Consider the following 139,659-nt stretch of genomic DNA (forward strand, 5'->3'; position numbering starts at 1 on the left):
TATCAGTTAAAATCAAACTTTTTTCACAGTACTGGAGATTGAACCCAGGAGTACTGCACCACTGAGTTATGCCCTTTTTATTTTTTATTGAGACAGAACATTGCTTAGTTGCCCAAGCTGACCTCAAAGTTGCCATCCTTCTGCCTCAGTCTCCCACGTAGCTGGGATTACAGGCAGGTGCCACTATGCCTGGTTAAAATTAATTTAAATAACTAAAAAAATAAAAAAGAAAATGGAAGGAGGGGCTTTGGTGACCCCTTTCGGGTGTTCTTCCACATGAAAATAAAGGAGAGGAGGTTGCTGAATGTTCCAGACTCAGGCTCATGAGGCTTATGAAGTATGACTGGAAGGAAGGATTTTAGAGATCTCTTTATTTGATCTGCACATTTGATGAAATAGGAAAAAAGGGGGAATGGACTGCTCAAGTTTTCCCAATGAAGTAGAGAATGGAGGACTGGCAAAACCAGGAGTAGATGCCAATTTTCATGGAGGTCAGTATAATAATATGTTGAATAAAGTGTTTGGCAATCTGGTAAATATCAATCTGCATTTAAAAAATGAAGTCAAGGTTTGAGATTAGCAAAATTTTTGTTCATTTTTCATTACTCAGTTGTTTTTGGAAGTTAATAATGATTGTCTTTCATATTCATGATTTACATTTAAAGTAATTACAAAGAGTGAATACTGTTTTCATTTTACAAAGAACTTAAATTTGTATTATTTCAGAATACAATGATTTAGGATTAATATAGTTGAAACTTGTCCAAGGAAGGGAGAATGGAGGCCGGATTCCACAGCCTTGACCCTTTTGGTGAGCTGATCCACCACTCTTTGCACTTTGGAGGAAGAAACTTGGCAAATGGAGGAGCATATAGACTGTAAGCTCGGATAACAGCTTTGAAGAATTCACAGTAACGTGGAGAAATTGGCTAAACCACCCTATAATTTTTATTTAATGATTCTGCATTGCACTGAGAGAGAAAGGCAGTTTCTCAAAAGTTCTCTGTTCAGAGGGGAGGAGGGTATGGTGCAGTAAAACAGTGACAGAAGAAATGCCTATTGTTTATGGTTGTCTGCTATTTCATACGTTTCCTACACACTTGTACAAACACAAGCGTGCAAAGAATGGCAAAGGAAAAAAAAGAGAGAGCAAAGATCATCTTGGGATTAGCCTATAAAACAGACACTGCATCAGAGGAGAAAATGACTGGCAATCAAACCCCTGAGTGACTCTATAGTGCCTTTAATTCTCCTCTAATCAAAGAGCAGCACACGGTTGTGAGATATGGCCAGAGCAGGGGAGATTATGCAGAGAGTGACTTCATTCAGAGAAATCTTGGCACGATTCCTAACCTCTTAGCCTGAGGGAGAATTTCTTAAATTTTATTTGTGTTCTTCACCTGAGAGAATTGATGCCTTCAAGAGAGCACAAGACAGAGGCTAAACAGACATGCAATAAAATTATCCTCCTTGGATGGGTCAGGAGCTGCCTGATAACTTAGTCTACGCCTACATCAATCAGAGAGCAGCAGGGGCGTCCACAGTCAAGGAGAGCTGAAGGTGGCAGGGCTTACAGCTGCAGATCTTCTTAAATAAAGGTACAGAAAGCAGACCCTCCACAGGGAGACCAGATAGCCAACTGTGAATAACGACCTCTGTTTATCGCTCTGTATGGTTTGCAACAAGCAAGTTTGGTTTTCTTAAATTAATAGCAAACAATAAACTAATAAAGATAGGATCAATTTTCACTGAATACGCTAAGAGAAAGTCATGTTTTTTCCTGGACTTTTGTAATGATTGCAAGTGTATTTCTCTTTCTTTAAAAAAAAAAAAAAAACAAAAAAAAACTTTGAACATTCAAGCTAATCAGTGAGTTCATGCACCTGGATAAACAGATAAGCAAATATTAAAGTTCATTTCACCATTTTTGTTATTACTAATTTTAGAAACTCAGGCTTATGAAATGTATTCTAGCTAAGTTTTGCGGAAATCAGGCTATCTTGTGGTCATCGGAATTTATGGAACTTTGTCCAATACCCTCGTCGGGATTAGATTGTAGCTCTGCAAAGTCTTATCTCTTAAGAGCTAGGTCCTGAAATTAAATTCTAAATTGATACTATCAACAGCAGAAATGTTATCTTGAGTCTGGAAGGCCAGGAGGCTGATTGAATCGCATTCATCACAGATGCACTTTGCTGGTGATGGCTGTGTTTGGGTGTGAGCGTACATTTAAGTGTTAAAACCAGCGGGCTGGTTAGCACACTGAGCTGATGGGAGTGGCTCAGTGAGTCTATAAGCCAGTTAACTCTGCTTTGTTTAGTGATGATTGAGGATCCCACATCTAGGTCTCATGTCCCATGGAGGATCCCAATAATAGAATCAATTTTAGGCACAGAAAAGCTTAAAAGCTACTTTTTTATAGTTTCGTCAAGAGACACAATCTAATAGTATAAAGTGATAAATCCTTCTAGGTACTTCTAGGCTTCTTTTGAGATTCCACAGAGAATTGCCATGCCTATTGTCTCCTCCTCAGGAATTTCTATGCCATGTTTCACTTGACTTATAAATACTGGCATTTATGAACTAGACCTAGAACAAATATCAACTAAAACCCACCATCTGTAAAACAGTCAGTGGCTCAATGAGGAGGTCCATCATAAAGGCTGGGTCCCCAAACTAAGTGACAAGTCTGGTAAGAGTCTCTCCTTTGGGGGGTTTTAATTGTAAAATACCCACAAAGACACAAACACATGGGTGTACAAAAATGGAGCTTTGCACAGAAAGAAGGTAGCAAGGAAAATTAATAATCCAGTAGAAATGATGAGGTAGCAGATGTTTTCAGCAAGCAAGAATCTCGATGCAGACTGCGGAGCAGAGAACATTACAGCAGAAGCAACCAGAGCACAGGAAGTAACAACAGAGGGTGGGGGAATAACATGCTGAGTGATGCAGAAGGGAAGCCTGCTTCTGAGAGGATAAAATGATATACATGGTCTTTACAGTCAGGTTATAAACTGAATGGCAGTGCTTTCCTCCACTATTCCCAAGTTTGTATTGTGTGAGGATTATGAAAATTATTCCAGTTTTTTGGAAGCCTAACTACACAACTGTTTCTGAATTCTTTTAATTATTCATGCATCCTTATAATAAAACCCAATCACTTGAGGTGACTTTGCACTTACCTGAAAGGTCCGAACACCAAAATAGTATTTGCATTAATTAAGGTATTTTATTGCCTTTGGGATTATTAGGTTGTTTTTTTTTGTTATTGTTTTTTGTTTTGTTTTGTTTTGTTTGGACTAGGGATTGAACCTAGAGATGCTTTGCTACTAAGCTGTATCTCCAGCACTTTTTATTTTTTTTATTTTGAGATAGGGTCTCACTAAGTTATTTAGGGCCTCCCTCAGTTGCTGAGGTTTTTTCTTGAACTTGGGATCCTCTTTCCTCAATCTCCTGAGTCTCTGGGATTACAGGCATGTGCCATCATACCTGGTTTGCCTGGAATTAGTTTTTAAGTCTGAGATTCTCATTAAATTTCTACCAGTTCACAATTGTCATTAACTTCTGCCCCTGTTTGGGGTGCTATTCAACAACCTTATCAATGTCCTAAAATAAATTCAAGATGTGACTTTAAAAATTCCATTCAAATTTACCATATATATAATATTACTGTACTTTGGGCATGAAGAAATCATTCCTCTTGGTTTTAAAATATTATGTAACTAGACTATTTTTATACTTGCCCTGAAGGTGATATTTGGGGAAGATTTCATAAAGAATTACATATATATTCATATGTGTATATAGGTTTCTAGGACAGAAATGTTTAAGACATATTAATACCTAATTTACTGATTATGCATCTGCATTACTCTAGTGGAAATGTACTGCAATTCAAAGCAGGTTATTGTGTCAGTCTCTGGTCATGAGGTTCATCAAAACCTTTTCCCTCTGTGTATTATTTGAAGGCTAAATTTGATTCTTTAGGGACTCAAGTACATAAGGTATAATGGAACTCAGTTAAGATAAACATGGCTCCATATGCAGAAATCTATCTTGATGAAATGGAAAAGAACCAAAATAATGCCATTTTGTTCTAACATGACTCCATTTTATGCTTGCTTTAAAAGTTTTCTTTTCAGTCTCTTGACTGGTGTATCTTTGTTGACAGTACAGTACGTCCTTCCCACATCCCTATGTCCCTGATATATAACCAAATGATTCTGAAGTGCATCATCAAAAAATTCTCATGCAATCAAACTATCTGTCTCAATAGGGTCTTTCTGACCTACCTGTGCCTCAATTGTTCTAGTGGCTTTTGCCTTTATAAACTCTGTACTACAAAATTCAGGTTCTAGGAGTTCTTTGAGGCATTAAACTGCTCCCAGTTGCTAGTCTGGCATGCTCATTAAAGGACCTTTTTTTTTTTTTCCCATTCAATTGGTTCAATATGCATGGTGGTTTGTAATTCTCGAGCACTCCCTAACATTGCATATCATCTATTTATCTCCTTAGTTTCATTCTGCATATGTAGGATGATTAGAATTGGTTATTGCTTTAGCAAACAGGAATAGGAATAAATAAGAGAAAAATGAAGTGCAGAGGACTTACTATTCATAATCTTGAGATGAAAGGAAGATAAAACAATGTTCGAACTTAGAAAATCAGAGCTTTTTCTTATAGCATGAGTGAAAATTAATGAAAACTATGATTGGGCTAATTTGAAAAAATCATATGTTTTTGGTTAATTGATCTCTCAATTATAAGCTGAGGCAGAGAATGATTATCTGCTTTAGGGTGAGCTGTGGGTGCAGCTTTGCAGGGTCAAAGCACCCAGGTATGGAGTGCAACGGAAGGGGCAATGTCAGTTGGAGGAGAAACAGTGGAGCACAGGGGGGCACTGTGTGGTGGCTTCTTGAGCTTATATTGAAAAAATTCCCGGATGCAATAGTAGCAGTGGCAGAAGCAACAGCCTTGGAAAAAGCCTGGCAGCCCTAGAAAGAACTACAGGACTGTTACAGTTTGGATGTGAGGAGTGCCCCAAAAGCTCATGTGTGAGACAATGCAAAACTTTTCGGAGGAAAAATGATTCGGTTGATCACCTGATGGGATTGAGTGGTAATTGAAGGCAGGTGGGGTGAGATTGGAAGAGGTGGGGCATTGGGGGCGCGGCTTTGGGTACACTGTCGTGTCTGGTGCGTGGAGCCTTTCTGCTTCCTGGTCATCACTTGAGCTGTCTTCCTCCATCGCACTCCTTTGCACTGATGTCCTGCCACACCTCCAACCCCACGGAATGGAGCCCGCTGTTTACGGATGGAGACCTCTAAAACTGTGAGTCTCCAAATAAACTTTTCCTCCGCTGAAATTGTTCAGGTCAGATCTTTTAATAACAGCAGCGAGAAAGCTGATTAAATCAAGGAACCACTCCAAAGAAAGACAGGGTCCCTACCTGACTGTATCTCCACACTTAGCAGTGAAAACTCCCCTGCTGTGGAGAGTAGTTGTGTTCTATTATCAATGAAGTCTCAGTAATGCATACTGTGCGGTGTGACAGGGGCAGGAAGGAGAACGGGAGCAGGAAGGAATGAAGGAAATACCTGTGCCTAAAACCTAAGGTTTTGGTTTATCTCTGCTTGATTTTTCTGGATAAGGCTAAAGGTTGTAGAAGCAAACCCAACAACAGGGGAAGAGAATATGGCTGTATATTCTTTTCTCCCTCCCTTTCTCGACTCCTCCTTCCTTTCCTTCTTTTCTTTGTCTATATTCTGAATATTTTAAGTGTTTTTAATTTTGCACACATTTTAGAGATAAAAGAAATTGTAGCTGGGCATGGTGGCGCACACCTGTAATCCTAAGGGCTGGGGGGTGGGGGGCTGAGGCAGGAGGATAGCAAGTTCAAAGCCAGCCTCAGCATTAATCGAGACCCTGTCTCAAAATAAAAAGTAATCCTTGGTTCTAAAAAAAAAGAAGTTGTTATGCTTTTAGCTCTCACATAACTCCCCATTCATAGTAACATCTTATGTAATCGAAGTATAGCTATCCAAACGAGAAAGTTAATAGTGATGCAATACCTAGTGGTCTACATACTATTAAGATTGATGTACTATAGACTTATTTGATTGTCGCCAATTGTCTCAGGAGTGTCTTTTTCATGATCCTGAGTCTAATACAAGCTCTCACAATGCTTTTAGGTGGCATGTCTCCTTAGACTTCAATCTGATGACAATTTGCAACTACTTGTGTTTCATGAACCCAACAATTTTGAAGATGACTGCTTGGTTATTTCACAGAATTTTATTAGAATGGAAAGTTTGCATTCTTGGCAAGAATATCACGAAATGATATTGTTTCCTTCCCAGTGCATCGTATTCCCTATGCATGATTTTGATGAGTGTCGATGTTACCTTTGACAACTTGGTTAAGATGGCAATGCCAGATTTCTCCATTGTAAAGATACAATTTTCTCCTTGTAATTAATAAGTGCCTTGTAGGAAGATAATTTATGACTCTACAAATATTCTGTTCGTCATCACATTTTTACCACCTAATTTTAGCATCCAAAGATGATTCTTACCTGCAACAATGACTACATGCTGTGGTATTTGACATTGATGATTTTTCCCCTCCATTTCCATTATCCTGCTATTTTTATTATTCAGAATACTACTGCAAGGGAAGTTATCCATTCTCTGCCATTTATGTGAATTTCCTTTTATCTCCTACTACAGTTCTCTACTCCATCCAAATTATTACCTCTGGTAAGCTATATTGCCTTTTTGTCATTGGAGGTCCCAGATTCAGTGACAAGTATGAGTTTTCTGGTTTCCCCCATGTTACCCATTCTCCCAGGTTCCTTCATCTTGGGCGTCTTCATACTCACTGCCTGTGTTTTCAGGCTAATTCCCTTAACTGCAATTAATTCACATGTTTTCTTCGCTTTGCTGGACCTGGTGTTTCAGTACTGTATTCTTGACTGTCCAGTGCCTTTGTATATGCCTGACCCCACCAGAACATTCCTCCTAGTTTTTGAAAAGCAATTCTATTTGAGTCAACAAAGTCAATAGAATGCTGCCATTAGTTTCAATGGTGGGTGTTTTGTGTGCCAGCTTCCATTCTTTCGTCTTTTAGTAATGATTTCCAGTAGGGGTTATCTGCAAAGGTCACCTGCCTTCCCCAGGTGGGGATGGACACCACCATTCTCTGAGGCTGTCTACACTTTCTCTTAGGACTCTGAACTCTGGGTGAAGTGGAAATAGAGAAGCTAACCAAATAAAAGCGTTTGGAGCATGTTGATTTCCATGGCGGAGCCCTAAAGATACATGCTAATGAGACATCTGAAGCTTTGCTCATTTCTGTTGTTTTCAAAGCCTAGTTTCCAGTGTCCCTTTTGAATTTGTGAACTTTCTCAAATTCTCCCAGTAAATACATTTTGTGTACCTTAGTGTCAAAATTGTCTTTTTTTTTTTTTTTTTTGGTAGCTTGGTAGGAAAAGGAACAATAGACCAATACACTCATATATGAGAAGTATAGGAAACATTAGTATTTACCTAGAACTAAAGAGTTCAAGAAGAAAATGCCTGGTTCTCTGTTGATGAAAACTGGATACACAACAAGGTAAGGAGGCCACCGTTTCCTCATAGGTATTAGCTGACTGCTGGGGACCAAAGAGCACTTAAATAATTGTATATGGCAGACTTGGAAGAACAACCAGTGAAGACTTTCACGCCTCTCTTACCCAAGGATCCCTGTGTCTCACTTTTGCATTTGCTTCTGTATTTTGCTTCCTGGTTCTGCTCCTGTCTCCTTTATGTCTGATGAAGTTGACTGAACCTTTCCTTTCTTAGTCTTTCAGAGTCAGGGCAAAGGTACGTTTCAGCTTCTGTTCTTGCCCCAGTTACATGCCTGGGAACTCTACCCCACTTCCAAGGAACCCCCATTCCTCAGATTGCAATCCTAACCTCTCCACTGAGCGCAAAATAGAAAATAAAATTGCAAGCTTCATATTCTCTTCTGCCTTTATTACATTTGAAACAAAGAGGGTGTTCTTAACAAATTCTGTACTGATAGGAGAAACCTGTGATCTCTCTACTAAAATTGTCTTCATTCCCTGAAAAGAAGTCATGAGGCTGCAAACTGGGCCTCCATGCTCCCTACTCTCAGGACTAGAATGTACCTAACCACTCAGGCAAATTTTAAATTCCCTATAAGAAATGACAGTACTCTCCCTTTATCTACAGTTTTGATTTCTGCTTTTTCAGTTACTGTAATCGATTACAGTCCAAAAATATTAAATGGAAAGTTCCAGAAATAAACATTTAATAAGCATGATGTCTCTTATACCAACTTGCACCATCCTCCCAAGACATCAATCATTTCTTTGTCCAGCGTATCCACACTGTATATACCACCTGCCTGTTAGTCACTTAGTAGCCATCTTGATTATCAGATTGATTCTTGTGATTATGCTTGTGTTCCAATAACCCTTATATTACTTAATAATGGCCCCAGAGCACAAGAGTAGTAAGGCTGGCAAATTAGGTCAAAAATAACATAAAGTACTTCCTCGAAGTGGAAAGGTAAAAGTTCTTGACTAAATAAGAAAAACAATCACATGGTGAGGTTGCTATAAGAATGAATCTTCTATCCATGAAATTGTAAAGAAGGAAAAAGAAATCAATTTTACTCTCAAACCTTGAACTAACTGCAAAAGTTAAGGCATAGTGCATGATATATGCTTAGCTAACATGGAAAAAGCATAAATTGCAAGGTTAGTACTACCCTTGATTTCAGGCATCCCTGGGAGTCTTGGGATGTATCTCCTGTGGTGAGCATGGGACTACTGAAATTTTTCACACTGGACAATGGAGAGGTAGCATTACAAGGTGATAAAAATCGTGTAAGACATTTTAATATCTTAAGGAGGTTTAAGAGTAAAAGGTAAACTTCATACAGGCCTGTCTGTCTGGCATTACGCAAATTCTTGCAGTTTGTACAAATTAGAGTTCTACAAAGAAAGATGTTAAAATAAGTGAGATAAAATGAGTAAGATAAATTTTATGACTCAGTATGTGATAAACACATTATACTCAATCATATTCAAAATTTCTCATGACCAAGAAAGAAAATCATGTCAGGATGGGGTCAAAGTAAAAATATAATTTCTATAATAGTCATATTCCTCCATGTCCTAATGTTTTAATTTGGAAAACAAAATTCTTGCTAGAGGAAAGGACATAAGGAGGGCACATACCTTTATCCATCTCTTTCAGGAGTGGGATACAGTCTCTCCCTCTCAGAAGGGAGAATCAGCCACCCAATCATTTCTGGAGTAGATGTGTCCTGGAGTGCTCAGAAGTAGAGCAGATACAATCATTGGGAGCTTTATAATACCAATTTCTTTCTTGAATTCTTTTCTCTTAAAGTGATGAGCTTTAAAAATCCACTCTGGAGTGACTGGGATTCAGCCCTGTGTCCCAAGGTAGATCCGTGGGGAGAGAACTACCCTCCAAGCAGAGTAGAGAGTACCATCCTTTGAGATGTTCTCCTTCCCAAATCCACTTCCTCCCTGCTTCTCTGTTGCCCTGGGGCTGACTCCACTTCTTTAGCACTGATCTTGTTCTGTTCTAATGGCTTGATGATGTCCTTTTCTCCCCTGGAAGGCTATGCATCCTTTGAATACAGACTGTGACACTTTCAACTTTCTATTTGTTATGGTTTAAATGTGAAGTGTCCCCCAAAAGCTCATGTGTGAGACAATGCAAGAAGGTTTAGAGGTGAAGTGATTGGGTTAGGAGAGCCTTAACTTAATCAGTACATTAGTACTTTTATAGGCCTTAACTGAGTGGTAACTGTAGGCTGGAAGGGTGTGGCTGGAAGAGGTGGGTCATTGGGATTGTGCCTTGGGGCTATATATTTGGTGAGCTGAGTTTAGTCTCTTTCTCTGCTTTCTGATCATTATGGGGGCCACTTCCCTCTACCACACTGTTCCATCATGATGTTCCACCTCACCCGAAGCCCCAAGAAATGGAGCCATTCTTCTTTAGACTGAGACCCCTAAAACCATTAGTCTCCAAATAAACTTTTACTCTCTTCTCCATTCTTCAGGGTATGCTTTGAATAAAACTGTTTACTTCCTCCAGCTTCTCTTTGCTGAGCTTTGGTTGAGCAGTGAGCAGCAGAATCTCCAATTCCAGTAACAATTTGAAGAACTAAAGGAAATTATGAAAATGCTCCCTCACCACAAAAACTATCAATAAAGAGATATAAACTGTAAAAAAGAACCACACAGGAATTCTGGAGTGGAAATGCATAATTTACTTAAAATTCAAGAGCAGAAATGAGCTGGCAAAAAAGGGGAAGAGATTAGTAGTTGAGTTTATTCAGTTAAAGAAATAGAAATTAAAAACAACAGAGTAGAGTGAACAGAGCTTGATAAAGAATAGAATCTATATAAGGAAAACTATAAAATTTTAATGAAAGAAATCAAGGAAGATTTAAATTGATGGGATGATATGCTCTATACATGAAGTAAGTATTGTCGAGATGTTAGTTCTTCCCAAGTGAATCTACAGATTCATTACATCCCATTCAATATTCTAGAACATTGTTTTGTAAATATTGACAAACTAATTTTAAAATTTATATGGGAAGGCAGAATAGCTAATATAATATTGAAGGAGAAGAACAGAGTCAGGTGCTATCAAACTTTTACCCAAGACAGTGTAGTCCTGGAACAGAAATGAACTACTGAGGTAGGATAGAAGAAATTTAATAAAGAAATAATAATAAAAGAAAGGAGACATAAAGGAAAGAGAAGAAAATAAAATTTTAGTTTAAAGTTCTGCATACTTTTCCAGACCTGTCACTTTCTAAGTCAGTCTCTCTCCCAGGCCTATTACTTCTAAAATTCTGGAAAATCTGTAAACCTTAAAGTTAACCATAAATTCACCCACTTATGACAATTACCTTGTACACTGTTAATCAGTTGTCCAGTCAACAGTTTAAGCAAAGAGAGATATATTTTGAAGAATCTGTATTTTAGGGGACTTTCCATTTTCAGTTTTCTATTGATCAGAAAATGGAGACCACATCTACTTAAGGATCCTGAAAATGGCTAGACCATCTAAACTTCCTTTAGATCACCAAACTGATACTATCCCAAATACTTTCCTATACTCATCCCTCACCAAGTTTCTTTTAAAAGAAGAGCCTACAAAGGCATCCATCACTCTTGAGATGGTCTGCATTATCCCTGCATCTCCTTTGCTTTCCTAAATAAATCTCTGGCCTATAGTGATATGCCGAAATTTTTTTCTGTCATGTATGTCAAGGACCCCACTGGTCATGAGTTGAGTCCCTTCTCCCTGGGAATGGCTCAGTCCCTTTTCCAGAGATCTCTCTTCTGTTATGACACTACCAAGCTACAAAAAGAAATTGTGGGGGGGGGAGAGGTGTCCTTAGATGCATTTGCTAAGTGAAAAAAGCCAATCCGTAAATGTTTTAGATAATATGGTTCCAACTATCAGACATTCTGGAGAAGCCAAAACTATGGAGACAGAAAAGAATAATGGGTTGTGAGGGGGCCTGGGGCAGGGAAGAAGGAATGAATAGGTAGAAGGCAGGGTATTTTTAGGGTGGTGAAAATATTCTGTAGGATACTGTAATGGTGAACACATGCTATTATACATTTTTTTTTTTTATTATTGTATACAAGTGGGATACATGTTGTTTCTCTATTTGTACATGGAGTCAGGGCATACCATTTGTGCAATCATACATTTACATAGGGCAATGATGTTTGATTCATTATTTTTTTTCCTTCCCCCCACCCCTCCCACCCCTCCCACCCCTCTTTTCCCTCTATACAGTCCTTCTTTTCTTCATTCTTACCACACTCCTTATCCCTAACCCTAAATCTAAACCTAACCCTAATGCTAACCCCTCCCACCCCCCATTATATGTCCTCATCCGCTTATCAGCGAGATCATTCATCCTTTAGTTTTTTGAGATTGGCTTATCTCACTTAGCATGATATTCTCCAATTTCATCCATTTGCCTGCAAATGCCATAATTTTATCATTCTTCATTGTGGAGTAATATTCCATTGTATATATATGCCACAGTTTCTTTATCCACTCATCAACTGAAGGGCATCTAAGTTGGTTCCACAATCTGGCTATGGTGAATTGAGCAGCTATGAACATTGATGTGGCTGTATCTCTGTAGTATGCTGATTTTAAGTCCTTTGGGTATAGGCCAAGGAGTGGGATAGCTGGGTCAAATGGTGTTTCCATTCCAAGCTTTCTGAGGAATCTCCATACTGCTTTCCAGAGTGGCTCCACTAATCTGCAACCCCACCAGCAATGTATGAATGTTCCTTTTTCACCACATCCTCGCCAACACCTATTGTTGCTTGTATTCTTGATAATCGCCATTCTAATTGGGGTGAGATGGAATCTTAGGGTGGTTTTGATTTGCATTTCTCTTATTACTAGAGATGTTGAACATTTTTCCATATGTTTGTTGATTGCTTGTAGATCTTCTTCTGTGAAGTGTCTGTTCATTTCCTTAGCCCATTTGTCGATTGGGTTATTTGTAGTCTTGGTGTAGAGTTTTTTGAGTTCTTTATAGATTCTGGAGATTAGTGCTCTATCTGAAGTATGATTGGCAAAGATTTCTCCCACTCTGTAGGCTCTTTCTTTGCATTGCTGATAGTTTCCTTTGCTGAGAGAAAGCTTTTTAGTTTGAATCTATCCCAGTTGTTGATTCTTGCTTTTATTTCTTGTGCTATGGGAGTCCTGTTGAGGAAGTCTGGTCCTAAGCCGACATGTTGAAGCTCTGGACCTACTTTTTCTTCTATAAGATGCAAGGTCTCTGGTCTGATTCCAAGGTCCTTAATCCATTTTGAGTTGAGTTTCGTGCATGGTGAGAGATATGGGTTTAGTTTCATTCTGTTGCATATGGATTTCCAATTCTCCCAGCACCATTTGTTGAAGAGGCTATCTTTTCTCCTTTGCATATTTTTGGCCCCTTTGTCTAGTATGAGAAAATTGTATTTATTTGGGTTTGTGTCCGTGTCCTCTATTCTGTACCATTGATCCACCTTTCTATTTTGGTACCAATACCATGCTGTTTTTGTTACTATTGCTTTGTAGTAGAGTTGAAGATCTGGTATTGCGATACCCCCTGCTTCACTCTTTCTGCCAAGGATTGCTTTAGCTATTCTGGGTTTTTTATTCTTCCAGATGAATTTCATAATTGCTTGCCTCTATTTCTGTAAGGTACATCATTGGGATTTTCATTGGAATTGCATTGAATCTGTATAGCACTTTTGGTAGTATGGCCATTTTGACAATATTAATTCTTCCTATCCAAGAACATGGGAGATCTTTCCATCTTCTAAGGTTTTCTTTAATTTCTTTCTTTAGTGTTCTGTAGTTCTCATTGTAGAGGTCTTTCACCTCTTTTGTGAGATTGATTCCCAAGTATTTTATTTTTTTCGATGCTATTGTGAATGGGGTAGTTTTCCTAATTTCTCTTTCTGAAGATTCATCACTTATGTATAAAAATGCCTTAGATTTATGTGCATTGATCTTATATCCCTGCTACTTTACTGAATTCACTTATGAGATCTAAAAGTTTTCTGGTGGAATTTCCAGGTTCCTCTAAATATATAATCATGTCATCAGCGAACAGGGATAGTTTGAGTTCTTCTTTTCCAATTCGTATCCATTTAATTTCTTTGGTTTGTCTAATTGCTCTGGCTAGAGTCTCAAGGACGATATTGAATAGAAGTGGTGAAAGAGGGCATCCCTGCCTTGTTCCAGTTTTTAGGGGGAACGCTTTCAGTTTTTCACCATTTAGAATGATATTGGCCATGGGCTTAGCGTAGATGGCCTTTATAATGTTAAGGAATGTTCCCACTACCCCAATTTTTTCTAGTGTTTTGAGCATGAAGGGATGCTGTATTTTATCGAATGCTTTTTCTGCATCTATTGAAATAATCATGTGATTCTTAATTTTGAGTCTGTTGATATGGTGAATGACATTTATTGATTCCGAATGTTGAACCAACCTTGCATCCCTGGGATAAAACCCATTTGATCGTGGTGCACTATCTTTTTAATATATATTTGTATGCGATTTGCTAAAATTTTTTTGAGAATTTTTGCGTCGATGTTCCTTAAGGATATTGGTCTGAAATTTTCTTTCCTCGATGTGTCTCTGTCTGGTTTAGGTATCAGGGTGATATTGGCTTCATAGGACAAGTTTGGGAGGGTTCCCTCCTCTTCTATTTCATGGAATACTTTGAGGAGTATTGGAATGAGCTGTTCTTTAAAGGTTTTGTAGAACTCGGCTGAGAACCCTTCTGGTCCCGGACTTTTCTTTGTTGGTAGGTTTTTGATGACCTCTTCTATTTCATTACTTGAAATTGATTTATTTAAGTTGTGTATGTCCTCCTCGTTCAGTTTAGGTAATTCATATGTCTCTAGAAATTTGTTGATGTCTTCGAGGTTTTCTGTATTGTTGGAGTATAGATTTTCAAAACAGCTTCTAATTATGTTTTGTATTTCACTCATGTCTGTTGTGATGTTTCCTTGTTCATTCCAAATTTTAGTAATTTGAGATTTCTCCCTCTTTCTCTGTTAGTGTGGCTAAGGGTTTATCAATTTTGTTTATTTTTTCAAAGAACCAACTATTTATTTTGTTAATTTTTCCGATTGTTTCTTTTGTTTCAATTTCATTGATTTCGACTCTGATTTTAACTATTTCCTGTCTTCTACTACTTTTGGTATTGGTCTGCTCTTCTTTTTCTAGGGCTTTGAGCTGTAGTGTTAAGTCATTTATTTGTTGATTTCTACTTCTTTTTTTGAATGTGCCCCATGAAATAAATCTTCCTCTAAGTACTTGCTTTCATAGTGTCCCAGAGATTTTGATATGATGTGTCTTTGTTCTCGTTTACTTCTAAGAATTTTTTTATTTCCCTCCTGATATCTTCTGTTATCCATTCATCATATAATAGTGTGTTATTTAATCTCCAGATATTGGAGAAGTTTCTGTTTTTTATTCTGTCATTTATTTCTAATTTCAATCCATTATGATCTGATAGAGTACAAGGTAGTATCTCTATCTTCTTGTATTTGCTAACAGTAGCTTTGTGGCATAAAATATGGTCTATTTTAGAGAAGGATCCATGTGCTGCTGAGAAGAAAGTTTGTTCATTCTTTGTTGGATGGTATATTCTATATATGTCCGTTAAGTCTAAATTGTTGATTGTGTTATTGAGATCTATGGTTTCTTTATTCAGTTTTTGTTTGGAAGATCTATCCAGTGGTGAGAGAGCTGTGTTAAAATCGCCTAGTATTATTGTGTTGTGGTCTATTTGATTTCTGGAATTGAGAAGGATTTGTTTGACGTACATGGATGAGCCAATGTTCGGGGCATAGATATTTATGATTGTTATGTCTTGCTGATTTATGCTTCCCTTAAGCAGCATGTAATGTCCTTCTTTATCCCTTCTGACTAGTTTTGGCTTGAAGTCCACATTATCTGAAATGAGGATGGATACTCCAGCTTTTTTGCTGTGTCCGTGTGCATGGTATGTTTTTCCCCATCCTTTCACCTTTAGTCTATGGGTATCTCTTTCTATGAGATGAGTCTCTTGCAGGCAGCATATTGTTGGATTTTTCTTTTTAATCCAATCTTCCAGTCTATGTCTTTTGATTGATGAGTTCAGGCCATTAACATTCAGGGTTATTATTGTGATATGATTTGTATCCCAGTCATTTGACTCATATTTGTTTTTTGACATGATTTGGTTTCTCCTTTATTTGGCTATTCCTTTAGGCTAGCGCCTCCTGTTGCTGATTTGCATTGTTGTTTTTCATCTCTTCCTCATGGAATATTTTGCTGTGAATGTTCTGTAATACTGGCTTTCTTTTTGTAAATTCCTTTAGCTTTTGTTTATCATGGAAGGATTATGATCGCCCACCGCTCACAGGCGGTGGGCGATCACAACGCGTACGCCCTTCTTGATCATAGGAACCAAAAAAGGGCTTTATTCTGCAAGTCTCAGACTTATATTGAGAACATCAGCCTATCAGAGAGTAGACTACCAGGAAAGTCAGCCTATTAAGGAACAGTCTCCAGGCAGATACCAGGATTGCCTCATGTACAACAGCCAACCAGAGTTACTTCCTAAAACTTGTATATGAGTGCAGCTGTGTCTGGCAAACTGCCAGGCGCCATCTTAGAGATCAGGCCACGGTGCGGCTCTGGGGCCCTCAGAGCCCGCCCCTGACATCTCCCCCTTATTCTTTAAATAAAGAAAAGATGACTTGGGACCATGCCTGTCTTAGGTTGTCCATGGCAAATTACATCCTTACCCGTCATTGGAATTCTGACCTCCAGGCGTCAGAACCCTGTCTTAGGTTGGTATGCATTTCCACGGATCTTACCCGTCTTTGACTACTGGTCCAGCATACTTAGCCATACTTGGGGGGATGTGCCTGTCTCAATGGCTATCAAAGTCTGTACTATAGCCCGTTGATGACATCGGGCATCTTGGCAAGCTCTGATTTGACTGCGTATAACATAGGCTATCCCTAAGCAGGTAATAATCAGAACAGCTAGTGTTCCAGCCCACTGTTAACAAAGAGAACATTTCAGATACCAATGCAACTTGAATCTGGTAGCATTGACTCTGAGTATCAAACGTAGATGACCAATTACCAGTAAGGTAGACAGAGAGATTTTTAGATAACATAACCACAGAGCTAAGGTTATTATAAGCAGTAGGGGTGACACACACTGCTCTTAAAGGATGAACACATCCCAGTCCCAAAAGTTCTTGCAAGATCCACTTGTTCTTGTAGTAAGTCCACTCTTTGATTTACAAGGAGTAAGCCTGCTGTTAGATGTTGGTTTAGGGTCTCTTTAGTCTGTAAGGCTGCAGCTGTATTTTTGGCCAAGTGATTGACTGCTGTTGCTGTAGGTATGGCAGTTGCTAGTGCTGCTGTTGCAGAAACCACTATTGCAGTGACCATAGTTGCTGTGATGCCAAATTCTCTCCTGTTTCTTAGTAGTAACACTGGCAATTCTGCATCTGTAACAGAGACTGGGACTGGTAGGAAGGTAGGAACACACATTAAGACTGCCAGTGGGAACCTAGAAGCATTCCAACATTGAGAGAGATAGCATAAATCTGAAGCACAATTGAGAGAAGCGGTTGTTTCGTTAGTTCAGAAACATAAAAGGGGGAAACACACAAACTGAGGTAGGTGGAAAGGTACATAATTGAACTGTTCCTCCTAAGAGACTGAAAAGAGGTTGTAAGTTAGTTCAAGGGGGGGAAGGCTACGAGCATCATGGTCATCAGGAGTATGTTCAGCATCTTCATTTTGTTGGTCTGAGTTACTTGTTGGTAGCATTGGCACTGGTCGAGTTAGTCGCTCAGGAACCCAGATAGGCGATGTTTTGTCCTGTGGAAACACACAAACTGAGCCGCGGCTCCAGTAAAGCACCGGGTCCGGGCCGTTCTATTGTCCTGTAAGAACATCCTTCCATTTTACCGTCGCTCTATCATGTTGTTTATGATTGCCATGTCTCTCAGCGGCAGAGCGACCCTCATTATCCAGAGTTAAAAAATTTAAAATAAAGAAGCAAAGAGAAAGTTTATCTTTAGGGGACCTGAAGGTCTCCCCTATTCCCCCTTTTTGTTTATTTACAGACTTTCTTAGCACTTATTTAGACCCTCATGTATTTTATCACATAAGCACTTTCTTACCCAGAAACATTTTGTTTTTCACTAGATATATTTCCATATCTAGAACCTTTTATTTTTTTTTATTTTTTCCTATCTGTTGACCTCTTTGTTCACATTCTGAAACAACTCTTATGAAATTTCTGAATTTAGATAAATTACTCTATTTTAACAAGATTAAATATTTTGTTATTTATAGTACTCTAATTGAAACACAGTTGAAACTTTTAGAACCCTTTGTGTATAGAATTGTACCTGTTAGGACATAACTCTTAGTAACCTTGTTTTTAGTTTAGTGATGACACAAAACAATTTTCTGTACAAACACATTTGAGTAATCCCATGCATGTCAATTCTAATTCACTTATTTTCTTTAAAAAACCCAAGATATTAGACAAGTGTCCTGAACAGTATTTGCCAGCTTTTTCTTGTTGGAGCAAAGTCCTAGAAAAATTGATGTTAGACATTTTATAAACATCAACATTATATTAGTTTGACCACCTAGAGACTTGCAAGTTATTTTCAAGACATTTTACTTCTATTAGTTTACCCAATTTAATTTGAACCTTTTTAAATCACGTGAATTAAAAGTATTTGGATCCATTTTTAAATTTTAATTTTAGGAGCGCTCAGTTTTGATACAGACAAAACATGACATCAGATAGCACAACATACACATAACACAAAATCAAAGGCCTTGAAACTTTATAGGTGAATTTCTATTGCAATGTAAGAGATGTTCAAAAAGTCTAGTTGAGTAAAAAAAAAATAGAACTGATCAAAAAAGTCATGAGCTCAAAAAAAATGTAGAATTCAGAAAAAACAAGAGTCCTGGAAAAATGAAGTGGCCATTAAGTACTTTAGTAAAGCACCATAAAATTTACTTTTGCTGGAGTTCAGGTAAGACTTTTTGCTCTTTTTTTTTTTTTTTTTTTTGGGTTTGAGACCGGTCTCCTACTGAGCCTTCAGGCTTTCTCTATTTACATTTCAATGTAAGCCTTGACTGAGATTTGGATCTGAAAGGGACCAAAATGTTCTAGCAGAACTTGATGCCTAGGGCATTTTAACCCTTAATCCTGGTTAGTAATCAATTCAGGTTTGGATGCAGAAAATTGTGAAACAATTATCTCCCAATATTTGTGGGGACTGGGGCTACTATATCATACTCCTTATTAGGACATGCCACTGATGGTTGGGCTGTTTACTCCCTCCACACCGGCATATGTGGGACCTCATGGCAAGAGGACTAGGTGGGCTGGGTGGGGCAAAGTTGGAGGAGGAGAAGGAATTAGCATAGAAGCCAAGAAAGAAGAGACTTGAAGATAAGGAATCCCTTTCCATCTGCCCGCTTGCTTGCGGAAGCTGTGTGCCAATATCTTTGATAGCCACAATCCACCTTCCCATGGAGCCACCTTTCATCCCCGCACAGGCCAATTTGTTATCGGTAGTCATTCCTTCCCAAACTAACATTTTAACATTTACCGGGAAGGCCCTACAGGGAGGGGGGAGGTTAGAGTTTGTGAGTTTCTGGAAGGAGATGCAACGGGGAGGAGCTGGCGGTTCTTTAGGCGACGGCTCTTTGGGGAGAAACTTGGAGCCCCCTTTGGGAGGTCCTGGAGAGAAGCAGGCCTTAAGGGCGGATAACGTAGGGCAGACTCCTAATGGGGGACCCTCCCCTAAACTGATTTCCCTCTTCCTAATAAGTTGTTCCTCACACCCAGTTTCATTTTCCTTGTCTGTCTCTGATCTTATTGACGCCCTTTCTGATGCTTTAGACCTTTCCTCTTTTATTTCTTCCAAAACCTCTTCCCCTTGTTTTATGGCCTCTCTGCATTTGGTTCGGGCTGTTTTAGTTTCAAGAGGAATTCCATTGGCCCTGGAGCAAATCCTTTAAGGGACCTTCCATGCGCATTCGTGACATTTCAGTGCCCATATTTCTCTATTAAACTAACAGAATGCAAAGCACTTTAACTAGCAAAACAAAAGCGAAAACACTTACAAACACTCAATCTCCGTCACTTATCCCGCGAACTTTAACTTGTCGCTTTTCCTGTGAACTTTAACTCGTCACTTTTCCCGCTAACTTTAACTTGTCGCTTTTCCCGTGAACTTTAACCTGGCCAGACTGTACTTTACTTTCCCTGTATTTACCTGATCAGTTTCTTCTTTATAACTCGAGTTCCCAGGTTTCAGCACCACTTATGATCGCCCACCGCCCGGAGGCGGTGGGCGATCACAACGCGTACGCCCTTCTTGATCACAGGAACCAAAAAAGGGCTTTATTCCGCAAGTCTCAGACTTATATTGAGAACATCAGCCTATCAGAGAGTAGACTACCAGGAAAGTCAGCCTATCAAGGAACAGTCTCCAGGCAGATACCAGGATCGCCTCATGTACAACAGCCAACCAGAGTTACTTCCTAAAACTTGTATATGAGTGCAGCTATGTCTGGCAAACTGCCAGGCGCCTTCTTAGAGATCAGGCCACGGTGCGGCTCTGGGGCCTTCAGAGCCCACCCCTGACAAGGATCTTATTTCATCGTCAAATTTGAAGGTAAGTTTTGCTGGGTGTAAGATTCTTGGTTGGCATCTGTTTTCTTTCAGGGCTTGGTAAATGTTGTTCCAGGCCCTTCTAGCTTTTAGGGTCTGGATTGAAAAATCTGCTGATATTCTTATTGGTTTCCCTCTGAATGTAATTTGATTCTTTTCTCTCGCGGCCTTTAAAATTCTATCTTTATTTTGTATGTTAGGTATTTTCATAATAATGTGCCTGGTGTGGGTCTGTTGTAATTTTGTATATTTGGAGTCCTGTAAGCCTCTTGTACTTAGTTTTCCATTTCATTCTTCAAATTTGGGAAATTTTCTGATATTATTTCATTGAATAGATTGTTCATTCCTTTGGTTTGTTTCTCTAAGCTTTCCTCAATCCCAATAATTCTTAAATTTGGCCTTTTCATGATATCCTATAATTCTTGTAGATTCTGTTCATGATTTCTTACCATCTTCTCTGTTTGTTCAACTTTGTTTTCAAGATTAAATAATTTGTCTTCAACGTCTGAGGTTCTGTCTTCCAGGTGTTCTATCCTATTGGTTATGCTTTCTATGGAGTTTTTAACTTGGTTTATTGTTTCCTTCATTTCAAGGATTTCAGTTTGTTTTTTTTTTTTCAGTATCTCTAACTCTTTATTGAAATGATCTCTTGCTTCCCGTATTTGCTCTTTTAACTGTTAATTGGTGCGATCATTTAATGCCTGCATTTGCTCTTTCATCTCCTCCTTCAATGCCTGCATTTGCTCTTTCATCTCCTCATTTGCTTCCCTGATTGTTTTAATTATGTACATTCTGAACTCCCTTTCTGACATTTCTTCTGCTGTGCTGTCATTGGGTTTTATTGATGTAGTATCTAGGTTTGTTTGGGACATTTTCTTTCCCTGTTTTCTCATATTGGTCAGCTGTCAGTGGGACCCTAAGATATTGCAGATTTCCTCTATTGGCTTATAGTGTCCTGGTAGATTTCCAGTGTATCACCTCCCAGCCTTCAGTAGCCTGAAGTCTTGGAGGAACTTGATAATGCAGTGCTTCTGAAGAAAGCTGCCCCTAGCCCCCTACTGGTTCCAGGGTTTGGAGCTGGCTCTGTGCGGAAAGGCTCTCACTGGGGGCCTGCACCGTGCAGCTGGCCGTGTGGGAGGAGCCCACCGCTGGAGTGTGGAAGGCTACCTGGGGAAGACTCTAGGTGCCTTGCCCTGCTCTGATAAGCCACCCCTATCTGTGCCTGCTGCCCAGGCCAAGTTTCACCCACTGGGGGAGACTTACCCCGTGACTCTATTTTTGTCCAAGTCTCTCAATGCCTCCCCTTCTTGAGTCCTGGGTTCTGGAGCGACTGGAGATGCAGTCACCCTCTAGGCCGCCATCTTGGATCGCCCCGTGGAAAGAGCCTGTGGCCTGAGTGGGTAGAGCCGCCTGGAGAAGTCTCTGGCTGCCCTGCCCTGATCCCAGAGGCTGCTTGCGGATCGAAGCTCTCCGTTGGCTCGGGGACTTGTGGCTGGCTCTGTGTAGAAAGGTTCTCTCTGGGCGGTCTGCTCCGAGAAGCTAGCCTTGAAAGGCGCCTCCCCCCGCAGCGGTCCAGGCTGCTTGGGGATGTCTCTGGCTGCCCTGTCCTGGTCCCTGAAGCCGCTTGCGGGCCAGAGCATGCCGTGCTGGCTCCGGGACTTGGAGCTTGTTCTGATCCGAAAGGCTCTCAGTAGGGGGCCTGCTCCGAGAACCTGGAGAAGCTGGCTGTGTGGGCGGGGCCCACCGCCGGAGTGCGCAGGGCTGCCTGTGGAAGACTCTAGCTGCCCTGCCCTGCTCCGATAAGCCACCTCTATCTGGGCCTGCCACCCGGGCCGAACTTTACCCAGTGGGCAGACTCACCCATGGCTCTATTTTAGTCCGAGTCTCTCAATGCCTCCCCTTCTTGACTCCTGGGTTCTGGAGCGACTGTGGATGCAGTCACCCTCTAGTCTGCCATCTTGGATTGTCTGTTATACATTTTTTTTAAAACTAAGAGAATGATGAACCTAGGGTGAACTCCCAATGTAAACTAACAACTTTAGTTAATATCATCTGTCAATATTAGCTTACCAGCTGTAACAAAGGTACCACATTAATGCAAGATGTTAACAAGAGGAGAAACTGTGTGTGGGAGGGGCAGGGAAGGGAAATAGCAATTGGATAGCTCTGTTCAATTTTTCTGTAAACCTAAAACTGCTCTAAAAAATCTATTAATTAAAAAAAACCAGAACTTTAGAGTTTATAAAGCATCAAAACAAAATATACATAATGGAGGTCCTGAAAGATGTGAAGGGAGAGAAAGGAGAAAGGGGCAGCAAGAATATTTGTGACAAAACAATGGTGTCGTGTGGTTATGATGTAGAGGGAATAATGGTGGAATGAAGAACTTTTTTAAAAAAACATTTTATATATATATATATATATATATAAAATGAAGAACTTTTATTTATTTATTTATTTTTTTGTTTGCATAGACTTTATTGTATTCCAGGCACTATTATCACACAAATTACAGTGCAAATATTAGGTCACTCTCATCCTCACTTTTACTTATTATTTACATATTATATTGCAATTTAAATGATGATAAAAGTGATGGACAAAGATATCAAGTAACTTGTCCAATATCACACAGCTAAGTTAGATTTTTTTTTTTTTATTGTAAACAAATGGGATACATGTTGTTTCTGTTTGTACATAGAGTAAAGGTATACCATTTGTGTAATCATAAATTTACATAGGGTAATGTTGGTTGATTCATTCTGTTATTTTTTCCCTTCCCCCCACTCCTCCCATCTCTCTTTTCCCTCTATATGGTTCTTTCCTCCCCCATTCTTGCCCCCCTCTAACCCTAACTCTAACCCTAAAACTAACCCTCTCCCACGCCCCTTTATGTATCATCATCCACTTATCAGCTAGATCATTCTTCCTTTAGTTTTTTGAGATTGGCTTATCTCACTTAGCATTATATTCTCCAATTTCATCCATTTGCCTGCAAATGCCATGATTTTATCATTCTTCATTGCGGAGTAATATTCCATTGTATATATATGCCACAATTTCTTTATCCACTCATCAACTGAAGGGCATCTAGGTTGGTTCCACAATCTGGCTATGGTGAATTGAGCAGCTATGAACATTGATGTGGCTGTATCTCTGTAGTATGCTGATTTTAAGTCCTTTGGGTATAGGCCAAGGAGTGGGATAGCTGGGTCAAATGGTAGTTCCATTCCAAGTTTTCTAAGGAGTCTCCACACTGCTTTCCAGAGTGGCTGCACTAATTTGCAGCCCCACCAGCAATGTATGAGTGTACCTTTTTCCCCACATCCTCGCCAACACCTGTTGTTGCTTGTATTCTTGATAATCGCCATTCTAATTGGGGTGAGATGGAATCTTAGGGTGGTTTTGATTTGCATTTCTCTTATTACTAGAGATGTTGAACATTTTTCCATATGTTTATTGATTACTTGTAGGTCTTCTTCTGTGAAGTGTCTGTTCATTTCCTTAGCCCATTTGTCGATTGGGTTATTTGTAGTCTTGGTGTAGAGTTTTTTGAGTTCTTTATAGATTCTGGAGATTAGTGCTCTATCTGAAGTATGATTGGCAAAGATCTTCTCCCACTCTGTAGGCTCTTTCTTTGCATTGCTGATAGTTTCCTTTGCTGAGAGAAAGCTTTTTAGTTTGAATCTATCCCAGTTGTTGATTCTTGCTTTTATTTCTTGTGCTATGGGAGTCCTATTGAGGAAGTCTGGTCCTAAGCCGACATGTTGAAGATCTGGACCTACTTTTTCTTCTATAAGTCCTTCTATACTTTTTTTTTCTATAAAAAAAACATATTTTATGTGGACACAATACCTTTATTTTTGTGTGGTGCTGAGGATTGAACCGAGGACCTCATGTGTGCTAGGCAAATACTCTACCATTGAGCCACAAACCCAGCCCCAGGAACTTCTATCTTAAGCTCTATTTGTAACTATTTCTATCTCCTCCTTCCTCTTTCCTCCTCTTCTGCTTTTCTTCCCTTTCTCCTTCTCCCTCTTCTTCTTTCTCCAATACCAGACTCAAAACTATATAGCAGATGGATTTTGATAGTTTCATCTAAATCTTTCTTCTAGTCGTCCAAATTCCTAACTGTCCTAAGGTTTAATTCATGAACTTTGCTTCCTATGTGTTCTATAAGGACCTTGTGTAAGAGTCTTAGTATTTACACATAATATTGCCATGGATCATTGAAATTATTTGTTTGGCATTTTTTCATCCTTTCTATACTTTTAACTCCTCAAGGGCTATGATGCCTGATTATATTTCTGACATTTAGTAGGTAGTCAACAATGTCCACACAACCACACTAAAATCTTAGAAATTTAGTTTTTCCCTTAGTAAATTTCCATTGTATTCCCACATATGATCTAGGTTTGAAAATTTAAAAGTTAACAATTTACCACTACTGAAGACTTTATGAATTTTCTCTTGGACGAGCTCTGCCTGCTTGGGGGTAACTGAGGATGTGTAGTATGTGCTCCTTTAGCATTGGCTGGTTTCCCAAAGCTAACAGGAAGTACATCAGTGACTCTTAAGTAATGATAAACACAGTAGTAAGACCTTAATTGTTATGTTTAAACATGAACTATTCATTTGCAATAATAGTTTTCATTTTTACAGAAAGAGGGATTTATGTCACTATCATGTTTTTATTACAAAATCCTTAGTGATCATATTTAAAATTTTTTTGTGTGTTCAAATACAAGTTGTCACAGTGCAACCTTGGGCAAAGTTTTCTGTCCATGCATCTGTTTCTCCATGTGGAATGTGGAGATGATATTGGTTACCTCATAGAATTATGCTAGGGTTCTTAGTTGAAGTATGTGCCTGGCACACATAGTAGGCATTCAAGAGTTGTTACTATTATTATGAAGGAATTCCATTCAAGCAGTCCTCTGTGTAAAAACTGAATCTAGAACTTTCTATGAAGAAATGTTAAATAATTTGGATGGGGAGCTTTTGCCACACTGTCTGTGATTGCAGAGTTTTACGTATTTTATCTTATTAGATTCTCCCAGCAACTCTTAGGAGGTAGGCCAGGCAGGAATTATTTATTACTACACTCATCTTATGGATGTGGAAACCGACCTAAGTTAACTGACCCCATAGCTCTTCAGGAACTAAGTAATTGGTTTATTTGAACTACATCCTAAAGAAAAATGAGTGCTGATAAAAATCACCTGTTTTGTTTTTATTTGGCAGAAGTTCTTACACAGGGTTTGAAACCCCTCTTGCCATGGTTTAAGGGGTATGAGATTTCAGGTTGCAATATCTCCTTTTAGTCATTTATAGTCTTGTACACCCAATCAATTTTTTTCTAATTTGTCTAGCTAAAGAAAAATAAATAAATGAATAAAACAAAACTGTATGCTTCTTAGCTTCAGGAATCCCTGTTTTCCAAATATCTCTAGCCACAGCTCTTAGGTAATAAGCATCTTTTAATCTCTCTGTGCCTCAGTTTCCTCATTTTTAAAATGAAAGTAACAATCGTATCCATTTCTGTGGGAATCCTGAGTGCTGAGTTAATACAAAGCATCTAGAACAGTGCTTGGCCAGCAGAGAATGAGTGCTCAGACAACCTGTGCATTTCAACCTTGAGGACAACACTCCTGATAGACACCTGGCTTCCAGTACTTACTTAGGCCATCCATCCTTTTTCTGTCTATGTCAGTGAAAATTCAAATGACTCATGGCTTTAGGCAAAAGGTAAAACAGTTAGAGGGAAAACCAGGGAAAGAGAAGCAGCAGTGACGTTGACATTCCTCAGTGGGAGGACAGGAAGGCTAAGGAGGCCTTGGAAGACCCAGGGAAGTCTTAGGAAGAAAAGAGTTAGAATCACTATGGGATGATGTGAATTTCAAATGTGTTTTTCTTCCTTATCTTTTTCCCTTCACATTTTAATGAGCAACATAAAGACATTCCATAACACTTCTCATTGTTGCTGCAAAATTGTGCATGTTCATACGTGTGTGAGGTCAAAATTATTCCATTTTTTAAGGTCAATTATCCTTAGACATAAAGAGTCAAACACTAAACACACTCAGTGACATGGACTGCAACAACAATTTGAATTCACAAGAGTCAGAAAATTAAGCCTCTGGGGTAAAGCAGCATACTGAACCACAGAATTATCCCACTTTGCCTTATGAAAGTATTTCTCATTTGTGTTATGCACCAGGCCACTGTTCAAAATTCCTTACATACTTTTGAATGGTTAGTGGATAAAATAAGGACATTAGTGGTGCTTCTTTTTCCTTCCTTCATAGTTTCTAAAACAAGTTCCTCTGTCACAAAAATATTTTATGCCTATTAGTCTGGTATAATTTTTCTATTCTGAAGGAATAACTAGAACAAAACATTTTGAACCATTACAAAATGTTTTATTCTAAAAATATGTTCTCACTTGCCTGAGTATTATTTAGCTACTGTAAATTCTCAGAAAACTAAACTAGGTTAGCACCATTCGTGATTTCCTCTTGCCTCTTCAGAATCACTATATTGACTTTCAAGTCGTTCTCAAACTAAGCAAATCTTACTGTGTTCTTTCTTAACAGAGGAAGGTTCTATGAAGTAATTAGTAGCAAGAAAAAGAAATAGGCATAGATGGATTCATTTTACACGTATCTTATTAGTCCTAGAGCCAGGGATTTCAACCCACCCCAGGTAAGTGAACAATTGTAGCAAAGGTAGTACAGAACTTAATATGCAACCATACCTTGGAGACAAGGGCAAGATCTTACTTTTAATCACTTAAATGAAAAATACACATAGCTGAAAATTTGCAGCTTTATTGGTGGCATTGTATTTCATCACTTTACATTAGATATGTGACAACCAATGAAGTTACCCATTATTCTCTAATTGCAAAAATCATAGTATTTATAAGTGAAAATGAAATTCAAATATGGAAATTGTTATATCATTGTGTGTGATGCATTTATAATTAAAGAGTGTGCATAACTGTGGGCTCTGTTTTTTATTAACAAACTATTCAGCTTTCCAAGGTAACCTGAGTTTGGCATCAGCAGCAATTCAGTAATCATGCATCATTTTGCAACAAGGGCAAGTTCTGCAAAATGTGTCATTAGGCGATTTTCTCATTGAGTGAACATCATAGAAGGTGTTTATTACAAACCAAGATAGCTACAATGTCAGTAGGCAATATGGTTCTAGGGGGATGTTGTATATATGGTTCATCTTTGTGGGCACACTTACTACTTACTTTCTTCTTTTATAGTTTTTGGACATACCCACAATATGCTCACACATACAAAAGGGGTAGAAGCTTCTATTTGTAGGTGTGGTGTAATTATAGGGGAAACTACGCAAGAACATAGGGGTTAGTGGGACACTCAATATTATTTAATTTTTGTTCTTTTAAGATACACATGACAATAGAATGTATTTTGACATATTATACATACAAGAAAGTATAACTTATTCTAATTAGGATCCCATTCTTGTGGTTGTACATGATGTGGAGTTTCACCTGTGTGTACATATATGAGCATAGGTACATTATATCCTATTCATTCTGTGTCTTTCCTATTCTCATCCTCCCTCCCTTCCCCTCATTCCTTTTTGCTAATCCAATTAACTTCTATTATCTCCCCCCACCCCCCACCCCACTGAATATTAGCATTCACTGATCAGAAGGAACATTTGGCCTTTGGTTTTTTGGGGTTTGGTTTATTTCATATAGTGAAGTCTTGATGGGAGAAATCAGTGCTGTTTTGTCCATCAGTCTATGGTCAAGTTCTAACCTTGAAATGGAAAAAATGTTTTCCCATAAAAGAACTGGGTATGTATTTAGGCATTCCAGAAGTTAAAACTGGTTCAAGTACCATTTTCATGTCTAGTAATATTAACACAGAGATTATAAATTCAATGTCTTAGTAGCCACAGTAATATGCTCAGTGTACCTGCAACAGGGGAAGGTGGGCAGGAAGTAGGGGAGGGCTAATCATAGGATATAGGGTGAGATTTATTTTATCTCTTCTATTGCATCCCTTCATGCTAATAGTTCAGGTTTTCCTACCCCAGCTTTTCATTAGTGTCTGCTGTTTTAAGTTGCAATTCTCTGTCTTGACCTGTTGGTCCAGCCAATTTTGAGGACAGTGGTTCGCACTATGTTCTCACTTGTCTTAGGGAGCTAAAAAGAGTTGCTTTTTCAGTTTAGTCTTTTACTTGTTGTTAGTATAAAATGGTGACCTCCAAGCTTGTTACCTGCTGGACAGGAAATCGCCCTTCAGGCTTATATGAAGGGAGATTCATAACTATGAACTGAGTTCATTGCTATGTGTTAGCAAGAGAAATCTCATTGGTTGTCCAATTTGTGAAGACTCTGAAGGATCTGCAGTTGCATGCACTATGACCTGCACAGGAGTCTCCCACCCACCCTCCTGGATAAAAGGTGCTGTTTACCTCCCCAATATAGCTAAAATCTCAGTGAACTGCAGAAGTAGAAAAGGACAGTGGAGTCACAGAAAGATGTTTCAGAATGTACTTTTTTGGGCATGTGGGAAAAATTAAGAAAGGTGCATTTTTTAGGACTATTAATAAATATTTTCTCTCTGGAAATGAATCGTACTTGTACCCTCTTTGAGAAGTTACAGGACTCAACAGAGGGGCACAAATAGTCTGGAGTGATATTTCAAATGTGAATATACTTGGGAATTATTTCCTACTAACTTTTTCATTGTAAAATCAAATCTCAAAAGAAGAAAATCCATTTAAAGATCCTATAAACCACTACATTAAATTGTACACAAATTGTTTTAGATATATTTCTCCCATGTATTCCCAGGTATTGGAAATCTTGTTAAAATTTCCAGTAGAGGTGCATATTGTGAACTTGGCCCAAACCCCAAAACTTGGGGGGTAGCCCAGAAACAGCTGCTGGGGTAGTTGTTCTCCTCCCTACTGTTTTTCCCTCATTCACAGTCCTGGGGATTTGCTAAATGCCGCCCAATAGAACAAAATTATCTCAGTGCTGGTTGTCAACCAAGGAAAGGCAGTTAGCTGATGAAACAAAGCAGAAGATGTCTTTCTTCCTTCCTAAACATGTTAAATCAATAGCTTTTCTTATGTCTATGTGTGAAAGGAATAACAAATAGCAGAGGGCATACAGCAGGTAGTAAGTAACAACCACAAATTCCATCTTTAAGTCTTTGTTGTTTTTGTAGGGGTCCCTGGGACAGTGGGGAACCTCAGGGCCTGGCCTGGGCTCCTGCAACTCATCACTTGCTGGTCCCTGATTTCCATTTAATCTAACCTACCTGTCTCCCTTGATGGCTCCTTGCCACCCCCATCATAAATATATTGTCTTCTCTCTCTTCCTCTGATAAATATTCTCTAAATTGAACTTGTCATTTTTATTCTCCAAGTCCTACTTTATAACAAACAAAAATTTCTACTGGCAATGGGGTCTTCCCTGGGGCTGCCCAACTGCCATTGGGGTGATTAGGGCATTTCCTGCAGCTGAAGCCTCTTGTAATTAGCCAGCCCCTCAGGCAGTCTGGACTCTGAATTTTGCTGCCATCTAGTATCATCTGTAAATGACAATAGCACTGTATTTTCTCTGTTGACTCAGCTCTGCCTGCACCCCCCCCCCCACTCAGGCAACCCCTCACAAAGATCTCACCATCCAGCTCACTGTCAACCTGCAAGTGTGGAGGTAACTTGAGAAGCTCTACCTAAGATAGTTAAGGTGACTGGGAGTCAGAAGTTTTCAGAACCATCAAGAGGATAAAGCAAAAGACCACAATGGGCCAAATAGCAGCTCTTGGCAGTCTACACAGTGTTTCTCAAAGTGTGGCTTCTGGGTTGGCAGCATTTAGGCCCCTTCCCAGACCTATAGTCAGAAACTGGGAAGGGGACCCAGCAATGTGTGTTTTAACAAGCCCCTGGGCCATTGTAATACAACCTAAGGTTACCAACTACTGTCCTAGGTTCCTCACCAATGCACCATATTTTGGACAAGATAATTTTTTGTCTTTGGGGGCTGTCCTGTGTACCATGGGGGTGTCTAATAGCATCCCTGTCTTCTACCCACTGGGTGCCAGTAGCATCCCCTTGGTTGTAACTATCCAAAACATCTCCACATTTTGCCAAATTCCCCACACTGCTCTGCAGCACTTCTCTACAGGTTCTCTGTCTAATTGCTTAGTGATTGTTGATCACTAAACTCTATATAGATGATATATAGAGTGCTGTATGTGCATTGCTTCTCGGACCTTAATATGCATGGAAGTCACCTGGGGATCTTGTTAAAAATCTGTTCTGATTCAGAAAAATCTGAGTTGGAGTCTAACACAGTGCATTTTTAACAAGCTAAAAGTGATGCCCATGTTGCTGCTTTGCAGACTACACTTTGATTAACAAGGTCTTACAGGATCCCAAAAGATTTATTGAATGGAGGAATGAATGAATATTTAAAAGCTAAGGCTTCCTTTTGTGAAATGTGCAAGCATTTTTCTCTTTGCTATTGAACTCCCCATTTCCAAAATGTGTTTTCTTTCATTATTCTTAGATTGTTAATATTAAAAAAATCAAATTTATTTTAGTATATATGTAATATATATAGTCATATATATGGAAGTTTTCATATTATATATATACTATATATATATTTCTATCTCCATGTATCTTTGTATATGAACATTTAGAGATGCATAAAAATAAATCCCCAAAGTTCATGTACTATCCATTGAAAGATAGACTGTGGTACTCCAAGTTTTAATCCACTCAACTGATGTCTTTGACACTTTCTCTGTACAGAGTACATTACTCAATTGTTCATTCAAAATCTTATGTATAACACATGCAATAAATGTATATGAACAGCTATATGCTCTTACCAAATGAATTTTCAAAAATGTAAAAGTCATGTTTGCTGGAAGAGGTAAATACCTTCGCCAAAAATACACATAAAAGAGAAAATTAGTCAGGAGTTCTCACTTGTTTTCACTGTCATCTCAGTTAGTGAGAAACTGGTTTCAAATGATCTTCTATCACCGCCTGAGAATGATAGCAACTACGAAGTGGCAAGGTAAATTCCTTCTAGAGCTAATGAATACCTGGTCCTTTCTTTGTTTCTCAGTTAATCCATTGACAGATGTAGCTCTGAGGTGCAAAGAAACCCTACGACCTTGAGGATGGAGAGCTATTTTTTTTTTAGAAGTTCAAGGGCTTTTTTTCCCCCTGAAATTGGAAAAACTAGAGACCGGTATGCTATCAAATATTCCTGTATGTGCAGAGTGGTACTCTGTGATGGATAATAGAGAAGTTGTCATACTTGACATGCTGTTTTGCACCAAGGCTTAAGACAGAACAGCATGGGGTGCTTAATTTCAAGAAGATATGAATGAGCTCAATGGGCTCATTTTCATTGCTTCATCCCTTCATGACACTGCCCTTCAGCTTAAATTGTGCTTGTGTTGCAAATAAATCACTGGTTATAGATGTACACATTACACTTACAGGGTCCTCTTTATGGAAACATATGAATCTTCATTTTGTAATGTGTGACATGTAATAAACCTCTCCCACCTTCATTTCAACAAGCCTGCTTTCTTTACCACCTGGCACACAACTAGATGATATTTCCCATCTCCTTTGCAGTGTGGTATGGCCAGGTAGCTTTTCTTTGATCACTAAAGTGTAGATGGAACATATGTGATCTGCTTTCATGCCTGGCCTGTGAAATTTTCCCTGATCCACCTACCAAGCTCTTAGGCCTTCTATTGGCTTGATGCACGTGATTCCAGTGACCGTGGAAGCCATGTTTTGAAGATGGAGAAACTCAAATAGGAAGAATTAAATTGAAATTCTGGGTCCCTTTTTGGAAGGAGCTATCTACTCATTAGTTAGGAATATTTGTTTTGGTTTTTATGAAAAGAGGAAACAAATTTCTCTTGTGCATGAGCCATTATACACTTTTTTGGATTCATTTGTTTCAACTGCCAGCATTACCCTAATTAATATACTGTGAATTTCTCATACATAATTGATTATCGTGGGGCTGGGAGGTGTAGAGCACTTGCCTAGCTTGCACAAGACCCTGTATTCAATTGTCAGTCACACACACACACACACACACACACACACTTATTGTGCTGGCAGATATACCCTTTTTCCATCCTAGATGCTGGGGTCACATGTTGCTTTTGGTACCTTTTCTGTTGCCAACTCTGTCATCATTACCTTCCTGTAGGTCCTTATAAGTATTCCAAATTCACCTAACCTACCTACTTTTTGACCTCTGTGTCTAATTATCATCTCATTTTTGAGCTCTTTACTGATCAGATGTGAGATATGGCAACAGGAAGGGAAATACAAAACTCTACTTCACAGCTCCTGTTTCTGCTCTATCACTCCTTTCTCCTTCCCTTCCTTTATCTCCTTCTTTTTATCCACATTAGATACTCTTTCAATTTCTTATCATTTCTTGGAATTGTTATTCTTACTTCTCACTATACCAGAGCTTCATTCCCTGCTTTTGATTTTGTAGTCTTGATCTCTTCTCTTCAACTAGCATCTGGCTATAGCAAATTCCCTTGAATCTATGGGGCATCTCATCATATGAACATATAATGTAACAGAAGGTGCAAATGTGGGAAGATTACATTAAAAAAAAAGAAAAAAAAAAGCACAGACTGAGAAGGAAAAGCACTTCAATCAGGGCCAGTGTTGGGTCAAGCCTAGAGAAGAGATTATGTTGATGTGACTGAGATGTCAGCCATGCTAAAGAGTGAAATGCCATTTCTTCCTGGCAGTGGAGGTCATGAATGCCTCTGTGAGAAGTATTCTGAGGAACTGATCCAGGAAAGAAGTTAGACTGGAATAGAGAAAACTGAGAGGAAAAAATAAAACAATTTTTATTACTAAACAAAATGCCTATGGATGAGTCTGTTAAGTGAGAAATAGAAAGTCCAGTGGTCCATTTTCAGAATATAGTTTTTTGTTGGGGGCTATGCGGTGTGGAAGGTGCCAGGATGGCCCTTGGCAGCCAGCCAGAGGTTGCTTTGATCACATCGGTGGTGAGGAGGTTGATTAACATAAGCACACCCAGGTGATTTATCACTGGCCATATCCAATTAAGTCCACGCACACAACCTGTGCACAGGGGCTCCTGCTCGTGCCTGCTCATTTTGACCTTTACCATGATTGGGCAGCTAGCTCTCACCTAATCTTTGCATAATTGGCGTCAGTCCTACCCTTCGCCTCTTGGAGAGGATATAAGAGTTCCCGGGTTTCCTGATTCATCAATAAACTGTTTCGAATTCAAGAGCCTCGCTACTCTTTTGTCCCCCATGCCAAATCGACTCTGCAGGACGGCGTCAGCTTTTAGCCTTCATTGGATGTAAGATTCCTTCAGTCATTCTGAGCTCCCCAGCCTGTATCCAATCATAGCCATTGTAACTATAACCCTTCTCTTCTCCCACCCCAATTTTAAAATTAGTCATTCATGAAGATGGTAACCCTGAGCTCCTCCTATCTGAGCAAGGGACAGTCCTGCATTAGGGATAAAAACAGATGGACTGCCTGCCCTAGTGTACTTGCTTGCTAGGCTTTGTTCAGTAGCACATCCTTCTGCAGAAGTAATGTTTCTATTGCCAAGCTACTTTTGAGCACATGTTTGAGGCCCTGTGGCACTCTGGTTCTCTTTGACACAAAGAATCTTTTTCTGTAAGAAAGTATATTCCTATAAATAAGAAAAGAGTATTATGAATGATTAGAGATGGGAAAAGGGAGATGAGAATTGTAGCCAACACTTCAATTGGCCTGTAAACACACTTACATATACTTTTTACAATGCAGGGGATTTGCTCTTTTTTAAAGTCTAGCAAAATGAAACTGAAATAGTGAAAAGCGGGTCTCCCAGCTTTGTCATTCATCTTGAGAGGAAAGAAACATCAATCATGTGTTCTTTGCACAAGAACATTCCTGTTCTACTGCCACAAATTGTTACTCTGTTTTGGCTTGTTTAAAGACTATAGGGCTTCAGCATGATCAGCATTTAAAGCCTAGGAATGTGTTGTAACTTTAGTTCACCAGTAGGAAAATGGAGAACAGAAGATATCCACGAAGGATGTTGACCTTCATTCTAATGAATGAACTATGGAATCACCATCATTTTGATTTCACTACCTAATATAAGGAGGCATCAGGTAATAAAATTGTAGGTTTATCTCTAGCCACCAGGATTCTAATAGAGGATGACGACAAAGTAACAGGACTGAAATGAACTGATCATTTCATAATAGCAGGGTGCACATGATAAAACCAGAAGGTTTTTTGAAAGTTATATATTTTTTATTTTATTTTATAGCTCTAAATAAATAAAGCAGAATTTCAAAATTCAATTAATTTGTTTCAATTCAATTCATTCCAACTTGATGTGACTCAAGAAACACATGTAATTAGTAATCCAAAGCTCATACCAAATCAACATTTGGTTTTGTAAAGAACTAATTTTTTCCAATACAAAATATCTATATAACTGTTTCATTTTCCTATGAAAATATATTCAAATTAGAAAAATGTGGCAAGAGATTATATTGCAGGAATGGTATCAGTAAGAAAAAAGCATATGCCAAATGTGTGCTGGGGAATAGTTTGGAGAAATTAAATGTTTTTTAACAGCCATGATGCTTTCTGTTGTTATTGACTTCATTGGATTGAAACTCTAGAAAATTTTCTTAGAATTATATAAACTGAAATGGCATCTTATTTTCTTATTTCTTTTTTTTTTTTTTTTTTGTTTTTTTCTTTGGTACCACAGATTGAACTCAGGGGCACTCAACCACTGAGCCACATCCCCAGTCCCTATTGAAGCCAGAATTAAGGACAGGTAGTTAGTGTAGAAATAGAAAATCGGGTCAATTCAAGGAAATGAAGCCATGAAGCCATCTGCCTTTGGAAGTTGGAGACTGCCCCTGGAAGAATGGAATGTCAAAGATCTCCAGAGCCCATTGATTACCAAATTTACCTGCCTTTATCAAGGACTGCAAACAAGGAGCTGCTAATTAATGCCCCCTGGCCCTTACCTGCCTGAATCACCTTGGCCCTCCCCCTGCCCTTGGCTTCTCACTTATGCAAAACCGGGCCTAGTCACGTAGGCAGGAAGGAGAGAGAGATAAGGGGGAGAGAACTGGAGAACAAAAGAGACTTTAACCTATAAAAGATGTAGGGTGCGCTCACTTCTTGGGACTTTAGAACATCAGCCATGGCCCCCTTCTCCCTGCCGGGAGAAGTCTGTATTATTCCCTTTAAATAAACCTGCTTAATATGCTTGCCTTGGCGTGCTTCTCTAGTGCTTAATCTTCAACATTAGAAGAAGCAGAACTCGTCACCGGGTAAACGGCGGTATCAGATTTGGAGGTCCCACCGAGATTTACGCCAAGGTAAGTAAGCTTCTCTCTCCATGCACCCCACATCTGTTTGAGGTACATCTTTCTTTCTGTATCTTTATTTTTGGAGGGCAAAATGGGCACCCGTCGGCTACTTAAATGCAGTTAGTGCAGCCGCCATCCTTAAGACTCGGGTGAGAGGTTTCCCGGCCCAGGCAAGTCCAATCCCCTGCTCTGTAGGCATATTGGACTGTGCCGAAGCCGTTTCCTACTTTTCTGTCCAGGCCCGGAGCGCAATTGCCGCAAGTACACAGTGTCCCTAGTCCTGATCTGCCCAGGATGCGTGGAGGTGGAGGAAGGGTTGGAGCAACTGCGGGGTTCTCGGCCCGGGCTACTCTCGGGTGGACCCCAAAGGTTCCTTCTCCAGACTCCCCCTCCCGACAGCCCTGAAGGGTATCCAGGCTGATCGGTAGACAATGGCACTGAGGGAAAGCGCCAATCACCTTTGCCTCCGTATGGGCTATACAGTGCACAACACTCCTGCACATCCACTCCCTCCTGGATGCTCCCCTTCCCTTGCTGGTCAGACATTAGGAATTCAAGCTGTAGGATTAAGGCCTGGGATGATTAGTATGAAAAGGCCCAGGTTCCCTTTGTTCGCATAGTTAGCCTTCACTAGTCTAGACATCTAGAGTCTCCCCATTACTGTTCCCATGCTTAAATGTGCTCACTGTGTTCTCTTTAAGCTGCAAGAGGGAGGCATTTAAAAACCCCTCCCGTGAGACCCTCCAAGCAAAGGGTGTTATACGCCTAACAACCAATAGATGTCCCCTCACCCTCCGGAGATTCCTTTAGTTTACAGGGCAAGAAGATAGGCAAAAGGCACATTTTTTACTTTTGTCATCGTTTTTCATAATTAGGAGTTTATAGTGGCAGGGAGGAAAGCAGTAATGCCCTTAAGTCTGAATCCTCCAAGGGTCTCTAGCACAGGGCAAACTAGAGCCCCAGCACTTTGCCGAAGGAGGCCAGAAATACTTTGGCAAAGCCAGGTAGTGAGAGACGGGTTTTCTGGACCGGATTGAAGCTCAAACTTAGGGAGACGTCCCTGCACATAGTCGCCGGCGCGGGCGAATGAGGTCTATTTTTCTTTTCTTCCACTTAGATGGGAGCTTCACTCTCAACAGTATTGCCAGGTTCACCACTAGCCTGCATACTGCTAAATTGCAAATGATCAAGAAAAGTGCCTTTCATATGTTACCATGCTTGACAGCAATAATCTCTACCATGAGAGGAGAAAGTCTTGAGGAATCGCCCACTAAGGGAGGAAAATTGAGGGAACCCTCCCAACTTAAGATAGGCAAAAATAAATTTAAGGAGGCTTTTGGAGGATCCTAATAAATATTGAGATGTTACAAAACTTACGCCAGGTATTTGACTTCACCTGGAAAATTATGCTATTAACCATCTAGAGCACAGGCAGTTCCCAGAAACCATCCAATAATGAGTAGGATGCGTAAAAAAAACTATTATGCAGCCTTCAGGAAAGTCCTGCTATTTTCATGGAGAGACTTAGGAAAGCAATAAGAAAGCACACCACTCTGAATCCTGAATCCATAAAGGGCCACCTACTTTTAAAGTATAAATTTATCATTTAGTCAGCCCCAAATATTTAGAGGAAATTTCAAAATTGGCACATGACCCTGATCAATCCTCAGATGATCTTCTCCAGCTTGCATCTTCTGTTTTTAATAGACATCAAAAAGGAAAAAAAGGGAACATATAGGCAAGAAAAAGGACTTATTAAAGATCATTCAAACTGATAGAAACTTTTAATGCCTTGCAATAGTCCATGCAATTTGCCCATTTTAGGAGTTAAAAAGCAAACTGCCTAGTCCAAGACCTTAGAATAATGAAGCAGTAATTTCCCCCACCCTGTAGTTCTTAATTCATACACTTTTATCTTGGATTCCAACTGCTGCTTGGTTTACTGTTAGATTTAAAAGATGGTTTTTCCTGTTTATGCTAGACTCTGAATAGCAATTTGTTTGCCTTTGAGTAACCAGATACTGTATCTCAACTAACCTAGACAGTATTGCCTCAGGATTTAGATGGCCCTCACCTGTTCCGGACAAACCTTAGCTAAGGACTTAACAAAATTCAGAGATAAAACATTCTGTGATTGTTCTCCAGTAAGTAAAGTACATACTTTATGTGCCTCCACCCAGGAGGAATATCAAAAGGCCATTGCAGAACTCCTAAACTTCTTAGCTAATAGGAATTATAAGATCTCAAAAAATAAAGCTTAATTATGTCATCAACAGGTTCAATACTACAGAAAATAACCACTATAGGACAATATTCTGCCCCAGGAAGGGGCCTTACTTCAAGCTCCTGTCCTCAGCTTACCTATGAAGCAAGATTTAACCTGTTTGTCACAAAAGGGGAAAATAAATCCTGGATAGGCAGCCATAGGCAACTCAATAACCAATGGCATATCTCAGTGAGGAACTTAGCAAAGTAGCTTCATTCTCAAAAGAAATGGAAAATAAGGTCTCATAATTTTCTTTGACATCCAACCTGTACTGATGAGATGGCTAAAGTGCCTTAGGCACAAGGTTTCTATTCAAACCTGTTAGATCCTTCCAGATCTCAGTCAAGGCTTACATTGAAATGTAAATAGGAAGCCTAAAGGCTCTGTAGGAGACCGGTCTCAAACCCAAAGAAAAAAAGGTAAAAAAAGAGCCTTACCTAAACTCCAGCAAAAGTAAATTTTATGGTGCTTTACTAAAGTAATTAACGGCCGTATCATTTTTCCAGGACTCTTGTTTTTTTTTTAATTCTATATATTTTTTGAGCTCATGATTTTTTTGATAAGTTCTATTTTTTTATTCAACTACAGCTTTTGAACATCTGTTACATTGCAATGGAGATTCACCTATAAAGTTACAAGGCCTTTGATTTTGTGTTATTTGTATGTCGTGCTGTCTGGTGTTGTCTGTATCAAAACTGAGCGCTCCTAAAATTAAAATTTAAAAATGGATCCAAATACTTTTAATTCACGTGATTTAAAGGTTCAATTCAAATTGGGTAAACTAATGAAAGTAAAATGTCTTTGAAAATAACTCGCAAGTCTCTAGGTGGTCAATCTAATAAAATATTGATGTTAATAAAATGTCTAATATCAATTGTTTCTAGGACTTTCCTTCAACAGGAAAGAGATAGCAAATACTGTTCAGGACACTTGCCTGCTTTCTTGGTTTTTACAGAATAAGTGAATTAGAGTTAACATGTATGGGATTACTCAAATGTGTTTGTAGAGACATCTGATTAATTTTCAAAGTTAAAATGCTAATTGTTAAATAACATCAAGTACTCTTAACTCTTTAAATTCCATGGGGTATCATACTTAAACATTATTGGTGTTTTTATAGGTTGGTAAATAAAAGGGTTTAAACTTGCTTTGTGTCATCACTAAACTAAAAACAAGGTTACTAAGAGTTATGTCCTAACAAGTGCAATTCTATGTACAAAGGGTCCCAAAAGTTTCAACTGTGTTTCAATTAGAGTACTATAAACAACAAAATATTTAATCTTATTAAAATAGAGCAATTTATCTAAATTCAGAAATTTCATAAGAGTTGTTTCAAAATATGAACAAAAAAGGGTCAACAGCTAGGAAAGAGAAAATAAAAGGTTCTGGGTATGGAAATATATTTAGTAAAAGGGAAAAGGAAATGTTTCTGTGTGATGAAATACATGAGGGTCTAAGTAAGTGCTAAGAAAGTCTGTGTACGTAAAGGGCAAGTTTCAACAAGTTTGCGTGTAACTAAGTTGGTTGTATGTATGTGAAACAGCTAAAGCTATTTAAGGTTTTTCCTAAAGTGAAATACTAATGTTCTGATATAAACCAAAGTTTAATCTATATGGTAAAATGACATGGTTAAATGGCAAGGATTTCTTAGAAACACTAATTTACTCTTAACTTTGTGTCTATTAAGTTTTTTTTCTTTAGAACAATTAGTCTTAAAAATTGGGGTTTATACAATTATGGTTAAACAACTGTTAGAGTATTATACTGTGTTACAGAGTCTACATTTTTCTTTAAAAACTAAATTTGATAAGAAAAAAGTGTCAAGGTAATTGTGAAGTGGTCACTAGTTGTATATTAAATGTGTTCATATTTTTCAGGTATACAAGTTTTAAAGCAGGGAATTTATCCAGCTGCTATTCTCCAGATTAAACTTGTCTGTAATGGTAATTTTAAACTTATAAAGAGTAAATTTTATTGGGGATTTATTTCTATCATTTAATGTTCTATTATAGGACCTGTTATCAATAGGGTATATGTAAAATTTGTTACTTTTTACACTGAGATAAAGAATTTCAAATGTAAATGTATTTCTAAACATTAGAGCCTGACTTGTTTAAAGGTTAATTTTGTGAAACATGAAAATATTTTGCCACTTTGACACACAAAAGGAAAGTTAAAAGCTCTCTCAGCCTTTCTTTGATTCATGTTTTAGATACAATGTTAAATTGTGTTAATTATAAAGTTTATATAGACTCAGGAAACAGTATATGTGAACTACTTAATGATATTTAAGGAAGAAACAAAAATCAACATCAGAATAAGAACACTTAAGGTCTGTAAAGAGCCATGCCTTACCTGAGATAAGGCTCTGCCTCCCACCTTACTGCATGTTAGAGTGACTCCAGCTTATTTATTTGTTAGTCAGACTTCAGCTTATTTAAAGTTATAGTCAAAAGATTATTTTTTTGTTGTAAAATTACTATGATCTCAAATAGGGAATATAATGTGGTTCTCAGTCAAAATTCAACATAGCTATTATACAAGCTGAATATATTTTTACTCTTGCTAATTTCATTTTGTAAAACTGTTACCTGTTAATGTTTTGCAGAAGTAGCTGCTTCAAGAACACGCAACCTAGGTAACTTGTGATAATAAGCCATCACCTAACAGATAGTGGTAACTTCCAGAACTAATGCAGACTCCAGTTAGATAAAAGGGTAAATAACTGTAAAGTTATGGACATTAAAGTTAAAGCCCAGTACTCTTACTTTATGACTGGTGAGACTGGCTTGCTGGATGATTAAGATCAAACTTAGAGATTGGAATTAAATACAGAAGGCAAGATAGACCAGTATTTGGATCTTTTGCTCTCAGTCAGCCTGACCCAGGGAATAAGAGGACTTCTCTAAGGAGTGCTGCAACTCTGGGTCACACAACCTCCTGATCAAGGAGATTGTTGAGACTAGAGGATGAAAAATCACTCAGTGCATCTGCTGCAAAGGAGGGTCATGGAAAAAGGGAGACATCCCTTTATGCTTCCAAAGGAAGTCACCTCATCAAGGAGACCCTACCTAACCAATAGCACTGGTGGAGCTAAGAAGCTGCTCTTAAGTTCTCTACAAGTGGCCCCTGTGGGAACTCAGCTGACTCTTTAACAAGACAGGAACCAGGTCAATTTGACCAGCTTGATCTTAGACACCCAGCAAAACAGTTAAAACCAAAATATAGCCATTCTTGGGCATTTAAAAGAAATAATAGTTAAATGTAACTTAAGATGTACACTTGTATTAGCCCACTAGAATAAAGACTGGAAGCTACAAATGAAAGAAAGATTCTTCAGCAAATGTGCCTGATAACTATCAAGAGAAACTGCCAGAGTCAGAAGTTTTTAGTCAGTTTAAGGCCTGCAGACCTTCCTAAGCTACACAGGTAGACTTAACCTATGTTTGCTCATATGATTAGCTATCCCTAAGTAACAGAAGTATAGAGCTCTCTACTAAACACAGGTTATACCAATAAAGGGATATTTTACAAAAATCAGATGACATTAAGTGTAGCTTAACTATGTTTTTTTTGGGACATCTATGACATTAAGAGTTAAATGTTGTGTTTACATTCCTGATAACCTGGACAATGTTAAAGTTCCCAAATAAAGGCCTTGTCCTTTCCAGCCTTTGCTAGGCCTAGTTATGGGAACAATTTCTCAATTCTTCCACCCGCCTGGTGAAAGATTGACTTCTGTCATTTTCATGATACTCAGTGGCATGTTCCAGATGCTGCAACATTTACTTTGTACTAATCTCATTTCAGTACTCATGTCTTTTTGTTCTTCTATCATAGAAGCACCCACCCCCAGATGACTTTACAACCTGCTCTTCCCCAACCAGACTTCTACCTTGGACCCCTCGATTGACCCGATTTTTAAAAAAGGAACTCCAAACTGCTTTACCCCTCGCTGCCCCCTTTCAGCTTCGAAGCAGCCAGAACGACCGACGCCCCCTTTTCCTTAAAGCAGTTAGGAGTTCCTATAGCTAAAGGGGGGAATGAAGCCAGAATTAAGGACAGGTAGTTAGTGTAGAAATAGAAAATCGGGTCAATTCAAGGAAATGAAGCCATGAAGCCATCTGCCTTTGGAAGTTGGAGACTGCCCCTGGAAGAATGGAATGTCAAAGATCTCCAGAGCCCATTGATTACCAAATTTACCTGCCTTTATCAAGGACTGCAAACAAGGAGCTGCTAATTAATGCCCCCTGGCCCTTACCTGCCTGAATCACCTTGGCCCTCCCCCTGCCCTTGGCTTCTCACTTATGCAAAACCGGGCCTAGTCACGTAGGCAGGAAGGAGAGAGAGATAAGGGGGGAGAGAACTGGAGAACAAAAGAGACTTTAACCTATAAAAGATGTAGGGTGCGCTCACTTCTTGGGACTTTAGAACATCAGCCATGGCCCCCTTCTCCCTGCCGGGAGAAGTCTGTATTATTCCCTTTAAATAAACCTGCTTAATATGCTTGCCTTGGCGTGCTTCTCTAGTGCTTAATCTTCAACATTAGAAGAAGCAGAACTCGTCACCGGTAAACGGCGGTATCCCTATTTTGTATTTTATTTAGAAACAGGGTCTCACTGAGTTGCTTAGTGCCTTGTTTTTGCTGAGTCTGACTTTGAACTCAAGATCCTCCCCCCTCAACCTCCCAGGCTGTAGGATTATAAGCATGGGCCACCCACTGCACCCAGCTTGAAATGGCATTCTTGAATCTATCTTTTTTCAGTTGTTATATAAGAACACTGGTGAATTGGGGAAAACAATTTTTTTTTAGGGAGAGAGAGAGATAAGGGTGGCATCTTATGGGGGGAGACAAAGGGATGTTAGTGAAACCTGTCTTGAAAATCAGGATCTGGTCCCGTTACCCCAGTATTGAAGATTAAATACCTGAGAAACAGTGGGGCAAGTGAAAACAGTTTTATTTAAAGGATAGAACACACACACACACACACACACACACACACACACACACACACAGATACTCCTCCAGAGAGGAGAGGGTCCAAAGCTGGTGCCTGAGAGAGTGGGGGTGTATTGCCTCTTTTATAGATTTTAGGTTTCCTTTCTTCTCTGTTGGGACTAATGACACGTTAACTAACTCAGGCTGACTCCTTACTCCCTGGCGTGTGAGCAAGATCAGGGCTCAAAGGCGGTTTCAAAGGTTAATGATGATAAATCGGACCACTGTCAGGGATTGGTTAACAACAGTTCTGCGAATGTGATCAGCTCGTGCTTGCCATATAGTCCTCCTATGGGACTCTCACCTGCATGAACACCTGTGCCTTGCTGACCTTTAAGCTGATTGGTTTCTGCCTAGCCCCCACCTTACATAAAAGCTGTGTGACTTCCTCAATAAATGAGTTCCTGCTGTGACTGGTCTCCCTGATGTGTCTGATTGTCCTCCGCCCGGAGGGCTGGGAGCAGGCAGTCAGTTGGCCCTACCTATCCTGGTCTGACCTTGTTGGGGAGTGTCCCCTTCCCTTGTCGCTGGATGAGAAGAGCAAGGGCTTAAGACCCCGACACTTCTCATGTCCCCTCCTCCTCTATCTTACCTAAGTGACCAAAAAAGGCAGGAAGGGAGCCACCCAGGGGGTACTTATTAACAACTCCTTGTTGGGAGGATCAATTCCCTAGAGGAAGGTGACCTTGGCAACAGGTAAGGAGGAGGGGTAAGTATCTGGAAGTATTAGCATTCCATTTCCTTTTGAACCAGCCCCCATCTTCCTGACCCAGTCATTCATTGTGTACACTGACTGTCCTTTTGCCCCAGTCTCATTAGGAAGACAGCAGTTGACCAGTGAGAAACTTCTGTGGTGGTATACTAGTTTATTAGGGCTACCGTAGCAAAGATCTCAAAATGGATGGCTTAAGACAATCAAAATTTACTGAGGTCTCTAATCAAGGTGTTGGCAGGGCCACACCACCTATGGAAACTTCAGGGGAGAATCCTTCCTACCCTCTTTCCAGCTTCTAGTGGTGGCCATCAATCATTGACATCTCTTGACTTACAGATGCTGCACTGCAGTGTTTTTCTCTCTCTTTCTCTCTCTTTCCTCCCCAACTCTCTCCTTGTTATCACATAATACTTCTCCTGTGTATTTATATCTTCATATGGTGTTTTCATTTTCTTATATGGACATGAGTCATGTTGAACTAGACTTCAGGTGAATTACCTCATCCTGACTGGATTACATCTAAAAGACCCTATTTCCAAATAAGTCACACATTCACAGATACCAGGCGATAAAACCCCAACATACCTTTCTGGAGACCCAATCAAACCCCTAACAGTAGACATGACTTGGATACTTTTGTATGGAGAGCAAAGTCTAGTTTTCTGTATTAGGCTTTCTTTGTAGAGCTGTTCTATGTCTAATATTACTGGATTCTTCGGGTTAACTCCCAAAACTTCACTAAATGTCTACCACTTCCTGATGGAATAGTGTTTTCACAATGTCAAGGTAAAGGAACTCTGTTCCATTACTTAACCAGTGTGGGACAGAGAGAAGAGAATAGGTTTGAATACTGAATAATATAGAATAAGAACTAAGTTTCTGTAACAAAGAAAACCCAAGTACAGTGGTTTCAATAAAGCAAATGTCAATTCTCTCTGATCTTACAGTCCACAGGGAAATTCAGGTAAATTAAGAAGTGCTGCCCAAAGCCAGCAAAGGACTCAAGCTGCAAGCATTCCTAGGTTCAAGTTAACTACTTCATTGTCACCATTGTTAGCCAGCAGGAAGTGAGAAAGAGAGCTGAAGGCAAACAGCTTTCTTTGTAAAAGATATGATTCATAAGTTTGAAGCATCCTTTCAAGTATCACTGGCTAGAAATTAATCAAATAGTCACACCTGGTGGTAAAAGAGTGTAGAAAAATGTAATCTCTATATGACCAATGTTGAGCCTTGCTGATACCTGGTAGGAAGGGGATTCTGCTTCATATAATAAAAGAGGACTTGGATTCTAGGAGGCAATTAGCAGTCTCTGTCACAAGTTATGTTCCTGAATGAGGCAGAGAAGAAATTGTTAGAGTTAACCAAGTGAATCCCCTGAGAATTACCAAAAACTCCAGTACTTCCAAAAGACAGCATGGCCATTAAAAATGTGTGGAGGCTGGTAAGTGTAGTGTTTGGTACAGGGCTTGACCAATATTTTTATTTTCAATAGTACAAGGTGGTCACAGGCTTCATATGTGTGTAGAACTTATCTAATGGAAGAAAAAGATGTAAGATGGAATCTCACTGCTAAAAAAGTGAAAAGGAAGAAACTAGAGTCCAGTAGATGAAGAAGTGCTGCAAATTTGATTTAAAAAATTGGGCAGAAGAGAATTCAGAGTGAATCTGTCATCACTTACATATTGAGAGATAAGTAAGTAAAAGAATTTTAGAGATTACAGAAAACGGATTAAAAAACAAAAATGAAATTACCTTTATTTTGACATTTAACCAAGGCATTGGTTTATGGGAGTAATGCTTCTCTCTCTCTCTCTCTCTCTCTCTCTCTCTCTCTCTCTCTCTCTCTCTCTCACACACACACACACACACACACACACACACACACAGATTTTCCCTGTTTTTTGTTATTTTATTTTATTTTTGTGGTACTGGGGATTAAACCCAGGGGTACTTAACCACTGAGACATATCCCAGCCCCTTTTATGTTTTATTTTCAGACAGGTTCTTAAAGTTCCTTAGAGCCTCACTAAGTTGCTGAGGCTGGCTTTGAACTCGTGATTCTTCTGCCTCAGTCTCCTGAGGTGCTAGAATTACAAGTGTGTACCACTGTGTCCAGCTAGAGATTTTCCCCAATTTATGATGACTCCACTTATGAGTGTTTTACTTTATGATGATGTGAATGCATATCCATTCAGTCATTCTGTTTTTCACTTTCAGTACATTATTCAATAAATTACATGATGTATTCAATGTTTTATTTTGAAATACGCTTGTTAGGTAGCATTTGAATATGATTGGTGGGAACATAGAGTTAAAGGGTTAATTCTAAAGACTTAGCCTGTGGTGCAAACTCTCAGCATGCCTCCTTTTGAAACAGCTCACACAAGGCCAATCTGACCCAGCTATGGCTTAAAAAGACAACAGTATGATACAGCACTTGACTAACAAGCTTGTTATTTTCAGGGTTGCTCTTCCTTCTTAGAGCTGAAGAATACAGGTCCAAAAACTCCTCTGCCAATAAAAAGAAAACAAGTTACCCTAATCTGGTCTGGACCTGGATGAAACAGTGCCTTTGTGACCTTTATATAAACCAGTATGACCAAGAGTTGCCTTTAGGTGGAAACATGTACAGCAGAAACTTAAAAATATGATACAATCCTACTGTCAGTCAAAAGTTAAGAGTTAGTGCTTCGGTAGGACTCTTCAGAAACCTCCCTTCCTACCCCAGCAAGACTGAGCTAGTGAGCAGGAACTCTCCTTTCTGAGAATACCCACTTTATCCCCTGAGAATGCTTTTTTCCCTTTTTTCCTTCCTAAGAAAACTTTGCTATACTTATTACTTCCTGTCTTGCTTAAAATCCTCTCATGCAAGAATAACACAAGAGCCAAGGACATAATGCAATCTCCAGTAAAGTCTTAGGTATCATCTTATCTCCATTATCAGGCTTTGTGTTAGATAATTTTGCCCAATTTTAGGTTAATGTAAGTTTCTGAGTATGTTTAATGTACACTAAGGTAAACTATGATGTTCAGTAAGTGTGTTAATCAGTTTTTCATTGCTGTGACTAAAATACATAACAAAAACAACTTAGAGGAGGAAAAGTTTATTTTGTCTCATGGTTTCAGAGGTTCAGTCCATGGTGGGCCAAGTTCATTGCTCTGGGCCCAAAATGAGGAAGAATATCATGGTGGAAGGGCATGAGGGAAGAGCACTGCTCCATTCAGGGCTCACTGGGAAGCAGACAGAAGGAAGGAGGGAAGGACCCACAGGGAAGATGAACACTTTCAGAGAATGCCCCCAAGTAACCTACCTCCTCCAGTCATGTCCCATCTACCTATAGTTACCAACCAATTCATTCAAACTAGGATGGGCTGATTTAGTTAAAAAGCATTAACACATGAGTTTGGGGGTAAAACCTTATATCCAAACCATAATAGTAGGTTAGGGGTCTTAAATATATATTCAACTTATGATATTTTCAAGGTGTGAGGAGCTTATCAGAATACAAACCCACCATAAGTTAAAGAACATTTGTACACAATAAAGCTATGAAAGTCACTATAAATTTGGTTATCTATAAATAATCTAATATTTTTAAAAAATCTGTTTAAGATAAACTACCACAAAAAGAATAGTTAATGGCAAAGATACAAAGCTTTTCCCTTAGCTTGAAAACAGCAAAATAAAATTACTATTATAAAGTGTTAGAGGTTCTAACCAGTGAAATAAAGTCAATGCTTCTCCAATTATTTCTCAAAAAAATTGAGAAATAGATCTATGAAGTTGAAATTTGTGCAAGGGACTGAGGATTGAACCCAGGAGAATTTTACCACTGAGCTACATCCCCAGTCCTTTTTATATTGAGACAGGTTCTTGCAACATTGCTGAGGGTGTTTCTAAGTTGCCCAGGCTGTTCTTGAACTTGCAATCCTCCTGCCTCAGCCTCCCAATCTACTGGAATTACAGGTGTGTGTGTCACCACATCCAAATAAATCTGTCACCTTTTTCCTGACAGATAACTTAATTGTGTTCATAGAAAGTCCAAAAGAATTTACATGTCGATTATTATAACAGCAATTTTGCTGAATAAATGGTCAATATAAAAATATTTTTTGTCATATAATAGTAACAGAGAGTAAAATTCAAAACCACTATTTATAGTAGCATAAAGATATTTGGTCTCTAGCAAAAAATATAAGAAAGATATCCAAGACTTCTATGGTTAAAATAATGTTATTGGAATTAGTAAAGGCAACTAACATAAATAGATGTATGTTCATGGATTGAAGAAGACTTAAAATTATTTAGATGGCAATCCTCTGTAAACTGTTCTATAGATCTGTTACAATCTCAGTTAAATCCTCAGTAAGCTTTTATTTTGTGGAAAATGAGAGTACTTGAATATTTATGTATAATGCAAAGGCAAAGAATAGTTAGGTCAATTTAAATTCAAAAAACAAAGAGTACTTACCCTATCAGATACCTATTGAAAGCTAATTTAGACAAGGTGGTTTTGGCTCAATGATAGACAACTAGACCTATCCTACCTTCCCCCAAAATTCACGAAATACTGACTGCTACAAGATTTATGTCAAAGGTGACACTGCAGTATATTGGCAGATCTTTCAATAAATGATACTTGGTAAATTGATACCTAGTTTGAAAAAAATTAATGTTGACTTCATATCACTGAAAAATCAATTTCAGATGTATTATAGATAAATTTTGAAGGTAAAACTAAAACTTTTAAAAGAAATCAAAGGAGAACTTTTGTGATATTGAAGTAGTATAAAGTTCTTAGAACACAAAATGTTCTAATTAAAAAAAAGTAATGGATAAATTTAACTATATTGAAAACTTCATTTTACTAAAATATGCCATTGAAAGAGTGAGAAAGTCTATAATGATATATTTCTAATTCAGGTATCTGAAAAAGAACATCTAGAATATAGCAAGTATACCTATTATTCAAAAAGAAGTACATAGTCAGACAGAAAAATGGGCAAAAGACTTGATGGTACATCACAAAACAGAATATAAAAATGGACTAAAAACATGTGAAACAGCAAGGAACATTTGAGAAAGTGCTGGATTTAAGGAAAATTTACAAGCAAATGGAAGTAAAGGCACAGCGCTATACCACAATACACACATGTGCATGGTTAAAAGGAAGACACCCTTTACATAATGGTTCTCATTCTCATAGGCCCTGCAGCTAAGGGCGCCTGCCTCTGCAGGGCCCAAGGACACATCCCTTTATAGATTATATCCCTGTTTTATACTAAACTCCACAAACCAATTCCAAAGTCTTCTGGATTTCATGATTAGGTATAGTCACAGCAATAACCCCACTTCTGGGTACCAACTTCTGCATTCTCCAGCTTTTCATAATTTTTTATGACCAAAATACCTGAGAAAAATAATTTAAAAGGAGGAAGGATTTATTTTGGCTCATAGTTTCAGAGAATTCAGTACATAGTTAGTTAGCTCCATTGCTTTGGGCCTGAAGTGAGGCAGAACATTGTGTCAGAAGGGTAGGGCAGAGGAAAGCTTATAGAATCCAGGAAGTAAGGGGATAAGGAGACAGAAAAATGATAAACCCTTTCAGGACATGCCCCAAGAGATCTTCTTCCTCCAGTTAGTCTGTTCAGTCATCAATGGATTAATCCACTGATGAGGTTAGTTAGGCCTTCATGACCCAATCACTTCCCAAAAGACCACCTCCGAACACATGAGACTTTTGGGGACAGTCTAGATTTAAACTCTAACAGCTAATAACAAACTTGCTGAAAAAGAAATCGAGAAAGTAATACATTTACAGTGGTTTCAAGAAAAACCTACAAATAATTTTAACAAAGGAAGTGAAAGATTTCTACAATGAAAATTATGAAACATTGATGAAAGAAACTGGACACCAACAAATAGAAAGAAAGCTCATGTATTGAAGAATCCATACTATTAAAATGTTCATACTACACAAAGTGATATGTAGATTCAATATAATCCCCATTCAAATACAAATGACACTCTACCCAGAAGTAGAAAAAATAATTATAAAATTTATACAGAACTGTAAAAGTTGCTGAATAGCAAAAGCACTCTTGAGCAAAAATAATAAAACTGAAGATATCTAATATCTCATCTGAAAACATACTACAAAGCTATAATAATCAAAACAGCATGATGCTGACACAGACTAATACAACTGATATATAGATCAATGAAATAGAATAGAGAATCCAAAAATTAATTCAGATATTTATAGCTAATTGATTTTTGACAAAGGTGCCAAGAACATACATTGGAAAAAGGATAGTCTCTTCAATAAATAGTGCTGGGAAAAGTGAACAGACATATGCAGAAGAATGAAACTGAACCCCTATCTCTCATCACATACAAAAGTCAACTCAAAATTCATCAAAGACCTAAATGTAAGACCTGAAACTATGAAACTACTAGAAGAAAGCTTAACAGAAATACTTCAAGACATTGGTATAATATATGAGTTTTAGAATAAGTCCTCAAAACACAGGCAACAAAAGTAAAAAATGTATAAATATGATTACATCAAAACAAGAAGCTTCTGTGCAGTAAACAATATAGTGAAAATGCAATGAAAAAAATGTGAGAAAATATGTGCAAGCTATTCATCTGAAAATGGATTAATATCCAGACTATATAAGACACAAAAACTCCAAATAATCCAATTAAAATGGCAAATGATCTGATAGGCATTTCTCAAAAAAAGAAAAATATACAAATGAACATCTGTCATGTGAAAACTTCTCTGTGTTACAATGTGATGCCATCTTACTCCATTTAGATAGGCTATTATCAAAAAGATTTTAAAAATAATGATTACTGGCAAAGATGTAGAGAAAAGGATACTCTTATATGCTGTTGGTAAAAATGTAAATTATCCTATGGGAGGATCATATGGAGGATCATAGGAAGATCATATGATGGATCTTCAGAAAACTAAGAATAGAACTACCATGTGACCCTGCATTTCCACTACTGGGTATATATCCAAAGGGCATAAAATTTTTATATCTAAAATATAACATGTTTATTGCAGCACTATTCATAATAGCCAAGATATGGAATCAGCTCAGGTGTCCATAAATGGATAAAGAAAATGTGCTAAATATACACAATGGAATATTGCTCAGCCATTAAAAAGAAAGAAATCTCTTATTGTGGCAACATGGAGGGAACCCGAGGGCATCATGATAATTGAAATAAGCCAGGTACTGCAGGACAAACACTGAATGTTATTACTCATCTGTTAAACTGAAAATGTTGAGCTCATAGAAGAGAGTAGAATGGTGATCACTAGTATCTAGGAAGGATAGGGATGAGGGCAAATAAGAGGAATCGAAATACAGCTAGATAGTAGTTCTAGTGTTCTATAGCATGGTGAGGTGATTATAGTCTATAGTAATTTATTAGATATTTCAAGATGACTGGAAAAGAAGAGTGCTAAGTTTCTCAGCACAGAGGCATTATAGGTGTGTTTAAAGAGATGAAAATGCTAATTATCCTGATTTGATCATTATGCCTTGTACACATGTGTTGAATTATTTTACTGTATGTCATAAATGTGTGCAAATATTAAACCAGTTAACATATTTTAAAAATATGAAAGACAAATAAATCCAAGTGTTGACAAGTATGTGGGACACCCTGAACTTTTCATACAACTGTCAGGATGTAAATGTTTAAAACCATTTAAAAACTATTTGGCAGTATAAATTAAAGAGGAAATATGCTCATCCTATGACTCAGAAATGCCATTCCTAATTACATATTCCACTGAAATGAGTACATATTTTCACCACAAAATGTGTGCAAAGATGTTCATGGCAGCAATATTTATAATTGTCAAAAGCTGGAACTTGGAAAAATGTTAATTAACAGTGGATGGGGGCATGGTGCAGTTGCATACTTCTGTAATCCCAGTGACTTGGGAGGCTGAGGCAGGAGGATCCCAAGTTAGAGGCCGATATGAGAAACTTAGTAAGACCTTGTCTCCAAAAAAAAAAAAAAAAAAAAAAAGATGTAGCTCACTGGTAAAATGCCCCTGGTTTCAATTCCCAGCCCAACAAACCAATAACAACAAAAGCAGTGAAGGAAGGAATAAATAAATTGTGGTATACATGTTTATTCAAAAGAATGCTGTACAGAGATGAAAGACTATTTGCCACAACATGGATAAATCTCACAAACATGAGGAAAAATGAATGGCAAGATACAAAGTGTGAATAATGCATGGCATTATTTAGTACAAAATCAGGCAAACTATGATGTTTGAAGTCAAGATAATGATCACCCATGGTTGGGAGGGGAAGTGACTGAAAGGCAGTAGGAGAGAACTTTGGGAGGTACCCTGAATCTCCCATTCTGGATTTGCTCTTCTGTATATGGTTATTCTAGTTTGTTAGAATTCAGAACACTGTGCACATATAATACATTTCTACATATGGACTATATATCAATACAATTAAAAACATCAGTTCTATAACTTATGGTTGCATGTCATACAAAATAATTAGAAGGCATACTTTCAGATCTTAAATAATGTCCTAAGCCCAAATGAAAAAAATTAAACTCATGCCATGAAGTGATATGAGGTCTGCAGAAGTAATAATTACAAGAAAAATAATACACAAAATTTAAATGACAAAGTTAAATTATGGAAAAGCAGATGGGATCAAAAGGATTCCTAGGAGAAGTTTTTTCTTTTGTTTTGTCTTGTTTTCAATGTAGGTTTTTAAAAAGATGTGCAATGTTATGTTTTTTAAAATTATATACATATGCACAATATCTTTTAATTTCAAAGCATGTGATGACTTGCAAAATAAAAATTAAGGAGAAGATATAAGGATATAAAAACTGCCTATGGGAAATCCCAAAGCTGTTTTAATTAACCATTTAAAATTTTAAAAGAATATTTGCTTAGCAAGTGAAGGAAGAGTTCACAAAGAAAAGTCAATGATTCCATGGCACTTTGAAAGCTCCTTCTCCCTTATAAGTGATTATTGTCCTTCATTAATGACTTTTCCAATCTACCACTTTTCTACCACATTTATTTGTTCCCTTGGTCCAAGTACACCTATATATGTAGAATTGAAATGAGGATTTTGCAACCTGGGATACAGATTAATTATTATAATTGCAATGGTTTCAACAGAAGCCTAGAAACAAATGATCTCAAAATGCAAATAGCATCATCCCTTTCAACAACAAATTATAGCACTTCTGAGTGACCTGACATTTTAACTGCATAGTAAAATGAGGGCTACAAAATGTAGACACCAACCATAATTTTCATGATATATTCTAACTTCAAGGCAGTTGTTTGCATCTCATGGTCTTTTTTATGGGAGATTAAAACAGAAAATGATTTCTCTAGTCACTGTACTTCTGACACCAAATGTGTGGGTTTTCTCCAGTTCTTTGTAGGAGATCCTATGATTTAATTTAATTATGATGCCATCTAGAGTTAGTGCAGATTCCATAGGTAATAGACTCTCTCCCACAAAACTCTCTCCCGAGTTCAAATGTCAGTCACAAGTTTTGGGTCCCCAGGTTACCTACACTTCTATCTGACTTAGCTAAAAATTGGGGGGGTCTCCACAATCCCTCCTCATGTTTTATAATTTGTCATAATGGCTCACAGAACTCAGGGAAACATTTACCACTTTATTGTGAGAGATGTCATAATGATACCAAACCACAGTCAGACGAAGTAGCAAATAGGATGAAGCCTACCTAGGGAATGGTTGTGGCGTCTCCGTGCTCAATTCAGATGTTCCACCATCTCTGTACCTTGATGTGTATACTAACCCAGAAGCACGGAAGCTCTCTCAGTTCCATTGCCTAGGGTTGTACAGGGTTTGTATGATGTAGTCATGATCATCAGATCATTAGACATTGCTGACTACCTCAAACTCCAATCCCCTTTCCCTTTCCAGAGTTGGGGCATGTGGGGCTGAAAATTCCAACCATCTAACAATGCCTTAATCTTTGGGGGATCAGTTCTTTTCCTGCAGCTGTTTAGGGATCCCAACTATGGTCTTCTCATTAGCATACAAAAGACACTCTTTTAGTCAGCTTTTTCACTGCTATGACTTAAAGACCTGACCAGAACAATTACAGAAGAGGAAAAGTTAGTATTAGGGCTTATGGTTTCAGAGGTATCAGTTCATAGAAGTAGACTCTATTCCTCAGAACTGCAGGAGAGGCAGAACATCATGGTGGAAGAGTGTGGTGGAGGGAAGTGGCTCACTTGATGATCAGGAAGCAGAAAGACTAAGCTCAGCTCATCAATATATAACCCAAAGACAAGTCCCCAATGACCCACCCCATCCAGCCACACCCTACCCACCTTCAGTTAACAATCAGTTAATCCCCATCAGGGGATTAATTCACTGATTGGGTTAAGGCTCTCATAACCCAATCATTTCTCCTCTGAATGTTCTTGCATTGTCTCATGCTTGAGCTTTTGGGGGACCATAAAAACATTCACCACCTCATCATCCAAAGATTTTAGAAGCTCCTGTGTTGGAAATCAGTTTTGAAGACCAAATATTAGAATAAAAGATGCTTATAGAACCCCTATCACTCAGAAAAGTCCAAGGGTTTTAGGAACTTATGTCAGGAACTGGAGGGAAAGACCAAATTTATATTTCTTATTATGTCACAGAGATCTATTTCTCAAAACAGAATTTGAGTCTCTTTAGTGGATGACTTGAAGCTTTGAAAGTTTCTTCTTATCCTATCTCTGTAAAAAATCACCTTTGTGGGATCTTTGGCAATAATGATCCTCTTAGCAGGTCTTATCCAGGCCACTTGAGAGATTCTAATGAGTAAAGAGGATTCATAAAATAGTTTCTGAGGAGCAGGATTACATGTTTATTTTGTACATATGCCCAGGCTTTCCAATGAGTGCATTTTTATAATTCTAACAGATTTTCAAGCACTAACTATTCTTTTTTTCTATGCTAACAGCCAGAAGCTATTGAGATGGGAGTAATTTTAGAAAATCCTGAATAAAAACAAACTAAACATTCCTGCCAATTTGTGAATCAGCCAAACATTTCAGTTGCCAGTTTTATTTTATTTTTTAGTTTGTTTGTCAATAAGTTAAAATTAAAACACAACCAATAATCTCCAGTTTATGCCTCCTATTTTCTACAGCCAATTTTTACTGGCAAGATCTACTAAAATCAGATTCCAGTATAATTTAAATCATAATTTGAAAAGAAAATTAAGACTGAAACAGGAAAAAAGATAGTGGCATCAAGAAAGCTTCTTTTAAAAATACAGTAAAGAAACAGTATTTTAGGGTGTGACTCTTTTGCTTCCTTCTGTCTGGGGCACTTAGTTTTAGCTTCAAATGCTGTAGTTTTTCACTAAAAAACACAAAGGTGGTATTTAGACTTAGGACTGAAAAAAATATGATGAAAGGTAACAAGCAAACTTTGTATTCAGTCCTTAATTCTGTATTCTAGAGAAATTTCTCAAATCAGGAAGTGCTTGTGCTAGAAAAACCTCTGGTTTCATGGCCGTTATGAGCCAATTATGGGATTTTAAGAAACCCATTCAAGTCAAGTTGCTTATTTTAAACACCTACTGTCCCTTGTATTTTCAAGGTCATTCTACAAATACATACATAGTCAAGGATATTACCTTGTATGTTCTGTTTCTTGGGTTCTGACCTTGGTACCTAGTATGGTTTGTATGGGAGATGTCCCTGCAAATCTCCTGTTTATGCAGGAATATTTAGAGTGAAATGATTAGATTGTGAAAGCTGAAATCTAATCCAGTCCATCCTAGTTTGAGTGGATGAACTGGGGAGTAACTGTAGACAGGTGGGGCATGGCTGGAGAGGGTGGGAACACTGGGGGTACACCCTAGAAGGCTTTCCCTTCTCTTCTCTGAGCAGCTTTCCTCTACCACCCTTCCATCATGGTGTTCTGCCTTACTTGGGTCCAAAGTGATGGAGTTGACCAACCATGGATTGAATCTCTGCAACAGCCCAAAGTAAACTTTTCCTCCTCTGTCTTGTTCTTGTCAGGTATTTTGGTGACAGCAATAGAAAACTGACTAACCTGTTACCTATCATGTCAGCAAAGCATACAAGATGTAGAATTAATTTTTGAGGGACTACTTCTAATATTTTTTTATTCATGGTTGAGAAGCTCAGATTTCTCTCTGAAGGTTTGGCAATTGAGTCTACTAAAATAAACTGACAATAGACAGATTAACAGGAGAAAAAGCAGACAGTTTCATTTAATGTGCACAGAACCCATTCAACTTAGAAAATCTGAAGAAACGCCAGATGGTTGAAGCTTAAAATTTTTCTCACAGGGAAGTCAGGGGCTGAAGGCACTTTTAGAGAGGAAGTGTTTTACTTATCTTTTTTGTCACTGTGACCAAAAGATCTGACAAGAGCAATATAAAGGAGAAAAAGGTTATTTTGGCTCACAGTTTCAGAAGTCTCATCCCATAGATGACTGACTCTGTAGACATGGACCCATGAGGAGGCAGACCATCATGGTAGAAGAGCATGGTAGAGAAAGCAAGCTCAGGACATGACACCAGGAAGAAAGTACAGTGGGGGAGTATGGGGGTGGGGAAGAGAGAGAGAGAGAGAGAGAGAGAGAGAGAGAGAGAGAGAGAGAGAGAGAATATGCCACTTACCAACTTACCAGAGACAAAATATAACCCCCAAAGACAGACCCCCAGCAACCTGTTTCCTCCAACCACATCTTACCTACCTACAGTTACTGCTGAGTTAATCCACATCAATGGATCAATCCTCAAATTTGGTTACTTCTCATGTAATCTAATCATTTTACCTCTGATGATTTTTGCATTATGTCACACATTAGCTTTTGTGGGACACCTCATATCGAAACCATAATAGGTAGTAAATTATTTTTAGGGGAAACAAGTGGGCCCAGACAACATAAATTGGCTTGGGACAAAGTCCCTGTGGACCCTAGGTGGGATGTTTTATTTTTAGTCCATTCTCCAGTGGTTCATCCTTCCTGCATAATGAGATTTCATAGTAATTACATTTCTTCTGGGAAGAGAAATTCCCTTAGTCAGATAAAGCAGCTTCAAAGAAGGCCTCTTCCTACAGTTTGGAAGAGACAGAGGATCAGATATAATCCAGGGTAAGGCAGTTGGGGGAAAGTCAGTGACCTCAGTTCTGAGATAGTCTCTTGAGCTCATCCTGACAAAGCACCACAGTTTAGGGTATCATTTCTGAATTCCAACAACACATCACCACGACCATGTGCAATTTCCTGTTCTCTCACAAATTCTTCAAATTTTTTTTGTTCTTCTTTTTCACACTTACTTAAAACTTCAAGCATTATTTTTTAAATCTTAGAGTCATTCCTGTTCTTTCTCTATATTGCTCATCAGAATCTGTTTGCATATATGTATATAGTTATTTCACAATTAAACTGTTTAACATCAAATGCAAAAAAAAAAATTTGGTCCAAATATCATGTTCTCTTCTGTGGAAAGAAAATTATTCCTTTAACTGAGACAGAGTTTGCAGTAGGGAGCTGCTGTTGTATTTTTTTGCTATGGAATTACTAAAGGGAAACAGCAATCAAGAAGCAAGGCAGAATTTCCCTACTGTATAGATCATTAGATTCAGCTGCTTGGCAGTCTTTGAGAAAAGGAAAATTGCAAAAACTCCTCAAGACTGTTGTGGAAAAACAGCCATTGTTTCTGAAAGTGGGAATGAGCTCTCATCAACTCTCAAGAACAGGTTTCCATTTGACTTTTTAAAATCTTTTCCTTTATGTTGCATGCCTATAAATAAAGCACTATCTTTAAGAAAACACATGATAAAGCAGAGATAGTCATTTAGGCTTCAGAAAGGTATGAGATCCGAAAGATTTAGATCTTTTCCTCATTATTATCTTTTCCTCAGTTTTCCTCATAACTGGAGGCCTGGAGAATTGAAACAAGTTGCTCTAAGCAAGTAGTTGGTGGGACAAGAAATGAAACACAAAACTTGGCTTTGCCTTATCCCTGTATATGGCCAGAGTCAGAATCAGCTGGTCATACTTCTTACTTTCCAGATGTAAATGTCACCATTTTCATCTTTCCTGCATTGTGCTGAGCACAAATATGTGCTCGAGATGTTTATTAGATAAATTAACAATCTAACAAATCAGTGAATGATGGAGGAATCACAGAATGATGGAGTATAGGTATGAAGGGAATAGAAATGTAAAAACTGAGACATCAGAGGCAGTACAGTGAGTCTACGTTAGGTCAAGGTACCATCTAATTGTAGCTAGAGGTGAATTTAATACTGGGAGTATATTTTCAACAACAGCTCTATTTGAAATGTGTCAAGTCAAATCCACAATCTGTCATCTGGTTAGAATAATGGTGGGCTTAATGATTTCTGGAAATCTATCAAGATTAGAGTAACAGATTTTCTTTAAATATCCAGAAACTAGAAGTACTCTTGTGGCTCCATTTTATATTTTATGTCTTATAGTGTCTAGCTTTCTGAGGATTAAATTTTTTTTTGTATGGCTGTATGACTAAAAATGAAGTATTACTACTTATGGGGGTTTTTGCAATATGTTGTTATTTAAAGTTTATTATTTATTTTTTTACCTTTTGAAAATGCATTGCTTTATTGCACTTTACATAAGTAACACAGACTGGCATCAAGTCAAACAAAATAGAGGTACATGAATTTAAAAGATAACATTTTATAAATTTTAATAGTGCTGTCCTTGTTTTATGTAGGAGGAGTGTGAGGATGGGCTTCTAACTGATTTATGAGGAGTTTGTACTAAAATTTTACAGAATCTAAAATGAAAAACTTCTTGAGGACCTTATCTTTCTAACTTACCTTAAAAATACACACACACACACACACACACACATATATATAAATATACATATATGTGTAACATATAAAACACATACCATATATATAACACATAACATTAGAGGTCTCTTGCTTAAAGTCTTAGATCTATCATAACAACAAAGAAAATTTAAAATACATTTAATTATAGCTTTCAAATTTTAGTGGAAAGGCTAAAAATCCATAGGGAAGTTCTACAAATGCATTGGACTTTCAGCTCTCATTGCCTGTCTTATTAATTAAGGAAAATAAAGGCTACAAACAAGATTAGATCCTCCTGGATAAATACAAGTGGGATGATATTAACTGTAGCAAATATATTAACAAGGCAGGAGAGATAGGCATGAACTGCAGAGCTATGTTGAGCTGTTAATAATCAAATGTTCTAAAAATAATTATTTACAACAATGACCAGATTTTATCTGTTTTTATTTTTTTGTTTGAGAAAACAAGCAACACCTGATTTGGAGCAAGCATTGCTAACATTTTTTAATACAAAACCATTAATCAATCCATTCAGATAGAGAAAATTATTTTGGAATTAAACTAGATATAAGTAAACAGTGCTTTGATGTTTGAGGTGATGAAAATGCTAGTCATCTTATTTGGATCAATACACAATGCATACATGTATTGAAAAATCACACTGTACCCCATAAGTAGGTGCAATTGTCATATGCCAGTCAAAAATCAAATAAACTTTAAAATACAAAATAATAAAATGTTATGGGTTGCATGACTTAAACTTTTCACAACCCAGCTTTACTATTATAATAAAGTAAGGGTAAAAGTTACTAATGTAGATGTTAATGGCCTTCATCAATAGGGATTCTTAAAGCTTCATGTAGAGTAGATTACTTTCTAAATACTCCTTCTCATTTTGGCATACCTCTTGTGTAAGTTCCCCACCTACCATGGACAATATAAAAAAAAATGGACAACATTTATGATGTAAAGGAAATATTGTCCTTTTGGGGTAAAATTATAAATGCTGGGGATGTACTTCAGTGGTAGAGCACTTGCCTAGGATGCTTGAGGTCTTGGATTCAATCCCTAGTACTGCAAACAAACAAAAAATTCTAGAAAAAGCAATCTTTCTCAAAAGCATATATCTAAAAACATACAACACCAACAAAAACAAAAATAAAACCCAGGAGATTCACAGCAACCAAGCATAAGGAGCCCAGTCAACAAGAGCTAGTCTGATAAGGAAATCTCCTCTGTTTTAACCCTTTAAAGAAAGTAACCTGAAGTAATGTAATGATAACTAATCTGTTCTTTGCACTATACTATTTTTTTAGTTCCTGCTTAAGCTACCTTACAAAAACCCCACAGTTTTGTCCCTACCAGGAGAGCACCTTTCTACTCTGTAGAAGCAATGCTGCCCAATTCATGAATTGCTAATAAAAATCAATTCTCTCTCTCTCTCTCTCTCTCTCTCTCTCTCTCTCTCTCTCTCTCTCTCTCTCTCAATATTGGAGAGGAATTAACAATGGATAAGGAAGTAAATATTTTAACTAGGATTTAGTACATATAGCTAGGATAATCACTTACAGGATAATGAACAAGGAAGCATAAAATGTTTAATGGCCCTGATACTCAGTTCATGGCTATAAAAACCTACTTTGAATCATTTTTAATGAAACATATGCTTTCTAACAGTTTGTACATTTGGGGAGGAAAGTTAACCTGAATCATTTTTAAGACAGATTAGAGCATATAATAAACATATCCAGAGCCTTTAAATTAATATAATGCAGTAGATGAATGCAAATTAAATAGTCAGAACTTGGATTTTCTTAAAATTTCTTGTGATGATTATGCATTTAAAGAACACTTTGTTGTTAACATCCTGCCAAAAGTCTCTGATCAGCATTCAAGTCATATTTACATTACTCCTGCTAGTCTTCCATCTCCTCCAAAAGAAGTTGAAAAGCAGATCCGGGCTTCCATTGACAGGCAGGTTTACATGATTGTGGTACCATTCCCACTTCAAATGAGCATGAATCAAGTCACAGTTGGGAATGAAAGAGGTAAGGAAAACTAGCTCCTTTTTTTCCAGAGGAATAAGTTCTGATAATATAAGCTATTTGGTTGATTTCATCTTTTGAAGCAAATTTGAAATTAAGATGCTGTAGTATGGAATCCATTTTGACAAAATGAAATGATACAGTGTGCAAATAAAAATAGGAAAGAACTTTAATCAGATAATTATGAAATGTAAGCACCAAAGCTACTGATATCCTTCATCTTATATAATATAGAGACCTGTAAAAGTTGGATATAAATGAAAAGTAGATGGAATCCTACTTTAACAGAACTAGGAACTTTGATCTTTAAAGATTTGTGCTTTAAAGTAATTCTTCTGTAAACTAAATAAAATGCCCTAATCCATGCACTGTACTCATAATTTAGACTAATTTCACTAATTTATTTATTTTTCATATTTTATTAGTGCATTATAATTGTATAATATACATAATTACATAATAATACATAATGGTGGGATATGTTGTTATATATTTGTACATACACAAAATACATCAATATAATTTGGCCAATATCATTCCCCAGTACTCCCCTTTCCCTCCTGTCCTCCCTCCCTTGGTCCCTTTCTTCTACTCTACTGATTTCCCTTCAATTTTATTGAAGTCCCCACCTTTCTTTCCTTTTTCCTTCTAGCTTCTAAATTTTGTCCTAATTTATATGATAGCCTTTCTTGGTTAGTGTTGAAATAATTTTGATGATGTGAAAACAAATACTAGGTACTTAAAAACAAAAATAGCAAACAAAATATAGCAAAAATAAGAAAAAAAGTCTATGAACATAATGCCTAAACATGTATTCTATTAAAAGTATGAATCCTCTTTTTAATGAAAAGTGAAGAAATTCTTTTCCCTTTTGATTTCCTAACTCAACTACAGCAAAAAAAAAAAAAAAAAAATTTTTTTCTAGGTAAGTTTTAAAGTTTTATTCCTTGGAAAAGCCATTAAGGATTTAGAGTATAATCTTGTAATTATAGTTAGAACATTTTAAAACTTCATACAGTTTAAAATACTACTTTAGAAGCTATCATCTTGTGTTTCTTTTCTAATTTCTTCTAATTATGTACAAAATCGTGATTTAAACCTGATTTTGCACAAGTGTTTGTTAGACATATAATGAAAAGCTATTAATTATTTTAACATCATAAATGTTATTTTAGAATGGTGAAGTAATGCTTCTTTGACACTCAAAGGTAATTGAATCCAGTCAATAAGCGTGTAGAAGACCCTGGACAATCTTGCAATAGTTTCACAGTGTTATGAGAGTTACAAAGGATGTGGGGGGAGGCTAGTGGCAAAAATTTCTGTACCTAATTAACCACTCAGCAGAGAGTGATTTGTCTCAGACTAGATCAGGACCACTGGTTGTATGAGAAAACAGACTGAGGAGACTTTAGAAAAGATAAAAGGCAATAATTCTAGAGTTATTTTCAACTCTCCAAGTGAAATAATTTCCAGGCACATATTCCATAAAGTTCATGCCTCAAATTCCCTTTCCAACATCTCTGTCACCTACTCATTCTTCTCATATTCTTCCATGAGAGGTAACTTACTGTCCTTAACACTTCCCAATTTTGAGGTTAGTTCCTCTGATTGGTTTGAAGTCTACCTTTCTCAACTTCTCTCCCATGGACCAGAGCACACAAAGAACTGAGAGGACTCGTTCTCTACACTCCTCCACCTGCCCTCACCTCCATCCTGCTAGTTTTCTCTAGCTCCTTCCTTTTTTATATTTTTCCTCTCTCTCTGAAGTTTGAAAAAAAAAGCAAGAATATAGAGTATTCTAAAAGGTGTTTTTTTTTTTTATTGCTAGTGTAACAAACATTAATAAAGGAAGAGATGCCTATGCACTTCTTCTCTGGAGAAGATTATTCATTGAATATATATGTATGTATGTGGATAGGGCCAGTTGATAAGATTAACTCAACATGCCCTAGGCAGCATAGCACAATGGTTAGGTGTATACATTCTGAACAGAGAAAGTGGTTTCAAATTCTGGTGTTGCTGTTTACCAACTGGTGTGACCCTGGAAATCAGCTCTTCCTTGAACTTGTTGTCCTTATCTTTGGAGTGAGGATCATGGCAGTACCATCAGTCCTCTGTATCTGTGGGTTCTGTATCCATGAATTCAACAGAGCAATAATATTCAGGAAAAATTGCATCTGTGCTGAATACATACAGACATTTTTTCTTGCCATTATTTTCTCAACTAAAATAGAGTATAACAAATATGTACATAGCATTTGTATTGTATTAGATATTATAAGCAACCCACAGATGATCTAAAATATACAGGGGGATGTACATAGGTTATATGCAATACTACACTATTTTATCTAAGGAATTTGAGCATTTGCAGATTTTGGTACCCATGGAAGTCCTGGAATCAAATCCCCCATAGATTCCAAAGTCTGACTACATTTTTTAAAGTTATTGTTTTCTTTATTAAGGTTTGAATGACACATCACAAAGCATTTAGAATAGTGTCTGGCACATAGTAAGTATTCACTGAATGTGATCAGTTGGTGTTAGATTACATGGAGATGAGAAGAGAGAATCAGGGAAGGAGAGGACTTCTCTGAGAAAGAAGAGATAAATGTGGGAGTAGGGAAAGCACTGATATCATACAAGTCATGGGCCTCATGCTCTCTCTTCCTTAGCTTCATTCCTGGAATTGCTCCTCCAAGATGGCTCAGCTAGGAGGACTGTGGCAAGTGTGGAATAAACTAAAGAGTTCCGAGGATTGTATGGGATGATATGCAGTGACAATGCTCTTCTGAATAACAGCAGATGAGTTTGGGTTCAACTTTATTTCCTTTATTAAAGAGAAAACATTTTTATGTTCATTTTTGATTAGTTAATATAGTTATGTAGTTCAAAACTTGCAAAGATATAAATAGGAAAAAAGTTTTTTACCCACTCTGTTCCCTAACCACCCAGTTCCTACTCTAGTGATGACTATTTGATTAGATTTTCAAATGAGAAGCTGTTATTGGACCAGCAATAGAGGTTCAGTTTTTTTTTTTTTTTTTTAATCCCAGTTTTCTGATTTGGGAACTCAGGGACAACAAAGGGGTGGTTTTGAGATATGTTTTCCAAATATGTCTTTGTTACTTATTCTTTTTTTCAGTTCTTAACAGTCAGATACTTATTCCCCTGAATAAATCTTTTGAGGGTGCTGCTTTGTTGTGTTAACTTGTCAAGATTTTATGTATTTCATGCTGACTATATACATTATCTATACCATAACAGAAAATCTGTTATGAAGGAAAGCCAGATATGTTATATTTCATGTAGCCTTTGATCTATGAATTTGTCCCAGACTTGTGTTTCATGAAAGGAAAAAAAATCAGCAGCTTGATACAGTTTTATCTATCATCTATCAGACCTAGCTTTTTTTTTTTTTTAACAAAGTCTGAGGAAAGCAAATCATATTACATTGGTCTGATTTGACTCTTCCAGGCAGTATATAGAAGGGTAAAAGGTCTCTGATTCTATCAAATATGCCCTGAAAAATAAATCTTGTGATTTGTTCATCTTCTCTCCATCTATCAAAATGAAACTAATAAACAGTCCCAGATGCAGAAGTAGAAAAATGGAAAAAAAATTTTTTCCTGTGCCAACTCAGTGAAAACTAACATCTACCAGAAAAGGAGCTGATGGTCAGTCTCTCCTCAGACCAGCTCCATTTACTTAAAAAAATAATTATCACAAGTTAGAGAATGGTAGTATAAACCCTTCTATTAGCAGAGGTTTGCTGGTAAATATTGGATTTAACCTAAAAGTTAAAATGTGGACATATACTGGACAGGTGAATGATTCTCTTTACACTGTTTTGTGGTAAAAATTACTCTCTAAGCTTGGATTTCTAGCCAGATATTTCACATTGCTGGCTTGCAGTGGAAATGCTTCAGGAAGGAACTGTATATGCAAGACCATATTCCATATTTTGAAATATATAAGTACACACAAAAGAATTAGTATCATGGCATGAGTGCACTATGCAATCAGTTTGAATGGATGTTTATGTATATGTGTGACCCTCAGATAAATAAACTGGGTTTTCTCCATTTCAGTATTTTGCTAGTTTTCTCAGTTCCCTCTCTTGTATAATATCATTATGGTATGAATGGTCAAGATGATGTACCAGAAAGCCTTATTCCAAAATGAAGGTAGACATATGTATTAAATGGACACAGTCTTGCCATGTGTCTATGGAGGGTTGGCAGAGCCCAGTGGGTGGTTTATGCTCCTTACAGTCACCCAAGGACCTGTACACTCAGAGGATTCACCTTCTTGTTGTTGCACACAGCCCCCTTAGTTACCACAGCAGGGAAAAAGAGTGCTTGATACCTCACACCAATTCTTACGTACTTCAGCCTGAGACACATGCTTATTAGATTCTGTCTTCTAGTCATCAAATATTAAGTTGACTTTGTCTATTGCATGCACAACACACTCACCTCCTCCTCAAGACTTCCTCCAGGTGACTGACTTCCTGTTTCCATCTTTGTGACCACTCAAGCCATTCATTATAGCATTGAATTCAGTCTTTCAGATTTCTGAGTGATTCACAATAGTCCTTACACCAGGTGTGAATGTGATTTGTCTTGGTCTAGAGATGTTAAAATACAAATAGAAATTAGTTGATCTCTCCCTGAGTATATTGTGTGTATCTGTACACACGTGTGCGTACATACACAGTGGCAGTACTGGGGATGGGTTGTGGGAGGTAGTAACTACAACAAACATTCCTCCCTGAGAGAAACACTCGAAATACATTACTACTTTGTAAATTTATGAACTCCTATTGGGCAGGCATCATGGGGTGAGGAAATGTCAGCTTTTGCTGTGAGCATAATGCATTCAAAAGCAACACTTAAAATCTTGGTTACTCAGAGCAACAGTCATCTTCACTCTAGGATATATCCAAGAACCAGAATGTTCCATGGTTTGGCATTGATTCTACTCTTTGGGAAAAGTTCCTTTCTTTATTGGACTCCATAGATGGTGACTTTGCCTTCTTAGCAGTTTCTTTGCCTCATCCTGGCCGCCTCAGAGTCTTAGAGTTGGAAATATGCCCACCTATAGGGTGCACTGCTATTTCAATCTACTTACTGCTCAAGCAAGTTTTGGGAACCTAACTTGGGTTGTTTTTGTCAATAGGTCATAGAAATTTTTGAGTGGGAGAGATGTTCAGGCTTTAACTTCTCTGACACTATGAATTTCACAAAATTTATTACATAATCTATTTTTATTCTAGTCATTTCCAAATTCCAGAAACTACAGTCATGGTCCTTTTTGAAATGTATTTTACAGATTTGTTATATATCTTTGCTTTTTCTCTCTTAATGACAGAGAGTGGCCTTCTGTGGAAAACATTTTCCCTTAGTCTCATCTTTCCCCTGAGTCTTTTTGCCCACTGTCAAGTTTTACTGTGCACTCTGTCCACATTCTGATCTTTCACCTATGGCTGACTTACACATTGAGAAGGCTCAGCAATAGGAGTAGAAAGACCAAACTCAGAAGGAATGGGAAGGTCAATTTCAGTTGAACCTTTGGCACAAGCCAATTTCATTGGACTTTATCAATATTATTACTTCCTCTTTGGGATTTCAAAGTAGTTGTTCTTCCAATATTGCAAAATTCTGATTGCTAGAATACTTTTTCTTAGTCATTTTTGCTTCCATGCTGGTCATTTTTTTTTGTTGTTGTTGTTTCAAATCTTAAAATAATCCAACTAATACTTGTTTCACAAATGTCTTTCTGAAGACCAGAGTCTCCAAACCACAGCTCTATTAATTTGTAGGCTGGAAAATTCTTTATTGTGAGAGGTTGTGACAATTTGAAATGTCTCCAGACATTGACAATGTTCCCAAAGGGACAGAGATCGCTCAGCTGAGAATCACTGTTTTAGAGTCACTGCATACAGGGTATGTTGCTTGCTCTATGAGTTATATATAAAAGGTATCATTTAATGTTTTGTCATGGCAGCCTCTGATGTCTTTTTTTTTGCTGCCAACATATGAATGCCAAGCCGATATGACATATTTTAGATTTGTGTATTGAGAACACTCAATTTGCATGATGACTCCTACATTAGGGTGACTTGGGTCTTAATAAAAATAAAAGTTTATTCCATCACTCTCATTTTAAATGTTCACTGTATTGGAAGGGTGGGATGGGGATGTGTCTGGTCTAATGTCACTCAGGTACCCAGGGTGATGGAGATTCTACTATGTTAAAATTGTACCATCTGAAACATGTAGCTTTTCTCAATATAGGAGGCAGCAGAATATTTGAGGATGGTCGCTTCCTAATTCCCTCCATATATTTTTTTTTAAATTAACATTTGACAGATTTACTCACACTCCTTTGACCACATAGCACTGTCTAACTACAGGTAATTAGTTCCCTTCATGCCCAGAAGGACAGGAGAATATGATATTGCAATATCCACTGTAACTTGTCAACAATGGAATTTTTTATTTTTATAGTTAATATAGAGTAAAGTTGACAAATTTATTGATTTTTAGGTGTAGTTTTTTCACATATGCATTAATTACTATAACTACTATCAAGGTCAAACTATAGGATTGATCCATCAGCTCAGAAAATTCTCCCATGGTGCCTCTTTGCAGTCCCCCTTTCTCTCATCCCCAACCCTGGCAAGCTCTGATCTATTCCCTCTTACTATGGTTTTGACTTTTTCAGAAAGACATATAAGTAGAATCACATAGCATGTAATCATTTGAAACTGGTTTCTTTGATTCAGCATAATGTCTTTGATTCATGTGTGATGTTGTGTGTATAGTGTGTTCCTTCTTATTCCACTGCATGGATGTACTAGTTTGTTTATCCATATATTCTTTGAGGGATATTTGGGTTATTTCCAACTTTGGACAATTATGATTAGAATTATTAACAACAGTAATATTCAGAGTTTTTGGCATGACATAACTTTTTGTTTTCCTAGAGTATAAATACATAGGCATGGGATTTCTGAATCACATTATGAGAGAATATTTAGCTCTACAACACACAGTATAAACTGTTTTTCAAAGTGGCTGCACCATTTTTTATATCACTAGGTATTAGTCAGCTCAGACTCCAAAAACAAAATATCACACACTCATTTTTTCATGGTTCTGGAAGCTGGGAGACCAAGATTAAGGTTCTAGCCAGTTTGATGGCTATGGTGAGGGCTCTCTTCCTTCTTTCTCCTTATGTCCTCACTAGTGGAGAAGGGGAGTGAGCAAGCTCTCTGGTATCTCTTCTTAAGGACACCAGTCCTAGTGAATGGGTCAACACCTTTATGACCTCATTTAACTTAGAGGTCAAACATAGCTATAATGGGGGTTAGGGCTTCACCATATGGGTCGTATGGGGGACACATTCAATCCATAACTAGAAATGTACCAAGTTCCAATTGTTCTGTATCTTCCCTAGATCTTGTTATCAGATTTTTGAAAAATTTAGCCTTCTAATAGGCATGCAGTATTATCTCAAGATAGTTTTAACTTTTATTTCCCTAATGGCTAAAGATGTTGAACTTCTTTTCATGTACTTGTTTACCATCATGATATCATCTTTGTTAAAATGTTAGTTCAGGTATTTTGCTTAATTTTTTATTGAGTTATCAATTTCTTACTATTAAATCTAAGAGTTTTAAGAATATATTTTTAAATACAAATCTTTTGGTGGATATGGAAAATTTTCTTATTCTCTATAAGTTTTGTATTGTTCTAATAACAGTGGCTTTCACAGAACAGAACTTTTAAATACTGAGGAAGTTTAATTTATCATTTTTTAAACTTATGCACCATTCTTTTGGTGTCTCCATATCTTCAGCTCATGAAAATTTTTCTTCTATGTTGTCTATTAGAAGATTTATATTTTTAGGTTTCACTTAATCTGTCATACAGTTCATGTTAAATATTTTATACAATGTTACATTTAGCATAGGATTCTTTTTCTTAGTATGTGGTTGTTGTGGACTGAATGTGTGTTTCCCCCTAAAATGTATATGTTGAGGCTCTAACTCATAATGTGATGTTATTGGGAGGTGGGGCTTTTGACAGGTAATTAGATTTAGATGAGGTCAAGAGGTTCGGGTCCCATGATGGGACTAATGCTCTTCTGAGAAGAGGGTGATCGGTGCTCTCCTTTGCTCTCTTTACTATTTGAGGGCACAGCCAGAAAGCAGTCTTCTGTGAGCCAAGAAGCGGGCTCTCATCAAGACTTGAATATGCTGGCTCTCTGATGTTGAATTTCTGAGACTCTAGAACAATGAGAAATAAATGTCTGGTGTTGACCAATTGCTGACCCCCCACAACCAGGGCAAGTGTTGTGGGTCCCCAGGAGGCGCTCCTTTGCTCACTCCTGGGCTCCCTGATGACTGACCAGAAGACCCAGTACTCCTTCTTCTCCTGGAGCCCCACCTGAAAGCCACGTTCCTGCAGCCCGGAGCTGAATGATATGGGGACCTATGGGGTACCAGTAGCTGAGGAGAACAGCAATGCAGGGGACAACCCACCCCACGTAGAAGGCCGGGGCTGGGCAGGAAGAGCCCAGAACACTGCCCTCCTTGGTGCTGAGCCAAGAGCAGTTGGTCTGCATCCAGAGAAGCAAGGCTGCAGCCCTGCTCAGACTGGTGGCCCACGGTGTACAGGTGAGTTTTGGTGAGAGTTGGAGGAAGCACCTCAGCGGAGAGTCAGGAAATCATATTTCATAAATCTAATGGGATTTGTTGCAGAAGAAAGAAAATGTTACGCTGTTTATCCACCTCCACACCAAGTCGTCACATGGACCCAAACATGTGACCTAAGAGATGTAAAGATTGTCATCCTGGGACAAGATCCTTACCATGGACCCAATCAAGCTCATGGGCTCTGCTTTAGCGTCCAAAGACCAGTTCCCCTGTGCCCAGTTTGGAAAACATTTATAAAGAGTTGTCTACAGACATAGATGGTTTTGTTCATCCTGGCAATGGAGATTTATCAGAATGGGCCAAGCAAGGTGTCCTCATGCTCAATGCTGTGCTCACTGTCCAGTCCCATTAAGCCATTTCCCATAAGGAGAGGGACTGAGAGCAGTTCACCTATGCAGTCCTGTCCTGGTTGAATCAGAACTTGAACTACTCTGGGGCTCTTACACCCAGAAGAAGGGCAGCACCATGTACTGCAGACTGCTCATCCCCCCTGCTGTCTGTGTATAGAGGGGTTCTTTGGGTGCAGACATTTTTCTAAAGCTAATGAGCTGCTGCAGAAATCTGGTAAGCTCTTGGACTGGAAAGAGCTGTGACCTTGCATTGAAGGTGGGTCTCTTCTTCTCCAGGGGTGGTTTTTGAGAAGCTGTTGTTGAAGTATTTGTCAGCTATGAAGTCACTGAAAATTTCCTTCTTCTTAAGTGCTTTGCACAAGAGGAGAGAACTTCCCATACAGCAGCAAGGAACCAGGCTCTCCAGTCAGGGACAGCAAAGATACACTTTGACCATTTCTGCATTTGAACCCTCCAGGCACAATAAGATGAGGGCCCAAGGAAGGCAAAGGTAGCTCAGCCTAAAATAAGGACACTTCTTTCAAGACAAATGAGATCAAATATTGGGTTCTCTCCAACCTCTTAGCTCTGTGGTTCAAGGGGGTGTGACACACCTCTGTGGTACAGCAGGTGGTTTGATACTTGCATTTTTAGCTTGTAAGTTAGACATTTTAGGTTACAAGGTGTTTGGTGGTTTGACTTAGAAAAGACCCCTTGATTTTTGGAGGAGCTTTCAGGCCATTTCCTGGAAGAATATGGAGGACCTTTTGCAAGTGTCCAGGAATCTGTCCCCAGAAGCTAAGGATTAGAGCTTCCTGATTGTAGTAAAGGCAAGGATCCCAGAGGAGTTACACCCTCAGTGTGAGCCTCACAGACTGAATAAAGAAGCAGTGGGCTCTTTGTTTTTGTTTCCTGAACTGAAGGTGAAGTTGAATAGAGAAGAGGGCTCTGTTTTTTTTTTTTTTTTTTTTCCCCATGAGGAATTGGGTATTTTCTCCTAGGGTTTTCAGTTGAGGTGTTTTAAGAATGGACAGATTGCCAGATTCTATTCTTTATTTTTTGTTTTTCTCCCCTACATCACTGGAGAATTTCATATTTTTGTAAGACATGTAGATACATATATTTTTTAAAGAACAAACAGGTCTGGATTTCCATGAAGATTTATTTTTTTGCTGTTAGTTGGGTTAAAGAGTTAACTCTGCATAAGTTTGGTAATAAAAGGTCATTGACATTTAAAATAAATAAATAAATGTCTGGTGTTTAAGATACTCAGTCTACAGTAGTTTGTTATAGCAGTTGGAGCTAAGACATGGAAACATACTTTTTTCATCAGTACTTGTTGAAAATAGTATCCTTCCTCTATTGGGTTGGTGTAAGAGGCCATATGCATATAAATTATGGTTGTTCAAGCCAGTAAGTCAGGAAGGCCATTCCTCTGGGAACTCCTGGGTTGAAATTCCCCAGTTTGAGGATGCCTGGATCAGGTGGCATCCTGTCTGAGCTCACAACCTTAGAATCAAACAGCCTTTGGGAGGTGAGTGTAGCCTGCCAAAAGTCAATCAACCTGTTTACTCCAAGACCCCTGCCACACTGAGAAACCAGCACCAAAACAAGACTCCTCCCACTGAAACCTTATCCCTGCCTTTGATGTACTCCCCCTTAAATAAAAAATTGGGGCCCTTTTCAGTTGTTCAAACTTTAGTACCCATCAGGTGCTCCGCTTTTAAAATCTAACCTTTGACTTTGTCTTATTTCTTACTGATTATTTCAGACTTTTTATTTTCCCAGGTGACTCACACCACCTGAGAAGCAACATACACTGTCGGGTGCTGGTCACCCCATCATAGATTGACACTGGACTTTTGATAAAACATGTAGATCTATTTCTCAAGATTCTATTCTGTTTGATTTATTTTGTTCTTATCCTTTAGTCAATACCACACTGACCTGAATTCTATAACTTTATAGAAACACTTAAAATCAGATAATGTGATTACTCCAAATTTTTTCTTTTTTTCCAAAGTTATTTTAGTTTTTTCTTTGCCTTTCCACTTACTCTTTAAAATCAGTTTGTCTGTATCAAAAACACTCTTGCTGGGATGTTGACTTTTCAAAATTAATGCAAAATGAGTGCTTTATAGATACATTTTAAAAGCCCTATAAATAAATAGAAGAAATACCAGTAGAGTAAGAGGAAAGGGAACAGGGAGAGGAAGGAGAGGGAAAAGTAAAGTACTGGGGACTGAATTAGAGCAAATGATATTACATTCTTGTATACTTATGTCAAAATGAAGCCCAATATTGTGTAAAAACTATAATGCATCAATAAATTAATGCAAAATTGCATTAAATATGTAGATTGATTTGAAAAGAATTCTCCTTTTTAACTATGTTGAATCTTCTATTCCACAAATAGTATTTTTCTCCATTTACCTTGAGCTTTGATTTTCTTTCATAATGTTTTGTAATCATCTGCACACAGGTTCTGTTCATGCTTTGTAGACTTATACCTAAACATTTCAAGATTTTTAAAGTAATAAAAATGTTATATACATTAAATATATGTTCATTGCTACAATAGAAATTGAGTTAATTTTTATGTGTTGACCTTGCATTTTATAATCTCACCTAACTCACTAGTTTTTATTTTGTAGACTTCTTAAGATTTTCTTAGGATTTCTATACATATAATTATGTCATCTGGAAATAGGACATTTAAATTTTTTCATTTAAATTTATTTTTTAATGTTTTTAAAATTTCTTTTTTCCTATCTTATGGTGACAATTTGATCTTTAAGTTCTATGTCCATAGCTGTGTTAGTTTCCTGTTGGAGCTATAACAAATTAACAGTCTTAGTGATGCAAATATATTTTGAGTTTTCTAACTTACAAATTTATTTCTACCTTACAGTTTTGGAGATCAGACATCTGAAATAAGTCTCATTTTGCTAAAATAAAGAAATTGATTGACAGCAGTTCCTTGTTGGAGGCTGTGGAGGAAAATCATTTTTCTTTCCTTTTCCAGTTTCTAGTGGCTGCCTGCCCTCCAGGGCTCATGGCCCACTTTCATTTTCAACATTAACAACGTATCTTCAACTCTGTTTTTGCCTCTTGCTTCCCTCCTTCTTTATTCCACTTAACAAGACCCTTGTGATTCTGTTGGACCTACTGGAATACATAGGGTTCTCATCTCATGGTTAGCTGATTAGCAATATTAATTCCATCTACAATTTTAATTCTCCTTTACCATATAACATAATCACAATTTCTGGGGATTTGGCCATGAATATCTTTGTGGACCCCTTATTTTGCATACCTCAGTAATATTGAAAGTATACACCTTTGCTTCATTGTCCTTGAACTTAGTGGGAAAATATTCAGTCTTTTACCAAAGGTGACTTGTTAGCTGTGATTTTTTTCTAGATGCCTTTTATCAGGTTAAAATTCTGTTCTATCCCTAGTTTCCTGAGAGTTTTCATCAAGAATGAGTGTTTGATTTTGTCAAATGATTTTTCTGCATCACTTGTCCTAATTATGTTTTATTTTTCTTTTGGACTCTTAATATGTTGCATTATATTGATTGAATTCACATATTCATTCAGCCTTGTGTTCCTGGAATAACTCCCTTTCTCATTATATATTATTCTTTTTATGTATTTCTGAATTCAATTTGACAGTGCCTTGTTGAATATACTTTTTATCTACTTTTGTGAAGGATATTGATTTTGATATCAGAGTCATGCTGACCTCATAAAATGAAAAGGGGAGCTTTCACTCCTACTTGTTGGAAGTAATTACATAGAAATTGATATTACTTCTTCTTTAAATATTCAACAGAATTCACCAGTGAAATTGTCAGGGCCTTCTACAGATACTATTTTATCATTTTAAACTATGAATTCAGTTACTATAGTAAAGGACTGTTCAGGTTATTGATTTCCTCTTATATGAGTTTTGGTATATTTGTCATCCTCAAGGAATTGGCCACTCAAGTTGCCAAGTTTATGCTCATTGTGTTGATTGTAGAATTCCTTTATTTTAATTTTAATAAGTGTGGAGTCTATTGATAGCTCCTCTTTCACACTACATTGGTAATCCATGTTTTCTCTCTAAGTCTTGCTAGATGTGCATCAATTTTATTTATCTTTTCAGAGAATCAGCTTTCAGTTTATTTTTTCTATTGTTGCTATGCAGTTGTACTAATTTATCTGTTATTTTCTTTCTTCTTGTATTCAATTTATTTTGCAAGTTTCTGAAAAGAGAACCTCGATTGTTGATTTGTAATAATTCTCATGTTTATTACAAGCATTTAATGCTATAAATTTCCCTTGAAGGACTCTTTACCTGCATCTCACATTGTGACATGTAGTGTTTTCAGTTTTGTTCACCTCAAAATGTGTTATAATTTCTCTTTATACTTCTGCTCTGATCCATGGGTTATTGGTAAACACACTGTTGAATTCTGTGTTTGGAGATTTATCTACTATCTTTCCTTTGAGTTTTAGTTTGATTCTTTTATGCTCAGAAATTATATTTTGCATGACATAAATTCTTTAAATTTTTTTTTATTTGTTTCATGTCCTTGATGTTTATCTTGATGACTATTCCATGTGCATCTGAAAATAATGTGGTTGGTTTAGTGCTGGATGATGTGTTCTATAAATGTCAATTAGCTACTGTTGGTTGATAGAGTTACTCAGTTTTTCTGTATCCTTTCTGATATTCTCCTCATTTGCTTTGTCTAGTATGGGAAAAGTAGTGTTGAAATCATCAGTTACAATTTTAAATTAGCCTATTACCCTTTCAGTACCATGACTCTTTTGTTTCATCTATTTTGAGATGCTGTTTTAGATGCAGGCATATTTAGGATTTATTTATTTTTCTCTTCCAGTTGAATTAACTCATTTAGCAGTATATAATATTCCTCTGTATCACTGGAAGTTTTTCTTGTTCTGATATCTACTCTGCCAGATATTAAAATAGCTACTCCAGCTTTCTTTTCTGTTAACAATATATATCTTTCCATTCTTTTGCTTTAAGACTATTTGAATCTTTATATTTAAAGTGGACTTCTTATAAGAAGTAGATTGCGCTATACTTTTAAATCCACCCCAACAGTCTTTTTTTTTTTTTTCAGTTTGGGAGTTTTATGCATTCATAGTTAATGTATTACTAATATGGTATGTTTAGGTATGTTTAGAAATACTGCCTTACTTGTTTTCTGCTTATCTGCGGTCTTTTGTTCCTGTTTTCTGCCTTTTAATTATTTTCCTTTATTAATTCAGTACTCTTTTATTTATTTTATTAATTCAGCACTCTTTTACACCTCTTTGTTTCTTGTCTAAAACAGTCACTTCTTGTATTTTGTGATTTCCTTATGAGTTCAGTTTTTGTCCTTTGTACTGCTCCTTGGTTCATGTTTGATCCTACATCTGGGAATTTGGAAATACTATAGCCCTTTCCATTCTTCCAGGCTTTCTTATTCTATTTAGAGTGTGATGCAAACAGTAGTGAGTCCAAAAATACATGTTCCATTTTAGAGGATAACTCTCTTGAGCTTCCTCCTCTCTAGAATTCTCTTGACTCTTTCTGGTTCCCTGTGGTCTGCATTTTACCTCTTCTGACCAAAATTTGAGACTTCAGTTTCTTTACTCTGCTGTTTCATACCTCCTGCAACTGTGTGTGCAGATCTGGTGATGGAAGGACAAAGAAAGAAAAAGCCAAAAGCCAATAGGTATTCTCCCCATGGTGTTGGGACCATAGGTACTCTGGTAAGATGAAAGGATTCTCCTCTCTGAGTTTTGCATTCATCCCAGCCTCCTGTTGCAGTTGATTCTTTGGAGGCTCAGGCAAAACACACAAATGAACAAAAAACTTCTATGGAATTTACTTTGGTTCACGACCCCTTTCTTGTTACTCTGACTAGCAAGCCAGGATACTCTTCAAGCTTATGTCCACAACTAGCTACCTCTGATTCCAACCTAGGCGGTAACAGGGCATGGGGGTAGTGTACTTTGTGGGGCTTGGGAACTCATTGCCGATTTGAAGGTACTCTGAATTTTGACCTTATTTCCCCACTTGCCTGCTGTCATCTATTTTTCAGAGTCCTAAGATAGTTGTTCCACAAGGTGTTTGTGTTTGTATTCAGTAGAAGCTTGAAGAAGTCTTACTCAATCTTGCCTGAAACCAGAAATGCATTAAAGGATTCTGAATAGTGGATTTTAAAACACAGCAGCAGGAGTGAAGATTGGGGATATAAAAGGCAGGAGAAAGGATTTGGACCTTTTCTTCTTTGAATTTAGTTCCTAGACATCAGCAAAACAAAAGGATATTATTTCAAAAGACTTTGCTATTATTGTTTTATACAACATTAATTGTATTACTATTGTTACTAAAGAAGCATTGAAGTAGTTAATGTAAGAAAAAAAATATCATTGGATGACACTACATTTATTTTGCAGGTTAATATTTTTTTTATTTTGATTTATATGTAGGGGAATTGCTACACCTTCTATTTAGAGCTTCTAAAGCCAGGTGAATAATGTCCATTCTCAGATATTCCAGCCAATCTAGTAGCTAACATATTTCCAAGATTACTAGAGAGGTCTCACATCCAAAATTCTGGAAAATAATTCTTTAAGCTTAGACCAAGAATAACTTTATCCTTTCTTCACCCACTTCTGTCTGGTCACCCGAACTTAAAATATATGTCCAGAAACTTTTAACCTAACAATTTAGTTGGTACTTTGGGAACTAATGTCTTATCATTCAAAGGAAGGGAACAATCTACTATTATATAATCAAGTCCAGGGTGCAAGGTACTTTCCTGATTTCCTTTATTCTCCACTGCACTGTAGGTATTGTGAAGCAAGCTTGCAGTACACTGTTACCAACTTGTCTGCATCTGGTAAGACAGAAGACATTCACATGCAGTAAATTATATGAAGCAGACTTATTATACACAGATAGTCAGCAAGGGACCAAAGACTAGGATCCATTGTGAGCCAGTTTCTCAAGTCTCCTAAAAGCTGCCTGGAGCAGATGGAGTCTTGATGGCACATGCTCCATTTGCACCATAACTAAAGGACCCCAGAGACAGTTTTCCCTGGGTGATGCTCCTCAGATGCTGCATGAACCACTGGACTAAGCTTTGAAGGACATTCTGCTTAGGAGTGAGAGAAATAAACCCAGGCTCTCTCAGGTAGTTCTTCCTTACTCAAGATGTTATTTCCCTCCAGGGAGAAGAACTATTTCAGGCATTTCCTTCCTATCTCAGGGCATTGCCTTCCCAGTTCATTCTAGAGTCATTGTTGATAGTTACAAGCTAGAAAGGTGGGAGAATTGAGTCATCCTGAAGCCACCTGGAGAACTATGTGTACAATAGTACCTCAGTACAGATGGGGAACCCAAGACTCAGAGAGATTCAGTAACTTGTCCATGAGTACAGCATCAATTCCAAAATAAATGTTCTCTCATCATGCCACATATTTCCACCCATTATTGGCATCCATCTTTGAGCAGATGAAATTTAACAGATAACTTAGGGCTGGAGATATGTAAGAGATAAAGGATCTGCTGGGGGAGGGATGGAGTAGGAAGGAAACGGCTTCTGAGATTGAAATCCTTCAGTTCTGCATCTGTTCTGTTTTCCCTTTCGATACGGGGATTTTAGTGGAAGAAATAATCTATTTTCCCTTCCTTTCTTTTCCTTACTTTTTCTAAAGAACATCTTTATTAGGACTGCAGTATCTAGGTAGAAATGTTAAACCTCAATCCCTCATCCCTCAAACCTATTGGCACTCTTTTCCCTTTCTCTCTTTGTGTTCTAGAACTTCCTCAAATAGATGTACTGATTTTGAGTCTGTTCCTTTCTTCTGCTTTCCAGGCCCTAGATGAAAAATAAAGGATGAAGAGTCCAGCTTCTGTGAATAAACCTGTGTGATTTTCAGGCTTGGCCAAAGACAATTGTAAAAGCTTTACCTCACAGGCCCCAGAGGGGAAATCTGCCTCCCCATGATATTCTGGAAGGAGTCTCCATGAAGGACTCATCTCCCTCTGACTGGTTGTGCTCTTTCACATTCCTAGCCTCAGTGCTTTCATGACTAGGTTTCTTTTTTATATTATTTATTTATTTATTTTTGATTCTCTTTATTTGAGGCCTTGGGCTGAGATCTTCGTTGCCTCTATGGATGGCCCCTTACTAGACGAAAAAGGGGAAACTTGAAGACATCTAACCTACTTCTGACTGAGTACCCATTACCTTTCCATGCATAGCACTCAGTCCTTGCCTTCTTCCCCTATTTCAGCATCCATTAAACTGCTAAAGCCTTTATTTGAGGTTCCCTCAACAGTGAAAGGACCCTTGTGTTTACCAACTGCCCCCTGCCATGACTCTCCATTTTTGTGTTGTTCCCAGGGAAAAATAAAGCAGGGAGATTCAGGGTTTCCTCTGGTTTAGACTCCAGCTTACACCACTGCAGTAAGTGATTAAAGGCTTAACTCATTTTTCACTTGTTGCTTCAGTGGCTACTCAGATACCTGACGGCTAATTACTTGCAGCTCCACTGAGATGCTGACAAAATGAAGCCCACTAGAAGCAAAGATGAATCTGGAAACTGGGGACTCACTGAATGTTCCACTGAAGGAAACTTGCAGGCCAGCTTCAGAGGAAGAAAGACTCCTGGCAAATTGTGTTCCCACTCTCATTTCCCAAACCCAATTGCATTTCTCTCTAAATTCTCACTCAGTTTCATAGTTGCTCAGTTTAGGCAAGCTTCCCATGGTGAGAAATGGTTTTCTAGTAGCATCTGCTATATACCTAATACTACATCATAAAATAGTTGTCTTATTTTATGAAATCATGCAAATTCTGTTATGAACTTCACACAAAATATGCACATATGTTTCATGAACAATTAACTAAACAAATAAATGAATGACCAGACAACCATATAGCTACCTCAAACCTGAATCCTGGGATCAGAGAAAGGAGAAGCCACACAGAGAACAGACCTGGTGATTGCAGAATCTGACAGGGGAAGGAGGGAAGAGAACAGCAGGTAGTAGTAGGTAGGAGCAGGGGAAAAAACGGAGTGGGGGGAAAAACACAGGAAGTAGAAAAGGCAATATGACACCTCGATTCTTACCTCAAAAGCCAAAAAATCAATTTTCTGTCTCCTGACTGATGTTTCTGAAAGCTTAATATGCCTCTGTAGAACAAGACCAGGAAATTGGAGAATGTCCCTAGCACTACCCTGCTGAGCTCCACCAAGTTTAGTTTGAATGAAATGAAAATTCAAAGTATCAATGTGTTCCATTTCCATTGGAAGCTAAAAGGGTTTTTCCTTCATTTTTTTTTTCTCCAGAAAAAAATCTTACTCTTTGAAAAATCTAATACAACATCTGGAGCCACATTATTCTTCTCCCATCAGTAAATATAAGGTTGACCAACATCATCCCGGATACTTCATTGTCTTGCTGACAACAACATTGTAATTGGTATTAATGCCTGAAAATCAAAGCCTTTCAGAAATGATAGACTTGATTTAGTACCATTGGCAATGCTCTCATTAAATCAGTGAGGACTGTGTAGTACAAATGTACAGTTCCTTTATCTACCACTGTAACAACCTCAGGGAGCCTCATTGAAAATGCACATGACAGATCAGGTAGGTAATACTGTTGCCCAAATAAAGAGAACATAGAAGTGAGAGTAAGATAATATAAAATTTACCTTACAGAAATCATTAAGTAATCATTACCTGGGTAAATTATGCATTTTACACAATCTGTAATATTCTATATTTAAGAGCCTTGGAGGGACAAATATACATTGCACTAAATGTCTGATGATTCTAAGTCTGAAAGTGATGGCTCTTCATTATTAGCTGCCAACACAAGTCACTGGATTACTTTAGGCAAGAATATGCAAATACTCTCCCTTAGGAAACTGGGAGGTAGAATTCTATCTCAATTGACTATGGTCATCGCCATTTCTGCTCCCACTGTGCTCAAGTCTGTGCACCGTGCACCCTGCACCTACATAAGTGCATCATGCACACACACACTCACACACACACACACACAGAACAAAGATATACTATATGAAAATCTCTACAGAGAAGAAGCCATCATTCATAGAGGCAAGTGAAGAATAAGGAGAAAAGAAAAATGTGAAATGATGGGGAAAGTTGAGAAAGGAGAAGAACATATGGGAAATAGAGAATGACATATATAGGAGGGTAGGCAGAGCAAAGTTTAGAAAGGGTGTAGAGGAACATGCACCTAGGACTCTACTTGTGGCTTTTATTGTCACAAAATAAGGAGTCTGCTTAAAATCGCATCCAATGGGATATAATTACTGAAAAAGTAAAAGGCATTTTAATCTATAAGACTGTCTTAGAGATTAATGACTGAGAAAAGTGAGAAAGGCATCAGTTTTGCCCTTCCAGGTATAGCAGAATTCAAGATGGGACAAGCTCATTTGCATAATAATATTTGGAAGCCAGGAACGAGCCACCAATAGCAATAAGAGATCTATTAACCTGCAGATCCAATGGATCTCTCAGATTAAATGATCCTGAGGAATTTAAAAGATTTGGGGGCTGGGGAGATAGCTCAGCTGGTAGAGTGCTTGCCTCACAAGCACAAGGCCCTGACTTCGATCCCCAGTACTGCAAAAAAAAAAAAAAAAAAAAAAAAAAAGATTTGGTTGCATGGTCCCAGGAAAGGGGTATAAATAATCCCAGAGCAAAGCTAACCTGTTTGGGAATCACCCAAATACTCTTAGGCAGAGTATGTGGCAATCTTGCTGGTGGAATCAGTGTGGATGGTGAAAGTACATGACAATTGTTGCTCCCTGACGGGCAACAAGGTCCGATGTACCTCCTCAGGTCCCGCCTGAGGAGAATACTGGGCCAAGCTGGATGATGAGTGTCCAAGGCAAAGGAAACACATCAGAGCAGGGAGGTCTGTCAGCGCAGGAGGCACAGCAGGAATCTCAACTTTATTGTATGGGTCAGGCTTATATAAGGCCTTAGGGGGTGGAGATAAGCAGGCCAATCAGGGAGTTACACATAACTGGTTGCTGGATAAGAACACGTTTTCCAGTTTCCAGGGGAGAGCGGCAGTACAAGGAAGTCCAGGTAAACTGTTGGCGGGTCAGGCAGTGCCACATATGAGGAAGAGGTTGCCATGAGGGTGCAGCCGCCATTATAGGGTGCGTCCCTATAGACAATCTCAGGAGAAGGTGAAGTCTGATATCTTTCATCAGAGACAGGCCAGGTACAGCAGTTAAGACAGCTGGCGAGTGGAGAGAGTTCATCTTTTGTGGCTATTGCAAGAACATTTGGCTTGTCTTGATAATTTTCCTGACAGGTTTGCAAACCAACCACTATTTCCCCTCTTACTGCAATTGTGACTAGTCCTTCTTAATTGACCTCTTATGATTCAAAGCAGCCTGGGGATTTCTAGTCCAGGCAATGGTTGCAAAAGCACAAAACAGAAGTCAAATCAACTCATATAACAGAGAAAGCCTGGGTTGTGCTTGAATGAAGTGCTTCACAATTTAAAATAAACCAACATGAAAGGGAAATCATCACTTTTTCAGAGACTATAAATAATGCAGCAATCTTCCAGAAAAAAGCCAGTTTTTCATTTAAGATCATGTTTGCGCTCTCCGGGCAGCCCGAATCTCTGCGGTTCCGGTCCCCGTTGAGTTCAAAAGGATCCGCGGAGTGGCGACGGGCCCTGACCCGCAGCCAGTCCGAGTAGTAAGATCTGCCGATCCTGCAAGGTATTCAACCCTTGGCAGCAATGACTGACCTCCGGACCACACCTTCTCCTGGAGAACTGACCACCCCACTTCTGCAGGCCACTGAGGCCTTGTCCCCAGAAGCTGAAGAAGCCAGCACAGCACTTATTGCAGTTGTTATCACCGTGGTCTTCCTCACCCTGCTCTCGGTCGTGATCTTGATCTTCCTTTACCTGTACAAGAACAAAGGCAGGTACGTCACCTACAAACCTGCAGAAGGTGAGCCCAGCACCATCCTCCAGATGGAGAGTGACTCAGCCAAGGGCAGAGAGAAGGAGGAGTATTTCATCTAATGATTCTCAGGCCCCAAGGAGTTAATTCCTGGCTCCAGTGCTAACACATCAACTGTTTATTAGAGGAAAGTTTTATCTGAAGCCAGTGAGTGACATTGATGTGGGCAATTCCAAGTTTCTTCCAGGGTACAGGCCCAAATGCCAACAGGACTAAACTCCCAGTTCATGACCAGGGACATGAAAAAAGCTGCTTATGTCTTTGACCAGACCATGTAATAGAGTTTGTGTTTGTGACTCGCCAAGGTGGGGCTATGCTAGGGAACATTTGAGTATATGCCTCAACACATTGAAGGAAGGAAAAGAATGTCGCTGGTTATACTCTGTTCCCTCACTTGGTCACCTAGTTATAGCCCTAGTGGAAATATCCATAGAATTTCTTCCCAGTGGTTTGATTCTATAGGAAAAGGCCAGGTTAGGAGGGATAGGAGACTCAGGGGCTCTTACCTCCTAATGAATGTGCTGCATCCCTTAGTTTCAGCCCCCCTTTCCATGTTCCCCAATAACCTTACATGTATGCTATTTTTAGCCAAATTAAACTTTTTGATATAGAAATCAGGTTTTCATGTGAAAGAAGTTAGCTACATTTTGACTTAATCTTTGCTTAAACTTTTTTGACATCATTTTCTTTTGCTATTTAATCCCTTTGCATATGTCCTATTCTAAGCAGTAAGGAACCTAGGAAAGTTCCAGAAATTCCCAGAACTTATCGGCAGTTTGAGACAGAGATGGTCCAGGAAGCTTGACCCAGAGGAGCATCATCAGAAACATACCCTGGGAGAGGAGTTGGTTTAGTCTCCAGTGTGTCCCAGATCCCATACAGAGGAAACCAGGAAAAACTTACCTACCTCCTTTCCCACCAGCTTCTTCACAATCCATCCAAGAAGTTTCTTGAATTTAATTTAGTTTCAAAGTGATGTGTGTTTAAAAGGTACAATGTTTTGGTATAAATTATTAGCTCCTCAGATAATGTTTACTTTGGAATTAAGCTAGCCCTCTTTTAAGGTCTTTATGTATTGACTTCATTATCCAAGCTTAAGTGACCCAAGGTAAGATCCAAAGGCTGAGCAATCAATCTTGGCAGCCCAGATTCCAGTTTTCAGTATTTCACCATGCAGAGTTTTGGGAAAACTAACTGAAGGGTACCTGGAATGTATAGGGAGATTGCAATACTAAGACATTTTCCTCAATTTGAACTGTAGAGCAAGTAAGGAGAAACCAATTTTGTTCCCTGAGTAAGTTAAGGTTCAGAATCCCAGGATATGGAAATTGTTTAGGTAGTGAAGAGAAAATAAATGTAGACTCTAAAGTGAAATTCATGAAAATAGTCAAAAATCTTGGCCTTGTACTCCTGCATTTATTTCAAAGAAAACAGAATAGTACCAGCACCTAGCTGAGTTCTAGGTGGGAAATAAAAGAAGTTATATTCAGAAAAAAACAAACAAACAAAAAACATGTTTGCTATTGAGCTATAGAAAACAACATCAAGCCCCCAAAGCTGGTAATCTTGTTTTTAAATTGTCCCTGAAATTCATGTCATTGCATCCCCTGAGACAGGAGTAGTTGGTTTTAGTCTGAATCTTGGTACTTCCTAGGTTTTTTTTTTTTTTTTTTTTACCTATTTGATGTAGAAATGTCCTCTCTTATTTATGTGACTGGGACACATATAAATGTCCCATTTAGTTATTTGGGTTAGTTTTTTAGTCTTGCATCTCACCAATTGTTCCTTGTAACATTCGACTGGTAAAGCTTTCAGCAGGTGGGTTCTCCAATATTGAAAATTCACCCTAGCTTGGTTCAGACATTTTAAGATTATGAGTGATGGAAGAATAAAGTACACCGAAAAGTAGCTTAGATTAAGCAACAGGGCATTGGTTGAGCATGAGTGCCCAAGGATGTATTTGCTGAATTGTAGCCTGAAGCAATGTAACATCACAGCAGAGAGCTGAGGAACAACTGTAGCCAAGAAAATGTGCTAGTGTGTGGCAGTCAAGGACAGGGTGACTTAGTTTGAGCAAAATTGCTGTCTACAGAACAAGAGCACCATTCTTCAAATAGCAACAAGGCCCCTAGCCTAGTCATAAGCATCAGATGCTAGGAAAATGCCATAGGTCTTATCAATGTGACAGAGCTTTGAAGTCAGACATTATATATTTACCTATTTCTATATGCAGGTCGAAAAATCATTAGTGCATTGGTTTTGTTTTCAAGAAAAATGACTTGTAGGTATATAGAAGGACATACACAAATATTACAACCTCAGGATAACATGATGGAAAACAGAACTAGAATTGAGAATGAGGCATATCCATGTCCAACAAAATGGATTAAATAGACCAGGCATTAAATGATGAGGAAGACTTACAAATTGGTTTTGTGCCTTGAGTTCCAAGGTAAGTTGAAAATTATGAATTCTAATAGATTGTAAAAATGTCTACCTGTGGGAAGCCATCCATGTTTAGCAGAACCAGGCTTGGCTGAGCCATGGGATACAGAGGTCTGACTCCCAGGAACTGGCAGCCATGAGAGACTGTTTCAGATAGCCTGGGGTAGGTGACCCTGTACAGAGGTGGCTCACCATCTGAGGATATGCTAATTCTCTAAGCAAATGGCTTCCCTAACTCCACCCCATCCTGTTCCTCACAGAAGAAGTTCCCCCGCCAATCCCCCTTTACCTGTGAGTATAAATAAAGGGGAAGTTGGGCTCCACTATCTTGTATTGAGGCCAGATCTTGGCATGACCCAATCTGTTATACCCCCTCCTATTTGAAAAGTTTGTTGGCTCCTGTGTTTATTTGATTAGATACATTTCTTAGTGATTAATCAATAGCTGGCACCGTCCTCCAACAGAAATCCTTTTCTTCATCCACACTGGACATGACAGAACCCCCCACATCTACCAGTAATTTCAGACCCTCTACCCAAGTCCTTGGTATTGCCTTCTGACAAGACTCAAGGTCCCAGTGATCTGCCTAGTGATCTTCTCCTGTCAATGAGATTCTAGTAGAGATGAGGTGAAGGGAGGCTCAGAAAATGTTTATGTATCAGGACTTTCTCTTTTTGAGGTTGTAATATTTGTGTATGTCCTTCTATACACCTACAAGTCATTTTTCTTGAAAATAAAACCAATGCACTAATGATTTTTCAACCTGCATATAGAAATAGGTGACTATTAATGTCTGACTTTAAAGCTCTGTCACATTGATAAGATGTACAGTATTTTCCTACCAACTGTTGCTTGTGACTGGGCTAGGGGCCTTATTGCTATTTGAAAAATGGTACTCTAGACAGTAATTATTATTATTTTATATATATAATAAAATATATATTATATAATTTCTAATGCTTCCATAAGGTTGATACTCATAACATTATTTTACAGATGATATAACTGATGTTGTGAAGAATGAATCTAGGCATATGAATAGTAAATAACGCCAAGGTTCATCAACAGTTCTGCCAGCCAGTGAGTTCCATGCCGTTTCCATTGAGCCAGGATGTTGATGGGAATAAAGCACAGACTTAGCTGTGTTGGTTGGTTTTCTCAAAGTGGCATAATATTTCATACTATAATCTACTATCTTTATTTTCCTAATGCCTATCTAAGCAAGATATTTTCAAAAAATATTTCTTGAACTGATGTGCAAAGACTGAAATGGTATTTAGAACAGACTGTCTGCATAAATCACCTGTAAATAAGTTAGAATAGTGGTAATGGAACAGGCTTTCGTGTAAGAAAATATGAATTTAAATCCTAATTTGAGCTGCTCATTAGACTACATGACCTCGTATGAGTTTCTTGTAGTCTCAATCATCTCAGTGGAAAATGGAGTTGATAATACTTTTCTTAAACATTTTAATATAAGTTAATTGAGTAATAGTTTATAAAATAGTTACTCATCTTGTCCACAAAAATATTCTATACATAGTAGATACTATTAACCTGTTGACTAAAAAATGAAAAGCTTTTTGAAAATTTAAAATAGGTAATTCACTAGTAAATACATTAGCACATTTCATAGTGTATAGAATTTTTTTTGCAGTAAGGACACAATTATAACAGAAAATATTCTAATTGTATCAGTTATCTAATTCTTGATAATAACAAATATTAAAATTATATATAAAGTTTTTATGAATTCATTTTTAAAATTTATTGGTCATTAAAGGTAAGATTTTAAAAAATTTGCATTTTCTGATTTGGCACTTTGAAATAACATTTTGTAAACAAAACTAAAATATAGTTTAAGGAATTGAAATATCAAATTATTGCAAATTTGGAATTTTTAGCTCAAATAGAAATTTTGTTTCAGCAGTGACTGGACATACTAGGAAAAATCCATATTTGCTGAATTTACTTCCGGTTTGTTCAGGACTAGGGATTTCCCTCAGACCTCCACCTTAGATCCTGTCTTGCTCCTCTGCCTTCTATTCAAGGGTGTTTCCTGGGTCTAGGACTGTGAGGCACTTGTTATCCCAAAGAGAAAAGTAGTGGGCTCCATGGTATAGTCACATCTCCTGTGCTGGGGAACCCACAAGGCTTTTATGAAAGATCTGAGAACATCATGGTATCTGCCTCAGACTGTAAACAGAGATTTGATGTAATCCAGAGAAATGATAGCAACCAAACAGATTGCCTTACTCTTAAAGGAAAAAGACTTTTCCCAATAATTTTCCTCACTGCCAACATTGAGGAGGTAGGACACTAAAAGAAGTCAGTAATCTTATCCCCAAGGAAGGCTTCCTCAAAGCACATGCTTGGATGGGATCGCGTTTTGCACTAGATTAATTCTTAATACTAGACCTGCTTGGAAAGTTGTTATACGCAGGTTGAGGGAGAGGGTTTGGTCATGGCAAAAAACAAAACAACAACAACAAAAACCTACTCTGTCTACCATTCAGACCTTTCACTCAACTGATAATATTTGAGTAGCTAGAAATTAGTCTTAATGTGTGATAAGATCATATAACTCTTCTTTTATAAAATGGGTTAGCAAAATTTTCTAGCATAAGTGCTTCACAAAATAGAAATAACTAAGCCTTCATTTGGAGAAAGTTCTTTATTGATTCTAAAATAACTATTTTTTTTCAAGTAAAAGTTTCAAGTTTGAATTATTTAGCAGAGGAGATGATGAGAATAAAGTTGTTTATTCAGTGTACTAGAAAAATAAATAATTTTGTGGAACTTTGAAGAAGAAATTGCTGTCTCAACAAATCAGTCCATTTCTCCACTTTCAACATAGCTCCTTATGACTATTTTAAAAAGCTGAACCTCCATTTCTAATCCAAGTTTTTTCAGGCAAGTATGTAAGAAAACTAGCATTTTGGTAATGATAAACTAAAAAGCTAATTTCAAGATGACTGCTTTTATTTAAGGTGTGACATTTCCTTTTTCCTTTATTATTTTATATCAACAACATATTTTTAACTGCAACTTTCTATATATAGTAGTGATTTAAAAAGATAAATGTGAAAGGAAAATTATTAAAATGTTGTCCCAATCCTCAAAAGCACTAAATGAACATAGTTTCACAGAATTATATGACATAAGCAACCTCTTCATCACAATTTATATATGTGTGCAAACATATATATATATATCAAATGAAAGAAACTTATCATTGTTATATTAATTATGACAAATCTGCTGTTGCAGAAAACCCCAAAATCTCTGTGGCTTTGCAAGACAGAATTTTAGTTCTCACTCCCATAAATCCCAGCCAGCTCCTCTAAGATTTCAAGGTCTTAAATATCTGTGTTTTCTATACTTTTTTACTTTTGCTTGCAAATCGGTCAATTCTTTCCTGAGTTTATATTTGTAATACTTTGCTGAAAGACTAAAGCAAGGACAGGGATAACTACCACTCTGATGCTTTCCTACCACTGCTCTTGATCTTAGCTGCACTGTGCATGTAGTCTGCCTTCCCTTTCATCCGAGGTGACAGTTTCATTGAATTTTTTTTAGCTTACTTTTATTGGAAAATCTATTTATTTTGCCTTCGTTCTTGAAGGATCCTCTGGATTCTAGCTTGACAGGCTCCCTGCCACTTTTTCAACATTTTACAAATGTCCTTGCATTGACTTCCACCCCCTGTTGTTTCTGAAGTCCAAGATCATTTGAATTGTTGTTCCTGTGTATGTAATGTGTCATTTTTGGGGGGAGGGGGGAGGGGCTGGTTGTTTTCAAGATTTTCTCTTTATATGTGGTTAGCAGTTGACTATGGGAAGCTTAAGTGAGGTTATATGTGTATTCATTTATCTGGGGCTTCATCAAATTTCTTGAATCTGTAAATGTATGTCTTTCACAAAGTTTAGAAATGTTTTTGGAAAATAATTGTATTCTGCCCTATTTTCCATCTCCTGCTGGGATTGCAATTACACATATGTTGTAGCTTTTGAAGTGATTCTTCAGGTTCCTGAGACTATGTTCTTTTACCTTCAATCTTTTTTCCTTCTTATTTTTAAATTGGAAAATTGTATTGAAATGTTTTCAAGTTCATTGACTACTCTCTTTCTTCATTTTACTCTTAAGGCAATCCAGTGAATTTTAAAATTTCAGATAGGCTTTTTAGTTCCAGGATTTTCATGCTTCTTTTCTATAGTACCTATTTCTCCACTGAAATTTTCTATACTTTTTTCATTATCAGCCTACTTGAGCTTAGCTTTATCTTTTCTCTTAAGAATGTTATATTTCCTGTTTTCTTTATATTTTGAGTACTTTTAAATTGTATAATGAATAATTTTTGAATATTTTGAAGGAATACTCTAGATGTTATCATATTGCTTTGCAAAACCATCTTCTTCTCTGTCTGTTATTGTAGTAGTTTAATTGTACTCAAACTGAAACCCTCATCTCTTGGACAAGAGTTAAATAACATTTCAGTTCTTTAATAATTCATCTTGGGGCTTGGAGTCTTTCCCACATATGTATGATTCAGAGATTGGCAGATTTGGGTAGAGTTTATGTACAGAGTTTGAAGGGCCACCTCTCAGAATCTCTCCTTTCCAAGATTCCTCCTCATTTTGCAGTAGTGTCATTACCTAAAATTTACCCATTGATCTTCATGTTGGTTAGACTGGTTTTCTCTCATGTTTAATCACTGAGAACATTACCCATTTAAACCTGTCCTTTGGTTAAAAGGCACAAAAATGGAAAACTATTCTTCTGGCCATTCTCTTCTTTGACTCCTTTCAGAATCTAACTTCTTATTCTCTAATGCACTCAGGTAATAGTTTCTTGCTTTTTCAGTGTTGCTTCATTAAGGGATTAGTCTGGTCTGGTCATCTGGGAATCAGAAACATCTTTACCAAATGTCTTGCACCATTTTCCAGACTTCTGATATGAGTTTACTGCCAATATCTTCACATTAAGTCAGTGTTCAATATTTTAGATTTTTGCTGTGGAAGCAAGCTCTCACTTCAGGGCATACATTTCTGTATTAAGATAGTACTAGCCTTTGATAACCTTTTTATTTAAGTACCTTAACAAAATTTGAAAGTTCTCTTTTTCTGACTGAACAGTCCAATGTGGACACCCTTGTTGGGTGACTTCCATTGAGGTGATGAATGAGGAGTCTAGTCTCCTTCTCTCATATGTATCTATCATAGTGAACATTTTCCCTGGAAGGTGATCTCTGTTCCAGTCATCTGAGGGGCCAAGCCATGGTGAATTGAGTGAAGGACACCTGAAAGTGTAAACACTCTTTCTGACCCCATTCCTGAGCTTAAGTGACAGTTTTTCAGTAAGATTTAACCATAAGGAAAAGTGGGGCATGTATTCTATTCGTGTTACCAGGAAGAAGGGGAATGAATTTGGTAGACAGCCAATCTTTTCTGAAACTTTTTTCCTGTTCTAATCTTTTTAACTGCTTATTATATCTTAGCTTGTGTGTTGAGCTTTTCATTAGGGTTTCCTCAATTAATCTTCCTTCTAACTTTTGTCACTAGCAGAGGTCCTTGTGTCCAGCAAAGGGTAAACTTGGGAAAAGCTTTTGTGAAGAAGATACTGGAGTGAGGACCCTGTTTCTGGGACAGTTATTTTGAGTTGGGTGAGGTTGAACAGATATTTAATGAAGCCACAGGTAACTGTAGTGAATTACATTGCTTTAGGAAGGAGTACCCAGAGAGAGGAAAGTGTGTGTAAGAAAACCCAAAATATGTGGCTTGGTAAAATGCCCAGATCTGGGTGGATTTTTTTAAATGACCTGTATGGAAGAGAATAAGCATCTCAGAAAGGTGTGTTCAAGCTTGGATATTTTCTACGTTTTTGGCAGCAAGTTTTGTTCTTGGCAAATTACCCAATAACCATTTAAGCTTAGCTATTCATAAGTGTACATAGTTCATAGTGTTCACAATTTATAGCCTTACTGCAACTTCATGTGTGCTGCTTTTAGAACTAGCTATGTCTCAGCTTTCTGAAACATGGCTCCACCTTGCAACTAAGTTACAAAATTGCAAAATGGGAAAACAGACTCAGCAGCACTTACCTGAAAAAAAGGAGATAATCAACCCTACGTAGTTTTATCATAACATCTGAAAAATCATGTCAAATTTTACTGAGCATATTTTATGACATCAAAATGGCAAAAATAAAAGGCAAAAATATAGATGCTGAGAAATTTATCTTTTTTTTTTTAAACTTTATTTTATTTAGTTTTGTATGTGGTGCTGAGGATCAAATGCAGTGCTTCAGGCATACCAGGCAAGCTCTCCACCATTGAGCCACAATACCAACCCTGAAATTTATCATATGTAATTAGTAAAATGACAAATACTTCTCTTCTTCAAGTTATATATTGTTTTCATAAAGAATGCATGCCAAATTTAAAAAAAAAAACATAGATCCTATGATTACATGTGTTGTAAGTACCAATAGGTACTTACAAATCTTATTAATTTGAATGTTACCTATATTCAAAGTAAAATGTGTGATGTTGTACTCTGAGTTACTTTACTGACATTAACAATAATGATTGAGATGCTCATGAAGGGCACATGTTTTGGAAATTAGGGGAAATTAGCCATTAGAACAATGGCTTCTGCATTTGGAAAAGTTCACAGTTGAAAGGATAATGAAGGAACAGAAAATATTGCAACAGCATTGAACTATCAACCAACGATTGACCTGAATAGTGTTATGAAAGTGCTGAAGGATTGTGTGACTGAGCGCAAAGTGGGTGCTAAAGTCAGAGTTTGTGTACCCCTGAAATTCATAGAGAAACCACACCCCCAATATGATGTATTAAGTGGGGCCTTTTGGAAGATGTTTGGGTGATGAGGTCAGAGACAATTTGAATGTGATTAGTGCCCTTTTATAAAAGAGGCTGGACAGAGACCTCCATACCCCACACATCCAGAAAGTGCCTTCTATGAAGAAAGGGCTCTCACTGGACCGTCTGCTGGTACCCTGATCTAAGAATTCCTAACCTCCGGAACTGTGAGGAATAAATCTCCATTGTCTCAAACTACTCCCTTATGGTATTTTGTTTTACCAGCCCAAAGGGACTAAGACAGAGTGAGAGATAAGATTTAATACTTAGAAAACAGTTTACAAGAAAGAGACTTTTCAAAGTCTGCATATATTAGGATAAGCCTACCTGACAGAAAAGCGAACAAGGATTTATAGAGAGGAATGACCTTGCTGTAGGTAAGAATTGTCTATAAGGGTTACTGAGCCTTGAACCAACACTCCACACATGCTCTCCGGTGGATCTGGGACAGCTCTGACTGGGGAGGTTGAAGAAGGGAGAGTGGGGGAGGAGTCCTCCTAGTGATTGGGCTCCACAGAGAGTGCTAAGGGAGCAATCTAGGGAAGAAAAGGGGAGAAAAATGAAAACACCTACCCACACCAGTAGATAGAAAATTAGACCTGTGCTCTGTACAGCTCTAAGATTGTAATATTGCTTTATGTTCATAAGCAAAACAGTGTTTAGATTTAGTGAATGATTTCATAACAAATAAATAAACAAACTTCCCTAGTGTGATGACATGGTTTTGGTGTCAGTCAGAATGGAGTTCGAATCTTGCCCCACGCATTACCAAGTATACATATTTGAGTGCAAATCACCTTAGTTTTACTGAGTTCCTCATCTAGACAAGTGGGATAATCGCTTTATAAAATTATTTATAAAAAATAATTTATAAAATTATTACTAGTTTATAAAATTATAAATATAAAATTATAAATAGTAATTATAAAATTATTAACAGTTTTTTATGAGACAATAAACAACCCAGTGTATTGTTGTGTAAAAAAAAAAAATCCTCAATGTGTGGTAGCATATTCCTTTTATTAAAATCTTAGTGATTCTGTGCCCAGAGAGATAGCAACTGAATTGGTTTAATGCAGGAGTTAGTCCCTGGGGATTGGTGCCTTCCAGAACTCTCTATCATACATATTACTTGAATAATGAAACACGCACATCCAAATAAATTAACTCTTAGGGACCCTAAACCCTTTATGGAAAAAGGTAATCAAGTATGAATGAATGAATGAATAAATGAATGAATAAATAAACTTATCTACTCCCCTAGATTTTGGAGAAGGAGAATATGCTATAAGGAGAGCCTAATTAAAGTCGGTGGGAGTCCAACATTCAATCAGTTACTGACAGAGAAGGAAGCAGGGTAGAAAAAGAGGTATGAGGGAATAGGGAGAATACAGCTTCCAAGACTGATGTGTGAACTCTGGGATCACGGTTCAGTAGGCTGTAGAGTAGCTTGTAATTTCTATCTGTTTCTTACAAGAGCAATAGTTTCACAGTGCCTCACTGCTATCCAGGTAACTGAGAATTCATATCATAATGGATTACTTCAACCAAGTTATGATAATTAAAACAACTTGCCTTTTTTATGATGTGCTATGGTTTGCAAAATACCTTCAGAACCATTATCTCATTTGACTCCTATGGCAACCAGATAAGGTATGTAGAACTGATGTCATCGTGATTATAAAACTATCCTTCATGAAGAAAAGGTAAATAGCAGTGTTTAAAAACAGCAGTGCAATATTTAATGTGTGTTGACTTATCTGTATTGTATATAAGAATGAACAAATTCAGTTTATACTTCTTGAAATACATAGTACTGATGATGAATTTTGTATTTATAAAAATAATTCATAGCATAATTTCTCCCTTGCTGTTATCTCAGAGAGTTTTTAAATGTGATTATTTGAAACTATTTAAGAGCTGAGCTAGAATTCACTTCAAATTCTTTTTGAAAATATAAAAAAATTATAATCAATTCATAATAACTGTACACATTTATGATCATTTGAAATAGGAATATAATACACAATGATCAAATCGAGTTTGTTAACATTTCCAACTCCTTCAACATTTATCATATCCTTATGTTGGAATCCTTTAAACTCCTCTCTGTTAATTCTTAATAAGATATATAATAAATTATAAACTATAGTCACCCTTTGTTGCCTTATCCCTCCTCTTTTTGTGCTGGTACCCATTGTCCCCATTTCTCTATTCCTCCTCTCCCTTCCCTTCATAGCACCTAGTGCCCACTCCTCTCCTCTCTACTTCTACAAAGTCAACTTTTTTAGCTTCCACATATCATTGAGGATATGTGCTATTTATGGCAAGCTTTCTTCTTACATCGGTTTAAAAGTATGATGCTCAACATGGTTTGGTTCTGAGAACTAAACTGATATCTACAAGTAAAGGTAGGATATAATAAAACTATGAAGGTATGGTTTGAAGTTGGGGTGAGGGAGGAAGAGCTATGCTCCCCACCTCCCTGTTGGTTCAATTCTAACTCAGTGCACCTGTATATCTTCCTTAGAGCATTAAGAGGTGCATCAAAGTGATAAGTGGGAACTTCAATAAGAAAACCCAATAGTCTCAATTTAGGAAAGTGTGCTTAATATTTCTGAATTAGTCAGGGTTTCCTAGAGGAACAGAATCAACAAGAAGTATGATTATAGAAAGGGAATTTATTAGATTGGCTTATAGGACCAGAAGCTAGGTAGTACACAGTGGCCATTTAAAGGCTGGAGAGCTGGAGGAACCAGTAGTTGCACAGTTTAAGAGGCAGAAACCTCAGAACAAGAGGAATCAACAGTGCTACCCTAGTCAGAGACCAAGGCTTCTGGAAACTACCTGAAGAATCACTGGCAGAGTCTGCTTTGGAAGAAGGAAGGGTCGAAAGTCTAATATCCTCAGGTGATTACAGCAGCAATGAAGAACCCATTCAAGAATCAAGCTTGCATCTGCTGCTGCTGCTTCCTTGTTCTTCCAACTTTTATTCCATCCAAGCCACCATCCTATTGGATAGTGCTGCCCATGCTTAGGGAGGGTCTCCCCTTTAGTTCACTATCCTATATGCCAATCATTCCTAGACACACCCAGAAACCTCTTAATCTTCAACATCTTTTAATGCAAGCAAGTTGACAATTCAAATTAACCATTACACTTTAGAACCTCATTTTCCTAACCTGCACAATAGTCATAATTATAGTATCCATTAGAATATAAAATTATAGCAGGGTGCAGTAGTACGCATCTGTAATCCCAGCCACTTAGGAGATTGAGGCAGGAGGATGGAATTCAAAGCTAGCCTCAGCAACTTGGTGAGGCCTTAAGCAACTTAGCTAGACCTAGTCTCAAAATATAAAAAAGGACTGGGGATGTGGCTCAGTGGTTCAATCTGGAGTACCAAATAAATAAATAAATAAATAAATAAATAAAATGAAATTATAATGTTTATTTCAGAGGGTTATGGTGAGGATTAATGAAGATTACATGACAGACATCTAGAATCCTAGCAAAAAATAGCTCAATAAATGTTTCTTCTTCTACCTCTCCTCCTCCTCTGCTTCCTTCATCACCATCATTATTCTTTAATTAAGCTACACTCAGAACCATGATAAGTTTGACTATTTGCTGCTTAATGATCTAAAGTATATGCTTGTTCCAATGGATTTATCATTTTTGTAGTTGTTTTTACCAGCCATCCCTTCTCTCAGGATTGGTTTCTTTAGAAAGACCAAAACAAGAACAAAACATTCAGTAGCCATTTCTTAGCTTCTTTGTCAAAAGAAACCAAGACTTCTACAAACTGTTTAGATGATTGTCTTTCACCACTGACCTGTTTGTTTGGCTTTATAAAAAGGGTAAAGGAATACTTTTTTAAATTTTAAATTGGAGATTCTGAATTCAAATGTATAATGCTAATATGCAAGTAATTTCCAAATATATAAAGACAGTTCTAAGTACCATGTGCACAGCCTAGTGACTGATTACAGCAATTGTAAATTTAGGGGTCATTTGGTGAAAGCTGGAAAGAGAAATCCATTTAGTGACGGCAGGTCGCTAATTGATACCTTTGTAGAAAACTTATGGCCAGAGAGGAGCTTATGGCACAGGAAATGTCCCATTGCAAATACTATTTGTTGTCCATTAATTAAGCACTTGGGAAGCTTTGTTAACTAGGACAGGTCTCAAGACCCTAATATTGGTCAGTAAAGATACACATATTTGAAAGTGTTAATTCAATTTCCTAACATATTCGTAAGTTCACTGAATGACTAAACCTGAATTATATTTTATCCCTCAGATAGGGAAGCAGAGGGCAAAGCTGTTTAGATAAAGCATTTTTAAATGCCCATGTGCTGGTGTCATTTAGAAAACAACTCTGACAGCTTCTGTAACTGTTCAGGTTTAAAGAATATCAAATAATACCATCTGTAACCTATTAGTGATCACGTGCCATGACCTTTTCTAGTCCTCACATTTACCTTTCCTACAGCATTGGAATGAGTTGGCCACGTCCTCTACCTCATGGCTCTCTTCCTTTGGTGCCTTTCACATCACCCTTGTGCTCCTGATTGGATTCCTCCCTCCTTGACTGATTCCTCTCAGTCCTTCTCAGCTTCTCGACCTCCCCCCATGTCTACACCCCTAAAGGTTTATTTTTATGATATCTTCCCATCTTTATTTTCTCTTTCATTGTACTTTATTCCAGGAAGCTTCAGCGGTCAATTTGATACTATGACTGCCCAGTGGAGACCCCCACCAGGACTCCATGTTCCCACCTCCTGCTGGACCACATGGATACTAGGTAGGTCTTTTAGAGTTAACAGCTTTGGACATGTCCTGTCATTCTCATTTCTCCAACTTGTTCCCCCCATTTGGCCATTTGTATTGTTAGGTCCCCTCTTACCCATGTTCAAAAATATGGCTGCTTGGCTGGGCACAGTGGCACACACCTGGAATCCCAGCAGTTTTGGATGCTGAGTCAGGAGGATTGTGAGTTCAAAGTCAGCCTCAGCAACTCATTGAGGCCCTAAGCAACTCAGCAAGAACCTTTCTCTAAATAAAATACAGCAAAGGGCTGGGAATGTGACTCAGTGGTTAAGTACCCCTGGATTCAATCCCTGGTACCAAAAAAAAAAAAAAAGACTGCTTTTGCTACTTTTATTCTTCTGGCTCATTACCCTTTATTCCCAACCCATGTGATTTGTTAGTAAATGCTGTGGATCATGTAGGGGACTGCAATGAAGACGTAACTTTATTTACTATAGACTTATAATAACACTTTTGAACTCCTAATTTACTGATTCTGGTAACAGAGGTGGTGGGGTTACAGGAAGTACTTAAAGTTTCCAATGAAAACTATTTAATCTTCCTGATTAAAGTGGTTCCTACTAGTTCTCTTGCAAATGCAATTAGCCTTTCTAGATTTAATTCTTTTTATCTTTCATAAGAAATAGTCTTGGTATAAAACAGGGTTACCCTAAGAACATCATCAAAATTCTCTTCTAATGGTTAAGGTCTCAACATTACCTTTTTATTACTCTCTTCACTTTTACTATTACAAATTTAATTATTCCTAAGTCAAATGTCTGCCTCTGCCTAAGGAAGGCAAAGTTGAGTAAGTTTAACAACAACAGCACACTAATATATTCTTTAACATAAACCTTTCGAACAATGTGTCTACAATGACCTTGGAGGCACTTCTTCCTATCCATTATGCCTACTCTTCTCTTGGAAATCTTTGAAATTTCTAGCTGGTTCCCATAGATCCATTCTCCTCTTCCAAATCCATCCTTCACACTTCAGTGCAAGCAATAGTCACACACATGTTGTCCCTACCCTGCTCAAGTAGGTGTGGAAACCTGAGTAATTCACACAAAGTAGACCCAGGCTCCTTTGCATTAAAACCAAGCCTTCCACACCCCAGCCTAAGACATCCACTTGTTCCACATTTCTGCAAAAGAGGGTTCTACTCCTTAGCCTGCCCATGTTGGGGTTGCTGCCTGGAGCAACTGAACTCCCCTATCAATCTATGGACATTCTGTATATCTCTAAATGCCCTGCTCAGATATCACTTTCTCTGTAGACCATTTCCAGATTCCCAATCAGAAGTAAATTTCTCCTTCTTCTATTCTACCCATATTACTTACTCTCGATTTCTACTGTGCTCTTTTTTTTATCTTATATATTTCACTATAATTTGTTATGTATATGTTTTATTCTATACTTTTTGATATTTATGTTCCTTGAGGGCAAGAGTAGGGGCATGTTTATGTCACAATATCTGTGTGATATTTTATATCATACAAAGTACCTACAAAAATTACATCCTCAATGACTGGGAGCTGGGTTAAACAATATAAATATTGGGGATTAAAAAAAAGTCAAATAGCTGCATTTTTATTATCCCTAGTACATTGAATCTATGCCCTAGAGGCTACATTTTTGGCACATTTTGTATTCCTTAAAGTTATGCTCTTCATTTCCAGCAGGTTCTTAGATAAATAAGAAAATATTCATTTTTTTCTACTTGGAATAAATAGAATGCTTTATCAGTAAGCTCAATAATGTCATTTCAGATTTCCAAAGCAGTAACTTTGGAAACTTTGCCCAAAGTCTCTCATGCTTTCTTTTTTCCCCACTGAGCTTAAAAATTGGGCTATTGCTGAAGAAGCTAAAAGTGAATCATTTTTTCCCCAGATAGATATTAGGAATAAATAAAATTCAGACAGCCAGCCAAAACACACAAGCTAAAAGCAGTTAAAGAAATCCCAGACGGAGAGGATATTTCCTTTTGAAGTTCAAGTGGCAAAGTGGCCATTGTGATATGTGAATCCTAAGTTGGCATTTTGTTAGTAAACAGAATTTGCAGGAAATAACATCCTTCATTTCCTAAACTGCCAGTCACCTCTGGGATTCAGGCTAAAGCCCCTCCATTTATCTCTCCATGGGCAGGTGCCACCCCTATCTTTTCTAGGGCATAATAATGATGCTATGTATTATTCATTATGCCTTAAGAGCATGAAGACCAGGAACATAGATTCCACTTAGCTCTCCCCATTTCAGGATTGTCCACAGTTAAGTCTGTTTTCACCTGAGTTGCACTAGGACCAGTAAGGTGGGAGAAAATGGCTATTATAAAGTTGAAAATTATGATGCTCTTTGAGGAGACACATGAAGAACCACCTATTTCATCAACTTATTTTTCAAAGCCTCTCTTTAGATGCTCAGTGACTTTCTTAAAAGAGTGATTTGCTCTCATCGGAAAAAAATAAAGTTTCCAACCCTTCTGGTTGCAAAGATAGGCCCTTTTACTGTAAATCAATGTGTTGCTGTCTTGTTTGCTGAGCTGCAAGAAAGATGGACACCGCATAGAACCAATGGTGCTGTTTCCTCACCTCATTTATCTTGTGGATCTGTTCAGCCCAGCCTTAACCATTTCACCTCCCTTAGCTGCCATTGCTACAGGAGATAGAAAAAGGTTATCTTCCTTAATTCTCTGTATATAAAACAAGAGAGATTGGTTTAGTTACGATCCTGGGTTTATAGCGTTCTACATTTATTTTTCTGTGCTGTGCTCTTTTCTGGTTATTGTTTTATTTACAATTTTATTTTTTTCCTTTTGATCCCCTTCCTCATACTCATCCCTTTCCCATCTCTAAACACAACAAACCATCATTCTAACATGTTGGTATGTAGCTTTCTATTTTTTGTGTTTTGTAAAATACAGATTGTTATTTGTGTGTGTGACATTTAAGTTTGCTCAGATGACATTGTAGTCAAGATCTCATTCAGTTTCTCGTTTTCTCACTCAGTCTGACGCTTTAAAGAGCTCTTCATGTTGCTGTGTGTACCTCAGGGTAACTTTGTATTCTACTGGTCACATCTAATCTGCATGAAAGGATGCTTTAATGGACTCCAACTTCCTGTCAACACAAGATGGTGCTGTAATAAACATCTATAAGAATTTATTTAGATAAATTCCTTAGTTAACAGGATTGCTGGATCATGGAGCATGCATATATGTAATTTATCAGTATGCTAATTTACCTGATCCTGTGCATTTTTATTGAGTGGGTTAGTTGACATCTTACAGTTTTCATTTTGTTTACAAATGATGTATTTTTAAACCTATTTTCTAGTTTGTTCTTTCTAGTATAGATAAATACTATTCATTTTTGTTAGTTGATCTTGTGTTCAGTTACTTTGCTGAGCACTTTTTATTTCTAATAGTTTCTTAACTATATATATGTATGTGCATATATATACAATATGATACATAAGTATGTACATAAAATATACACGTTTTCATCTAAAAATGACAGTTTTACCAGTTTATGCCATTCCTTACATAAACTTATTTATTTTCTTTTCATATTAGTGAATCTCTAATACCTTGTTAAATTTTGTTAAATAGTACTACTGATAGAGATATTCTGGTCTAATATTTCTATGTTAAAAATAATATTTGCAGTAGATTTTTAAAAAATATAACCTCACTAAATTAGAGATATTTCATTTTATTCCAAATTTCTGTTTCTAAAAAATTATAAATGGGTGTTGAATTTTATCATATGCATTTTCTGCAAACCATTGTGCTAAGTATGCATTTGTTCCTTTGATTGTTATTTTGGCATATTATAATGACAAAACTTTGATGTTGAACTATCCTTGCATTTTTAAAGCATTTTAAATGTGAATCAATGTGTGACATATTTTTAATATGATTTATTTATTTTAAGATTTTTATTTTTATAGACTGCATTTTGATTCATTCTACATATTTTTTGCAGATGTTTGCCCAGATTCTAATGTTCTTCATTTAAATAATTGTATTTCAAGTTCTAGTTTTGAAATTAGTTGACTCTAAAATCATGGTCCACTGCCTCTTAAATCTAGTGTAGGAGTTGAAATGTCTGATGTCAGTGTGATTATTGATCTTTTCAGATAATTTACTCTTTTTCTTTGGAACTTAAATTTTCTCTTCAATATATTTTAAATGTCCCTATATTGTATCTAGGTGTGGGCTTTCTTTTTTTTTTGAACTCCACAAGCATTTTCAGTCTGAAGTTTTCTGTCTTTCATCTTGAATCTGGGAATTTCTTGGAATTTTTAATTCTGTCTACTCTTTTACTTTCCTCTGGGACACCTATTTTCTAGATTTGGTAATTCAATTTTTATCTTGCATGTCCCTTTTTATTTTATTTTTTTTACCTTTTTTTCCCTTTCCTCTTGTTAGCAGAGCATGTTTTTCAATCTACTCTTCCAGCTCTGGATAATTTTTTCTACCTATGGATCCCTCCTACTCTTTTTTCTACTCATTGCATTGTGTAATTTTTCTATTCCATTTTTTAATAGTGCAATATGGTTTCTTGTATTAAATAACTTATTTTTCCAGTTATAATTGATGGTATTTTTTATACACACATGTAAATATGTGTATCTTCTCTTATCTTTTAGGTGTATTTGCCATATTGCAATATACTTAGTATACTTTTTCTTGTGGTGTGTGTGTGTGTGTGTGTGTGTGTGTGTGTGTGTCAGGAGGAGCTGATGTGATGAACTCTGTAAGGAGAACCCTGAGCCCCACAGATTGCTGTTGATATTTTTGTTTGCTAATTTTTGGCTAGGGCAATACCCATAGAAAAGACAGTACTTTAGTCTGTGTTCCATCAAATCTGGACTTCCAGTGGTAGGAAGGGTGAAGGGTACAGGAATGGAAGATGATAGTGAATGTCTCTGGCCAGCTGGTCAGCCTGTCCAAGTTTTAGTTATCTCTGCATCTCAATAGAGATTCTGAACTGTCTATCTTACACCTCCAGTGAGGCTTCCCACTCAGCAAGACAGAAAAATTTTTAAAAAGATATAATTTCATATGATGATATGAACTTCAGAAAAAATTATTTCTTAAGGGACTTCAGAAATGATGATCTAGGAAACCTGTTCTGAGAAGTTGACTTTTGAACTGAGAACAGAATTAAAAAAAAAAAAAAAAAAAAAAAAGCCAGCAATGTAGGGATCCTGAGGGAAAGTATTCCAGATTGAAGGAAGATGTGTTAAGTTCCCAATGTAGGGAGGAATGTCTCCTATTGAAGGGTAGTTGGTGTCCTATCACTGAGTAGAAGAAATTTAGATCAGAGTTTGAGTTATGCAGGAGCAAGTCTGCTGGTTTCAAACATTAGGGCATGAAGTTCTCATTCCAAGTGTAAACTGAAACCATTGAAGGGTTTTAGAAGGTCCTTGTAGCCATGATTGTCTGAAGCAGAGTGCTTACAGTGAAGACAGAAAAAAATATGCTGTAGTTTAGAATGCAATTGATGAACATAGTTTGTAGCATGAAACATTCATTTGCATCATATTTTATGACTTTTTTTTCCACCAATTTCATTTTGTTCTGGAAAATTAAATCACTGTCTTCAGCATTTCAGAATGCTGACATTTAATCTAGATGTTCTTTTGTTATTGTCTGCCTGTCAATCTTTGTAAAATCTTTATATATCACGTCGAAATGATGGTAAATTATTTACATTAAATCCTCAATCTTTTTCTGACTTAACGTTTGCATTCAGGCATTCAACATAAATGCTTGAAGCAAGCAAAGGACTGAAGTTTTTCAAGTTTAGAAATTTCTTTCTTTTGTAATTGTACAGTTTTTCATAGTTCTCATAGTCACAAGTTTTTCATCACCAATTTCAATTAAATACCACCTTTTGTCAACAACCTCCCTCAAAAAATAGATAGAATGCCTCTTTAAACAGCCTGAGGCTTAAGACGGATTTTATATCATAAGAGAATTATGATGCCAAAGTGGATAATTAAATGAGCATCAGACATCATTGCTCCTAAAGTCAGTAACCGCAGTCTATAGCAGAGAATCCCCCAAGGGTACCCTCTCAAGATCTGTGGACTAGTCAATGAAGAGGGTCATTTTCTATAATGAATAAATTAAAAGGCCATTCTAGTGTCCTTTCAAAACAGAGTCATGCTTCATGGTAGTGTGCTGTTTCTAGTATTAACAATTAGTAACCCTATGATGTAGTCGTTTTGCTAAAATAAAGTTCTTCTCTGGGCACCATGGTACATAAAGCTTTTGCAAAAATTGGACCATACTGTACATGTTTTCTTACTTTAAAAAACACAGCAATGTATTATGGGCTTTAAAAAAATTCAGTGACTACTCTCTCAAAGCATGACTTTTAATAATAATTACAACAACAATAATAGCTTTTGAATTTTTTTCTAAGTGCTTTACATTTATTTATTCATTTAATTTTCACAATTTATTATGTAGATATTATTACTATAGTCCAAAGCTACATAGTTAAAATAGCCAAATTTATAACTTCTAATAATTAGAGCTAACATTTACAAAATACTTATACTTAGCTAATCGCTTGTAATGATTACTAAACATAAATTATTTTATTTATCTTTTTCCTGATAATTCTATGAATTTTTACCATTTGTTAAGTGGGAAAATCTTTTACAGAAGTAAAGCAAGTTGGTCAATCTAATAAATACTGGAGCCATGATTCAATCCTGGGGAAAAACATGAGTCTTTAAAAGATATAAAGTTATTACAGTAAATGTTACTGGATTACCCCATCATTTCAGTGCCCAAGTTCCAGGAGATCTGCTCCTAACCAAAAGCAAAAGAGTAATTTGCCATCTGGTACTTGGAGCTTCCTAGAATGTGAAAAAAAATAAAAAGCAGTGTTGTCAATTTTAAAAATATGCAGATTGATTCAATAGTTGTTCTGAATTTTCCTGTCTGCCGACAGAGTCATTCTTTCTGTTCCCTGCTCTGTGCCTGAAAATTCTGTCTGGTTTTTCCTTGAGGTTAGTCAATGAAAAGATCCAAAGGAGATGTGGGAAGAAAAAAGGAATGTCAAAGCATTTCTTCACCCTCCCTCTTTTGATTCTTTGGTGCCTTGTCTTTGGCAATAGCTGTGTTCTTCCACACACATAGCTCCTGCTCTGGGAACTCCACCCACTACAAGTCACATGTCCCAGGAAATCTAAGAGGAAATGTCTTTCCTTTCCCTTGTCCATTCAACCTTCAGTGTGGCAGTACTTCCCTTTACGATAGTCTGTTTATTGGAAACCTCAAGGATTGAGCTTTGTTTCCTACCAGCGCCTTAACTGATATAAAAGAAAACACACACACACACACACACACACACACACACACACACACACTAAGCTGATATGGTGGAGTGTTGGGCCTACATTTTCTTCTACTAGGTGCAGGGTCTCTGGTCTAATGCCGAGGTCCTTGATCCACTTTGAGTTGATTTTGTGCAGGGTGAAATATAGGGGTTAAATTTCATTCTGTTACATAAGGATTTTCAATTTTCCCCAGCATCATTTGCTGAAGAAGCTATCTTTTTTTCAGTGTATGTTTTTGACATCTTTGTCTAGTATGAGGTAACTGTACTAATGTGGGTTTTTCCCTGTGTCTTCTGTTCCAGTGGTCTCCATTTCTGTTTTGGTGCCAACATCATATTGTCTTTGTTACTAGAGCTCTGTAGTATGTTGGCTTAGGAACCAAATTTATGAACAAGACTCCTAAAGTGCAAGAAGTAAAATCAAAAATCAATAAATGGGATGGTATCAAACTAAAAAGTTTCTTCACAGCAAAGGAAACAATCAAGAATGTGAAGAGAGAATGTATAGAATGGGACAAATCTTGGCCACTTACACCTCAAATAGAGCATTACTCTCCAGGATACATAAAGAACTCAAAAAACTTAACAAAAACAAAACAAAACAAGAATCCAATCAATAAATGGGCAAAAGAATAGAATAGGCACTTTACAAAAGAATACAAATGGTCAACAAATACATGAAAAATTATTCAACATCTCTAGCAATTAGAGAAATGCAAATTAAAACCACAGTGAGATTTCATCTCATTCCAGTCAGAATGACAACAATCAAGAATACAAGTCGTGATACATTTTGGTGAGGATGTGGGGGAAAGGGTACACTTATACCTAGCTGATAGGACTGTAAATTGGTGCAACCACTCTGGAAAGCAGTTTGGTGATTCCTCAAAACACTGGGAATGGAACCACCATTTGATCTGGTTATACCACTCCTTGGTATATATGCAAAGAATTTAAAATCAGAGGACTACAGTGACACAGTCACATCAATGTGTATAGCAGCTCAGTTTAAAGTTATGTAACCAACCTAAGTGCCCTCCCAACCAGATGATTGGATAAAGAAATTATAGTATATATATACAATGAAATGACTTTATGACATTTTCTGGTGAGTGGATGGATCTGGAGACTATCATGCAAAGTGAAATAAGCTAATCCCAAAAAACCAAAGGTTGAACATTCTCTCTGGTATATGGATGCTAATACACAACAAGAAAGGGGGAGAATAGAAGTTCAGTGGATTAGACAAAGGAGAATGAAGGGAAGGAAGAGGGGTTAGTAATAGGAAAGACAGTGGAATGAATCTGACATAACTTTCCTATATTTGTATATGAATAGACCACAGTGAATCACCACATCATGTACAACCACAAGACTGGAATCCTAAGTGGAATAAGATGTACTCCAAATTTGTATAAATATGTCAAAATATGCTCTACTGTCATGTATAACTAATCAGAATAAATAAAAAAGTAACAGCATTCTGAAAAAAAATCAAACTAATATGATTAGTAAATTACTTCTTCTAGTAAGAGAGATGGTGAAGGCAGAATATTTTGACAATGGAACTCGAAAATTATGTGACAGCCAAACTAAGAAGCATCTGATTGTGTAGATAGACCAGGAGGAAAATATTTAGCCAGTTATTCCAAGGATTTACTTGTCAGCAATGATAGCCACGTTGCACAGAAGTTCTCATAAAACAAAACAAAACAGAACAACTTCACTGGGAACTGTCAATCAGGGTCTTTCACTAAAACCTGAAACCAAGGCAATAGAAATGTTGAGTAATGAAGATATTGTAAGGTATTCCATAGAGACCCTTTGGCCCTTTAAACCAGAAGAAGCAATGGATTCAACAATGCAGCTAGGAGAGAAGAATCATAGAATTACAAACTTTTACCCGCCCCAGGTTAGCAGTTATGGAAACCTCCTATCATATGCTTATACAGTACTAGTTCATGGCTGTGGTGGGTGAAAATAATTCTTCCATTTTTATTTAAACCCTCAGGACAAATCAGTCTAAGTTTGTTGGGGCTTCCTCTCTAAGCAACAAATTTGAGAATTAGTATGATTCTGTTTTGGAACAATACTTTTGGTGATTGACTATACTGTACAAGCGTTTACCTTTCTACTTGAGTTTCATTTTTATTTTGTCTCATAAATTCATGCAACAAAAGAAAATTGCTTGAGTCCTATTGTACTGTGAACACTCTAAGCTTTTAATTCCTATGTAATTTTAGGAAATTGATAGAAATGTACCATTTCCTCTAGATCACCCTAGCTATCTGTATAGTATATGCCTACTTTCCTTCAAGACATTTCTCAATGACTAACTCAGGCATGAAGTCCTTTTTGACATTCCTCTTTCTTATTTCCCAGGAATATTTCACCACTTCTTCTATTGTTGATACTGCTCACTGCCCATAGTGTTCATAGCTCCTTCACCATTTTTACTCTTTTATGTCTACCTACCAGAGGATTAACTCCCTGAAGGCAGCTGTGTTCCTCCTTTGCATCCTTAATATTTAACTGAGTACCTGGTCAGAATTTGCATAAAATTATCATTCTTGAATGAATAAATAAATATCACTTAGTCTGACATATGATATTAAGAGCAAGATTATAGGTCCAGCTTTTTCTAGATTTTGCAGTTATGGCCTTTTTAAAAATGGTATAGAAAAAACCTAAGAATAATTGAAGTAGATATTCCTAATTGTCTACTCAATATCATTCCCCCCCTTATTAACAGAATTCCTATTTTCAGAAGAAAACAATGCATTGCATTTAAAATACTTTCCTTAGATTTCCTTGAAGCTAAAGGAAGTTATGTTTTCCAGCCCTAGCCAATGTGATATAAGTGGAGGTATTCATGGAAAAACTGGGGTTTTCTGGTAGTTTAGTTTAGTTTTTTTTTTTTTTTTTTTTTTTTTTTTTTTTTGCGGTACTGGGGATTGAACCCAGGGTCTTGTGCTTGCAGTACTGGGGATTGAACCCAGGGTCTTGTGCTTGCAAGGCAAGTACTCTACTAACTGAGCTATATCCCCAGCCCTGGTAGTTTAGTTTATAGGTATGGCTATCTGTTACACACACTATAAACTGGTCTAAAATTTACTACTTCATCTGCCTCCTTCCTTCATTAAATATGAATATGATGTCTAGAAATGTAACATCTTTTTTGTCTTCTGTGTAGAAGTAGGCTTGTTCTTTGAGCATCGGCCCTAAAATGGCTTTCAACTTTGTTCCTTGTTGTATGAGATTTAAAAAAAAAGATCTTTACTTGTCTGAGCCATTGTTTGTCAGATTTTTGTAATATGCAGCTGAATACAATCCTGAACAATTCAACAATGTGCATCTTTTGGTAGCTCTCATTAACTTTTCACTTGTCATCACTTCTGTGGATGGGAAAATGGCTATGGGCCAAGATGCAGGAGGTTAACACACATTCTCAGTTCTTCTAAACTAATTTCAAGTGTTGTTTCAGTTTCTCTCCCTTCTTTAAAAAATTATATCTTAATGATCTGATTCCCTTTTCAGATAAACTTCATGCATAGGACTCTGTAGTATGTGATGACAGCTTTAATAGCAGGAAACAAGTGTGAACTTAGGAGACAAATGATTCTAGCATCTAGCTGCCTTCAGAGGAGGAGTGCTCAGAATAACTACAAGAAAACTAAAGCATAGACTGTTACAGACATTCCCTAATGTTGCATGGGTCACTTTTAAATATCACCCCACATTTGGGAAATTTATTTGGTTACCAAAATGGCAGCTATATTAGGGCAATAAGCTATTTTTGCCTTAATTTTGGTGGTTATGATGTTTAGCTGCAATTTTCCACAACAATGCTGTTGAGATTACCCAGTGGCTATGGCACTATTATGGTAATATATCCTCTAAAAATGAGCCAAGAAAAAACATTATCCTGCTCCCTAGTGTGGAAGTTCATGATCTTTGTCAAGCATTTGGCCCAAGAGTCTATTAAAGAAGACATTTTTAGGTAAGAACCAATTTCTCCAATAGCCTGCTTCTATAAAGAGGGAAGTAGGGCTTCCCTTGGTGAGAAAACTCCATAATTGATCTTTTTGCCTGGTTTCCATGTTTATAGATCTAACTATAGAATGCTGGCATTGAAGTTTTTGTTTCACAGAGGTAACTTAAAATAATTTGCTACCTAGTCCCTAGAAAAAGTGTTTATCAATACAATTAGTGAGTGCTGTTTACATGGGATGACTTACAAAGTCTCAAAGCCTGCTCCTTCCTGGTTTCCTCTATGATTGGGTCCTGCCACATAGTGTCTCTGTTATGGCTAATTTGAATTGTCAACTTGATTGGATTAAGAGATGCGAATGATTAAGAAGCTTCTGACTGTGTCAATGAGGGCATGTCTAGGAATAATTGGAAAGTAAGATAGGAACTAAAGTGAAGCCCCTCCCTAAGTGAGGGTAGCACGGCCGAATAGGATGGAATAAAAGCTGGAAGAACAAGGAAGCAGATGCAGATGCAAGCTCGACTCTTTTTTAAGGGGTTCTTGGTTGCTGCTGTGATCATCTGAGGACATCAAACTCTTGCTTCTTCACTCTTCCAAAGCAGACTCTGCCAGTGATTCTCCAGGTAGTTTCCAGAAGCCTTGGTCTTGGACTAGGGTAGCACTGTTGATCTTTCTTGTTCTGGGACTTCTGCATCTTGAACTGCACAGCTACTGGTTCTTCTAGCTCTCCAACTGCAGACGGTCATTGTGGACTATCCAGCTTCTGGTCATGTAAGCCAATCTAATAAATTCCCTTTTTATAATCATACTTCCTGTTGATTCTTTGCCTCTAGAGAACCATGACTAATACAGTCTACCTCTGCTTCTCCCATCTTTTACTTCCTAACTTTCTGAATTTGTATTACACAATACCAACAACTCACTGGGTCTGAAGTTTACTTTGAGTTAGAAAACTAGTCAAAGGAAGTGCTTTAAATGAATTAATTCAGCAATTATGAATCCAAGTTCATTTGTATAAAACTAAATAACCAGGCTGCATATATAGTTCTCATCAGCCTTGACTGAGATGTCCTCTCCTAGGGCCCCTAACTTCTAACAAAGATGAACAAGAAACAGTATTGTAAAATCCATCTTGGTGACTGTAGTAAAGCTGGCATAACATTTTCCAATGTGTGATTGTAATAGTTACTGTGGTTAACCTGTGACAGCATTAATCCATTTTTCCTTTTCTGTAGCAGAAATTAGGATTTTTTATGGTGTTCAACACCAATTTACAGAGTGCACAAACGTCCTTTCCATGAACTTATTGGTCTTAAGAAGAAAATATCCCAATTCAGGCTGAGACATGGAGACATGTTTTGTAGGCTTTTAGAGGGTTCTTCCTCCCTTTTTCTCAGGCTTATTTAGGTTAGCTTGAGTTGTTTTTCTGTTACTTGTTGCTAAAGGGATTCTGAATAATAAACTCATTACTGTTTTCCAAATAATTTTTCTTTCTGAATACAGTACCAGGAAACATATTGTATTCCTTACTGAATTATTTTTCTCTACTCTTTCTGAAAATAAGAGCTATTCCAATTTGCCTGACTTTGGGCATCTTGCAAATCTAGAGCCAATTTTATATGCAGCAACAGCTATGTTGACATTTGGTGTAAGCATATTTTCTCCTTTAATTCTTAACCTCAGTATTCTTCAGGTTTTCCTTAAGTTTGATGTACATATTTGAATTTTGTTGCAATCTACATTTGTTTAATAGTAAGAATACATAATCTTATATAGATTTAATGTGTAAGAGAATTGTAATTGAAACATTTTATTTCTTCTCTAAGTGAATAGTTTTCAAATTATTTTGTGAACTGCAGATTTGGTTCTATAAAGAAAACCCTTATCAATTTTGTTTACTTTTTCAAAGAACAAGTATATGAAAAAGTGTTCGACAAATGCAAATCAAAACCACCCTAAGATTTCATCCCACTCCAATTAGAATGGCTTTTATCAAGAATACAAGCAATAATAGGTGTTGATGTGGATGTGGGGGAAAAGGCACACTCATACATTGCTGGTGCAGTTGCAAATTGGTGCAGCCACTATGAAAGCAGTATGGAGATTCCTCAGAAAACTTGGAATGAACCTACCATTTGACCCAATTATCTCACTCCTTGGTTTATATCCAAAGGACTTAAAATTAGCATACTACAGGTGACTTAGCCACACCAATGTTTACAACAGCTCAGTTCACAATAGCTAGATTGTAGAACCAATCTAGATGCCCTTCAATAGATGAATGGATAAAAAAAACAAACAAACTGTTGTATATATACACAATGAAATACTATTCAGCCATAAGAAAGAATGAAATTATTGCCTTTGCTGATAAATGGATGGAGTTGGAGAATGTCATGCTAAGTGAAATAAGTCAATCCCAAAATAATAAAGGCCGAGTGTTTTCTCTGATAAATGGATGATGTACATAATAGGGGCTGGGGTTGAGGGGTAAGAGAAGAATGGAGGAACTTTGGACTTTGTAGAGGGAAATGAAGGGAGGGGTGGGAGCAGGGGGAAAGGAAGATAGTAGAATGAGACAGTCTCATTACCCTACATACATGTATGATAATATGAATGGTGTGAATCTACATCATGTACAACCATAGAAATGAAAAGTTATACCCCTTTTGTGTATAATGAATCAAAATGTAGTCAGTTAAAAAATAAATAAATAAAATTGAAAAAAAAAAAAAAAGAAAAAGAAAATCCCATATTGAATCCCCAAAAATGCAATGAAGTGGAAGTATTCTGGTGGAAGTTTGGCAGCAATGCCTAAAGTCTTATTCAGTTAACCTCATGCCATACCTCCCAACTGACACATAACTTCCTTAAGCCCTTCTGGAAAGTTCTTAAATCTTTTGTTTCTTCCCTCATTGGTGATGAACCATTTCCCAAAGATTCTAGACCATAATCAGATTCTATGACTAAGCTCCCAGTATTTATCATAAAGTCATTACAGATGATCCTCATGCAAGTATACCTTTATGTGGTCATTATATTCATGTCACCAAAGAGGTAACTCGACCACTGAGCTACATCACTACTCCTTTTGGAGACAGGGCCTCACAAGTGGCTGAGGCTGATCTTGAACTTGCAATTCTCCTGCCTCACCTTGGGATTACAGGCATGTGACACCATGCCCAGCCAATCATTTCTCTGTTGATGAGGATTGAACATCTTTCCAGTCTTCTGCTTTCATAGTCTCAGGATAACTCTGTGCATTTCTCTTTCTGAAAATTTCCAGTGTATTTTCAGTTCAAAGCAGTAAAATGTCTGGGAGTCAAAGGGTAAATGCTTAGACCATTTTCATTGATAATACCAAATTTCCCTCCATGTGTTATTTAAACTTTGGTTTTTTCAACAGTAATATGTGGGAGTGCCAGTTTTCCCACAGCCTCTCCAAGAAAATATGTCCTTTCATTTTGGATATTTGCCAACATAATATATGAAAAATGGTATCTTAGTGTAGCTTTAATCCACATTTTTCACTGAAGAGCAAGGTTGAACATATTTTCACACAGTTGCTGTCTAGTTGTATTTCTTTCACTGTGAACTATTTGTTCATATCTGTAGCTCAGTTTTCTGTAGAGTTCTTGATGATTTTCTTCATGTCTAGAAGTACTAGCAATATTAACATGGTACATGAGGTAAGTTACAAATATTTTTTGCAAGAATATCATAATTTTTTATTTTGCTCATTTTTTCTTGGTCATGTATTTTTAAATTTTATGTAATCAAATGTATTTTTCTTACCTTTGGATTTTGTGTGAAATTCTAAAACACTTGCTCATAAGGCATATAGAGGATTTCCCCATATTTCCTTCTGTTACTTGCATGGCTTCATTTCTATGATAAGTATCCGATTCATTTAAAATTTACTGAACTATATATTTTCCACCAGTTTTTCTTTTTAGTACATTTTCCTCCACTAATTTGAATTGCATCTTTAAGGTATACTATTTGGAAAATACATGCCATTTATATATGGTTGGGTCAAATTATGAACTTGCTCTTCTGTTTCATTGGGTGTTTCTAAAAATCCAGACTTAATAGTATGTTTTAATATATTGCAGGAATAATTCTCCTCGTTGCTCTTCTCTTTGCTGTATTTCTATTTCTGTAATGTTTGCCTTATGAAAGATATTACTGTGGTATTAAATGCATATATACTAGAAATTATTTCAATTTTAGTCTTTGACATCATAAAATGGCCTTTTTTCCTTTTATTGCGTTCATTTTGTCCTGAATTCTATCTTAACAGAAATCAAGAGAGCAACCCTTCCATCTTTTTATTTGCATTTGTCTAGGATATTTTGGTCAGTTCTTATAATAAAAATAAAAACACTCTTTAATCACTTTCTTTAAGATGTTATTATTTATTTCTCAGACAATCTAAAAATTTCCTTTACAAAGTGTGTATATATTTTGTAAATTAAAGGAAATTTCTAGATTGTGTGTATGTATCTATATCTATATTCTGTGTAGTCATATTTTTATATTTTGCTAATGCTCTGACAAATATTTTGTTTAAATAGTTTGTCATTAAATGGCCTTTTTTTTTTTTCTTATTTTCTTTTTTTAAATAAGCATTTTGGTATTTAGGAAAGTTTTATTTTTTCCTAATGTTTATTCATATACCAATACTATAAGACCATTGTTCTCTCTTGCTCTATCACATTTCACTTTCAGTTATTAGATGTTGGTTCCTTGTGATGAGAAGTATTGAGATTTGCTATTAATTTTATCCCCCCTCAATTTTCTAGTGTCATTTTCCATAGGGGTTCCAGGAAACATGAATAATAATCACAATCATATTCCTGTGGCCTTTATCCTGAGAGTCAGTTTGGATATAAAATAAATTCTCAACTTCAGTTTCTTTTCTGCACATTTAATAAAGTGATAATAATTATTGTGTGATATATGACACCTGAAAATTCACACTACATTGGAAGAACTATTTTATACCATTTGATCAGATAGATGGTTAATGGAGTTCAGGTATACAACTTTTCATGACCTGTTTATTCACTAACTTGTAAGCTTTAACCATATTCGTAATCTCACAAAGACCATTTGTAGTGCTATCATACTATTTGCTTACAGATTTATTTTATGCTCATTGCCCAAAAAACTACAGTAACATATATATCCTTTCCGCTCACTGGTATGTTTACATAGTTTACAGAACTCTCTCTACAAAAAATGAATGGCAATGAACATTCTATAGATCCCATGTTAATGGCTGAATGGATACTTCTTAATACAGAAAAAGATTTAGGATTTTCTAAAAGCAATTACACTGTAAATTCTTTGACCAAAAATAAATAAATAAATAATAAAATAAAATTAAAAATCTAGTAATGTGATGTTGATTTTCTAACCATGTCTAAGCAAAAGTAAAGATATGATTACTGTGCTTTTTCTAAACCTCATTCAGAAAATATTCTGTTTCTTTTGCACTTTGAAATTAGCAAATCAAGAAGTATTGCTGAGTAACAAACCAAGTACACAAACTTGGGCTACAATACACATTTTCCAAATAATTGATCAAAATATTTCATAGTGGTTTAGTTGTTTTTAAAATATGTATTTTTTTTATTGACCAATAAGTAAAAATGTTAGTCAGAAACATGAGGGATAATTCAACATTTTGTGTCTACTTTCAATGCTGTCTACACTAATCTCTAAGTATAATAGATTAGAAACACATACTGAGGCGAGACCTCCATACTTTAGCTCAGGAAATATTGAAGAAGCCATGTGTCAGGGAACAGGGAAGTATAATTGCAGCATATAAGTCCTAAAAGAACAGCAGTTTTTCTATCTAAACAGGGATGGTATAAAATCCCCTTGACTGCTAATGTTGAGACAGACTGTTGGAAGAGTCAGCACTAAGAGCCAAGGGAACAGAATGAAAGAGTGACCTCAAGGTAGAGTGAAGGAGAATCATCAGTCTCTCACAAACACTCAATTAAAATAAGTTCTCAGAAATAATGACAACAGGAAGAACCAACATTTGTTTAGTGCGGGTTATTGGCAGACATGGTACTCCTCCTTCAGTAACTCATTGAATTCTCACAAGATTCCTTGAAGTACTTTTATTTTTGTCCTCATTTTACTGATAAGAAAACTAAGGATCGGAATTTCAACTCCTTGCTCAGGGTCACAGTCAGTGTGTAAGCAGCTGAGCAGGGATTCATATCAAGGATTTTCTGTATTGCATAAAAATATAAAAAGTAGTATGGAACCAATTCCAGTTTTGTAAAGTCCACAGAGAAAGGAACATTTTGACTGATCCATGCCAGGGTGCCAAATGATCATTTTCATTTGCAAATTTGGTTTTTGTTTTAATCAGAGATCTTTGGATAAAGAATACAGTTTTTAATGAAACATGTATTTTAACAAAAATATTTAATGATCAAGTAGAAGATAAAAAAGGAAGAAAAAGACCAATAACTAGCCCTTAATTTTTACCCTGTTGATCCCCAAACAAAAATTGAACAGAGCATATCCAACAACTGTAATAAAATTTGTAATAATTAAATTAAAAAATAAAAATTGAAAAACTGGAAGCTTAGAGCTCCCAAATAACCTATTGTATCAAAAAATCTAAAATAATGTTAGATAATATAAAATGTAAAGAAAATGATACCACTGCCCATTAACTGTCCAATTAATTCCTAAATGGCTCTTAAATGAGAAGAAGAGGATAAAGTAGATTAATTATGCAGAAAGAGAAGGAAAGTTTAAAAAACAAAATAGGAATCAACAGAGATAACATAAATCAGTGAATAAGGATACAGAAAAGCAGACAAATGATCAATTCTAATAACTTAAAAAGTACACCAAGTCCTGAAAATCATAATTCAGGAGCATTAGAACTCACCCAGATACATATAATAAAGATTGGTAAAAGAAATTAGTAGAAAACAAAATTATAAAAGGCTGTGTCAATATATTTTTTAAATATCAGTGAAATGTTTATATTCTTTATTAAGAAATAGAAATTCCAATTTAAAAAAAATCTTTGATGACAATTTAATTATTAAGTAAATACTCAGATAACTTTTTGGATAAATTCCTTTGACTTTTCAAGAAATAAATAATTCCCTTTCTATATATACTGTCCCTAATAATAATGGAGATAAGATAAAACCTGAGATAAGATTTTATTGTAATGGCCTTGTGTCTTGGATTGAGAGGATTTCAAGCAAGACCTAGGACTTAGAAGGACAGCAAAGTTTACCAGAGGTGAAAGAAGGCGGGGGAAGCACCCTCAAGGAAGAGAATGGGGAGAGAGGAGGTGGAGGGTAGGAGTACTCACTTCCTTGTGAGCTTTTATGGGGTAGGAGGGAGACTGTTAGAAGGCCCTGTCCAACCCTCAGCTCTGGATTGACAGACTACATCAGCTAAGGACCTAAGGGACACTCTTGGTCATCTTGGCCAGGCTGACAGGTCTTAACTGGAATTGGTTTTACAGAATTTATGGTGGGTGGGCTCCAATTTTAATCATCCTTCTTTTCCTAAGTCTTGGAATCTCTGGTCTGTGTTGTTTGTATAGAGTCTTGCTTAATGTGTCTTAGCAATTAGGCACAGCAATTAGGCCTGCTAAGCAAACATATCTTGCTTCTCCTCTGAATTAATCTGTCTTCCTCCTGTTGTAGAGGAGTAGTTTATAGGGCTGAGAAGGGAAGGGTCCTGAAACAGCTATTTTGTCAGAGCTTGAGGTGCCACTCAGGCAGGGCTGTTGATTTGCACTATTTTCTTTCTCTGTTTTTAGTACTGGGAATTAAATCCAGCGGTGCTGAGCTGTATCCCCAGTCCTTTTTATTTTTCATTTTGAGATAGGATCTCACTAAGTAACTTCAGGCCGCACTAAGGTGCTGAAGCTGTTCTCAAACTTGTGATCTTCCTGCTTCTGCCTCCGGAGTTTCCAGGATTACAGGCATTCTCCACTCTGCCCAGCTGTGTGAAGTACTTTTTAAACTCCTGATCTACTGCTCATGTCTGACTGCTACCTAACATTCCCCCCTCAAGAACTGGAGACTCTGAAATCTTTTAGGGATGTGGACATCAAGGTCCTTCTTTTATTATTTCCTGCTGGCCCTGGTTATAGGCCAAGGTGACAGGGATCTCTTGCTTCTGCTCCTATAAGTGGGACATGGATAATAGGTAGTAGCATCAGAGTGATCAAGAAGTCCATGGTAAAAATCAAGAGTGCCTGCAGATGAATAGTCTCTGAGAGGTGGTTGAATCTTGACAATGAAATCTAGAATAAAAAAATATAATCATAAAGGAAGTAAAAACTATTTTAAAAAATCAATAAAAGGGCAGTAACCTAATTACTTAATGTAATTAAGACAATCCTGATATGTGTAATATGTCTGCCCATCCTCCCCAAAATAAAATGTTTAAGTATAGAGGCAATTACCCTAAATAAGAGACCTATAAACTGAATTTGACACAGAGAATAATGCAAAACAGTTCTCTAAGGTTGGTTCCAGGAAGGAAAGATGACTTTTTGGGGAAATCTATTACCTGGTAAGGTGTGACAGGTAATGGCCTACCAAGGTAGCCTAGTGGGAGCCATCAGTTGTGCCTGTGAGTATAAATGGGTACATTGTACACAGAGAACTCAAGAACAATAATGAAATGAAAATTCCCTCCACTTTTTATCATAACCATGCACTAGTAATTCTAAATAATGTTGGAGATAAAATATCCTCCCAGACAAAACACTGTTGTTGGTCTAAATTCTAAACAATCTCCTGTACCCAGACCAGACAGCTCCTACTGCCTGACTTTGACACACTACTGCTCATGAGTAAAATTCAACCAGGGCAAACCAAAACACATGTGAATATCAATTAAAGGACATAGTCTCTGATAAAAGTCAACCTCTCTTCTTAATGTTTTTCCTTTTTGGTAAAACTAGGCATACAAAGATAATGGCATTAAAAAATGTGCTCTTAAATTCACATTGTAATTTATTTAAAATATTAGATGCATTTCATTTAAATTTTAATAAGGTAATGGTCCTTTTTAATAGAATTATGATTTTTTTTTACTTTGCTAGTAAATGTGTGAGGATTACAATGAAACAGGAAGTAGAAATTAGCTGAATATTGATAGAAAAGCCACAAAGCATCATTATTAATAGATTACATATACCTGTTAAATCCAGAAAAAGAATGGAAAAGAGTTTGATAGACTCAAGAATACATGAAAAAACATCATGCTGGTCTGGGATTATGGCTCAGTGGCAAAGTGCTTGCCTAACACGTGCGTGTACCATACACACACAAAAACAAAATCAAGAAAGGCATGCTTTATTTTTCTTTGTCTTATAAATTATGAACTATAAAGTGTGATGAAAATGTGAAAAGTCAAGTCACAACAAAAAGAAAAAAACATACAATACATAAGCATTACATGAGTTGAATTATGTGAAGAAAAGATATTTCATGGAAAAATAAGAAAAAATTTAAATAATGTAGATATCAGTTGAGATGAAAAGACTGAATACATGAAATATATTTATTATATTAATTAAGTGTCTATATTTAATGACATTCAAATAAAAGTCCCAATAGCTCTTCTTTGAATTGTTAAACTTTCAATTTTTACTGGAAGAAGAGTAAACAGATAAGAACAAATAGTTGTTTTGAAATTTTTTTCATAAATGGAGAAGAAGGGTCCTTGCCCTGTTAGATATTAGATGCATTACATAACTTCAAAAAATAAAGTAGTATAAATATAAGAATTAATTGACATGGAGCTGGGGCTGTAGCTCAAGTGGTAGAACCCTTGCCTGGCATGCATGTGACCCTGGGCTCAATACTCAGCACTACAAAGGAACAAAAAAACCCAGACAGTTAACTGACAGAATCAATGAACACAAATGACATAGACTAATGCTAGTACCTAAGAGCTTAGGGTGTAACATATAATTTTTAGAAACTAATGGGTATTGCAAAGGACCGTGAAAAACAGGAATATTTTATTAGAGCAATTCTAGAAAATTTGCCCTACCAAATACAAACATTTGTGATGAAGTTGTAGTGAGGATGTTTATATGGCATTGGTACAGAAAAAGGCAAAAACACTAAGAAGCCAAAATAGAATATCAGATGCAGGCCTGCTTATATAAAGGAATTTTCATATGACAGAGGAGACATGTAGAGCAGAGAGACAAACATAGTTTATTTAACAAGTGGTTTGAGAACAGCTGGGGAGGAAAGGAACTCCTCCCTTATACCATACACACAAAGTCAAAGGACATTTAAAGGAAAACTTCTAAAATTTTAGAAGTATTGAATAGTATCTTTATGATCCAGGAAAGAAGAATATCCCAAACAAAACACAGAAAGCACAAACCCCAAATCCTAATTAACATAAAAATTAAAACTGTGAATTAAAGCAAACCAGAAACAAAGTGAGAAAATAATCTTCAGATTTGGGAAAGATATTTACAATTAGCATGACTGACAAAGAGTAGATCTACAAATACATAAAGAGCTCCTATGGATCAATAAAAGATTTTGAAAAATAAGTAAGGGGGCCAAAAATATAAATAGATAAATTACAAAAAAGACACCCTAGTACCCAGGAAACATATAAAGATTCATATCTTCACCAATAATCAATAAAATATGATAAAATCCCACAACACATAATATAAGGCACATCATTTATCAAAAAAAGTTTAAGTGATGACAACTAAAATTCTTGGCAAGGATGTGGAATAATAGGACCTCTCATATACAGTCAACTCATTTTTTAATATAAACTTAATATTTTGAAAAGTTGAAGATATGCATAACCTATAACATAATTACTTCCACATTTATATCATAGAGAAATTCTCACACTGGAGCACAAGAGAACATGTTCAAAAATATTTGTTGCAGTAGTGTTTGTAGGGGCATGAAATAAAAAGCATTTAAATGTTATCCAATAGGAGAATGGATAAGTTGTAGCATATAAATATAATTAAATTCCATATAATAATAACATGAATTACTTAGATATGTTCATAGACACAAGGATGAATTTTACAAGTACTGAACAAAAAGATACTGTATTGCAGAAGGCCTAAATGTAATATTATTTGTACAATGCTCAATAATATTCAGAAAACTAAATATTTCACCCACCAAAAATTATGTAAGGAATGAAGGCAAACAAAAATTATGTAAGGGGTGAAGGCAAACAAAAATTATGTAAGGGATGAAGGCAAACAAAAATTATGTAAGGGATGAAGGCAAACAAAACTGACAGATCTGAAGCTGGTTGATGAGTACATCAATTCATTGATTATTCTTTCTATTATTCTGTGTTGCTGTTTTTTTGAAAGTTTCTAACATAAATTTTTTAACTGGCCAAACACATGGATATGCAGTAAAAGTACAAAATATATGGGAATGATTAAACACAAGTTCTGGATTAGAGATAACTCAAGAGGACTGAATGCATGCAGTTAGATGGATTATTGGTGAATTTTATTTCTGGAATCAGACAAGGGGTATACATAAATATTGGTTCACTTATTCTTTATAACACTGAGTATGTCTGAAATGCTTAATTTTAAAAAGTAGCACAGGAGGAGGACATATTATTGAATGAAGTGTTTTGTGAAATTCATTCTATGGAGAAAATACAAGTTTATTGGCATAGAGATGTCTAGATAATTACTAACACTTCAAGAAATCTCCTCTGTGTGGAAACACAAGGGAATATGTTCTAGAGGGTAACTTGCTTTCATAAACCAAGTAGGAGTCAGTGAATGATTGATTATCCATGCTCTTGCTTGTGTTGCAGACATTTATGTTTAGGAAGATGGAGTCCCACTTTGCAATGGGGAGACATTTGGTAATACTGTCACCTCTGATAACACAACAAGCATAATGTGCACCTAATGAACATATTTGTCTATTGTGAGAATTTGCAAGACAAATCTTATAAATGTATGCTGGTTGTTATGGGTCATGCCTGGGAAAGAATCATAAGAAATGCAGCTCTGAAAAGACCTGCTTCTTTGTAAGCAAGAATGAAAAGAAATAGTGCAGATATTTGGTGTCCTTGAATAAGTGGAAACAGTAATTTCTTTTCAATTCTATACAGTAAGAGATAAATGGCAAAAGACTTTAAAATTGAGCCCACTACAGAAAACAATGAATAAACAGCAAGAACAAAAATCTCCGTGCACTTTGACTTGTTAAGTTTTTAGTAGAATAAAATGCCTCAGGGTAAAGATCAAACTAACTAAGGTCCTGAGACCCAGTGATCTTTCCATTTGAAAAAATGCTCAGGTAAAAGAGCTTAAGGGCTCAGCTCTCCCACCAAATCCAAATAGACTCAAGGTATTTACCACCTCCTTAAGCTGGAAGAGGTGTGGGCACAAGAATGCAAAGAAATGCAGTTGATCTGAGAACTATGCTAGGCAAAGTATTGTAGCTGTAATTACTGGCATATGGAATTTATAGGGATCAAGCAAGTTGGAAACCAACAAAGTTTCAAGTGTTATATTGTCAAAGAATAAAATATTTGAAAGTGATAGGGCTCAAAAAGAACTATTGAGCACTTGGTAAGAAGTGGGCTAAGAAAGCTGCATATTCCCTAGCACTCATTTTAAAATGAATTTAAGAAAATATAATGTTTTTAGTCAGTTTTTGCCTGGCTGTGACCAAAATACCTGACAAGAACAACGTAAAGGATGAGATGTTTATTTGGGGCTTATGGTTTCAGAAGTCTGAGTCCTAGATGTCTGGGTGCATTACTCTGGGCCCAAGGTGAGGCAGCATATCATGGGGGAAGAATTGAGTGGAAAAAATCTATTACGCTCATCCTGGGATCAGGAAGCAGAGATTGAGAAAGAGAGTGGAAAGGGCTATAGGAAAGATGTCCTCTTTCCAGGGTGCACCCCTTGACCCATCTCCTCAGGTCATGCATCATATGCCTACAGTTACCACTCAGGTCATTCAAACTAGTATGAACTGATTAGGTTATAGCTCTTACAATACATTCATTTCATCTGTGAGCATTCCTGCATTAAGACAGATTAAGAGACTCAAGGCAAAGTCTTGGTTGTGAACCCTTATAAAAATCAAAAGCAAGTTACATATATTTGATATCCTGTGGGCACAGGGTAAACATTCCCATTTTCAAAGGGAGGAATAGGGACATAGAAAGAAGAAATAGTGTTAAAGCAAGACTGAAACCAGGCCAACAGGTCCCATAATTCCATATACAACATCTAGGACACAAGGCTGTGAGAAGTGCTCTCCAAACGGCTTGGGCAGCCTTGCTCCTTTGCCTTGCCAGTGGGTTCTTTTAACCTGGCTCTCTTTGCAGCCAGCAACTTTTCTCGGCACACAGTCCATGTTACTGGCACCTGGTAATTCCTGGGGTCTCCATTGCAGTATCAGCTTCAACTTCACAGCATCATACATAGCCCTATCAGAGGCAACCTTCAGGACTCCAACCCTGCTACACTTTGCCTGGCCTCTTAGGCCTTCTTTTAAAATCTCAGTGGAAGCCTCCATGACCCTTAATTTTAGCATTCTTTATTCCTGCAGACCCATCATCACGTGATGGCACCAAGTTCAGCTGCCAGATTACATGATACCTGGAACCCTGGAATCATGGTTGAAGCAGTCTTTAAGTCCCTGCACAGGTCAGCATGGTAAAACAACTTCCTACCCCCCACCCCTGTCCTGTGGAAGCAGGCCACCCCCATGATCTCTTCTCCAAAGAATTTTCTCTTCTATACCCTGAAGCCTATAGTCAGTATGGTCTTGTAAATTCCTGAGATGCCCTCAAGTCATCACTTCTCATACAAAGTGCTTAGCATCTCTTTAGGGAGCATAATCTCTTCAACAAGCTCAACTTTCTTGACCTCAGCTTTATAAGCACTTTTCTGGCCAAACTGCAAGTTTTTGAGGTACTTTAACTCTGCTTTCTGCCCCTATTTCTCATAGTAAACCTAAAGCAGATAACAAAATCTATGCCACTCACTGAATGCTGTGCTACCCTGATAGTTCTACCACCAGATAAATCCACCCATGACATTTGAATTCAGTTTTACACAAAGTTAAAACATGGGCAAGATTTAGCTAAGTTCTTTGCCTGAATATAACATGAATGGCCTCTAGTCCAATCCCCAAAAGTGTTCTCATTTCCCTTTGAAACCTCCTGAACCCAGTCCTCATTCCTATAAGAATTCTGGTCTGAGCTGCTGCTACAATCTCCTATCAAATTTCAATTACAATATTTTAAAGCTTTTTCAACTTTCATCTCTGAACTTTTCAAAATTCCTCCCACAAACCAGCTCCAAAAGTTTCTAAACCACATGGTTAGGTTAGTCATAGTAACAACCTCACTTCTTGGTAACAATTTCTGTTTTAGTGAGCTGTTGTGTCATTGTGACCAACATACATGGTAAGAACAAGTTAGAGGAGGGAAAATTTATTTGAGGCTCATGGTTTCAGAAGTTTCAGTTCATAGAAGTTCTGGGTCTAATGTGAAGCAGCACATCATGGCACAGGGACCAACAGAGGAATAATGCTCATCTCATGGGGGCTGGGGTATCAGGAGGCAGAGTGTGAGAGAGGGGAAGGGCCACAGGAAGAATGCATTTGTTCAGTGTATGCCCTCTGTAACCCATCTCTCCCAGTCACACCCCACTTGCCTACATTTACCACCCAGTCAGTACATTCAAAGTAGGATGGACTGATTAGGTTATAACCATTACCACCCAATCATTTCATTTCTGAATATTCCTGTATTAGAAGGAGCATTTATACCTCATATCCAAACCTTAACAGATAATTAAAAGGAAAAAAAAATGTCCCTGAAGGTGGAGCCAGAAGTCATAGAGAATAAGGGCTAAATCAGCTTGTCCAGGAGAGCAGAGTCAGGGATTAATCAAGGTAGCAGGCTCATTAAATATCTGCTTAGAAGGAATTCAAAATTTCTCAGGATTAGAAATTAATTCCATTTTCAGTCATTGGATGTGTGAATGGTAGATAGCTTTCTATTTTTGTTGATAGGTTTCCAGAGCTAAGGGAGTAACTTCTAGACTTGACATAGAGAATACCATATACCTCCCTGAGATTCTGGACTTGGTGCTTGATGTTATGAGTGGGAGATTTTGGAGGTGTCCCTTTTGGAGAGGAGTATTAAATAAAAAATATTTAGACACAAACTCAAAAGACTTTAATTGAACTAGGAATGATTTGAGAACTGGGCAGCCCACAGAATCAGAATAGTTTCCAAGTGACTCTGGAGCCACCACATGGCTGGATAACATTTCTTAGGGAGAGGGAAGTTATGTGCAAAAAAGTGGAAATGAGGTACAAAGATAGCCGGATCTGTTAAATCTTGGTGTTGACCTTATTTAAAGAAGTTTTGAGTAGTGATCTAAGGTTGACTATACTGGGCTGCTTTGATTGGCTAAGATTTGCCTACTTCTTGCAAGGGTAGATTATAATCTGTTTACAATCAAATTAAGCTGCACTTCATTATGTACAGAGAAACTTTTGGGTCAAATTTATAGTATATATGGAGGCAGCTTTATGCCAAACTTAATTTAACTTAGGAGGTGGGTGTAATTGTAATATCTGTACCCAAGGGAGAGTGAACTGAATATTTGGAGAAATGAAAGGGTAGACTGTGACCAGGTACCTCAAGTCCTTACCCACATTTCCAGTTCCACTTCCCCTGTGCTTTCTTCAGTGGGTGGGGCTAGATGACTGGTCCCTTAGCAGGGCTGTGTCTGTGAGGAGAGAAGCATGACTTCCAGGCCCAGAGCATATGGGGGTTGATATGCAGTTTTCCATCCTTTCCTTTCCTTCTATAGTGAACCTAAAGCTTTTGATTGAGATAGAATTGCCATAAGATTGCTGCATTCTGGAAAACTGAGATTACCATGCATAGGACATCTGTCCAAGAGATTCTAGGCCACATGTGGACTTCACAGGAGCAGGAAAAAAATGTGTTTTACTACTGAGATATTAGGGGTTTTGATAATATAATCTGTTCTCATAGATTCATTTATTTTTGACTATTTAGTACATAATAATTACATTCATGCATATGAACATACATACAGTCACTCTCTCTACTGTGAGTTCTGCATTTAACAGCTGTGAATCAAAAATATTCAGGGGAAAAAATTACATCTGTATTAAACATATATAGGATTTTTCCTTGTCACTATCCCCAAAATAAATACAAGAAATTTTTTCATTGTATTAGGTATTGTAAGTAATTTAAAGGTGATTTAAAGTACACGCGAGGATATGCATGGGCTATTTGCAAATACTATACCATTTTACATAAAGGTCTGAACATTTAAGTATTTTGGTAACCATGGGGGCATTCTGAGACCAAACACTGTTGGATACTGTGGAACATCTATATCTAATGGATTAAATAGTTAGAAAAGAATTCCAAATTTTAAAACAAGAAAATATGAGTAAATATTTAACTTGTCTGTAGCAAAGAAGGACTTTTTAAACATACTGTGGTAGAAAACCACACTGGTGAAAAACAGATCTGACTACTTGCAAATAATATTTTGAATATCCAAAATATCATAAACTAAGTGAAAATTAATGACATGCCGGGAAAAATGTTTTTGCAATAAAGGGTTAATGTCTTAATATTTAAGAAGCTCTTAAAATATGATTAACTTGAAATACTGCCAACACATACATACAAAAAGGACAAAATATATGATCTTATAATAATTCATGAATACTGAAATACTGACAGGTATCTTCCAAAGACACTAGCATCTGAACCAGTGATAAGGGTTACATTTGAGTTCCTTGCTCAGTCAACAGTCACAGGACATTGTCAACAACTGCCCCTGGAGTGCAAATAAGCACCCAGAAAATATTTGGTATGTGAGGGTGTATGAATATATACATATTTATAAGGGGCATGATAATAAATGATTTTGGATTTTAATTTTTAATATTTTTTTCTGCATCATGTCCAATTTTCTTTAATAAACACCTATCATTTTAAAAAATAAAGAAAAATACTACATATATATTTTGCAAAACACTTTTTGGGCAGATTAAACCCAGGTCCTTGTGCATGCTAGGTGAGTGCTCTACCACTAACCTGCACTCCAGATCCCATATACTATATATATATATTTTTTGTTTGTTTGTTTGTTTTGTTTTGTTTTGATTAAGCAAGAGATATGTCATTGATCTAGTCACAAACCAGAGAATCCTAAAGATAACAATGAATGTTCTCAACAAGTTCTTGTTTAGGAATCCAATTGGTTGGATGGTATGATCTATAAAGGGACCTAACCTTTTGGGAGACTGACATAAATAATTACCTTTTATGATACAAATGCTTTTGAAGAACAGCTGTAGTCTCTATTAAGAAAGCAGTATGCCCCTATGAGATTTTCCCATTCCTAAGATTAATATCCTACTTGAGGAAGCCTGAGTATTTTTCTACCTTATAATTGCACATGAAGAATTATTTTGTGCCATGCCACAGGTTAAATGCATATCATGAAATTCACTTTCCTCCCTACTGCCATTTCTGTCACTTAATTCAATGAAAGTCCACAAAAATATAGTATGACTCAGAATATTGGAGCTGCGACTAAGCAACAAAAGTTCATTCAAAATTGATTTTCTTTGAGGAATCCTTGATATTCTTCATTCCAATTGTTCACCTCAACTGCAGGGCTTGGTAAACACTTAAGGAAGTTGCCATGCGCTGCAGCCTGCTGGAGACATGAAGGAATGTAGAGCAGGATAATCACAACATCATCAACCCAATTCTCCAAGGTAGCTGGCCAATAATGCTGTTCTAATTGAATAACTTATCCACAGCTATTTCCCCTGGGAGAGCCGAAGGTTGAGCCTCAGCAAAGAGGCAGATGGTGCCGCATATACAATGAAACCTGTAATTTTCTCTTGCCATTGGACATGTTAACAGTGGGCCATTTCTGCTTATTCTTTAATATTTTATTTTAATAGTCCCTTCCCAAATTATAATGCACCATGAAGCAGCCAAAGATGGATTCAGTGATACATATCATATTTAATTTATCATACCTCTAGTTCACTGAACAACTCACTTGGTAATCAGTGACCGAATATGTCGGAGTCAGGTGCAAACTGAAATGAAAACGATAGAAAAGAACCCAATTAAAACCAAAAGGGGAGATGAGTCTTTAGGGTGGCACAGCATTAACTAGCAGCAACATATGGAATATCAAATACATTCTAATTCTGATTTTTTTAAACAGTAATTTGCTATGGAATATGCACACCGAAGGTATCTGGGAAGACAATGAGAAGGTTCTGTTTCCTGCTGTGAGATTGCCTCAACCACTGGGATTTGAAAAGGGATGAAGCCTTGATTTTTATCCTCTAGTAGCAGCCAAAGTTGGAAGACAGGGAAGCACAGGCTTAAAGGGCAAGCAGAGAGAGCCCATCAGTGGTCTAACAATATGACAGATGACAGGCCCAGAGGCGAACCAGGGCCGCCAGCCCATCATCCAGCCTGGGCTGCCAAGGAGCAGCTGCAGCAATGGAAGATCATCCAGACTTGAGTGCTGAGCTCTGGCCAGGGCCAGAGTCTTTCGTGTCTGGAAACAGCCCTAGAAGAGTGAAAAGGAACCAGGGTGGGAGTAGATGCAGAGACAGCAGACCTCCTTATTATGCTTGTGTAGTGCCTCCTGGGCAGAAACCAAGCCATAAAGAATGTTCCATTCTGCAAAGCGATGTCTCTGTGGTTTACCTAAGAGGAGGAGAGCTTTTATGGCTGTAATGAGTAAATGCACCATTGCTGATATTTATCAGAATGCCAGGGAACAAGAAGAAAGCACTGAGGTCATAGGGCAGCACAGGTCTGCCTGTGGTCAGGGAAAAAAGGAGATAAGATGGGGTTATTTTATTTTGGGAAGGTAAACTAGTGCTGCAGCCCCCTGACATGGATAATTCATGAAGCTTCTGGTCTGTATTAGACACCCAACATGCTTTTCAGAAAGAAATGACACAACAATTAATGTGTCAAATAATAATGTGCCACTTGGAGAAAGATAATTGTACCCAGCGTCAGATAGTTTTTAGGTCAAAGCAAATGCTCATCCTTTCAAAGGCAGCAGTGTTTATTCACTCTGGCATCCTACTGTAAGTACAGTATTGTGTTCATAATCACACAGGCTGCAGCCGGGAACACTGGGCTTTATCTAATTTTTCTCCATTTGGAATAATACCCTGATGATTCCCTGCACAGCAAACTCAGTCATGCAAAACACAAGTGAGTATGCTTAAAGATGGATTGCTATGCATGGAGGAGAGGTTTCTTTGTTTTTCACATAAAATAAAGCATGAGAACTGTCCCTGAGAAGGTTGGAGTATATGTAACAAAAACTATCAGACCTGAGTTTGCTCATGTGTAAAAGATAGTCTTTCCTGCTGGTGATTTAATGCACCAGGATATCAATCAGTCACATCATGGCCTCAGCAGTCCTTGTTCAATTTCTGGTGCCATAACTTACTTGGTGTAGGATTTGGACAAGTCATTTAACCTCACTGAGATTCTATTTCCTCATTTGAAAAATAGAAATTGAAAAATCTGCTATATATTTAGCTTCCTCTGTTGAGGAGGTCAAGAAGAAAGGAGATGAAAAGGTGTTTTGTATATATGAAGGACCATGTAAAGGTTATCTTGTGGGTATCTCCATTATGTTATCTTATGAATGCTCTGGATTAATTAATGCTTAATTAATCATCAAATCTGTCATCTTTTAAGCAGAGACAGTTTAACAAAAACTGGGCAATGTCTTAGGTTATTAAAATTCAAAGGACTTCAGAGTGGATGGAGGATATTAAGACCAACTACTCAAGACTGAACTAAATACTTCATCCAACCAAGAATGAGGAACTAAAATGTATGCTTATCACATGTACATTTAATCCTGCTTCATTTATTCAAGCATGAATTAGTCATTCTTAGAAAGAGAGAAGCACTTCATTTAGGGATATTTTATCTGCATGGTCCACCAAACTGGTTATTGTCAAAAGTATTTTAAATAAATAAAATATCACTATGTGGTATGTAAAATATTCAAAATGTTCAATAGAACTTTGTGGACAAGAAGAGTTTGTACACCTTGTCCTTTTGTGAGGAGCCATTCCTAAAGGATAGCTTGACTATGTGGACCATTGATGGGAAAAGAAAATTTAAAAGAAAAATGGTACCATCTTTGACTTTGAGCAGATTATTACATCTCTTACCTGTAAGGAGGTCTTGTTAGAGGAACTCAAACTAATGTATAAAAGATAAATAATTACAGTAAGTAGTACTGTATTAAGACAGAGGGATACAGTAACTTAACCTGTTAAAGATAAATATTCCACTAATTCAGATCAGAGCATACAGGTACATCTGTTATGAAACCATATGTGTTCTCCCCAAACCTTGTATATTTGCAAAGAGTGCTTAAAAATTAACAGTGCTTACACAAAATAGAATGTCAGCATGAGTCAGTGCCCCAATCAAAGTCTTTTTATAAATCTCTCTTGCAACTGATACCGCAACGCTTCCGCCTTTTGATATTCAATAGAAGTAACTCACTAAGTCCAGCTCCCCTTAAAGGGAGAGGAATCAGTAACTGCTCATTTGTGATCAGTTATTGCAGGATGTCTCTCAGGGGTCAGAGGAGCACAAGGAAGAGAGAACAACATAGGCGGAAAGGCTTACAGGGTTGAGGTGTAAAACCTATAAACTCATAAGCCCATGGTCCTTGGGGTCACTGGATATTGGCAGCCACAGAGGGAGCCCATGGCAACAAGAATGAAATCAGCATGAACCCTGTCCTCTCTTACTGGAGGGCAGAGGGAGGTGTTGGCAAGGGTCCCAGGTTTTGAGCAGCTTGGGGGAAGGGCATCAAAGCAGATTCTCTTGAATTGATCGGTAATTCCTGGCATGATTCCAAGGCATAAATCAGGCTGCTCTTCTTTCAAGCTATTGCCTAGAAAATAATCATTTTATATTTGAGAATACTAAGCAATGCTATGAGCTATGGTCTTCTTTAGACCTGACCATCTCTTTCAGGAAGGCAAATGAACGATTGGGTACAAGAGGTTTAAGCACAATTTTAAACCAGTACTTTGTGATGATAATTATTGGGCCAACCCCTGGCTCCTGCTACCCTTCCAGACTTGGGAAGCACCAATGGCGCTAGGTTTCACATGGCTTATGGCCCATTTCCCATAAAAACCATTATCCTAGGGAGTGGCCTATTCTCGAGTCCCCATGAGCCATCTGTTCCCTAAGGTTTTCACATTCTCTTTTGCTGGGCTGGTCCTTGTAACACTCTAATCTCTCACCTCAGCTCTATCAACTTTTGTTTCCTCCACTGTACCTCCATACATGCTCATGGTTCCAAGGTCACATGGATCCTAGATGAGTGATTCTCATTCTGGGACACCACCAATCCCAGGGACCTACCCCAGACAATTATTTAGAATTATTTCTGGTGATTTGAAAGGGTAACTAGAACTGAGAAACCCTAACCTTAATTTTAAGCATCCTACTTAGAAGCCACATTTTCTATCTGGCCTTGTTCAAACACTCTTCACTTCATTGTCTTATTAACCTCATAGTGACCTGTATTCCATTGACACTCTTTAACAAATCATCTCTATCTTCTTGAACTCACCTTTTATGGGAAATGTTATATAGTTCTGTACTACATAGCCTCTCATGTTCAAGGTCTATAATATCTTTTTAATTCTTTCTCTTTGTAATACCTTCCTGGAAAAATCACAACTCAGATTAAATGAACTCTCCACTTCATTCATGTTGGCATCCAAGAGGCAGAACATTGTTAGGGAAAAAACAGCTGCCACGTGTGATGGTGCTCATCTGTAATCACAGAGAATTGGGAGACTGAGGCAGGAGGATTGCAAGTTCAAAGCCAGCCTCAGCAACTTAGCGAGACCCTAAGCCACTCAGTGAAACCCTGTCTCTAAACAAAACATAAAAAGGACCGGGGAATGTGGCTCAGTGGTTAAGTGCCCATGGGTTTAATCCCTGGCAAAGAAAAAAAAAATTACCTAATGGTGTGGACCAGACTTGTTTCAATTTATTATCGAAAGTTTATGTGGATTTTTAACATCTCCAGATGGTCTTTCTGTACTTTCCTTTATGGTTTGGATCTTAAATGACCCCCAAAGGCCATGTGTTAAAGGCCTGGGTGCCAACTTGTGGCACTATTGGGAGATGGTGGAAACTTTAAGAGGTGGCGCCTTGTGGAAGGAAGTTAAGGCATGAGTTAGGCCAATGGAGTCATGTCCTTGAAGGGAACACTGGGATCCTGGGCCCTTTCCCCTCTCTTCTCTTTGCTTCTTGGCCAACTTAAGGGGAATAGCTCTCCTCTGGTACACTCTCCCACCATAAGTTACTCTGCCATTACAAACCCAAAACAAGATGGCCAAGGGACCACAGACTAAAACCATAAACCTCCTTTAAAAAAGTTGTTTATCCTCCTGTGAGGTTGTTTATCTCAGGTATTTGTCATAGTGCAGAAAGCTGACCAACATTTTTTCTAGTTATTTTACTTTTCTGATTCTTCTAGGTGATTATAATATATTACCTCTATAATAGGTCAAATAGATTCCCCCTGAAAGATATGTCCAAGTCCTAACCTAATACCTGCAAATGTGACCCTTCTTGAAAATAGTCTTTTTTGCAAGTGTAATTAAGGATCTCAACGTGAGATGATACTGGATACAGGGTGGGCCCCATATCCAATGATGAGTGTCCTTATAAGAGATAGGAGAGGGAAGTCTGAAACATAGAGGCCCAGGAAAAAATGTCGCACGAAGACAGGCAGACTAGAGTTATGTTGCCACGAGCTACATAAGGGAGGTCAGCAGTCCCCAGACACTGGAAGAAGCTGAAAAAGTTTCTCCCTCAGAATATTAGAGGAAGCATGGCCCTGACATCACCTCGATCTTGAATTTCAGGTCTCCAGAACCAAGAGTGAACAAATTCCTGTTGCTTATAGCCTCCGGGTTTGTGGTCATTTGTTACGGCAGTAGGAAACTAATGAACTGATACAACCTTTCATCTCAAAATTCCAATCCCTCCACTTCTTCCTGCTCCGCTCCCCTTATAGATGATCTCGTCCTGTATTTTATTAGTAAAAGAGATGACAGTCAAATGAAAAATCTCATCTTTCCACCAAACCTATAAACCCACATGCATCTGTATGCTTGGTCACCTTCCTATCAGAGGCTGCTTGTCCACTACTCTCTTTTACTCATGAATATGTTCAGTTATTCTTATTTTTGTTCTTTTACTATTATCAGTATGTACCAGATCTTTCCATTGGTTCAAAAACATGCCTCGACATGGTATTGGCACCAAAATAGACAGGTAGACCAATGGTACAGGATAGAAGACACGGAGACATACCCACATAAGTACAGTAATCTCATACTAGACAAAGGTGCCAAAAACTTACAATGGAGAAAGATACCTCTCCAGCAAATGGTGCTGGCAAAACTGGAAATCCATATGCAGTAAAATGAAATTAAACCCCTATCTCTCACCCTGTACAAAACTCAACTCAAAATGGATCAAGGATCTAGGAATTAGGCCCAAGATCCTTCACCAAATAGAAGAAAAAGTAGGCCAGAATCTCCATCATGTTGGCTAAGGACCAGACTTCCTTAACAAGACCCCCATAGTGTAAGATATAAATGCAAGAATCAATAAATGGGATAGATTCAAACTAAAAAGCTTTTTCACAGCACAAGAAACAATAATGTGAAAAGACAGCCTACAGAGTTGAAGAAAATCTTTTCTACCAGATAGAGCAATAATCTCCAAAATTTATAAAGAACTTAAAAAATTTTACACCCAAAATACAAAGAACCCAATCAATAAATGGGCTAAGGAACTGGGCAGACACTTCACAGAAGAAGATATACAGGTGATCAACAAATATATGAAAAAGTGTAATTAGAGAAATGGAAATTAAAACAACCCTAAGATTTCATCTAACTCCAATTACAATGGCTATTATCAAGAACACAAGCAATAATAAGTGTTGGCATGGATGTGGGGAAAGAGGCACACTCATATATTGCTGGTGGATTGGAAAGCAGTATAGAGATTCCTCAGAAAACTTGGAATGGAGCCACCATTTGACCCAGCTATCCCCCTCCTCAGTTTATACCCAAAGGACTTAAAATCAGCATATTTCAATGATGCTGCCACATCAATGTTCATAGCAGCTCAATTCACAATAGCTAGATTGTGGAACCAACCAAGATGTCCTTCAATTGATGAATGGATAAAGAAACTGTGGTATATATACACAATGGAATATTACTCGGCCATAAAGAAGAATAAAATTATGGCATTATACTGGTAAAAGGGTGAAGTTGGAAAATATAATGCTAAGTGAAATAGGCCAACCCCAAAAAACCAAGGGCCAAATGTTTTCTCTGATAATGGTTGACGATACATAACGAAGGGTGTGGGGTGGATTGGGGAAGAGAAGAATGAAGGAACTTTGGATGGTGTAGAGGAAAATGGGGTGGGAGGGGGTGGGGAAGGAAAGATAGTAGAATGAGACAGACAGTATTACCTTATGTATATGTATGATTACATGAATGGTGTGAATCTACATCATGTACAACCATAGAAATTAAAAGTTGTACCCATTTGTGTACAATGAATCAAAATGCAGTCTGTTAAAAATTTTTTTTTAAAACATGCCTTGATATTGTCTGTCTTAAAAGTGAGTATATGTAGTATGTGTATGGGTGTTTATATACACGTTTTCTTTTTCCTTGATATGATACCCCTCCTCTTGTTTATTTTCTCTGTTCCCACTGATATTTATTCCTCTAAAAGCTGTCAAGATTCACTAATTCCACTTTCTCACTTTCCCTTTTCTGCTCAATTTATTTTAATCAACTTTCTCTTTCCATCACTCCACTGAAATACCTGCTATCAAGGTCTCTAATATTTTTGATTTTGCCAAACCCAATAGCTAGTTCTCTGATTTTATTTTTCCCAAAGTTGAAAGAGTTGACACAGTTTACCACTCCCTCCTATCAACTCCTTCCTGCCCCAGTACTCTGTAAATCTTACCCATTATCATTTCCAGAAGGGGTTGAAATGATGAGAGAATGACATTTTAAGTAAGCTAGTAATTCTAGTCTTTGTGCTTTTAGGTGTGTCTTTTTAAAGCTTGATACAGGGTTTAGGATTAATTATTTTGTTTTACTTTTATTATACTCATGTACATGGGCCAAGTGTTTTAGGAGGATATTTAGAGGTGAACTGAAAAGTCACAGTAATAAAACAATTATTTAAAGCAACACTGGAATCTCTATTAGCAGGTCTCACTGATAAAACATAATTACAGAATAAGATTGCCCAGGGGCTGCGGCCTACCGGAGAGGAACCGGGCGTAGCGGGCGAGGGGCAGGCAGCCGTACCCGCCCTGGCAGCACGGCCAGGGACCGGCCTGGGGTCGCCAGCGCGCAGCCGGCGGCTCCATTCATTCGCGGGGCTCCGCCTCCTTGCCTGGGCTCCGGCGGCTCGCGGGACGCGTCCGAGACAGGATTAACATCTGGAATGGAGGCTGTTGCATAATGGAATGGAGGTTTGAGCCCCGGAGGGAATTCTCCAAAATGGATTTGGAGAATTGGAGTGCCATGTTTTTATTAAAATTTTTTTTTTTTTTTTGCGTATCACAGGATGTACAGAGAGCAGAAAGGGACCACTGAACACGTTGAGACCCTTCCGAGATTTGGATAGTTGTAGCAGTCTATTCAATTACTTCATTTTGGTCATACTCAAAATCAGCTCTCAGAGTGAAGATGGCATTCCCTGTGGACTTGCTGAATAATTGCAGTCATGAGGAATTGGAAAATGCTGCTGAAGATTACATGTCAGATTTAAGGTGTGGGGACCCTGAAAATCCAGAGTATTTTTCTTTTCTCAATATTACGATTCCTATTAGCCTGTCAAATGTAGGCTTTGTACCTCTCTATGGTGGAGATCAGACCCAGAAAGTTCTTGCCCTTTTTGCACCTGAGGATTCACTCACAGCTGTGGCACTTTACCTTGCTGATCAGTGGTGGGCTATTGATGATATTGTGAAAGCATCTGTCCTTTCTAGAGAGGGGCTTAAGCAGCTTGCAAACAATACTTTGAAAAGTATCCAGGAGACCATGAACTCCTTTGGGAAGTAGAGGGTGTTGGACACTGGTACCAGCGAATACCAGTCACCAGAGCATTACAGAGAGAAACACTTAAAATTACAGCAATTTCTCAGAATGAAGCCAAAAGACCTGTGTCTGGAGAATATGGTCTTGCAGCTGTTCCAGAGTATGAAGTGGGAACTGAGGACAATCAATCCAGTGAGATGCAGCTAACTATTGATTCTCTAAAGGAGACCTTTGCAAGCACATTCGAAGGTCATGAAAAAACACCTGTTTCTACTCATACTCGAAGCAGTCATCTAAAGCGGCCAAAGATTGGAAAGCGGTTTCAGGATTCTGAATTTTGTGGTTCTCAAGGAGAAGAGGAGAAAACTGCCCAGACCTCACTGACAGCTTCAGTAAACAAATTAGAGTCTACTACGCGCATATCAGAGAACTCAGAAGAATTCCTGGAAGAAGAACCTGAGCAGAGAGTGATTGAATTTGAGGATGAAAGTCCTGATAAAGATGTCCGGCCTGTACCTGAAACCCAGCCATGCCTGGAAAAGCAAGATGAAAAAGACTCTGAATTAGAGCCTATGAATGGTGAGGTAATGGATGATACCCTTAAGACTTCGCTTACAACAGAAGAGGAGGACTCCATTAGTGAAGGTTTAGAAGAAGAATTAAAAGTGCAGTATTTTAATTCTAGTGAAGACACTATAAATCTCGTTCCACTGGTGGTAGAATCCTCAAAACCTCCTGAGGTTGTTGCACCAGATAAGCCCCCACATATAACTGATACAGAAATGTTGATAGACCAAGGCCCATCTGATGACAAAGGGCACACTGAAGAGAAACTGTCTCCATTTTCAAGAAAGAAAGCACATTTTGGGAGTTCAGACAAAATCGACAGTATCTCAAATGAAGACCGATCTGACAATGGTTTTCCAAACTCGGTGATAGCTGAATTTTCTGAAGAACCGGTGTCTGTTAATTTATCACCTAACACAACTTCCTCACTTGAGGACCAGGGTGAGGAGGGGGTGCCTGAGCCCTAGGAAACATCTACTGCTCTTTCTCAGAGTTCTTTGATAGAGGTTGAACTTGAAGATGTGCCATTTTCACAGAATGCAGGACAGAAGAATCAGTCAGAGGAACAGTCTGAAGCATCTTCTGAGCAACTGGATCAATTTACACAATCAACAGAAAAAGCTCTGGATAGCAGCTCAGAGGAGATAGAAGTGGAAGTGCCTGTAGTAGACAGGCAGAATTTAAGAAGAAAGGCCAAAGGACCTGCTAAGAAGAAAGCCAAACTGACCTGAATGAAGAAGAAATGCATATAAATCCTCTTTGTAACATAATTGTTTTAAAAACATAGTGATTAATAAACGGCATGGGGCACAGGACAAAAGTTTCCAAAATTTCAATTTGAACTGGAATTTATGATGCAGTTTTTCTCTCCCTTTAGGACCTATGGTTTACCATTCTTTTTAATTTTTCAGACTATTTTGTGTAAATAGAATTTTAACCATGTTTCAATTTTGGGAAACCAGATCATATTATATTTTTCTTTAACAGGTGGGATACTTGACCATTGATATTTCAAAAAAATACAAATTAAAAAAGTGAAAGTAGTAGACTTTCCATTACTTGTAAGGATCACAGAAATCTTTTATACTAAGGGTTTTAATAGTAAAACTTGGTGAAGGTTCTAGAAGTTTTATCTTAGATATCAAAACTAATCTCCATTTTTTAAAATGTTGGCATGCCTAAACAAAATGTTAGTAAATTAGAGTAAGTAAAACCTCAAGTAAATTGCAGCACAAAAATAGAAACTTATTTTCACAGGCTTAGCAAGATAATTGGTTTTGCCTTTTTAATCTTAGTTGGGATGCAGTTCTTCCTTTGACTTCAAAGAAAGGTACATACAAAAGCTACTTTTGACTAGTCTGATAATAACAGAACTGCTAGGAATTAAACTACCATGTGGGGAAATTATTTAAAATTCCATTTGAAGTAGTTGTAATTTTTGTAGTTGATTACAAGCTTGAGTATACTTACTTTCATCTTTAATCAGGAAAACATCTCAACTAATGGAATTGAGGGATACAGTTTAATTTGGATTATCTAGTCTTGATCACAGATAAATTAAACACAGAAACTATACTTTTGTTTCTTCCCAGTTAATATCTACATTTCAGAAGTGTGAGATTCTTTCCTAAACCTTGTCCTTAATTCGGTAGCCCTTTTTCCCTATCAGCTTTCATCTGGCCCTCTCTCACGGAGTGATTCTTCAATCAAAAGATCTGCCTGCCTATCAGTTTTTGCCCTTGGTATCCATTTTTGTGTAGATTGGAACTGTGCCCACAGTCTCAGGCCTAGATGGCAGGAGAAAAGCTGCCATGGGAGCTGTAGGTACAAGAGCTTAAATCAAATGGAAGGGTTCGGTCATCCCTTTGGTCTTGCTCACTCTAGATTTGTTCTGAGTACTGGTTGTAAGCTAGCCTCTATATGTACTTTGTGGTGCCATAGCAAAATCATTTATTTGGAAGGAAAAAATTCCTAAAATCTTAGTTTTTATATGGCAATTTGTTTTATCCAAAGAGAATCTCAAAACAGATCCTACTCTTTGAAAGTATTACATGTACGTGAATTTACACTTAATGTTGAGAATGTTTTGAGACTATTTCGATTTGTTCTTGAAACAGCTTGTTCTTGATCCCTGTGTGAAACATGTTATGACTTTCTGTCATTATTTGAGGTGCTATGGATTTATGTTGAAAGTTTATTCAGTCTTCAGTTAGTTGGTCTGATGATGTCATTAAATTTTATTTTGGGGATATATTTTAGAAAGATCCAATCAGTTAAAATATTAAGCAGGCAAAATAGTAAGCCCTTCCTGTACACATAAGATCTTGAACACACACATTCTCCATTTCCTTTAATTATTGGTCAGAGGATGTTAGATGATTTCATTCTAAGTGTAAATGAAAGTACTTTGGTAATTTGTTTTCTCAACAAATGATAATTAAGTGAACAAATAGTGTGACTAATGCTAGTGAACCCATCAAATGTTCATACTATTTTATAGTTCAAGAAACTTGTTAATATCACAACTAGGGAAGTAACTTAGATCCTGTTAAGATTCAGAAAATTCATGTTTCCACCTTTCATTTCTTAAATTAGATTTAAACTTTTAGATATTTTACTCATTTACTAATTTTTTTGCTCATTGTTCTCCTTACTCTTTTTAAACAGGTATAGTTTTTAAAAGAAGATTGCACTCACAGCTCTTGGTGTGTGAAGTGTCTTGAGGTTACAAAAGTTATTCATGTATGATCACTGGGAATTAACAATGTAAACTTATATTTGTTAAATGTGTTTGGTTAAAACAGTAAAGGGATTTTAAACAATTTAAAAATTTTCTTTGGCACACAAGAAAATTTGTTATTACTATTTATGATAGTTAGAAAATGTTATTTTGGGGTTTATAGATCATAGAGCAAAAAGTTAGATCACATGGAAAAACCTAAATTTCATGTTTAGTAATTTATGTTGAGTATATGAAATTTATAACAAAATTTATTCTGAATAGGGAATCTAAATAAACTTAAATCAGACACTTGTAGTTTTTGAAACACATTAGAGAAACTTTCAGAATTACAGTGGACTGTGATTTCAACCAACTAGCCTAGTTGTTGAGTGTTCAGTCACATTCTACATAGTCCTTTGTGAACTATTTTCTGTTCAGATGTTGTCTGCTGAGAAGGGAATTGACTTTGTGTATATACGTATATATTTCCTTGTGTAATATAAAGCAGATGGTTATTAGCAGAATTTTAGTTCTACTTTCAAGTTTAAATTATTCAATTGCTAGACCTCACAGAAATTAGTATATTTAAAAATTAACAGAGCTTCTCTACAACTTTTAAAAGTGAGAGGTTCTATTATGATTTTTTATAAAATCAAACAGCATGACTTAGAATGTCAATCTTCTACTTAAAATGTGTCTACATTCATGGTGTTTCCATACAGTGCAGAGGTGGTAAAGACATCTAGTCATTAATGGTTTACTTTTAGAGATTACTGTAACACTATTTAAAATGGTATTAGTGACTTTATAAAAGTAACTTGAAGGTTTATGATTGCATCAAATTGAGCCTTTACTTAATATCTAAATATCTGCTCTTATGTTCCACTTTATCCTTTGGGATTATCTTCTAAGGTTTGGTCACACCAGCAAACTGCAACAGATTTTAATGTAAATAAGGAATTTATACTAACATTACTCATCTGTGTAACAATATTTTAGAAACAGATTTCTGCCTTGTACATCCACTAGTAGCAATATGATGTTTCAGTGTGATCTAGTCTTTTATGGTGATTTATTACAAATGTTATGCTTGTTTTCATACTCATTATCAAACCTCCTTTTTACAAGATAATTTGCTTCTTTTAATTTTGGGTCTAAAAATTCAGCAAATGTCATTTCTGTATTATCTAGTGATTACCTGAAGTCAGTTCTTTCACCTTCTAGAACTTGAGTAATTCACACATTACCCATTTTTGTTAGTGGCAAGATCATTTGTTAAAATCTTAAGGTTCAGTTTCTGTCAAAAATTCAATTGTACTGGATCATCATTTCCTTTCTCTGTATATTCTAGAACTTCAGTTGTTTATAGAACTTAGGAAAAATGTCACATTATTCAGAGTAGCAAGTCTTACAGAATACTTGTTTGTTTTCTTGGTATTTTTTTTTTTTTAGTTTGAAAGTAGTTATTAAATATATATTTTGTGATTGTTTTCTGGTTGGTTTTGAAATTCTTTTACTTTCTCTCCACTTTCAATCATGAAGATATGTTTAATTAATTTGTTTAGGTATTCGATTATTTTGTTAAAGAAATAATCATATTGTACTTTGCAGACTTAAAAAAAAATAAACAGAATTTAAAATGATGTGGTGATTAATGTATACAGACACCCTAAAGCTTAAAATCATGTAATCCAGATCACAGAACTGCTTTGACCAATTTTATAACCTTAAAACATGACCTTTTAATTTTTATTAACCAATAATTAACCAACTGCAAATAATTTTCTCTTCAGGGCATCAATGAAAACTAAGCTGGAATTATACAAAACTTTTAGTATCATTCTGAAAGCATAATTATACTACTCTATATTTAGAATATAGCAAATGCTAAAAAAATTTTTTAATTTATTTACTGAACAAGGATTGGTTACAGATGAAAAGATGTATCTAAGAGTTCTGAACTTTTTCTACATTGTATAGCCTGCTTTTTCTTACATATTTTTTTCAGTTATACTGGTGGTTTTTCCAAAACAACAGATCTGCATTGCTGAGTATACACTCTTTAATGCAGATACTTATATTTATAGGTTTACTTTTTCAATTGTTCAATCTTAAAAACATGTAAGCCCTTAACATAAACCCCCTAATAAAGAACAATCTGCCAAAAAAAAAAAAGTCCAATACTCTAAGGAAGCTAATTCTACATTTTTTTCCTCATGTGTAATGCTTGCTGTTTCTTTTGCCTCTGTGGCAGATAAAGAAGTGTGGATAAGTGCTATGCTTAGTTCTCAGAGTAGAATTCTAAGTTGGGAACTCAGAGCTTAGTATCCAGGGTGAGGTTGGGCTACGGATGAGTTTGTGATGACAAGTGAGACTTGAAATAGAGTCTTGTCTAACACGAATGTTTATAAGTAATGTCCTGATATGACAAATGAAGACTAGCAGGAATCCAAGTTAATACACAGAGGTGTGAGGCATGACCATGATTTGTCTTTGCTCATGAATATGCATTTTCCCCAGGGACCTATCCAGGCTAAAGCAAAAAGGAAGGAGAAAGAGAAGGACGAGGAAAAGGAGGAGAAGGAGAAGGAGAAGGAGAAGGGAGAGAGAAAGGAAGGAGAGGACACAACCACCATCACCCAACCCCATGCAAGAAAATTGGTAATTATATCTTCCCATTCTTTTAGCTCTCTGGAGTGATTCATTTTTCCCCTCCCATATTTCCCCCATGGGATTTCCCTGACTTATCATGCTCTCTTTTTCATGTCACTTCCCTTCTCCACTCCCGTGCTCCTGTCCATATACTTCCCAAATAACT

At 37.2% G+C, this 139,659-nt stretch overlaps 2 protein-coding genes and 1 pseudogene across 2 annotated transcripts; all 3 read left to right on the forward strand.

Annotated features, from left to right (window-relative positions):
- The first annotated feature begins 412 nt into the window (after positions 1 to 412).
- On the forward strand, positions 413 to 69,999 carry LOC124985610 (uracil-DNA glycosylase-like; annotated as a pseudogene).
- An 11,513-nt stretch (positions 70,000 to 81,512) lies between these two features.
- LOC124984349 (small cell adhesion glycoprotein-like) lies at positions 81,513 to 81,840 on the forward strand. Its single transcript, XM_047551861.1, has one exon. The coding sequence runs from the start codon at positions 81,550 to 81,552 to the stop codon at positions 81,838 to 81,840; it is 291 nt and encodes a 96-aa protein (XP_047407817.1). The 5' UTR covers positions 81,513 to 81,549.
- A 51,361-nt stretch (positions 81,841 to 133,201) lies between these two features.
- LOC124985483 (soluble lamin-associated protein of 75 kDa-like) lies at positions 133,202 to 134,850 on the forward strand. The gene is given in 2 exon segments (XM_047554228.1): positions 133,202 to 133,514; positions 133,517 to 134,850. Coding segments are annotated over 2 exon segments (1,647 nt in total).
- Positions 134,851 to 139,659: the final 4,809 nt, after the last annotated feature.

Source organism: Sciurus carolinensis, chromosome 5 (assembly GCF_902686445.1).
Source record: "Sciurus carolinensis chromosome 5, mSciCar1.2, whole genome shotgun sequence".
In the NCBI taxonomy this organism is placed as follows: domain Eukaryota; kingdom Metazoa; phylum Chordata; class Mammalia; order Rodentia; family Sciuridae; genus Sciurus; species Sciurus carolinensis.

Excerpts from the sequence above, each read along its gene's own strand:
- LOC124984349 (XM_047551861.1), top strand. The coding sequence starts at position 81,550 with ATGACTGACCTCCGGACCACACCTTCTCCTGGAGAACTGACCACCCCA.